The sequence below is a fragment of the Bidens hawaiensis genome, unplaced genomic scaffold (genome assembly GCF_021521415.1).
Source record: "Bidens hawaiensis isolate Kalapana, Puna unplaced genomic scaffold, B.hawaiensis_p1.1 tig00014983_1, whole genome shotgun sequence".
Taxonomy (NCBI): domain Eukaryota; kingdom Viridiplantae; phylum Streptophyta; class Magnoliopsida; order Asterales; family Asteraceae; genus Bidens; species Bidens hawaiensis.
In genome coordinates, this window is record NW_027492332.1 from 24,806 (window position 1) to 168,984 (window position 144,179).

The 144,179-nt window shown below is 37.9% G+C and overlaps 5 protein-coding genes and 3 pseudogenes across 5 annotated transcripts; 3 read left to right on the top strand and 5 right to left on the bottom strand.

The window, feature by feature from the left end:
- The first annotated feature begins 24,254 nt into the window (after nt 1-24,254).
- On the top strand, nt 24,255-24,702 carry LOC143548264 (protein SPIRAL1-like 5). Its single transcript, XM_077039478.1, has 2 exons — nt 24,255-24,531; nt 24,628-24,702. The coding sequence occupies exons 1-2, from the start codon at nt 24,265-24,267 to the stop codon at nt 24,700-24,702; spliced, it is 342 nt and encodes a 113-aa protein (XP_076895593.1). The 5' UTR covers nt 24,255-24,264.
- A 14,767-nt stretch (nt 24,703-39,469) lies between these two features.
- Nucleotides 39,470-44,047, top strand: LOC143548265 (monodehydroascorbate reductase, chloroplastic/mitochondrial-like). Its single transcript, XM_077039479.1, has 16 exons — nt 39,470-39,532; nt 39,658-39,832; nt 40,352-40,451; nt 40,564-40,713; nt 40,821-40,939; nt 41,905-41,989; nt 42,072-42,161; nt 42,273-42,374; nt 42,446-42,535; nt 42,611-42,694; nt 42,779-42,850; nt 42,929-43,112; nt 43,212-43,274; nt 43,375-43,415; nt 43,494-43,607; nt 43,822-44,047. Exons 1-12 carry the CDS (start codon nt 39,505-39,507, stop codon nt 43,088-43,090), a joined length of 1,257 nt encoding a protein of 418 aa, XP_076895594.1. The 5' UTR covers nt 39,470-39,504; the 3' UTR covers nt 43,091-43,112; nt 43,212-43,274; nt 43,375-43,415; nt 43,494-43,607; nt 43,822-44,047.
- A 1,065-nt stretch (nt 44,048-45,112) lies between these two features.
- On the bottom strand, nt 45,113-46,943 carry LOC143548266 (2-C-methyl-D-erythritol 2,4-cyclodiphosphate synthase, chloroplastic-like). The gene is made up of 3 exons (XM_077039480.1): nt 46,607-46,943; nt 45,597-45,727; nt 45,113-45,505 (listed from the first exon to the last, which is right to left on the bottom strand). The coding sequence occupies exons 1-3, from the start codon at nt 46,941-46,943 to the stop codon at nt 45,272-45,274; spliced, it is 702 nt and encodes a 233-aa protein (XP_076895595.1). The 3' UTR covers nt 45,113-45,271.
- Nucleotides 46,944-51,480: 4,537 nt separating this feature from the next.
- Nucleotides 51,481-55,014, bottom strand: LOC143548277 (uncharacterized). The gene is made up of 8 exons (XM_077039488.1): nt 53,572-55,014; nt 53,378-53,481; nt 53,233-53,302; nt 52,461-53,165; nt 52,194-52,396; nt 51,985-52,108; nt 51,707-51,910; nt 51,481-51,624 (listed from the first exon to the last, which is right to left on the bottom strand). Exons 1-8 carry the CDS (start codon nt 55,012-55,014, stop codon nt 51,481-51,483), a joined length of 2,997 nt encoding a protein of 998 aa, XP_076895603.1.
- A 30-nt stretch (nt 55,015-55,044) lies between these two features.
- LOC143548278 (uncharacterized) lies at nt 55,045-57,363 on the bottom strand (annotated as a pseudogene).
- Nucleotides 57,364-61,724: 4,361 nt separating this feature from the next.
- Nucleotides 61,725-64,985, bottom strand: LOC143548267 (serine/threonine-protein phosphatase PP1). The gene is made up of 4 exons (XM_077039481.1): nt 64,793-64,985; nt 62,280-62,839; nt 61,997-62,206; nt 61,725-61,879 (listed from the first exon to the last, which is right to left on the bottom strand). The coding sequence occupies exons 1-4, from the start codon at nt 64,968-64,970 to the stop codon at nt 61,865-61,867; spliced, it is 963 nt and encodes a 320-aa protein (XP_076895596.1). The 5' UTR covers nt 64,971-64,985; the 3' UTR covers nt 61,725-61,864.
- A 16,735-nt stretch (nt 64,986-81,720) lies between these two features.
- LOC143548279 (glycosyl hydrolase 5 family protein-like) lies at nt 81,721-82,317 on the bottom strand (annotated as a pseudogene).
- A 24,220-nt stretch (nt 82,318-106,537) lies between these two features.
- LOC143548268 (wall-associated receptor kinase 2-like) lies at nt 106,538-115,676 on the top strand (annotated as a pseudogene).
- The last annotated feature ends 28,503 nt before the right edge of the window (nt 115,677-144,179 follow it).

A 144,179-nucleotide genomic window follows, 5' to 3' on the forward strand; every position in this document is an offset into this window, starting at 1 on the left:
AGTGCTTTGAAACAAAGAGAAACTTTACAAATGTTTCATTCTAGTCTTGCCGAGAATGATTTGGCAATCCCCTTTTCAAATGAGAAATGGGAAATTATCAATGACTTATCGACTTTTCTTGAAGTTTTTAAAACATCAACTACGAAACTATCGGGAACGTATTATCCGACAAGTCCCTTGGTTCTTTCGGAGTTATTTTTAATCGTTAACAATCTTAAAGAATTTGAAAATAAAAGTCCAATGTTTTCAAACATCATATTACCAATGAAGTTTAAATTAAAAAAATACTTTCTTGAATTGCCACCGATTTTTACTTGCGCCGCCGCTTTAAACCCAATGTTAAATGTTACGGGGGTTGAATGTGTGATAGACGAAATTTTTTCAGCCTTAGATATGCATGAAGTTGACCCAAACTTTTCAATAGAGGCACTAAATGTCTAGAGTCACATTTAGATGTAGCAAGCATATTAATGTTTGGCATAACATTTAAGTTATAATGTTTGGCATAATATTTAGGGTATAGCGTATACTTTACAATGATACAAAGTACAAACCCTTTTAAATATTGTCTCTTTAAATCTGTTTTAATTAATAGTTTAATACTAGTTGGAGACTTTGCTCGATGTGGCGACTCAAACTTGAAATGTGAAGGGACCCTAACGCTTCTGTTAGTTACCTTGTCAAAAACCCAAAAAAACTCACACTCTCTTTGTAGTTGCTTTAAACCGGCGCATTGCGGGGGTAAATTGGTCGGTATCGGTACTGGTTTGGTTCGTTACGGTACCATCAAAAAAACACTATGTGACCAAAGTTGAAAGTGAAGACGAGTTGGGGTTAAAAGAAAAATAGGTTTTTGTGACCGAATTGGTTCATCAAAGTGGAAAGCCTAAAAGTTTTATGCAAGTTGTAAAAATGTAAAAATTTTGTGACCAAAGATGAAAAGGCCTAAAATTCTTGTGCCAAAAGTATAAAGGTGTGAAACTTTGTGGCAAAGGTTTGAAAAACAAGTTCGTGAGGACAAACATCCAAAGAGCACAACTTTATAAGTTGACCCTTCAAGCGAACTAAGAAGGTATAGTGCATATGATTTCTCTACCGGTTTATCCGAAGAGGAATATGGCACTTTTGATGTTTTGGCTTGGTGGAAGGTAAAGGAAACCGAGTTTCCGATTCTTGCCACCATGGCCCGTGATTTACTAACCGCCCAAGCTTCTACGGTAGCTTCGGAATCTGCTTTTTCTCTTAGTGGCAGGGTAATATCGGTGAGAAGAACAAGACTGAATTCGGAGTCGGTGGAGATGTGCATTTGCTTGAAGGATCACTTGGACTCAATCGATCGTGTTCAACACGTAACCACTCTGGAAGACGAAACACCACTTGATGTTCGAGTGCACGACGAACAAGAAGGCGTTTCTACAAGTAATTCTGATGAATAAGTCGCCACTCAATAATTACGACGAACAAGAAGGCTTTTCTAGAAATAATATGTCACAACTTTATATTTATAAGTTTAATGTTTTGTTAGTTTGTTTTTGAATATTTTAAAACATGTAACCTTTTTTTTTTGAACTTCTTAAAGTAAATAAAATGAATTTTATGTTAATTGTTTTTTTTATTTAACATGTTATACAAATACGAATCGTATAACACCGCTCTTGATTATAATTCAGCATTTGACTTGCGTAAGCCAAAAGACTATAATACATAGCAAACTCAACAAATGTAACACGATACAGATTTAAGTTCACCATTACACGATACACGATACAGACTAATCAATTCAAACACGCTGACACTCATAGCATTAAGTTCAATATGTTGTTTACCATTGCTCTGTGGGTGAACAACAAAAGTAGCATGAGCCTCTTCAGAAATCAGAAGAACACAAATCATCACCTACACAAGCAGCGGAAACGAAAAACGAAAAAAAAAATAATATTTTACACTGTAACCGGTTGGAACCGGTTACAGTGTAAGAACCGGTTTAGGAACCGGTCAGAACCGGTTCCACCGGTTCCGGGTCCGAGGGTTGGGGAACCGGTTCGACCATGGAACCGGTTTAAACAGTGATGTTGACTAATGGAACCGGTTCTGAACCGGTTCCGGTTCCTTTGACCAACCCGATTTGATCACCTATATTTACAAGGTTGATAAGACTCCTACTTCACAATTCACACACATTCAATTACTCATTTGCAATGATCTTACGTATGAGGTTCAGTCTAGACCGTTTCGTTTAAATGCACCTACTTTAAGAAGCCAATTAACACTCTTCTATGATGCATTTTGTTTTGTGAAAGGACAACTATATGGATGGTTATATAGTAAGAAAGTGGTTTCTTTATAAAGTGTCGCAAAGAAAATCTAGCTATTCGTGTATTTACAGATTATTTTTAAATGTATTACAAGACGAATAGAAAATAAACTTTGTTCATACTGACACAGTGACACATGTAATCACTAATAACTATTAGTAACAGCCAACACATTATATGTTTGGTTTCATGTGGGAAGGAGGGGTTGCTAGTTCTACTCGAAAGACCTTTGGTGGGGCGAGTAGAGTGTCTTGTCCACCCTTATATATTTTGATGATGTAGCCGTCTTTTGAGTTTTGATTGAAGTTCAGTCCATGGGCTTAGGTCCAACACTTTTCTCGTGTATAGACAGTAGAGAGATTAGAGGGGGCAACTCTTCAAGATAAACTACACCATCACAGGCATGACTTGAACACTCGAACTAATAGAATCGAATTATCTGGATTTTGAAGTTTTGAAGCTGGACCCGACGTTTTTAACAAGCTAAAGGTATATCCTGTACAGCTGTACCCGACAGACAATTATCTGAGAAATACCCAACGAGTATTTGGTCAGGTATAACATGGATTTAAAACGTGCCAAGATTACAAGTCTCAAACTCGTCGCATTACCAATTTACCATGCCTAAATGGAGTTGATGAATTCATAATGAAAAAACAACAACTGACTATATATATATTTTCAATACATGCATAAATAAATACATTGTAAGAGCATTCTCATCCAACCCCTCATATTATGTGAGGGGTGTTTTTATAATTTAGAGAGTGATTTAGGGTGTTGTGAGTGAAGAGTTTTTATGTTTTAGAAAAAGTAGTGATTTTTCTGTATATTTGAAAAGTTACTGTTTATCCCCTGTAATTTTTTAATATATTTTGAAAGTGGTTGTGAGTGAAGGAAAAAGAAAAGGTAATGATAAAAGGTATAAAAGTATTATTTAATTGAAATGAAGAGAGAAAATAAAGTGAGTTTTAGTGTAATTTTTGGTTTGGAGATTGGGGTGTGGGATGAGAATGCTCTAAGACATTTGTATATAAGGCATACGTGAAGGAAGACTTGAACCGTATCTTGTATGGTGAGGACATACTCGAAGGATGATTACTAATTCAGGATAGCATCCGTACAAATATATACATATAAAGAAAATCTAACTATCAAGAACCAACAAGTGACGAATCGGCTTCATAATAAGCTCCCCATAATCGTTCATTAAACGAATCCTGTAAATCATCAGTTACAAAAGGCGTCCGACAAAGCGGGCAAGTTGTCTGACCATGGTCCATCCACCGGACAATACAACACCGATGGAATACATGTTTACAAGTACTTACCCCACGGATATCGTCACCAGCATCAAACTCATATAAACACACTACGCAGCAGTCCAACGGGTCCACAAGCACAGAGAATTTAACCACGTGGAAGCGTTCTCGTAACTGGAGTAATGGTTGATCATATCGGGTGTGATTAGATTCTGATTCGGGTTGACGGAGGCTTATGAAGTGAAAAATGGAGGAAATGAGATTATGGATGAATCCCAGAACGGTTAATGTGTTGATTATGAAGTCTGGGACGAAGAGTTCGGTGTAACCGATTGGGAAGCCCATGATTAGTTGAATGTTGTTTTTGGCTAGTTTTTCTTATAGCAGAAGGGTAAAAGCTCGTTTAATTCTGGTTTCCGTTAGGAGTGATAATAATAATAATATTAGGTGGGGTGGATGATTTATTGGTGGGATGGATTGATCCATTGAATTAGAATGTGGTGGGAATGGTGAGGGTGGTTGGTAATGATGATGACAATGAAGAAAGAGTGGAGTGAAATTGTTAAGTGTAAATGGAGTGAAGGGAAGTGTATTTGTATTTGTGACATCATAGTTTAATGTATTTGTTGCTTGTTGTACACTTGTACCCTTTTATGTGTATTATATGGGCGTATACAAGTGTAATTGCGCGTATACAAAGTGTTATATGGGCGTATACAAATGGTATACGAGTGCATACGTGTTTTGGAAAGAGAGAATGATAAATGTGATAGGGAGATGGTGTGAAAAATAGGATTAGAAGGGACATTTTATCATAACTCGTTTAATGGTTACGTAGAAAATATGATTGAAATATCTTGACCTTGATAAAAATGTTAGTAAATTGACGAAAAGAGAAAAATAAATAGGTATATGTATAAAGTTTATGTAGTCTTTGAAAATAGTTAAAACCACATTGCCATGAAAGCGTGATTTTTGTGATATCCTTCAAGAAATTTAATTAAATGAGCGAATGAGAGAAAACATTTACCATAAAAACGAAACGATGCATAGTTTTTTCGTTTCATTCACTAAAAAAACCTTCTTTTAAAGGTAATTTCATTGAGATCACAAATCCGACAAGCCAATAGCTAACCAGGGAACAAAAACAATTAAAAAAAAAATCCTTTTAGGGTTTGGTCTTCACTATGAGAGAATTTTTACTACCTAAACGAAATGAAACGATGCGTAATTTTTTTTGTTGCTTTTTTGTTACTTCACTAATAAGAAAAAGTTTTATGGGTTGTTATCCATTACAGTCTAAACTTCTCTCTAGTCGTTTAAATATCTTGTTATTTCTAAAAAGATGGGGCTCTATTTTGGTCCTCATCTTAGAATTAGAAACTGCGGCGGTATCTTCATGGTTACATGGAAGGCCTTAAAGTCTTAAACCCTTATGAGTAAAAAAGATAAAAAAACATAAAGAAGAAAAAAATCGAACCGAAACCCGTTTCGACTTGGACCCGTTCAGACACGAACCGAAACAACCCTTTTTTTAATTGACTCATTCCGGCCCTAGCCCGTTTCGACCCTAGCCCGTTCCAACCCGTAACCCGTTTCGACCCAACCCAACCCAACCCATTTGCCACCTCTACTTATGAGTTATGACCATAAACAACAGTGAAATAATATGAAAACATTCCTAATTAATAGTTAAGTCTTCCATAAACCGTGGGCCTGAAGGCTGAAGCTACGTGCGTCCAAAATATAAAGTGGGTTTATTGGGCCGTTAATTTGAGTTTTTTCTGTATGAAGATCCAGTACGTATCTGGGCTTGGCCTCTAAATCTAGTAAAAATATAAGCAACTGTCGAGATGATATAACTATATAACTTTATTAAAATATAGTCAAAATGGCCATTAATACCGATAAGTTTGACAACATAACCTTAATTTAATTATTTTTGTTTACAAATTTACCTATTGGCTTTTCTTGTTTAGTTAAGAAATTGTTTTAGTCAATCAAAAATTTCCACACAGTTACATTCTGTCACGCCTACGCAATAGATTTTGACATGACACAAATTTGACACAAGAATTTGGATCTGTTGCACCAAATTAATGACAGTAGTCAAACATTGGTTGATTTAGTCAAATTTAAAAGTCAAGACTATTTTGTTATGCTTATTTGGTAAGATGGTCATTTTGGTTGGAGTGTTCATGGATTTGAGTCCACATTAAAGTGGTCGGTTCAAGTCCACAAAATAGTCGCTAGGAGGATTTTAGAAGTAAATATGGGTGTGTGTGTGTGTTCACCATTAAGAATAAAATATAAAAATAAAATTTAGTAGTCTTACATTATTTGTGATTATGTAGTTCACATCCGTTATATATTGTGTTGAAATTTAATTTTATCTAGTGGTAGAAGGCCCTTGTCCTCAGCAGAATGGTACGGGCTCAAGTCCTAAGTGGATTTTGGGAGTAGATAATATTATTTGTGATTTTGTATTTCTTATCCGTATATATTTTGAATTATAATTTAATGTGCCAGTACTGATCTTTACATAAAGAGAAATAATTGCAAGAAATTAATCATACTTTGCTGGACCATAGAAGAGAATATGTTAGATTAGGGTGTTACTTTACCTTCTTTAAGACACATAATCTAAACAAAATCTGGCCTTATTATGGTAATTAGTTACTTGTACTCTTAATTGGCAGACATTTTATAAAATAATGGGGTCAAGCCCTTGAAAGCAACTTCTTTCACTTCAACAACCAGATGTCAACTTCTCATCATCAACTCAACAGAACCTACATTATGACTTGGGATTAACTCAACTGTTACATATAACTTGTAAATGAAATATAATTTCATATTATAATTAAGACCTTAATTACTATATAAAAGCAAATTAATTATGTTGGGTAATTAATATATGAAAAACATGTGGTCAATGCTCGAACTTGAGAAAATAAATAAGAAAAGTTTTTGATTAATTTATTGTTAAACTTCACCCTACAAGTTTTCTTCCAACACAACCACATCCCATTGAAATTAATTAAAGGAAGCAACTATTCATTGAGGATATATATCTATTTTTTCGGGTCCAACTATGTTTTCTTAAAGAATTTCCCTATCACATGATCCGAAAGTTCCAACCTTCTTTTCCTATTTATTACTAGGTGTAAACTAATCAAGTGAAACTTTAGCTTGGCTTGAATACTCCAAACTCGGCGATTTTTAAGAAATACAAGCTCGATCGGATTCAACTTGAGAATGATTCAAGTTCACTAAAGAAGGATTTAAGTGTAACACCCCGACCAAAGGCGGATTATACATCGGGGCGCCACATATTGCTTCATTACTCGCGACACTATTGGTGTCAATATTTATTAATACACATTTTATCGCGCACGCGCAGCGGGGAAAATAAAGAACATAAATCAAACATAAATCAATATATTATAAATTATAACATTCAAACATCATTAACTTGTCCTGATACATTTTAATTCTAGGTCCAAAAGTAAAAAAAACGTCCTACGTGTCCACAAGCTCCAAAACAGCTACTGCAAACCTGAACATGTGTTAAAATAAACGTCAAACACTTGCGTGTTGGTGAGAAATCAAGTTTAATACAATACATAGATAACAATAAATCTGCGCGCAACATGTGTATGTCTGGTTTTCAACAAGGGTGTAATCTGATCGGGACCAACTCTAAGAGACAAGACTGCCAGTGCTCACAATTGAGCTCACAAACAAGACTAACTGTGTACGTGTAAACAAAAGAGAAAATCATAAACGAATGTTCTCCCGTGTTCATCTAATGGTACCATGAAAACTGCGGAATAGACCGTCCATACGGTTAATGATCCACACATACAAATAAACAGCCAAGTCTACGTCCTCAACACATGGGATACTGCGCGACTAAAGTTCATAAACAGTTTAAGACTCAAGTTTTGTATGAACACATGAACATCCCAAAGCATTTAAAATAAAAAGGGATTAGATACGAGATAACTCACTTGATAAACGATGCGGTGAAAGATATGCAAGAATCAACTCTTAAACAAGCAAAGTTAACCTATAATTAAGATTATTGTTTTAACGATCTGTTTTAAGTCTTGATAATAAGTTAGCATAATTAATAAGTAAATTATTATATAATATATATATTACCGGAAAAGCAGGGCAGAACAGGAAGGAAGACGGAGGCAGAGAGGAAGACGGCAGAGAGAGCAAGGAGCAAGAGAACAGGAGAGATTAAGTGTTTGTGTGTGATGTGTTATGAAAATATTATTATTATATATAGGAAAACCCTAGGAGACACAAACCCTAGAAAAAGGGGAAAAGATCTCAAAAAGTAAAAGAAAAGATATCAACGGTAAAAAGTTCTGAAAAGTAAAGATATCAAAAGATATGGCAGCTGCAGGGGGCAAGATAAAGCTGACAGGGAACAGTAAAAAGCATGGGCGGATCAGATAAAGGTACTGGTCAAGCATGGCAAAAGCAGATCTCAAAAGATTATGTCAGTCACTTTTTCTGTCAACCAATGGGGTTGGTGCGCATGCTGCGCCGAAAGTAACTATTCAGACATTAGATAGGTTAGGTCAACGGCTCAAAAGATAAGACAACACAAAAGCAAACGGCTAGATTTAAACAGAAGATACAAAGGTTAAGCGCGGGAAGGCTGAGTGCGCGAGCGCGAAGGCTGGCACAACAATCCTTAGCGCACTGCGGGAAGAATCACATCCTTAGCGTGCTGCGAGAAGAACATGCATTCTTAGCGCGCTGCGAGAAGAGTTCTCTTCACGCATCGCAGGAACAAGATGTCTTCACGCAGGCTTCCATGTAAGGAGTCTGGCGCGTGGAGCTGCAGACATCCTTAGGCGGGAAGAACCAAAGGACAAGCAAAGAGTTGAGGGAAACAAGGCTTAAGGGCGGGACGGCGACAAGAGGGAAAAGAAGGCGGAAAGAGAGAAGGAAGGGGGAGGGGACGGCGGAAAGAAAGAGAGAGAAAGAGGCGGGAAGGAAAATATATATTATTATTAAAAGTAAAATATAAGTATAAATAAATATTAAATCATAAAAGAAAGAGATCGGATAAGGGAAACGGGTACCTGGGTCGGGTCGGATCAGGGCAGATGTCACAGTCTCCCCTACTTTAAGAAATTTCGTCCCGAAATTTATCTCGAAGTAGGTTGCGCAGAGAACAGGTGCGGGTACTTGATCTTCATTTGATCTTCCCTTTCCCATGTAAACTCGGCTCCGCGCTTGGACTCCCAGCGAACTTTCACGATAGGGATACGACTGCGCTTGGTTTGCTTAACCTCGCGATCCATAATCTCAACAGGCTTCTCAACGAAATGTATAGTTTCATCAACTTGAACTTCATCAAGTGGAATGTGAAGGTTCTCGTCAGCTAAACACTTCTTGAGATTGGATACATGGAACGTTGGATGCACATTACTGAGCGCGGGCGGCAGGTCAAGTCTGTAGGCAACTTTTCCCACACGCGCGAGAATCTTGAATGGACCAACATAACGAGGAGCAAGCTTACCCTTCTTCCCAAAGCGGACAACACCTTTCCAAGGCGACACTTTGAGGAGAACAAGATCACCAACTTGAAATTCGAGAGGCTTTCGCCTACGATCTGCGTAACTCTTCTGTCGGCTTCTGGCAGTCAGCAAATGATCACGGATCTTGGCGATTTTATCGGTTGTCTCTTGAACAAGTTCGGGTCCTGTGATTTGAGCTTCACCCACTTCGCTCCAACAAATCGGGGAGCGGCACTTACGACCGTAAAGTGCTTCAAATGGGGCCATACCGATACTGGAATGATAGCTGTTGTTATAAGAAAACTCGATCAAAGGCAGGTGTGAATCCCAATTACCTCCAAAATCAAGAACACAAGATCGGAGCATGTCCTCAAGAGTTTGAATAGTTCGCTCAGACTGACCGTCAGTCTGAGGATGATATGCCGTACTCATGTCCAAGCGAGTTCCTAGCGCAGATTGGAGAGATTTCCAAAAGCGAGATATAAAACGGCCATCGCGATCGGATATGATGCTCAAAGGAGTACCATGGCGGCAGACAATTTCCTTGACATAAAGCTGCGCGAGTTGCTCAACACGGTAGTTTTCACGAATGGGCAGGAAGTGAGCAGACTTAGTCAATCGATCCACTATTACCCAAATGCTATCATGCTTGCTTGCTGTCAAAGGTAACTTGGTAATAAAGTCCATCGCTACACATTCCCATTTCCACGTAGGAATTTCTGGTTGTTCGAGCAAACCAGATGGGCGTTGGTGTTCAGCTTTCACTTTAGAACAAGTCAGGCACCTAGCTACGAACACAGCAATATCCTTTTTCATGCCAGGCCACCAATAAGTTATGCGCAAATCCTTGTACATCTTATCAGCGCCAGGATGAATAGAATACCGAGATTTGTGCGCTTCACTCAGGATATCAGCGCGAAGATTCTCATCACAAGGGATCCAGATGCGATTAAGATAGCAGAGAATTCCACTCAGATTAGGGACAAAGTGCGCTTCCGCGCCACACGCTAACTCGGCGCGAAGGTTACCGTTACTGATGGATGCGCGCTGCGCGTCACGAATACGCGATTCAAGGTTGCTTTGAATCGGCGCAAAGTGAAGATGCGTGCGCGGCAAGATACAGTTAAGTTGGCAGGGTTTTCGGCTGAGCGCATCGGCTACCACATTAGCCTTACCAGGATGATACCGGATCTCACAATCGTAATCGCTGATGAGTTCGTTCCATCGGCGTTGCCTCATGTTAAGTTCCTTCTGATCAAAGATATGCTGAAGGCTTTTATGGTCAGTGTAAAGGATACACTTAGTACCATAAAGGTAGTGTCTCCAGATCTTCAAGGCAAAAACAACTGCACCAAGTTCGAGATCGTGAGTTGTATAATTCTTTTCATGAACCTTAAGTTGCCTCGATGCGTAAGCGATAACCTTGCCTCGTTGCATAAGAACACAACCAAGACCTTGGTTGGATGCATCGCAATACACGACAAAATCATCATTACCCTCAGGTAGCGCAAGAACAGGAGCTTTACACAACAAACGCTTGAGCGTCAGAAAGGCTTCTTCTTGCTTCGAGCCCCAAATATACGGTTTACCTTTGTGCGTCAGAGCTGTTAAAGGCAAAGCGATCTTCGAGAAGTTCGAAATAAAGCGCCGGTAATAACCAGCTAAGCCTAGAAAGGAACGGATCTCAGAAGGAGAGGATGGCGTAATCCAGTTCTTGATTGCTTCAATCTTGGATGGGTCGACATGAATACCCATCTTGTTTACAACATGACCAAGAAACTGTACTTCATCAGACCAGAATTCACACTTGGAAAGCTTAGCATAGAGCTGCTCGGTTCGAAGCTTCTGCAACACCAACCGAAGATGTTGCTCATGCTCGGCCTTGGTCTTAGAATACACCAGAACATCATCGATAAACACGATCACGAATTTATCCAAGAAAGGCCTACACACCCGATTCATTAGATCCATGAAAACGGCGGGTGCGTTGGTTAGACCGAAGGACATGACCAAGAATTCAAAATGGCCATAACGAGTTCGAAAAGCAGTCTTCGGAACATCTTCATCGCGGATGCGCAACTGGTGATAGCCAGAGCGGAGATCAATCTTCGAGAAACAAGAGGCACCTTGGAGTTGATCAAAGAGGTCGTCAATACGCGGTAAGGGATACCGGTTTTTAATGGTGAGTTTGTTCAACTCGCGGTAATCAATACACATGCGAAACGATCCATCTTTCTTTTTAACGAACAAAACCGGAGCACCCCAGGGCGAAGAGCTAGGGCGAATGAATCCTTTAGCAGTCAACTCTTGAAGTTGGCTGGCCAATTCTTGCATCTCAGCGGGTGCAAGACGGTAAGGAGATTTAGCTACGGGGGAAGCACCAGGGACAAGATCAATACGGAACTCGACTTCACGAGCGGGAGGGATACCAGGAAGATCATCAGGAAAAACTTCAGGGAAATCACGCACAACAGGGATATCGCGAAGCTTCTTCTCTTCAACAGGTTTAACCACATGGGCTAGAAATGCAATACACTTCTTCCGCATGAGTCTTTGGGCTTCGGCGCAAGACATAAGTTTAAGACCACTGGAGGGTTTTTCGCCGTAAATGTAAAGATCACCATTTTCTCGAGGTATGCGAATCATCTTCTTGGCGCAAATAACTTCGGCGCGATTATGCGTAAGCCAGTCCATACCAATAATAACATCAAAGCTTCCAAGAGGCATAGGGATGAGGTCAATCAGAAAATCGTTTTCGTTAAGGTTAAGCGTGCAATCTTTAATCACCGAGTTAATTAAAACAGTTTCACCGTTAGCCAATTCAACTGAAAAATCTTCTTTTAAATCGCTGCGCGGTCGCGCAAGCTTCTGCTCGAAGGCGCGAGAAATAAAACTTCGATCGGCGCCAGTATCAAAAAGCATAGATGCATAAAATCCGTTAAGCAAAAATGTACCATTAACTACGTCATTATTCGCTTGCGCTTGGTGCGCGGTTATGTTAAAAGCTCGTCCACGCGTTACTTGGTTTGAAATCTGGTTCACCGGATTCGCTTGTGTGATTTGCACTTGCAGTCTCGGGCACGCGTTCCGGAAATGACTGGGATCACCGCAGTTAAAGCACGATCTGGGTCGTGGGTTTTGGTAGGTTGGTTGTGGATTCTGCGGGTAGACTGGTGGTGTTGGCGCAATTGGATTGGCGAGAAGGACTCTACAGTTCTCAGCAGTGTGACCAGTACGGCCACATCGGTTACAAAGTCGACACGGGGTTTGGGTTGGGTGGTGAAATCTACAGGTTGGGCAAAAGGGATGGTTTCCTGTGTAAGGTTTCTTAGTTGGCGGGGCAGGGAGTGCTGGATTGGTTAAGGCATAGTTATGGACTGCAGGAGGTGCTGGGTAGGTTGACAGTGGGTTAGGCGCGTAAACTGGGGGTTGGTAAACGGGTTGCTGGACAATGGGCGGGTTGGTAAGCGCATACGCCTTGCGCCTGCGCTTGAGGTTGTTACGGTTTGAGGGTTCTGGTTTGGTTTCTGCGGGTTCAGGGACAGTTTTGGTGGTTTTGGTCTTCTCAGTTCCCCGCAGGAACAGGGTTCCTGCTCTGACATGGTTGTCGCTAAGCACAGCGGCCAACTCGATGGCGTCAGAGAGGGTAACTGGGTTTCTGGCCCATACAGAATCTTGAATTTCCATGGGGAGACCCCCAAGGAATTTCTCGATTGCTCGGCGTGAAGGGGTAACAAGGTGAGGGACCAGCAGGCTTAGTTCATGGAAGCGCGTCGCGTACTCGCGCGCTTCACCGCTGTATTGCTTCAAGTTCCAGAATTCTTCCTCCAGGCGCTTAACTTCGTTGGGAGGGCAGAATTCTTGGGTAAGAATTTCCTTGAATTCCTCCCATGTCATGCTAGAAGCAGCCTCTGCGCCACGCGCATGAGCTACTCCATTCCACCATGTAAGCGCTCTGGATTCCAGGACACTGGAAGCATATAGGGTTCGTCTTTCTGAGGGGCATTGGGTATGGAGGAAAGTGTTTTCAATCTTCTCAAGCCATTGGAGCATCACGGTGGCTCCTTCAAGACCTGTGAACTTCGGAGGGTTACCCGCATTAAAGGACTTAATGTTATAACTCGAGGTGTTGGTATTGTTTTGGCTCAAAGCTTGGGCTATTGCGGCGGCCATTTCCTGGGAACGTTGCTGTCTACGCATGCGCGAGGCTTCTCTTCTCTGAAATCGGCGAGATAGCGGAGGCATTCTATAAAAATTTTAATTTTAGTTAATATCTTGGTTTTTATCGCAAAGTTTTAATCTTATAAAGCTTGGTTTCACGGAGTTAGATGCTATCAAAAGTTAAAGTAAAATAAATGACCCAAAATGCAGACTTAATAAAGGTAACAAATTCGAATCAGAAATCGACAATTCATGTATCACCATGACTTTCCGAATTCCCAATTTAAAATATACGAGTAAACGAGTATTGGAGATTGACGATTCATGTATCACCATGACTTTCCAATCTTCAATATAAAATATACAAGAAAATGAGTATTGGAGGTTGACAATTCATGTATCACCATGACTTTTCAAGTCTCCAACCTCAGAACATAATCGTAAATGGAAATTGAAAATCAACTATTCATGTATCACCATGACTTTTCGGATTTTCAAATCCCACAAACGAATATGTAAGTAAAATCAATAAAAATCGAAATTCAACCAAAATCGAAATATCGCGAAATAGAACATAAAATCATATACTGCGCAAGTGCGAGCATATTCATAAATAACGAGTAATTAACAATAAGCGCGCAAACATGAGATTTCTCTCATGCGCGAGAAGGGACTCTTAGGTATTCTAGGCCGTTACGTCTAACCACCTATCCTAAAGTCAACGAGCTCTGATACCAATCTGTAACACCCCGACCAAAGGCGGATTATACATCGGGGCGCCACATATTGCTTCATTACTCGCGACACTATTGGTGTCAATATTTATTAATACACATTTTATCGCGCACGCGCAGCGGGGAAAATAAAGAACATAAATCAAACATAAATCAATATATTATAAATTATAACATTCAAACATCATTAACTTGTCCTGATACATTTTAATTCTAGGTCCAAAAGTAAAAAAAACGTCCTACGTGTCCACAAGCTCCAAAACAGCTACTGCAAACCTGAACATGTGTTAAAATAAACGTCAAACACTTGCGTGTTGGTGAGAAATCAAGTTTAATACAATACATAGATAACAATAAATCTGCGCGCAACATGTGTATGTCTGGTTTTCAACAAGGGTGTAATCTGATCGGGACCAACTCTAAGAGACAAGACTGCCAGTGCTCACAATTGAGCTCACAAACAAGACTAACTGTGTACGTGTAAACAAAAGAGAAAATCATAAACGAATGTTCTCCCGTGTTCATCTAATGGTACCATGAAAACTGCGGAATAGACCGTCCATACGGTTAATGATCCACACATACAAATAAACAGCCAAGTCTACGTCCTCAACACATGGGATACTGCGCGACTAAAGTTCATAAACAGTTTAAGACTCAAGTTTTGTATGAACACATGAACATCCCAAAGCATTTAAAATAAAAAGGGATTAGATACGAGATAACTCACTTGATAAACGATGCGGTGAAAGATATGCAAGAATCAACTCTTAAACAAGCAAAGTTAACCTATAATTAAGATTATTGTTTTAACGATCTGTTTTAAGTCTTGATAATAAGTTAGCATAATTAATAAGTAAATTATTATATAATATATATATTACCGGAAAAGCAGGGCAGAACAGGAAGGAAGACGGAGGCAGAGAGGAAGACGGCAGAGAGAGCAAGGAGCAAGAGAACAGGAGAGATTAAGTGTTTGTGTGTGATGTGTTATGAAAATATTATTATTATATATAGGAAAACCCTAGGAGACACAAACCCTAGAAAAAGGGGAAAAGATCTCAAAAAGTAAAAGAAAAGATATCAACGGTAAAAAGTTCTGAAAAGTAAAGATATCAAAAGATATGGCAGCTGCAGGGGGCAAGATAAAGCTGACAGGGAACAGTAAAAAGCATGGGCGGATCAGATAAAGGTACTGGTCAAGCATGGCAAAAGCAGATCTCAAAAGATTATGTCAGTCACTTTTTCTGTCAACCAATGGGGTTGGTGCGCATGCTGCGCCGAAAGTAACTATTCAGACATTAGATAGGTTACGTCAACGGCTCAAAAGATAAGACAACACAAAAGCAAACGGCTAGATTTAAACAGAAGATACAAAGGTTAAGCGCGGGAAGGCTGAGTGCGCGAGCGCGAAGGCTGGCACAACAATCCTTAGCGCACTGCGGGAAGAATCACATCCTTAGCGTGCTGCGAGAAGAACATGCATTCTTAGCGCGCTGCGAGAAGAGTTCTCTTCACGCATCGCAGGAACAAGATGTCTTCACGCAGGCTTCCATGTAAGGAGTCTGGCGCGTGGAGCTGCAGACATCCTTAGGCGGGAAGAACCAAAGGACAAGCAAAGAGTTGAGGGAAACAAGGCTTAAGGGCGGGACGGCGACAAGAGGGAAAAGAAGGCGGAAAGAGAGAAGGAAGGGGGAGGGGACGGCGGAAAGAAAGAGAGAGAAAGAGGCGGGAAGGAAAATATATATTATTATTAAAAGTAAAATATAAGTATAAATAAATATTAAATCATAAAAGAAAGAGATCGGATAAGGGAAACGGGTACCTGGGTCGGGTCGGATCAGGGCAGATGTCACATTAAGATCGTCCTACAAACCCATATATTTAAATGAAAAATATTTTAGATAATTATAAAGAGAGAAGTTAAACTAATATTAAGTTTTGGGAAAATTCCTAAAATGGCCCTATTTTAGAAATAAATTTAATTTTTGTCCCCCAAACTTAAAATTCCAAAAATGTTTCTCTCTAACTCATCTTTGATCATGTGTTAAGAAATCTAACATGTCTTTGACGACATATTAGCATAACACGTCGTCAAAGACGCGTTAGATTTCCTAATACATGGTTAAAGATGAGCTATCCAAACACGTAGTTAACGACGTATTAGCATCAAACAAATAGTCAAAGATATGCTAGCCTTTTGTTTGTTTTTTTATTATTATATTTTTATAACTAGTTTTATTTATATTTGTTTTTCTTTTATAACTTTTAATATATGAAATTTTATATTATTTCGAATATACCGACGAGACATGCTTACTTTTATCTATGGACCGATATAAACTTACTCAAACTCGAGCCGTGCCAAATCAATATCGAAATGTTCAATAAAATTTGACCCCGCTCGGTTTTAAATAAAATTTATGTCAACATATAAATAAAAGTAAACATGTCTTGTCAGTATATTCGAAATAATATAAAACTTTATATATTAAAAGTAATAAAATAAAAACAAATATAAGTAAAACTAGTTATAAAAATATAATATTAAAAAAACAAACAAAAGGCTAACATATCTTTGACTATGTGTTTGATGCTAATACGTCGTTGACTACGTATTTGGAGGCCTAACTCATCTTTAACCATGTGTTAAGAAATCTAATGCGTCTTTGACGACGTGTTATGATAATATGTCATCAAAGACGTGTTCGATTTCCTAACACATGGTCAAATATGAGTTAGAGGAGATATTTTTGGAATTATTAAATTTAAGAGAACATTTAAAATAGGGTCATTTTAGGAATTTTTCCATAAGTTTTTCTTTTGGAATTAGCATTATATATTGGAGTAGATAGCTGTAGATAAAAAAAAAAAGAAAATAAAGAGGGGATATTTTAAAAAGATACTCTATATAAAGACGGAGAAAAAGACTGGACTTAATTAGGTACAACTACTAATTAGAAGTGAATTAGGTTTTGTTATGTTTTGCTTTTGAATGAATTATTGGTGATTAATGGCTCACCTTATTTTGATTGGACACCATAAATATATTTTGTTCCCAAAAGGAAATGTCCCTTGATGTGACCCACATATGAATGCTTTTTCTTAATTTCCCAAATGCCATCAATTTTTCCTCTAAACTTTCCAAAATTAAACAATAAAATATTAATTTCCTTTCACTTATGAATACTTAGATATCAAATTCTATACTATCAACTAAAACCAAATTAATTTTAAGCATATAAATATATTTGGTCCAAAACCCCACCATGTAAGGTTGGGAAAATGGCATCGGGGTGAGAAGCGATCTGGCTTGGTGGTAGTGAGTGACAAAACACTCCTGCTGCCTACACCTTTAGGTATCGAAAGATTAATACCTAGCATCATTTCATGTTAATTGGAATGGTCGGTGTGGAAGGAATAGGGGAAGCAGACGAGCTTGATGTGGCTTCAATACCGAATGGAGCTTTGACATGACTCCCCATCCTAAATGAATCAAAATAATACTTTGATTATCTAAATTAAAAAAAATAATAGTAACAAATACATACGTTGTTGAATGTATAAAAATGTAAACTGAGATATAACATATAAAAGTGTATTGCTCTCATGTCAAGAACCAAATAAGCAAAATGATGGACACTGTCCATAGGCAGTTTTTGGGCGTTTGGGGCAAACAACGAGCGTGGGGAACATAAGTGTTTGTTTGCTTGTTTATTTTATTGTATGGACCAATCAAACACCTCAATCTCATATTTCTTTTTAGATAAAATAAAATAAGAATGAAGCCTATTATAGCCATTACACATTTTAGTTGTTAAGAGACATTTTTTATTAATTGAAACATCTACGACAGAATCTTTGTCGATGATAATTCTTTGTTTAGTAGTGATATCATGAAAAATGCATGCCTATTTACAAGAACACATATGAAATCATTCCATAAAGATTATCAACCACAACTCAAAACACTTTAGCTTATACACACTTTAACAGAGAACCACTAGATTGATAACTACATGTGCCAATGTTTACTCTTCCAATGTAAGTTATACTATATGTAGGTGTTGGAATATGTATATAAGATGTAACAAAGTGATGATATTGCCAAGAGTCTTAAAAGCTAAATGGATGTGCACGTGACTAACACCTGCCATGATTACAATGGATGATATGAAAACAAACTAGGGTTTCGCTAGTCAATAAGTACTAGTCATAGATGTAAATTAATGTCTAGTATTATTACTTGCAAATAATTTAAAATATATATTTCTTTGTGAAATAAATAATAGAGATTTAATATTTATTTATTTATATAATAAATATGCAACCAAATTTATATCGTTTAGTTAGAACCTCCGGCGTAGATTCATAGGAGATTTTAACCAAAAAGTAAATATGCAACCATTATTCTTACGCTGTGAGTATATGTGCACAATTGGATCCCATATCAACCACAATGTTATCTCAATGACATGCATACCATGTGACATATATGATATATTCAAAGCTCGAAGGAGAGTTTCGCAAATGATGTGCAACTGCAACATAAGTTTCCCGACTCACACGTTTTGAGTACCCAAGTAAAAACCATGTTGGCCACACATAAGCATCCCTCATCAATCGACCAATGTGTAGGTCATCTAGATGGATCTCACAACTTAACTCGGATCAATCCGTGCTGTTAGTTAGCGGAAATCACCAACAACACTCGGATCTCGGATTTTGGTTTTATATATATAAAGGAGAGAAAAAGAGAAGGTTTGATGGAAGATGCTTTATTTCCAAGAGTTATGTCTTTAGTTGTGTGTTTGGAGAAATGGATAAAATGACCCTTTTATAGGGTACTCATTTCTCAAAAACTTACAAAATAAATGTACTGAGTACGTAATACGTCGACTCAAAGCAAAGCAGAAAGACATACACAATCCTAATAATAATATAGAATATTAGCCGTACAATCTCCCTCTAGGATTGAGTATGTCAAGGAACATTCATCAAATTCTTTGCTTCGTCTTTATTTCTTGAAAGTTAATACTTGTCTTGATCCAGGAGTTGAACGTGATTGGATTTTGAACAATTCTTTATTTTCCGTTCTTGTAGACTTGAATTTCAATCTTATTTTCTGGGAAGAATCGGAAACAACAAATTTTAGAAACCTCACATGGAGGAGGCTCGACATCTAATTTTCTTTTGTTGACTTTCTTGAGCCGACTGGTTTCCTTCCTTGTCTTCAGACACGATCAGTTCAAATTTAGGTTCAACCACCAACTTTCATGTTCTCGTTTTCTTTTAAGCGCTTCAGCATCAGCAACTTAAGTTTCTGCATCCAAGCAAACTTGATCTTGATCTACATGTCTATGTACAACTGCACAAAACTTAGAACGAATAAGATTTGTTCACAGACCCTCTCGAGGGTCAAAGAAGAATTCGTTCACAGACCCTCCGAATTTCAGTCCCTCAACTTGTAAGTGATTTGTTTAAGTCCCAGGTTTCCAACGAACTTTGCATAAACGACCTTGACAACAAAGAACATGATTTTAAATAAAACAAGGTTTAATAAAATACGTACTAACAAAATAATAACTAAAAATCTTTTGGCATTTTCATATATTTTAAAATGATGAAAATATATATATAATATTTTGAAGTTGAAACATAAAATAACAAAAGACAAAAAAAAAACAAAAAAAATAAGATAGGAGTAAAAATGAAATTAAGATTATATATCAATAGTATTTACAAAAAAGTTTACAAAATTCTTTTTGTAAGAAAGATCACGGCATGGAATCATATTTTCTAGTTAACGTTCTAGATCACACTTCTATTTGGACATTACTATGCTAAAAACCCAAAGCCAATTGTTGGTATAATTAGTCCACTTTAAACTTAACAAGTATTTTGATATCAACGTGATATGTTAAGGTATGTATTAGGCACAATGCTTGTGTGATCCCCATTTAATTCGGTGAATTACATACTCTATTATACCTCGGGCTGAATTTGCTTTCACATGTCACCTAAACTTGACTCAAGCCTTCCTTATTTGATCGTAGTATGCTTATAGACACTTTGGACATTTGACTCTATCTAGAAATATTAAAATAAAGCAGAAGTTCAAAGCCTTAACAATAATGTTTTGTATGACTACAAACAGAGAAAGTCTAAGGCTTGAACAAAAGAAATAAAATAAAACAGTATATTCAGGGCTTTAACAATCAGATCTTATATGACTATAAATAGAGAAAGTCCAACGCTTGAATCAAAATAAAGGAATAAATAAATTAGACGTTAAAAATCCTAAGACAGGCTTCTTTTGAACTTTCTATTTCTTTTCTTTTCTTTTCTGACTCGTTTTCTTTTCTTTTTTTGACGCTTTTCTTGACACAATAAAGTAAAATTGACAGACAACAACATAAGACAACCGTAATAAGGTAAAGAAAAGCTTGGGTATGACATGTTATTTACATTTCTGTCTTAACTGATATGATGTTACTTGGAGTCATGTAACTGCTTCAAGAATAAAGTTGAATCAGTTGATTCAAACCCGCTCTGATACCAAATATAGGTCTTGAAACCGGATCCGACAACTAACAGATTTTGTTCTTGATAACGTTCGAGACGAGTGCGGTACATCATGTGACATTCGTCAATTTCGGGTCTTGTTTGTATTCGTTTTTGTATTTGTTTATTATGTAAACCGACCCAATTTGTAAACCGAAGCTTATGTTATAATCAAAATGATGAATTTATGTTACAATATTGTTTCACACTTGTTGGGTCTTGAAAACATCCTACCTTTATTTTTAGTTTTATTTATTTTTTTACTTTTTTTATTATTTTTTTTTGTTGTTTTGTGTTTTTGTCTTGATCCATTTTGCATGAAAACTCTTGTGTCTCACACCCATATTTGACCACCAACATTACCCTATATATACCCTATATATAAACCACCTTTCCTCAAAAAAAAAAAAAAAAACTCTCTCAAACATTAAAGATTCAAGGTTATCTTCTTAAGTGTTCTTGAAGGTTTTTAGTCTTTCATCTTAATTAGTTTATGTAGCCTTATTAATACTTGTTTATGGTTGTGCAAAATATATATATAATATACACCCCCTGTTTACCTTTGGTAGTTACTTCTCCGATTCCGGTCGGTGAGGTTTCGGACCTCATAAGGCAAGGCTTCATGGAGGACTTCGTGTCCTTGATATATATACATCTATATAACTTGTTCATACATATTAATCTTGCTTATTTTAGTTTGTTGGTCATGTTTACAAGTTCCATGGTTATGGGTTTTTAAGAGTCTATGCTTCGGTTTAACCGTAAATAGCTCTAAACCGTAAACCGAACTTTGTTACTAGTTTTGTTAACTAATTGTTTAAACATACTTATTGTTAGATCTAAGTTTCTAAAATCATTTTTACAAATTCTATGGTTATGGGTTTGTAGAATCTTACCTCGGTCTTAACCCGAAACACGATCCGAACCGAAAACCGAACTTTTGTTTAAAGACTTTATTGTTAACTTTTGGTTGTAAAACTTAAAGTATTTTTTTTATTTGTACATTATTATACAAGTTCTTTAGTGTTTGGACATGTGGAAACCAAACCAATTCTTACTCGCTTAAGACACACAAGTGTGTTTTTTTAGCCATCAAGACTTTTATATTTCTTTAAAAATAGTTACAAATTGATTTTTAAATATTTTCTTAAGTACTTGGAAATGTTGGATCCAACTTGATCTCATAACAAAGTTTGGACCGACAAAACCGAACACTCGCTTAACGTGCGTTGTTAGTTCTAAAACAATGGAACTACATACTTGGTTAAGTCTTATTAAATTTTATTGAGTTATCTCATAACATTCAATATTTTGGAAAGTTGACTTTGGGTTTGACCAATTATCAAGACCCGAACCGACAACCCGAACACTCGATAAAAAAAAAAACCCGTTTTAGTATCTTTATTCCAAAGGGATTTGCATTCTTGCATTTTACCCACCTTATTACTTAACATAGGTTGAGTAAATATTAAGGTTAGATACTTTAACCCGGTTTCGAGCAAACTTACATATTTAAAGGGTTATTATTATAAATTCTTAAATAGTTACATTTTAAACCTTGAACTTTAATTATTTACATTTCTCAACATTTATTTTGTTTAAAGACCTTCAAGACAACCTTTCTAAATTAAAGTCTTCTTTTCTTTTTAGGCATTGTGCGTTAAACTCGTCGTTCCGACAAATCTCCAAATTATCATCTTTCAAGTTTACTACTTGACGGTGAGTACTTCATACCCCATGTTCCATCTTTTATTTTGGGGGTGACATTTCATACTTATTCAACAAAATGTTTTATATTTGAATCTTAAACCACAAACGTAGTTGTATACTTTACCTAAATAATTGCTCGATTTGGTGTTCTATGCTTATATGCCTATGTGTTTATCGCTTTTGGTTGGTGGAACTATAAAATCCTAGACTATTTGGCATCCCCTTATAGCAAGGTGTTGTTAACGTAATGCAATTAACGATAACTATAAAATCCTAGACTATTTGGCATCCCATTATAGCTAGGTGTCGCTAATGTGTTTAACGATATCTATTTATCCAAATTACCACTTTTATTTATCGTTTCACATGCAAGTTTTGTGGCTATCTTTATTATATACTAATATGATTAGACTTATGAATTTCTCACCAACCTTTGTGTTGACAAACTTTATTTTATGAAATGTTGCAGGTTTGCATCTTGGTTGATTTATGACTGTGAAGAAAACGACATCAAAGACCTTAGGATATTAGTAAAAATGAACAATATCAAATTTGCCATATTTTGTGATATCTTGTTTATGGTTATTTTATGGATAATTGTTATGTGACATTTTCGATGTTGTGAAATGGAATGAGTTTATTAAATACTGTCACTTTAATTAGTGTCATGTGCTTATGGACAATCGTTACACATCGACATGTTCCGCCGCCTTTGGTCGGGGTGTGACACATCAAACGATCGAACAAAATAATATAACGATACTATAAATAGTGAACGACTTCGTAATCAATTAAAAGATTTATAACATTAACAATGAACCGACCCCACCCAAGATGAGCTCCCTTTGGGTGGGTGATTACACCATAAGTACACACACTAAAATGTGACTTACAAGTCCTATTTATAGCAAAAGCATATTCCTTCTAGAAGATCTCCTCCCCATTGAAGCTAACTCGTGCACCGAAGTTTTCGTCTTATTTTCGGATTTCACGCACACTTTAATTATTAACTTAACCATAATATATTTAATGAGTTTCGCCATATTAATATCAAAAGTCACAAATATTAGCCTTACACCATGGTTCCCGATAGTGTTGGAACTGACGTACATTGACATACATTGTACACCACATGTTTCCAATGCGCACATCTTATCTTACTAACACATGCAAATATGCTCTCTCTTTTATGTCATTATTTATGAGTCTATCCTTTCCATTAGAAATTAACATGTGAAATTTATATCTCGATAATGTAACAGTATGAAACTTGAGAGGCTTTTTATTTAGCATTTGTGACATATATTTCAATAGTTATGAACTGTTAAAACCGAAGGCTAGGATGAAAAAGAGTACCCATAGTGTTTTCGTTTTGACGAATCACCAACAACTACCGCTCGTAGCAATTTTGGTCAACTGACAGAAGTTGAAAAGCGTGAGAATAAATCTTACTCAAACTCATATCTACATAGTTTCAAACAGACCGACGAAAAGATATACCGTGGTAATGGTCAATAATCGTAACAAGCACATTTTCATCGCTAACTCGTCACTAAATACTGACAAATTGCCTTCGTTAAGGTGTCAACGAATTGAGTTTTGAGCTAGCTACTCAAGTTAATCAATTGACTTATTTGAGTTTTGAAGTTTTGAGCCACCATCAATTGATGGATAGAACAAGATACTGTAAAACAATATACACCTCCTTGGCAAATGCCCATCACCAAAACATTCAATATATTAAAAGAAAAAATACCAACCAACCACGTGACCAACACATCCCCACCCAGACAAATAAGCAAATGCAAAAAAATGGGTCTAAAAAGTGTTGTAAACATTTTTATATTAATTAATCTGATATTAATTCGAACTTAAAAATGATTAAAGTTAAGTATCACCCTCGCATACACTTTCTATATATATACGAGAAATAATAGAAAGAAAGACTTAAAAACGTTAGGGTTAGGTATCAATGATGAACAGAAGAAACAGCTCTGGTGGAGGGCAAAGTTCTTTAGGGTACTTGTTTGGTTCTGATGAACTAGGACAACAAAATGATCAATCAAAAGCCTCGTCACCGCCGGTTCTTACGCCGCCATATGGCACCGACGATGTGGAAATGAAGTCACCTGTAAAAGCCCCAACTCCTCCTCCTACCAAGAAAGATGACACCGGTACCTCCCCTAAGAAATACATCTATCATGGAGATGGTGATAAGTCTAAAGATTTTCTAGTGACAGTAAGTTTTTTTATATGTTAATATATAATCTTTTAAACATGTTTTCTTACCCTTTTTATGAAATATTGATCGATCGAGCTTTACCGATGATTATAGGGCCGTCCATCAACAAAGGTCAAGTCAGTTCCTGGTGGAGATTCATCTCTTGGCTACTTGTTTGGAGATAAGTAATTAATCATGATCTCTATAATTATAACCTTAGCTATTTGCATTTAAAAAATAAGTAGATTTCGTAACTATGGATGGAGCTTGAAATCAAAACCCAATGGATATTGATGTCAGTTCTGGTCTGATGGAATTGCCCAAAACATATGATTTCTTATGGTGACAACTAAAGATGTTTAGGGTTTTAAGGGTGTGCTTCTTGTTTATTTATATTCAGTTTAACACAAATTATGTGATATATTTATGTTAGTATATAAATGTGTGTACTATTATCAAATGTAATGCAATTACTTGGATTTTGGAATTGTTCTATATATATTTGAAATTCTCAGAATAACTTGTTTCGTTAATTACGAATCTTTTTATATATAAGGGCCAAAATAATCGAAAGTTATACATGGATCGAGAACTATATATGCAATCTTTCCCAGATTATCTTTTTAATGATTGACAACGAGTGCTCTTAATTGTTTTGAGGTGCATCAGTTGACAATCTTGAATTATAGTTGATCAGTACTAAGTATTCAATCATGACATGCCAATACAAGTTTAGAGTCCAGGTTCTTTTGCTGCTATTTTGGCACAATCTGAAGGAAATAAATGATCCTGAATTACTGATTCCAGGACAAGAACTGTTTAATAATTGCACTTCTATGGAGACGCGAAATGAGAATTAAATATCAATATGATCATATATATGTTACACACTCATATGTGAAAAGTTTGAATCTCTTCTAATTATGATTACTTATGCCTATAGTGTCCTAAAAATGATATATGATAAAATCGGGGCTTAATTTATTGGAAGACATGATGTAGTTCTGCATCTCACAACTTCCGTAGATCACTTAGCTAGCTAGTTAGCCTAGGCCATTCTGCTTCTCCGATGACTAATAATCGAGTATGCTATTACAACAATCTTATCACGAATGACCAACTCCCGAATGTCCCTTTCCTTCGCTACTAGGAGAGTCTCGCTAGCTTGCTTGCAATCTAGAAACGGTAGCTTCCGTGCCCTTCCTGCCTACTGAAAGGGATGTGAATGATCGTGACAGCTCTTAAAATCCTATTCAGTCTGATTAGATATGTCACTGAAAGAAAGTGATTATGTTCCCTCTCTTTTTTTTAGGATTCCGAGGATGGGCCGGCCCATCCTAACATCATTTATGAGGAGCCGGACGACGAAGCCTCCTCCTCAGAAAAAGATGTCTCCGACGCAACTCCCCCGACAAGAAAAACTTGATCTATTTAGATTTTTTTTGCGGGTTCGGGCAGGAGGGACAAAAGAGAGATGCTTTCTATCAGTCAAAAGCGGATACCCCATGCTCCTACGGTCCGCTTACCGAGTAATAGAAAGGAAGGACCCAGGGCCAGAGCAAGTTGGGTTGGGGTATAGAGCCGTAAGCGCGGTGGGGGGGGGGGGGTGACAAAGGACGTGCTCGTACGGTTCATATAAGAAAATTAAAAAGTCATTGATTGTTGGGAACTTTCACTCCTCTATATTCGAAATATGCCTTTCTAGGAGCATTACGATCTGCAGCTCAAATGGTCCCTTATGAAGTCTCGATCTATACAAATCCAATTAAAAGGCTCACTTATATATATATATATATTTGTAAATAGGTGATAACGAGCTACAAAGATCTCAATTGATTAGCTTCCAATATTTACTACATATGCAAACAAATTACCCTGAGTACATGAATACATTACTATATAAATGGGCATCACTCCGTGGGTTTACTTACGTTTGGACGATGCACGATTGCCTACTTTTAAAGAAAGAACATGGGCAACAATATTTTTCAAAATAATTCCGAGTTAAAATTTCATGCATGGCTCTAGCTCTATATATACTTTTCAGGTGAATTAACTAATGACCTTAGTAAATTTTAAAAACATTAAAATTGATTCAGTCATAGCATCATATAGCTAGTCAAACAAATTAAAAAAGCATGGTACAACCTTGTACCAAATAATTCTTCAATTATCCTAGCTAGAAACAGCATCCGCCATTTTGGATCATTGTCTACCACCAGAACATTTAAACTAAAGAAACAAAAGCAGCCAACCAACAAATCCCCACCACCACCAAACCAATTAAACACAAAAATGGAATAAAAGAAAGTGTTGATAAATATGATAAATTTAAATTTAAAAATAATCAAAATAATCAAAAACATCAATTTGTAGAAGGTAGGTTTCCCTCATTTAATTATATCTTCTATGTGTGTATATGGGTTATATATGATATATATTGATCTAGGGTTTGGTATATATCAATGATGAACAAAAGGAACAACTGAGGCAAAGTTCTTTAGCTTAAGTGTTTGGTTCTGATGTTTTAGAGGAACACAGCGAAATGATCAATTCAAAGCAGTATTTTCTCTTGGCTACATGTTTGGAGATAAGTGAGGATATCTTTATCATGAACCTAACCAGACATATTCATGAAATAAAAGGTAGAGAATTTGTATCAATCAGAGCTAAAAGATATTGAATTCATTTTCCAACATAAGATGTTCTGTCAATATTAATCTCAGTCAGATCCCACGGCTTATGTTTTGTGGTTAAGATAGATCGAAGTGACCAAAAATGTTTAATTAGGGTTTATAAGAGTGTGCTTGTTTGACTGTATTTAAGTTTTGAAGTCATATGAATATGTAAGTAATTAAGTAAATGTATAGTTTGTAGTGAATGTGTGTACTATTATTAATTAGTATTATAAAGAAAAAAAAAACAGAACTTTGCTATCATGACATGCATGCTTGCTTATTTATTTATTTATTTATTTATTTTGGTATTTAAAAAAGATGTGAAACTAATTTCTTGATAAAAATACTATATAATTAAAAATTAAAAATAATTTGTTCTTAATTTTAAACAGTTATTTTTTAAACTATTTTTGACGGTCCAAAACATATGATTTCTGGTGCAATGCTCTTTAGATTGTTGAATAATCAAATTTATAATGCAATATTTAAGGATTTAAAGTTACGAAGATGACGCGGTTTTAGAATCCCAGATGCTTTAATGTCTTTTTTGTCTTTGTTATTTTATTGTTTTTTGGATCACAATTTGAAGAAATAATGCGAAATTACAAGCAAAATCGTAACTTGAATAGCATTATATTAAGGGTGATACAGTTGATATGATCTTGGAGAGTGGCTTGAGTCGGCTAGCTAGGGAGTTGCTGAGTTAGAGGCTTGGCTCTCTCCTAACATAAGAGCAAATGGCACCATCTTAGCTTAATTCTTTCATTTTAGTCTCCTATGTAACCTTGTTAGTTTATAATTGGTGAAGGTCATTATTCTTTGGAAAATGGTTAGGCAGAATTTGTGTCTACCGGAGCCTAAAGAGGGGTATGTGTCATCCTCGTGTTGGTTTTGCCAATTTTTGAAAATTTGAATTTATTTGCCTACTCAACAAAAGTCATGGCCACAAATCTTCATTTTGGAAAATTTTCCTTATTTTAAGTATGAGCAAATTTGAATTAATCTACACCCTTGAAAAATCCTTGAGAAATGAATCTAGTTTCATTGTTTCGGAATGGCCTGGGTTTCCACGCTTTCGTCCAAGCTTCACTGTTTCATTTGCTATCAATTATACATGTAGTAATTATACGTGTGAATGTTTTATTGAAGTGCAAAAAAGACTAAGATTTTTGCTACATGTTTTGTAGCTAATACCATAACGTATAAAGAAACAAAGCCAACCAAGCAAAAGGCCCACCTTTACAAAAATGGGACTCAAAACAAGCATGCCCTCTCAATGGAACCCCATTACATGTCTTCTTCTTGAAGCTTTATCTATAATGTGATTATGTGAAAACGCCCTCATTTTTATCTAGATAGACAAGACATGCTCATTATCTTAGAAACAAAAGGTCAATCAGTTCGTTAACTCCAACGCTGTATAACATCCTAACTTAAGTAAATGGGGATCTTTATAAATTATAAAAGCAATAAGCTAGGGATAATAATCATAATATATATCTTGCATTGAAATATTATGGGAATGAGCAGTTAGATCCTTGATGCTTCACCCCTAAAATTGCTTCTGACGGAAAACCATTACAGTGGAAACTAGTGACCATTTTTACCATCGCTAGATTTGTGACGAACTTCAGACTAGTTTTCGAAGTTCTTTTTGGCAATGGAGGTCCGAGGATTGTGACTGGAGGCATTTGCAATGGGAGAGATTTAGGATGAGCTCTTCCACCTTCAATTGGTGCTATTTTTTCCCTTTGGAATGTAGTCTTTTAACTTTGTGACCAATGTCATTAAGCCGTAATTGATTAGCTATCGAATTTGTTTGTTGTAAACTCCGTCAGAAGATTAGCGAGAGTTGTACATAACATGACCGTCACAGAATTAGCTAAAATTTTGCCAATAGTATAAGCCTGCCGAATGACCTTTGTTTAACTGAGAAAGGTGATCAAAGCACATATCATTTATTAAATGAGATAATTATTCAAATGCTCCACGTGATCAGTACATTTTGCACGTTTGCTTTCCACGTTTCTAAAATTACAAGTTTGTTCTCTAAAGATTTTTAAAACGTAACACATATGCACCTTGAAGTGGATAGACGTAAACTTTTGTAGTCAGGTGTACGTAAGATATGAAAAAAAATACATTAAGTAATAGCAAACTAATTAATTATTAAACAAATCAACCCATTTTTCTCCTTTTTGTTGCATTCCTTCCCCCAAACATTCTCTTTTCAATATTCATGTTGACTTTAATAAAGCAAATTACGTTGATTCCTGTTTTACGCTTAATGTATTGAATGAGTTGGTTAGTTAATAGCTGTTAAGTTTTTGTAGGTCGTCTAAATGGATCTCAAGACTTGACTCGGATCAATCCGTGTTGTTAGTTAGCAGAAATCACCAACAACACTCGGATCTCGGATCTTGGTTTTGTATACATAAATGAGAGAAAAAGAGAAGGTTTGATGGAAGATGCTTTATTTCCAAGAGTTATGTCTTTAGTTGTGTGTTTGGAGAAATGGATAAAATGACCCTTTTATAGGGTACTCATTTCTCAAAAACTTACAAAATAAATGTACTGAGTACGTAATACACAGACTCAAAGAGGGGTAGCGGAAATCACCAACGACATCCGGATCTTGGATTTTAGTTTGGTTGTTATAAAAGAGAGGAAAAGAAAGAAGTGGGTGAGAGAATGAGAGAAAGTAACTTTATTTTCTTGGAGTTGTAAAAAAGTTGTTGGGATAAATGGGTTAAGTAGCCCTTTTATAGGGTCTCAATTTATCCAAAGTTTACATTTTAACTTACAAAATAAACGTACCGAGTACGTACTATACCGACTAAAAGCAAACTAAAACGACATACACAATCCTAAAAACAATATATAATATTGGCCCTACAATCTCCCTCTAGGATTGAGTATATCGAGGAACCTTCGTTAAGTTCCTTGCTTCGTCTTTATTTCTTGAAACTTAGTACTTGTCTTGATCCAGGATCTTGAACCAGATTGGATCTTGAACAGTTCTTTATTTTCCGGTCTTGTAGACTTGAACTTCAATCTTATTTTCTAGAAAGGATCGACAACAGCAAATTTTAGAAACATCAGATGCGGGAGGCTCGACATCTAATTTCTTTTGTTGACTTTCTTGTGCCGACTGGTTTCTTTCCTTGTCTTTGAATGCAATCAGTTCATTTTTAGCTTCAACCACCAGCTTTCACATTCTCATTTTCTTTTCATTTCAGCATCTGCAACTCCAAGCAGATTTGATCTTGATCTACCTGTCCATGTATAACTGCACAAAACTTAGAACGAATAATATTCGTTCACAGACCCTCTTGAGGGTTAAAGAAGAATTCGTTCACAGGCCCTCCCAATTTCAGTCCCTCAACTTGTAAATGATTTGTTTAAGTCCCAGATTTCCAACGAACTTTGCATGAACGACCTTGACAACAAAACACATGATTTTGAATGAAACTAAGTTTAACAAAATACGTACGAACATAGTAAAAACTTGAAATCTTTTTGGCATTTTCATATATTTTAAAAATAACGAAATATATACATAACATTTTGAAGTTAAAACTAAAATAAAACAAAATCAAAATAAACAATAAAAGATAGGAGTAAAGATGAAATTAATATTATATATCAATAATATTTACAAAATTTTCTAAATGATTTTAATATTTTTGTGAGAAAGATCACAACATGGAATCATATTGATTTGCAAAGCCCTAGATCGCGTTTCCATTTTGATATTATTATGTCACAATTTCATCACCGACTATAGATATCGTCCATTTGTTTAACCTGACAAGTGTTTTGATGCCAAAGTGATACATTTAAAGTACAATTAGGCACGGTGTAACATCCTAAAATTTTTATAATGTTAAATAAAAGAAAGTTATGTCTAGTGATTTCACGTTTTAGTTATTTAATGTCGAGTAAGGAACGGGTCATGGGCTTAGATTACGTAAGATGGGTTAAATGAGAATGGGCCTTGGGTCCGTGGGCTTGAGAGATATAAATACCCATCCCAAGCCCAAGATATCATTTTATTTCCATCTTTCTCTTTTACACACTCAAAAACACACACATAACCGACCGAGATCCGAAGTCGAGACCCGAGATTTTGCTGGTAGATCTGAGTTGGAAAGGTAAGAACTAATCCCGCAAAGCTAATATTACTGAAAATGGTTAGGATTTGACGGGTTAATCGGACCCGAAACACAACTGCCCAAATCGGACCCCTAAAACGTCGATTTTAGGCCGATTTGATGGTTGGGATTTGTAGGCGCCGATCATACGATTCCGTGGGTACCAAAATCGAGTTATTTGGCTAAGAAACGAAGGAGTTATGGGCAAACAGATCTGCAGCGCGACAACTTCGCCTTCATCTGGGCAACTTCGCCTTCAAGCGATGAACTTCGCCTGCAAGCTAAGTTCGCCTGATGAACTTCGCCTGCAAGCCAAGTTCGCCTGATGATAAGTTCGCCTGAAGCCAAGTTCGCCTGATGGCAACTTCGCTGAAATGGTAACTTCGCCTAAGGTTTAACTTCGCCTAAAAGCCAAGTTCGCCTGAGGTTTAACTTCGCCTAAAAGCCAAGTTCGCCTGAGGTTTAACTTCGCCTAAAAGCCAAGTTCGCCTGAGGTTTAACTTCGCCTAAAAGCCAAGTTCGCCTGAGGTTTAACTTCGCCTGAAGCCAAGTTCGCCTAAGGTTTAACTTCGCCTGAAGCCAAGTTCGCCTACGGTTTAACTTCGCCTAAAGTGAAGTTCGCTTAGAAAATAAATTAAAAACCTAATGGAAAATGTGTTAAGGCAGTTATCGAAAATAAAATTTTTTTTCCAAGCTGACCTGGCAGCTTAACCCCAGCCAGGGGCTCTGCCCCTTGGACCCCGCTAGGGGTTGCCGCCCCTAGAACCCCGCTGCCAGGGGCGCTGCCCCCGGACCCCCGTTCGTTGTAGGTCATATATAGATAGAAATACAAAACGAGAAGTAGTAGTTAATTGATATGTGTAAATATTATACAGTTAGCCGAGCCCAGTTAAAGAAAGGAATTACGATCAACGGCGAGCGTAACAGGATCCAGGTGAGTTTCTAGCCCCATTCCTTGTTATGTTTTCGGGGCTGTGTGCATACTTGATGTGTTGTTAATACATTTATCCTAAGTGATAAGTGTATGCCATATGTGATATATGTGATATGTATGAATGATTGCTTGATGGTACGTGAACGATCTTCGGATATTGCACGTACTGTCAGGTTGTAACGTTATAAATATGGTAAGTATGATATGTATGAACGATTGCTTGATGGTACGTGAACGATCTTCGGATATTGCACGTACTGTCAGGTTGTAACGTTATAAATATGGCAAGTATGATATGTATGTTTATGTGTATGAACGTAATAAAGTTAATAAAAGAAGGAAATGACGGTTGTATGGTTGTATGGTTACGAAAAGGGTACCGAGCCCAAATAATACTCGAGGTATGATGTATGGTTGTATGGTAACGAAGAGGGAATCGAACCCTACTAATATTCGAAAACAAGGGACCAGACCCTAATAATATCTGTGATGTTAGGGACCAGACCCTAATAATATCTGTGATGTTAGGGACCAGACCCTAATAATATCTGTGATGTTAGGGACCAGACCCTAATAATATCTGTGATGTTAGGGACCAGACCCTCATAATATCTGTGATGTTAGGGACCAGACCCTTATAATATCTGTGATGTTAGGGACCAGACCCTTATAATATCTGTGAGGTTATAGGGCGAAAGGCTCTTTAAAACGTATGATTATGAATGTAAAGAAAGTATGTAAGTAAGAATGAAGGTATGAGTACTTATGTGTGTATGAAAGAAAGTTATGAGGTTAAGTACGTATGTATGTAATAAGGTATTGTATGGTATTGTATGATTAACTAGAACTCACTCAGCGTAGCTGACTTTTAGTATGCACGCAGGTGAGTAGGTTGAGACAGCTGGCTTGAGTGGAGGACACATGGCAGAAGACTAAAGCCTGGCATCTGAAGATCTGATATGTTTTATAAGTTATGTTTTGATTTTGAAAGACAAGTGGAACGTTTTAAGACATGATTATGAATTGATATGTAATGTTTTATGAAAGTTTTATATTCCGCGTAAAGTTTTTTATTAACTCTGATATTTAGAACTGTGTTTATGAGTAAATCCAACACGAAAGTAGGGTTACCTGTGACGGGGCCTTACACACGGTGCTTATGTGGTCCCCACTTAATTAGTCATGTTACTGATTCCATCATATCTCGGGCTTACTTTGTGTTGACATATCACCTCAACTTGACTTAAACCTTTCTTATTTGATCACAGTACTCTTATTAACATACTTGACATTTTATGCTTTATTTTTACACACTTGACTCAATCTAGAAAGATTAAAAGAAAGCAGAAGATTCAGGGCCTTAACAATCAAGTCTTGTATGACTACAAACAGAGAAAGTCCAAGGCTTGAATCAAAATAAATGAAGAAATAAAGCAGAAGTTAAAATCCTAAAATTGACTCTTTTCGACTCTTTTTCTTGATTTTTTTTCTTTTCTTTTTTTCTTTTTTTTTCTTGACTCATTTTGTTTTGTTTTGTTTTCTTTTCTTTTCTTTTCTTGACTCAATGAAAATTAAAAATTGACACGGATTTTATAAGACAACTGTGATCAGGTAAAGAGAGGCTTGGGTATGACATGTTTGGTTACATTTCTGCCTTCATAAATATGACTTCAAGGAATCATGCAATCGCTTCATAATCGTATATCCACTAGTACCGGCTGGAATTTAGGCTTATATCACCTGACACTTGTTTGTCAGGCCTACCTACACATCAATGAATGATTTTGTAGACTTTTGATCTACTATTTTCATGCGCTAAGATCATTGCATACCAATGTACTATCATTTTCCATAAGGTCGGATCAATTTCTCAGACTTTTGAAAATTTTAATTACCCGACTCCCTCTAAGCATGAGCTCCCTCTAAACGGGACAATTCCTTTTAGATTTTCTTAAAAGTAATATACAATCTTTTTGGTAAATCAAATGATTTATTTTTGCTTTTCTTAAGATGAATTAAAAATCTTTTTGGTGAGTTATAAATAACTCAATTTTCTCCCTCTAAAATTGTGACATATTTTAAAAATATTTACAATTTTATACACAAAAAGATAGATAGGTTGTTTTAATCAAAATTGATCATGCCGAACGATTCGACCATAAATTCAAATCGGGTATGATCGATGGCTTTAGTGAAAAGGTCAGCAAAGTTGTTGTCAGATGGACTATCTTAAGCATGCATTATCACATTATATAACAAAGTTGAAGAGATTCAAACCGAGATCCAACAGCTGATGCTGGATCCATCACTTGAGAGAAGCAGTTGAACGAGGTTGGTTTGAGAAACGCTCGAAAAGTTGTTGTTGAACCACTTAAACAAGGCTTCCCTTCCATGAAGTTTGTCCTCCCATGTCACTTATGAAAGACTCGAATCCGCCATCAAATGGTTTGGCATCAAATAGCAAGGGTTTGTCTCCCATCATATGCCGGGTGCAATCACTATCTAAGTACCTAATACTATTGATAGTCCTCCTTGATTGACCCTGCATGCACTAAGCATTCAAATAGACATGGGTTCCCGGGATACTTTTGTCCCGGGAAGGTCAACCGTAAATCGACCAAACTTAATTTTATTTCTTGAAAACCATTTATTTCTTGGTGGAGGAGCCTCACTTGATGAAGAACAGTCCTTAGGAATCCAAGCAAAAACTTATTTCTTGGTTTTGTCAATTTTGGACTTTTCTTTTCTTAATTTTGAAACTATTTTTGGTGAATCCTCAGACTTTACAGTCTTAGGATCCTTTTTGATTTTATCCTTCTTGGTTTTCCAAAAAGGTTCCTTTTTGTGTTTTAATTTATTTACTTTAGATCTCACATCCATTTCACTGGGTTCACTATCAGCTTGATCAGTCCTTGAATCAGGGCTACTAAAAGCTCATTTTGGGGACTAACTAAGCCGCCTTTGAATATCAAGCTGTTGCTTGAACCAGTGCTTGCAATGTCTTGCAAGGTGAGAAGAGTGACCACACACAAGACAACACTTTCTCCTAGGAGTGCCATATAACTCATCTGAACTATAATGTGGTTGGTGCGATAGGAAAGGGGATCATTGGAAAGGAACGTGATTATAAAACACATTTGTGTAATATGGATCAACAAATTTTTGTTGATAATGACCATAGTAGTTGTTATCATAGAAGTTGTATGGCTGAGGATTTCTAAATTGATTGGTTGTTTGAGAAAATGATCGTTTATTTGGTGGAACATATTTACAAGAAGTACTTGCCTTTTCATTTTCAAAAACTTTGCTTTTACTTGAATTATCCTCGGTCTCACAACTTGATGATGAACAACTTGATATGTTCACCTCAACAGGTCTACTTTCATTGACACATTTTTCAACAAAAGTTTCATCACAAACGGTTTCATAATCACAACTCGTGTCCGTTTCCACCGACCCATTTTCTTCTACACAACCAGCTTCAAAAGATACATTGATGTTAGATTCATCAGATGATTGAATTGGAGCAACAGTTTGTGGTACTGCAGGAACAAATTTCACAGGTTTTGGTATTCTACCAACCCCATATGACATTTCTTCCTCGGGAGAAGTATTATAGCTAAAGTTGGGCAAAATGGTGTAGTTATCATTAAAAGGTGGTGGTACGGCAGTGTAATCATACCCCAGCTCCGCTTTCACTTTAGTACTTCTCTGGGCTACAAAGATCATCCAATTTCTCAGATGGTGTTTCAAATCTTTCAACTTGTTTTTCTTTTTCCCTTTTACCATAAGCATCAAGTTTCAACTTTTCAATTTCATCTTTTAAATCATTAATTATGTTTTTATAATATATAACGCCATGCTCCTTTTGAAAAATTTTAAGTTTAAGATTTGCCACATCATCATGATGAGTTTCAATCTTCTCAACGTAAATCTTGTCAGCCTTTACATATTCAGCATTTAACTCACGAAGTTTTGCATTTTCTTTCAAAACTTCATTCTGATGGTATCTATAATATGTGACCTTGTTAATGCAAGCTTGAGAACATAAATTGCTGTATACCTCATCAGCATGTGATGTGTCGGGAATGATAGGACATGCACGACTGCTTTCACCTGCAGCACTTGTCCCAACTTTATTACTTGTCCCAACTTTATTTTCTTTAGACTGATTGTTTATTAAGAGCTTATCTTCCATTATTTCAAAAGACTTGATGGTAGAAGCCAACTCTGAGAGTGTCATGGTATACAGGTCTGTGGTTCTTTTAATGGTAACCACATTGATGTTCCATGTGTAAGGTGGTGAATTCAACAACTTCATGTTGATCTCAAACAAACCATTGATGATACCGACACTACTCATTTTGGAGACGAGTGACTCAAATCTGTTGATGAGAGAGGCAACCGATTCTCCTTTAATATTTGTAAACATGTCGAATTCTCTTTTTAATATTTTCTTTCGGCTTTCTCCCATATCCAGATTCCCTCCAAGCTCAGGTTCGTAAGACACACACACACACACACACACATATATATATATATATATATATATATATATATATATATATGTCGCTACAGTGTTTCGCATAAGTTGCTACAGTACCTGACGCGAAGCGATTGCTACAGTACCCGTGCGAAGCGATTGCTACAGTACCACCCCCTCACCCCCCCCCCCCCCCCCCGCGCGATTGCTACAGTACCTCGGAAGCGACTGCTACAGTACCCGATGCGATTTTTTTTGTTTTTTTTTATTATTTTTTTTTGAGAATATAACACCCAAACTTCCAAAAAGTCAAAAAAAACTTTAGTCTAAAAATCAATAAATCAGCCTAGATCTGAGTTTTAAGCCGAATCTGAGCTCGGACACTAAAACTCAAAACACTAAAAACTTAGATTTGGTGATTCTCGTGTATTTCCAAGGTGTAAGGGACTCCAAAAGAGATAAATAACACGAAATCAACCTCAAATCCAACAAAAACTAAGATCAAAATCCGAAAAGTTTGACCCGAAAACCACAAAAAATCGAGCCGAAAGCTCTGATACCACTTGTAGGTCCTCTAAATGGATATCAAGACTTGACTCGGATCAATCCGTGTTGTTGGTTAGCGGAAATCACCAACGACACTCGGATCTCAGATCTTAGTTTGGTTATTATAAAAGAGAGGAAAAGAGAGAATTGGGTGAGAGAATGAAAGAAAGAAACTTTATTTTCTTGGAGTTGTAAAAAAGTTGTTAGGATAAATGGGTTAAGTAGCCCTTTTATAGGGTCCCCATTTATCCAAAGTTTGCATTTTAACTTACAAAATAAACATACCGAGTACGTACTATACTGACTAAAAGCAAACTAAAACGACATACACAATCCTAAAAACAATATATAATATTGGCTCTGCAGTTTTCGTTTATTCATTTGTTTGTGGCGTTTATATAAAAGACTATGTGTAGTGACGAGCTACATAGGGGGCGAATTTTAACACGTAACGCTACATTAGCAGGGGTGATTTTCATTTTATGGTTTAGTGGTTTGTAGCCCAATATTACCCATCACATCGTCATGTCATTTTATTTATTTTTTTTATAATTAAAACAACAAATAAAACTTTATTAAATAAATATAAATACATTACAATTAAAAAAACAAATATTAAAACAAAACAATTCATAACAAAAATTAGAAAAAAAAAACTAAAACTAATGCCACAGGCTGTATACTTCCCATATTTTTTGTTTTAGTTTTTTTTTTTTCCAATTCTACGGCCACTTCGGTTTTGCCGATTAGGCGAAAGGAACTGGATGTCTCGTTCCATTTGTCACAATGCATATGAATCGGCAAACCTTGCATTGACTTCGGTGTTAGCACGGATGGTAGCGTGACGGTCCACACTATCGGTCTCAAAATGGTCGAACATATCTTGTAGTCGCTCCACGTCTTCGTAGGTCCCCTTCTTGGGTCGTGTCGACGACAAACCCTCCACATTTTCACCTTGTTTTACTTCGTCTCTCGGGGGGGGGGGGGGGGGGGAGGTTCGGGGTAACTCTTTTACATCTTCGTCCTCTAAATTAACCTCATCTTCCTTGTCTTCGTCAAGGAGGTCGAAGTTACGAGAATCGGAGCCGGAGACAGGGGTGCTCGGATTTGTGGAAGACGAGGTCTTCGACCTTTTTGGCGGCTAGGATGACGCGCCGGATCGCCAAGCGACCGGACCGATGGGTAATTCGAGCCATTTTGGGTGTTTCCGAAGATGCTCCCAAGAACTTAGGAACTTAAATGACCCACTCCTAGAAACTCGATATTCGGTTAGCGCTTTTCGTTGAATGTCGACGTCTTTTTGCCGCTACCTCATTTGCTATTGCTCAATCGGCTATGTCCCACTGAATTTTTGGCAAACGGTGTTTACAACCCTCCAATGGGCTTGAACACCTTCTTTACCCCGATAATCCGGCCTCGCGCCCGAAAGCTTGAGCTAATTTTCAAATACTTTGGTTCAAAATATTCCACTTCTTTGAAAGTTGGCTATAATTAAAAGCTTAACCTAATTTTCAAATACTTTGGTTTAACATAATAAAATTTTTTTACCGGCATCGGGATCCTCTGAAACGCCCACCAAAGAACGTGCGAGAAATTTGTCCTCCTCCTCATCAGTCTACGGTATGTATTGTTTTCCGTCGCCGGCTCCTCTGGGGCCTTCTTTTTGTGTTTACGAGGCTTTCGGCTTGAATCGGCGCCTCGTTCCGGTTGAGTCTCCGACAACGCCTCCTGCACCGGATCCGTTTGGCTTGACCCGAACACCGATGTCAGGTTTTGGGGGTTCAGCAAATTGCAAATGCATGCCAAATTAGTGTGGGTTGGAAATATTATACGGACGGTTGGGGTGTAGCTTGTTGCTCGTTAACCTTCTGTCTTGATATAAACATTAAAAGAAATAACCAACCAACCACAAAACTATTTTCAACTGGAATTAAATCTAATTCCACTAAAGTCCCATTCCTTTCAAGCTTCCAATTTCTTTCAAAATAATTCTAGAAACCAAATGCATACAAAATTATTTCAAGAACTTATAACTTGAAACAACCATTTATGGCGGCAACACAACAAACTTTGGACTCCTTTAGAAAGTGTGTGTCCTTAAACCATATCATAAAGCCTCCAAATGCCCCTTGGCTTTGTTTTAGAGTCAAATTACTATTTATTAATTAATAATATTTTTTACACTATACTCAGATCATGCCCTTCTTCTCCATTATACAATCAGGTTGGTTTATATATATTTATATCTCTCACCATTTATATATATTATTATACAGTGATAATTGATCTTAATTCATAAACCCTAATTATAATTCTTGTTTCTTGGTCAAATTCACAAACTTTTAAAAGCTATCAAATTTAGACGATCAATGGCTACCATACCATCAATCAAGACTGGGGTTTCACTCTGGTGTCCTCAGTCTTTGAATCTTGATTGCCGGAAGTCTTCGGTTATTGATTTGAGAAGCTTCAGTCGTCGAAACTATGCCGTTTCGGCGTCATCTTTCGCTAATGAGAATCGAGAGTGAGTTTGATTTGTTTTGTTATTTAATTGTTGGGTGCAAATGAGCCGGGTGGGTTAGCTGAGATCGGATTGATAAGAAGCTTGAAACGAGCAGAGGCTTATTGATCCCAAGCCTCAAATAAAGCTCATTTTGTTTAGACTCGTCGAGCCTTAACGGGCCGAATGTATTTTTAAGTTTTAACTGTTTTGGACTGCTTGCTATGTATTATTAATTTCACACGACATCCGAGCTTTGGCTCGTTTAAGGTCATGCACATGAGCTCTAGCCGGATTAGGCTCATTAAGGTTTTTCTCAAAATATTTACAGATAATTAAAAATGTATATTAATTAGTTAGTTAATAATAAGCGAGCTTGAGCTTTAGAAAAAGAGCTTGAAAGGAGCCAAGCTCGAGCTCTTGTAAGTCAAAATGAGCCGAGCTTGAGCCTAGTTTAGCTCGGGCTTGGCACGGCTTGTTTGCACCCTTATAACAAGATTGAACGAAACTGTTTTGAGGGGCATTGATTGGAAATGGTTTCAGGTTTGTGATAGTTGGAGGTGGAAATGCTGCTGGATATGCAGCTAGGTCTTTCGTCGAACACGGGATGGCTGATGGAAAGCTATGCATTGTTTCCAAAGAGGTATTCTGTTTATTTCTCAATTAGTTAGGGTTTATCATGTAGTTCAAATCTATAGGTAGTTATTACAGTTTGAGGTTATGTGAATTAAAGGATTATTATGCTGTCAATGCAGGCGTATGCTCCATACGAGCGTCCCGCTTTGACAAAAGGTTATTTGTTCCCATTAGACAAGAAGCCAGCTCGTCTGCCAGGTTTTCACACGTGTGTGGGCTCGGGAGGTGAGAGACAGACACCTGATTGGTACAAGGAGAAAGGGATAGAGGTAAGTAATTATACATCTGGTCCAAGCTGGTGATTATGCTGCTATTGAATTAAATTAGTTGACTGTAACATTAGAGGATTTGAGTGTAATTACCAAGCTTATTGCAGATGATTTATGAAGATCCAGTGACTGCAATTGATGCAGATAAACAAACATTGACAACAAATTCGGGAAAATTACTCAAATATGGTGCACTCATTATTGCCACAGGGTGCACTGCATCTAGGTAATTCTTGGAATAACTTAAGGACTGCGAGTTTCATTAAGAAAAATAGATTATTATTAGGCCTGTAAACATACCGAACTCTCAATGAACAGGTCGTTAACCGTTCGACAGGAAGTTCGTTTATTTAATAAATAAATGAACATGCACAAAAACAATTGTTCATTTAGTTAAACTAACGAACATGAAAAAATGTCTCGTTCGGGCATTCAAATTCGTTTATGCTTGTTCATTTACATTCATTTATATTTGTTAGTTTACGTTTGTTTAAGTTTATTCATTTATGCTTGTTAATATATTTATTTAAATTTTTTTGGACCATTACAACATAGTCTAGTTTTGATAAATATTTAGGCCCAACACATTGTCCCTCGCATTACTTCTAACTGGTTTTAGTTCATTTATGTTTGTTCATCTGTGTTCAGTTATGTTCGTCCATTTACGTACGTTTATATGTTGATACTGCTAACAAAACAAACATAAATTAACACGAACATGCTCATTTTCTTAGCGAGCGAACAACTATACCCTGTTTGTTTAATTGTTTTTTTTTTCGTTAAAGTTAAACAAACGAACATGCTCCCTTCGGTTCGTTTACAAGCCTTATTATTATTTATTTATTCTTTAAAGTTGCTAGAAGTTTATATCATCATCATCATCGTACTCAGTATATCCCACCAATAGCAAAGCTATGGTAGGGTCTGAGGAGGGTAAGATGTAGACAGCCTTACCTCTACCCTATAAGGATAGAGAGGCTGCTTTCGGTGAGACCCCCGGCTCGATAGTAGTTTTGCATCAAGCGTTGGACATAAGGCACATAGCACTCAATCATCGGGACACCGGCTGATCGGTGCATGTACCCTTGTCTTTCGGCTATCTAGCTTTCGGTGCTAGAAGTTTATATATCCTTGTTAAATCTTGGCCATTTATATGCGTTTAACGTCATGTCTATATACATTGTGCTTCAGATTTCCAGAGAAAATCGGTGGAAACTTAAACGGTGTTCACTATATTCGGGATGTTGCTGATGCTGATTCATTAGTATCATCACTAGTAAGTGTTTTTCTTATTTTCTTTTCCTTTTTTAATAGTTTTAGCCTAATAGTGATTTATTCTAATTGATATAATTCGGTAGTCTAAAGCACAAAAGGTAGTTGTGGTTGGTGGTGGTTATATTGGCATGGAAGTTGCAGCCGCTGCTGTTGGATGGAACCTTGACACAACTGTAAGAATTTACTCCAATACTGTTTGTCACATTGCACATTTTATATAAAATAATAATCTTTTTAAGCATATGAGCGTCTAACTTGCATAGTTTATTATCCAACAATAACAGGTCATATTTCCTGAAAGTCATCTTCTTCCAAGACTATTCACTCCTTCACTTGCCCAAAAATACGAAGAACTTTATCAAGGCAATGGTGTCAAGTTTGTTAAGGTTCTTTTCCTACCTAAATGCTCGGCACACAAACATATAAACGCATAAACCGACACATAATTTTGTTACAGGGTGCTTCTATAACAACCTTGGAAGCTGGTCCTGATGGGCATGTTACTGGTGTTAAACTTGAAAATGGATCTACCATTGAAGCAGATTTGGTAACTTAATTACCACATTTTTGCACACTAACATTTTAAGCAAAAATTTATACTAGTCGTGTTAAATATATTTAGGTTGTTATTGGTATTGGAGCAAGGCCAGCTGTCGGTCCTTTTGATAAAGCTGTTAACTTAAATACAACTGTTGGCGGAATAGAGGTTAGCATAAAATGTAATCACCTTTTTTTGTTAATAATCATTTATATAAAAACCCTTAACGTTTATAATTTATATAATTTGCAGGTTGATGGTCTGTTTAGAAGCAATCGTCCAGGGATTTTCGCTATTGGTGATGTGGCCGCATTCCCATTAAAAGTATGTTTTTTCAAAACTTGTCAACTATTAACTTACATTGTTGGCATTTAGGCTAATATCATTGTTTGTGAATGACAGATGTACAATAGGATTTCACGTGTAGAACATGTTGATCATGCGCGTGGTTCCGCTCAACATTGTGTAAAAGCATTACTAACCGCACATACTCACACGTATGATTATCTCCCGTATTTCTACTCGAGAGTTTTTGAATATGAAGGTAGTTCAAGGAAAGTATAGTGGCAATTTTTTGGGGATAATGGTAAGCATATGCTAAAACTAAAAAGTTGTATCTTTTTAGGTACCCATATAAATTTCCTTTTATTATCAAATTTATTAACTTAGTACCCCTGTTGAACAGTTGGAGAGGCAATTCAAATTGGGAATTTTGATCCTAAAATCGCTACGTTTTGGTTGGACTCTGGTAATCTTTTCAATCTCCCTTAAACTATCCTATATTGTGTTGTATCAGATAAATATACAAGAAAATTTTGAGGATAATTAATGTTTTTGCTGCTTAATAGGTAAATTAAAGGGTGTGCTTCTTGAAAGTGGATCTCCAGAGGTATGATGCCAATTTGGTTTTTCGGTTAGGTTTATTTTGAGTGATATTTTATTGTGATTTGTGTGTGTGTGATTATAGGAGTTCCAACTGCTACCTAAACTAGCAAGGAGTCAACCATCTATTGACAAAGTCAAACTTCAAAGTGCAGCTTCAGTTGAGGAAGCCCTCGAAATTGCCAAAGCTTCTCTCTAGGTTAGAACTCCAAACGATGTTATCTTGTGTATCGTATGCGTTTTGGAACTGGTTACTTAGTTATTGTAACCGGAAGTTGTAATAACCGGATTTCAATGTGTGGTTGTGGGTCAAATTGTCTTCTGTGGATAAATCAGTTAGCAACAAAATTTATTATCAAGTTTTGTTAATATTATAAGTTTCTATTAATCAAGTTTGTTTGTTTGATTTGCAGAGCTAAAGTATGCATATAGGGAAAAAAGGCAGGCATGTATTACTATTATTAATTACATTTTCCTCGGCATGTAATGCAGAAGACACAACATGCAGAGCATCTTCTCAGTTTCATCTTTCCTAAAGCCTATATAAGAATGTACTTTTCTGGTCTCTGTGTGGCGAGATCCAATCATCAGCTTAGCCACTGGCATTGGATTGTTTGATAATATCTTGCAATAAGTGTACCAAAAATAGTAGATAAACAAACTGTCCTTGAGCGCAATAAAAGTAGTGTTTTAGATGTGTTTTATCTTATGTTTTAACATGCATGTTTGTTTCAACTACTGTAAAACACGTCGTCATCACCACCACTTAGTACCATCAAATCCAAATATTGAGTTCAAAAGTTTTTCCCTGTTTTGCCGGCTTTTACTAATTATCATACAACCATCTTCTACCTGTTTTTATACATGTAAGACGATCAATAGTGCGTAAACAATCATGAGGGGGCATTTAGATATTGACTTGAAGATGGTGGGTCAACCAAGTAGCCTTCTGAAAGTTTTCAAAATCACCATAATACCAATCAAGGATTAAAGTGGTGAATCATTGTAATCGATGTTGTTCTTACTGATTTAGTAATCTAAGGGACCCGATTCCTCACGTGTTACGAAAATAATTAGATTTTGAATTGATTGAAATGGGTTCAGCTCATTAACAGATTGATTTAAACAGGTCATGTGCGAGTTGGTTTAAGCAAATTGACTTACCAACCTGTTAAAAAACTAGTTATTTACAGGGATGCATACACACAAGTTTTTAAGCCACTTGCAACTTTGTTACAGCATTGTCAACTCATTTAAAGCCTGTTCACAATCTCATTGCATGTTTGCAACCCCTTTACAACACTTACCACCAGTTTTAACTTGTGAAGAGGCGACCTCTTTGGCTCGTTTAGAAAACATGCTATATGAGTTGTGTGTTAGACGGTTTTAAAAGCATGCCTGGGTTAGTTTTAACACATATCATATGGGCGATGTTCAGGTTCATCAATTTTGGCCCACCAAGCTGACACGATTTCACCCCAGCTAAATATATTCTCGTCCGCCAAGCGGGCCAAGAGGTATAAATTCTCAGGCATTACATGTACCAAGAAGCATACTGTAAATATAAGCAAATACCGCATTTTTTGCCTACCGACTCTACTGAAAATTGAAAGATAACTTTTTGGTTATGCAATTATGTAGCTTTGAAGTATTATAGAACAGCTACAGAACAAGTAACTTGTTACATTTCCATAATTGATAATCCATCATGAGCACATAATCTTACCAGCTTTTATAAATAATCATCACACCTTAAAGGAGTAAATCAATTATTGTTGTTCACATCTATTTTTGAATCTTGATCCAAAGATGCAAATGCAGCAATTATAATTCTTACAATTGAACCTGTGTTTCAAAGCGGCCTCATTTCTTCATCAAAAGCACAACTGTATGCGCTGCAATGCTTCTATTTTCTCCAAGACTGTCTACCTTCTCATGTGTTTTGGCTTTCAAGTTCACAACAGAAGGGTCTGCACCTAAAAGCAAAGACAGATTGTCTCTAATGGCTTCTTTATGCGGGCTTAGTTTTGGTCTTTGAAGAATCAAAGTTGCGTCTAAGTTCCCTAGCTCATAACCAGCCTCGTGCATCAATCTCACCTGATATTTGATTCAGCACAGGGTCGAGTAACTCAATAATGTAATTGATTGTACATGATATAATGATTGAAAAGGTAACGATGAATCTTACAGCTTCTCTGATGAAAACGGACGATGCTGCACCTTTCCATTTAGGATCCGAGTCTGGAAAGATCTGCCCGATGTCAGGTAGTCCCAAAGCACCCAAAATTGCATCAACAACACAATGCAATAGCACATCACCTAAAAACCACAGATAATCAGGTAAGAACGTCACTTTATCAAACATTCATAAAAGTGAGCATAATCAGTGTCGTAAAAATCGGCATTAGGATTAACCAGAAATCGGCAGTAACCGATGTGATTTCAGGTAATCGGACCACAAAATCGGTCATCGTCAAATCCGGTCCAAATTGGCCCGAATCATTCAAATTTCAGTCAAAATAGTCAAATTTTGGTCAAAATCTGTTTAAATTGTTCAAAAATGGTCAAATTTTTCTGTCAAAAAATTTCTAAAATGGTCAAAATCTATGAAGTATTTGGAAAGTTATATATAGAAATCTTTGATAAACTTTGTGTGTGTGCGTGTGTGTATGTATATAACTTTGAAAAACTACATATAAAAATTCCAATCCAATTAATCCCTAGTCGGTACCCCCACTGCCGACTAGCACCTATCGAGTTCTAAAACACTGAACATAACTGACGCAATGACATTAAAATACTACTGCACATTAAGCAATTCTATATCTCCGTCTTATCTGCACTTTTCATTTCTTAAAATAAGGAAGTCTGCAGCAATTCTACCAAATTGTGATGCATGACTTAGAACAAAATAACTCAATTAAGTAGCACGGTTTGAATAAATTAACTGCAATTAGTTACGATAAATATTACAACAATTAAAATTGCTCGATATGAAAATATTTAACATACATATATTTCATGTTTACACCTCAAAACAAAGAGGTTTTAAACAATTATTTACACAGTTAATAGACATCTCCATAAACCGACTATCAAATTGACATGCATAATACGAAACAAGTCAATTAGAGTAGTTCTAATAAATACAATTAAAATTGATTAATAACAAATTTAAGTAATAATATAACAAATTACCATCGGAATGAGCTTCGCATCCTCTCTCATGAGGAATATTAATGCCTCCAATGATAAGCGGATATCCAGGCTCCAATCGATGAAGATCGAAGCCATGACCGACTCGGAACGGTAGAATCTTCGCCGGAGATTTCGAAGCCGCCGGCTTCTCAACTTCAACGGCGTTGGAAGCTGCCGCAACCACCGCCGGACGGTGTATTGATGACCGCAGAGAGGTAGGTGAGCGGCTGGTGAAGGTGAGAATGGAGGTTGAAGACGGTAGAGGTGTCCGGTGGTGGTGGTTATAGGATATTCCGGTGTGAAACGGTGAGGTGCAAAACGACGTCGTAGAAGCCATCTCTTGTTTTGGTGTGTGACTGCTGGAATGGAATATACCTTTGTTCAGATATTAGCAGTAGTTATAAGCTTATAATTATTGTTATTAAAAGTCTAATAAAATACGCTGACTCCTTATTTAAATATAGTGGAAGTTGTTGCTTCTTATTGACTAATAAATAGGTTGTTATCCGGAGCGTTGCGTCGAGGCGTGCTGGGCGGTTCTGTGTTGGACACACCCGGGCGTCGTTTATGTAAGTTGACGCGAATTCGGTTGGTATCGGGTTCTTTACGGTATCAAAACTAAACCAAAAATACAATTCCTCAAACAAACGTACTTAAAACAAATTAAAAAACGAAACACCACACCACCTTACTTTTTCATTTCTTGATTTAGTATGAAGCCTATAAATACAAAATCTATTTCTATTTAAAAAAACAAAAATAAATGGTTTCAAGAAGGCTCGAACTCAGGACTTGTAAGTCGCAACAACAAAGCAATACCACTACAGCAATTTTCTTTTTCTTTTTTTTTTTTACTTTTATTACTTTCAAATGAACAATTACTAAAAAAAAGAAAGAACTCAAAGAGGCTCAAACTCGAGACCTAGAACTTGTAACAACACAACAAAACCACCACACCAACTTCCATTTTCGTTAACTTAATTAGTTTCAAATTATTAAATACCAAAACAGATGTTGAAATATTAAAGAAAATGAAATTTGTGTTGCAGCCACTTATTGGACCTCCCTAAAGTTACTGCAGCTTAAGGTTTCCATTGATATTGGATAATTTTTTGAAGGTGTGATTATTTTTTATTTTTGGAAATTTAATTTGTTAGATTTTGATTTTTGCAAATATGGCGTTCATCAGTTTTGTTAAAGTTTTGTGACTTATACTACGGTGATACCTTAATTGGGCTTTTGGTTCAACGGGTTTGGCACGTCATAAACTGGTACATTATGGTTTGTCCATATGATTTATGAGGCTAGCTCATAATTATAAATATAATACTCTATGCATACATACAGAGCTGCAAAGTTTAAAGCCCGGCTGGATTCAGATGCGAAAACCGATTTAGTTAAACGTATTTGGATCCCCTGACCTACTGGTTTGGTCCATTGGTCTAAAATTGGTTTGAGTATATACGCTTTGAATTCGGTATGGGAAAACCGCTAGTTATATTATACGTTGAATCTGGTTTGAAAATAGCTCCAATCCAATCTTGGGTGGCTTTCCTTTAGAAACCACTTTCTAAACTGACATGGTTTAGACCAAACATTTTTTACTCTGTTTGACACGATCCGAAATGGTTTCCAAACCAGTGGCGGATGCACCATATTAAGAGGGGTAGCGGAGGCTACCACTCAACGTTTTACCGGTGGTGTAAAAAAAAAAATTTTTTGGTCGGTTTTCGTGTTTCGTTACCCTAAACAAAAAATAACGTTACCCTGTGTATTTTAAGCCCGTTAGCCTAACTAATTTAATATTTAAACCCAACAAAAGCACAAGCCCAAACCAAAAAACCCAAATAATACAATAGAAAAAAAAAGCATATTCCTCTGCTCAGCAACCTCACGGCTCACGCACCAGACCAGCCACCGCCAGTCACCACGACACCTCCACGGCTCCACCTCTAGCCAGCCGCCACCAGCCACTCCATCTCCGGCCTCTCCAATCTCCATCTTTCCGGTAAGATTTATTGTATTTAGGGATTTAGGGTTATGTTTTAGGGTTTATGTTTAAACTGGAATTGATTAGGTATTTAGGGTTATGTTTAAATTTTAATTAATTAGGGATTTAGCTTTTAGTTTTATGTGTAAATTGGAATTGATATTAGGTTTTTTGGTTCAAATTTTGTTTAGGAACTTTGAAGATGAGTAAACAATCTCTTATTAGCAGCGTTTTTAAACGTCAAAGAAAAGAAAACAATGAGGAAAAGATTGCAAATTGGTATCGATTATTGGGTTATGTTCGTAGTTCTAGATTCTTGTTAGAAAATAGTTTATCATTTCGTGGTCATAATGAATCTGAAGACTCTTTTTCTAAAGGTCTCTTTCTTGCGGTTTTAAAGTTGATTTGTGAGAACAACCCGGATATTGGTAAGTATTGTTTAGGGAATGCAAAAAAGAATAATAAGTTTACAGCTCCATCAATACAGAAAGAGATTATCGATTGCTTTGCGAAAGAAGTAACCAAAAAGCTTTGTGAAGAAATTAAAGATGATGTGTTTGGGTTGTTAGCTGATGAGTCTAGTGACATGTCTCAAAAAGAACAAATGACCGTAGTTTTGAGATATGTTGATAAACATGGAGTTGTTATAGAGAGTTTAATTGGACTTGCTTACGTTAATAATACATCTTCTGCAACTCTTAAAGAAGCCATCGTTTCTTTATTATCAAATAACCAATTGAGCATTGATCAAGTAATATGTTTCATACTTTTGTTACATAAACTTTAATAAAATATATGTATCTTATAGTTTATAATTGTTTACACAGGTCAGGGGTTAAGGTTATGATGTTGCAAGCAACATGCGACGAAAGTTTAATGGATTAAAAGCTTTGATTATAAGAGATAATCCATTAGCACATTACATGCATTGCTTTGCTCATCAACTTCAGTTAGTGATTGTGGCTGTTGCAAAAAAACATACCGGTGTTAGAATTTTATGAATCTCTTGACATGGTTGTTAATACGGTTGGTGCTTCTTGCAAAAGAAAAGATATGTTGTTGGAGTTAAAAAAAGAGAGAGTGGAAAACGAAATTCTTCTTGGTGAGATTAAAACAGGAAAAGGATTAAACCAAGAGGTTTCCCTCGTACGAGCGAGAGACACGCGATGGGTTCTCATCATAGAACAATCACAAGCTTGTTAAACTATTCCCGAAAGTTGTTGAGGTACTTAAATTTATTGAAGTAGATGGAGAGAGCGTGCAACAACGATCCAATGCGAAAGGTATTTTTATCATATTTTAAGAAACTTGAATTTGTGTTTTATATACACTTGTTGGAAGAAATTTTAGGCCTCACAAATGCTCTAGCAAACCATCTTCAAAAAAAGAGTCAAGATTTGTTAGAAGCATCTAAGTTGATAAGCGGGACCAATCGAGCATTGAATAATCTAAGACAAAACGGATTTAACAAGATGTTGGCAAAAGTGACATCTTTTTGTGAAAAAAACAAGATTAAGATGTTAGATATGGCGGAAAGTTATGGTAATCAAAGAAACCGAAAGAATGCCATTTGGCATCATTTTGAGGTTGAAGTTTTTAATACGGTTTTGGATATGCAAATTCAAGAACTTGGAAATAGATTTAGTGATGTCTCAACTAGTTTGTTAGAAAATATGTCGGGTTTAAATCCTTGTGATTCGTTTTCTAAGTTTGACATATCTAAGATAGTGGCTTTTTCAGAGATGTATCCGAACGATTTTACTAACGAAGAAAGAGGGTGTATTTCGGGTGATCTTACGACATTTTATTACACTTTAAAGGAAGATGAGAAATTTGCAAATCTGGGTGGAATGGGTGATCTTGCTCGTGTAATGGTGGAAACCGGAAAACACACAACTTTTCCTTTGGTTTATCGAATATTGAAGCTAGCGTTGGTTTTATCGGTTACAACTGCAACCGTTGAAAGATGTTTTTCTAAAATGAAGCTTATCAAAACGGATTTATGCAATCGAATGGGTGATGAGTATTTGAACAATGCTTTAATATGTGTTGTCGAAAGAGAAACGTTTGATAAAGTAAATGAAAAAGATGTAATGGCTTGATTTTAAGCGTTCAAAAACCGAAGTGGAGAAATTTACAGCCCAAGTGTTTAAATTTATTTGTTGTTTTTTTTTTATATTTGTTTCGTTAGCATGACATGGAAAAAAAAAATTTGAGCGCTACCCCTAAGTTTCAAGTCTAGATCCGCCACTATTCCAAACCGAGCCCAAAAAACAGATTTGTGCGCCTTTATACACTTAATAAGTTATATGTTGAAGGGGGCTTGCCATTTGTGAATATTTAAAACTCTAGTCCATATTTTTTTTAGACAACATTAATATTTATTAATGTATAGAATTGAACTAATATGAATAGCAACTACAAAGAAAAAACCCAAATGTTATGAAATTACAAAAACAATAACCTTTTTAATGAGTTTTGCAATAGATAATCTCTAAAGTAAAAAAAATAAAATAATAGTTGATGCATAAAGTAAAATAAAAAAAAAAAGCTTTTGATCATCCATTCTTGTACAAATACCAAATCGTATCACGTTGAACAGACACTACTGCTTTCTAAATTTCACATATAACAGCATTAGCTCAAACTGTTCTCAACATCTCATAATCCAAAAACACAGAGGCCATATCTGTAACTCCAAAATATACTAGAAACTACAAGCAACAAAACTCTGCAATCAATAAATAAATTGTATTCACTAAAGATGTGGCAACTGTAGTGAAATACCTGCGGTACCCACATCACGTCAACATGGAGTCCGAGATGATCGTTTGGCAGACCTAGAGAAGGAACATTGACCAAAAGCAGATTCAAGGGCAACCGACTATAATTGGAACGTTCCTAACTCCTGCCCATGCCTTTTGAGTAACACTTTCTTTCCACCATCCCATTCTAGCCTGTATGAGAGATCAAGGTTATGAAGCAACACTTTCAATCTCTCTATTTCGCTCAAGTCCCGTGAATTATCCTGTCAAATAAAAATAAAAACTATACTATGAGTACTATGATGCCCTTAAATTACAAAAATACCCTAGCTGGTATCAAATTACCTGTGAAAACTGCTTCCCGTTACCCATTACACTTGCCATAACACTAGACCTTGTGGAAGTAGGAGAGAATCCTTCCCATGGAGGAACAAATATTAATTTAGTACACTGAACCGGAACAAGATTCCTACTAAGCTTTTCCCACCACATGGATCCTATTGACCACCATCTGATCATCAAACCGTGCTCAGAGAAAGCTATCAGACCCTGTTAATTAAAAGCATTATACAATTCAAAAGATGCAACTTTTCACATGTGAAAGAAGTAACAGAATAAACTACCTCTCCATCAGGTGAAAAACTCAAGACTGAAATTGCAGTGTTTACAGTCGTTTCAGAAACTCCACCGAGCAAAGTTGGTTGTCCTGGGGGGCCACTAGCATCCAAGATCTTTATCTTTGTCATACTATAATAAAAAAAAAAAAAAGAAAACATAAATAAAGTTAAATCTAAACAATAGTCATTCAGTCTTTTTTATTTTTGGGTCAAACCTTTGCATTTCATATACACGAATGATGGATTTGTTAATATGTCCAATTGCATCACCAACAGCCAATCGGGTAGAAGAATCATTTAACGCTACCATTGGGAAAACATGCACGACTTCCTTTAATGTTGCCATTGAATTTTGTAAGCAATTTCTTCGCATGGCTAAGTTGCCAGGATCCATTGTCTGTAAAATAAAACTCACCACCTGCAAACTGATAATTGTTAAAATTGTTATACCTAAAGTATGGACATTGAAATAATTTACAAACCTTATCGAGGTAAGGAGCCAAGTTTCTAGGAGAACCGCGTATTACTCTAATGAGAGTCATGAGGGACACAATGTGAACAGGTGAGTCAGAAGCAGTTGACCATATTTGTCTTTCGATAACTTGTAAAAACGATGGGACATCCGCCATTGCTAAACTTGGTAACAGTATTCCAACCAAAGATCCCCGAATCTCAACAGACGTAACTGATTTATGTTCGATTTGATGAAATATATCTGAAATTAAGTGAGGTATTTCGGAACTTATTATTGCACTCCATGTGTTTTCCATACCTTCCGCAAGTATCTCAGCTGCAGTGGAGCTGTATCTTTCATTCATGGCCATAACTAACTTTAACAACGGGTGTACGCATAGAGTGGCAAGAGTTGACTTTACAAGACTTGGATACCAAACAACCAAAGCAGCAGCAACAACAACATGAGAAGTCATTGCATCTTGACTCGTTCCCCAAACGCAAGATATCCAATCTTGTCGTTCAAATGATTCTAACCATGCTACCATTTCAGAATCTTCCTTTTCATGCTTCACATCTTTTAGAACCTTCTCTGTTTCAGAATTTAACAATGTATTACTATTACTGTCTGCACGTAGGGGACGGGGAATGGCTCTAGAAGCAGCACAGTGAAACAATGAACGTGCAGCCATTCGGACCTGTTCGTTCTGGTCTTGCCAAAAGCTGATTAAAAGCTGTATTTCAAATAAATATATTAGAAAATAATGCATATATTGGAAAATTCTACAAGAAGTTAACTACCTGGAGCAAAGGTGGCTTAATGTCGTGAAATTTCTCTGCAAACTTTCGAGTGTAAAAAGCTGCTAAGGCACTGCAAAACATATATTATAAATGATGTTGAAGATCCTAGAAAAAAATATTTCTTAATTACAAAATGTTGTGTTACCTGCTTGCTGTGGAGCATGAGTGAGACAAGCTAACCATGTGTTGCGCAAGGGAGACCATAGTTAATGATCTGATTGCACAGAACTCAGATGATGATCTCCATAGCTGAAATATTAATATTAATATATATAACTTGAATAGTTGAATGATGAATATGTTAAATTAACACGTTATTGTAAACAGAAAATATGGCACCTCAAGAGTTGAACTTTGACCAGGAAATGTCAACGTGAGAGACCCTCTGTCTCCAAGCAAGCCAGAAGCTAGAAACAAATTTTTAGGTTTCTTAAGTTTCATCTCAGAGGTCAACAGTTTGTCCAGCTCATAGTCAAGATTCCACAAGTGCAAAACAGACAAACTGAACCGAAATAAACTTCCTTCTAATGAATGCGCCCAATCAGTATATTCTGTAGCATCTGATGTGGTTTCTTGAAACCCATCTGTACTTAGTGGGCCTGGTTCGGCCCCTTCAATAACCCGTTCTTTGGAAAAGTTGCTCATTTGGTCTGACCCATTTTGACTTTTAAACGATTCAATTTTATGTGACATCAACAATGTCATATCAAAAACGAGTGTTGCGATTCCGGGAAACGGGCAAGAACATGTAATTGGATGAGTGTTTGGATGAGATTGTGAAACTTCTGTATTATCTTCAATTATTGGCATAACCAATGAGGAAACAGATGTGTTTCTCTCCATTGAAGTTAAAGACACGTTATTCTTATTCCCGCTTGTACAAAAATGGTCAAACATTGACTGAGCAGCAGTACCACGAAGAACACGTTCGCGGGCACCTGATTTTATATCCCAAATGTACAGCACATCAGATGATTCAGATGTTGATGAATGATTCATAGAAAAACACGCCAGATAACCGCGTGTACTATCCCACATGACTTTTGAAGGTACAAATGGGTGACCCGGAAACATTCTCTCGACTCTTAAAGTGTCGAGTGAAGCTAACGCGACACACGAGTCATCTCCAACGGATAAAAAGCAATCACTCCATGGACGATCAGTGTGGCCCGGGGGTAGGATGAGCTGACGAACAGGTTGTACATGATGGTGCATCACAGATACAAGATTACCAGAATTAAGATCCCAAATGCGTATTGTACAATCATTACTTCCTGATATTAGAAATATGTTGGAGTTAAACCCTGTGGATGTACGAACCATCTGGTGTGCAGCCAAACAGAGGATCGCACCCGTGTGGCCCGAAAGATATTGCTTCTGTGCACATGAATCTACATCTAAATCTTCCATTCTTTCAGAGAACATACTGAACCGTAAAACTTCTATTTCTCCATTATCATATCCATAAACTATTGCATACGGTAAAGAGTCATTTTCAGAAATAACCATTGAAGACGTGACCACAGATTCTCTCCTGAAAAGACCATTTTGCCCTTCATTTGTATCCACAAGCCACTCATCAAAGTAGCTTCCTTCTCCAACCAATTTACATTCTTGATGAAACTTTTCACCATTATTACTCAATTCCCATATTGTCACCAAGGGTTTCCAATGCACTGGTTCTCCAGTGTGTACAGAGATTGATTCAATACGAACAAGATTTTGATTTATTAGAACAAAAGAAAATGACAATTCAATATTAGGGATATGTGAAGCAAGCATAGAGTGATGTATTTAATATGGTATACATGATTAAACAGCCTTTATTGTTCCACGCAGCAAATGTTTCTTCAAATATGTTAGGGCTTTCATCACCATGTGGCGTTGTACTACAGTAATCATTTCCAAGAAACATGCACCCTGCCACATCATCATCCAAGAGTGCAATTTCTCCAATCTTAGCACTACCATACACCAGCTTAAACACACACCAGCTCTTATATAGAATGACTAAAACCTGCCCAGAAGCAGCAAATGAAATTGGAACTTCTTCATTAGAATCTTGAATCCAATCTGATGCTTCCAGGTGGCAAGAGTTCTTTTGTGAGTCATCTAAAGCATCTTCATTTCGACCGGTGTCTTTTAACAATGATACACATTGAAAATTACCAAGTGAGTCAGCAATCAGCACTGATTCCTTCTCCATATCACCAACAGGTGCCACTATAGACATAAACTTAAAAGGCCCAATAGCTAAAGTACCACGAAAAACGGTTTGCACTATGGTTAATGTATATGAATCAATCACTACAACTGTGCATTTTGAAGGTTTGTTGGACTGTGGTTCACTATACTCAACAGAATCAAGCAACCGATGGTCTAATGGACTAACTGAATCAATGAACTGACACGCGACACATACGTATCTTTTGTTTTCAGGCAGTGACTGAACCATTTATGGACTCCCAACCCAAGCTGGCATTTTCCTTCTTTGGCTGCAATGTCCAGTATCTCTGCCCCAAACGCATAATACACCATCAGTACACGCACTTATTAGAGAACCATAGTTAACTGAACTAGAGTTTGGTGCCACATTACTTGAATCAATTGCCTTTTCATCTCCTAGGGTTGATGCAGGGAAACAGATACCCAAGTCAGAAATTGGTGCAGTATGACCACATAAGATAGCAACTGGTTTTATATCCTGACAATAAAATATCCATTAACATGATTTCCAACTAGAAACAGAAGCCACAATTTAGGGTGTGTTTGGTTCACGAAAATTTTTTGAGGCAATTGGAATTTATCAAAGAACTTGGAATTTTCAAAAGGAATTGGAATAAAAAAAGGATTTGGAATTTGAGAATGCATTTGGTACATGGAATTTTTTGAAGAAATTGAAATTTATTAAAAGAAATTGGAATCTATCACTATGACCACAACGGCACAACCTAACATACGCGTAACTGATGCCTAACGTGTTAACCGGTAACAGACGCATTACGCATGATCAAAGAAATGCTCCTAATGTGTTAACTGCTGCCTTACGCGTAGGGTTGTAAACGAACCGAATGTTAAGTGATCGTGAACTGTTTAGCAGGAAGTTCGTTTAACATACAGACGAACATGAACAAGGAATTCCGTTCGATTAATTAAACGAGCGAACAAAAACAGAGGCCATGCTCATTCAATTGTGTTTGTGAACATTCGATAATGTGTTCCTTTACGTTCGTTAATGTTGTTTGTTTATGTTTGTTCATTAAAGGTTTCAACTTATATGTAAATTAACATATAACCGTTTGTTTACGTTTGTTCATTAAAGGCTTAGAGAGTAGTGGTTTCACAGCCGGTCAAGCTGCTTTGAAAGTTGCTTCAGGGAAGGTGACCAAACATGAGAAGGCGTGTCTTGACATCCAGCATGTGTTTATTCCTTTTGCTTTTGACACTTTTGGTTTCCTCGCGGCGCCTGAAGCTGTGGAGCTACTTACCCGAGAACACGGGTCATGCATAGTAATGTTATGACTCCAAGATCCGCAAATGTAGTTTTTAAAAGATTAGGTTTTGCAATTCAAAAAGGGGTAGCGGCGCCGCTTGTTGCCCGCTTGCCTTCTGTTTCGATGCAATTTAATTTTTAAAAGCTTAACCAAATCAAATAAAGCATCATTTGCGTTCATTTATGTTGGTGAACCGTTCACAAACAAGTTCATTTCCTTAATGAACGAACACGAACAAGAAATTCCGCTCCGTCCGCGTGTTCGTTTACAGCCCTAAGTGGCCACTCTACAAACCTAACAACGATCAAAATGAATCCAAATGAAAATGAAACTCGATCATTGAACTAATTGAGCATGCAGATATAGTTACAACAATATGCAAAACCTAATTGAAATTAATGTGCAAAATTAAAGCACGTGCGTGCTTGTTAATATAAGTTATGAGGTGAGTAATTGAGTGGTTGTGAAGTTTGAACTCACGTGATCGGAGTTAGTTAGGTTCCACCAGAAGATGGTGCCATCGGATCCGCCAGTGTAAAGAGTGGAAGGCCGGTCGAGTACGGCGGTGGCAGTGACTTTGTGAACCGGTGGTGATTCGGACCATACGCAAGCTACAGATCGGCACTTCATTGGGAAACAAGTTGTCAGTGAACGGATCACACAGATGTTAGTTAATAGATTTTTTTATTTGAACCGGAATAAATTCATCATATCTGCATGCACTCGTCTTCAATCCGAGAAAAACTGTAACTCGCCCAAAGGCCACGACAGCGGTGAGATAAAAATCTTTCAGTTCAAGAATTCAACTAGTGAACGCCACATACTCGCCCAATCTCCCATCATCACTCTGGTGCGGCTGAAACTAAACGTCTAGAGCAGGAATTGAGCCTAGGTTACATATAACATCAATTCTCTTCCTAACCACTCCACTATTGGTTCATTGACATGTTAGTTAATAGATGACATGAGCACCAGATTTCGCCTTCGATTAAGAAATTCCGAAAAGATTATTAATTATTTTTTATTTTTATTTTATTTTTGTTATCATTTAAAATTTTAACCATATAAAAACGAGTTGAGTCTGAGCTTGAAAAAACAGCTCACGAGCTGTAAGGCCCCGAACCCGGTAGCCTTACTTTAGCGTCGGATTTACTCATAAACACAGTTCTTACAAATCAGAGTTCATTAAAACTTTCGCGGAATATAAAAACTTTCATAAAACATTTCGTAACAAAACACGCCTTGTCTTAAAACATCATTTTGTCTTTCAAAATTAACGAACATTAACTTAAACGTCTTGAGTCTTCCGATGCCAGCCTCTTATTCAGTGCCACGTGTCTCCTCAAGCGAGCTGCCTCATCCTACTCACCTGCGTGCATACTAAAAGTCAGCTACGCTGAGTGAGTTCTAGTTAATCGTACGCCATACAATACAACACATACATACATATCCGAAGATACATATCCATACTCCACTAGTTACCCTTCTGTTCTACATACATTCTTGCTACCATACATACATACATATCTACAATCACTAACCTCAGTCTACCGAGAGTACGTTCATAGTCCGCCGTCTATACCTGTACTCACGATCGTGAACACGTAAAAGGTCCGCAGTCCTTACCTATGTTCACCATTCATGGTACGTACAAGGTCCGCGATCCTTCCCTATACCATCATACATCCACAACACGTACAAGGTCCACGATCCTTCCCTATGTTGCAACCTAATTCATAGCACGTACGAGGTCCGCAGTCCTCCCCCATGCTAAAGCACGTATAAGGTCCACGGTCCTTTCCTGTGCTGACGCCTATCTATATTACGTATAAGGTCCGCAGTCCTTATCTACGTTACGTATAAGGTCCGCAGTCCTTATCTACGTTGGCGTCTATCTCCTATAACACGTATAAGGCCCACCGTCCCTATCTACGTTTACATCTATCATCTACATCACGTATATGACTCGCAGTCCCTAACTACGCCGTCACCTGCCAAGTCTATGTCCAACAGAAGTTAGAGGGATTTGCCATCCTAACTTACTATGTCGAACGTAGAACTCACATACCATTCGTGTACCTGTATACACATACTTCACATATACAATAATTGCATTATAGCATAAAAACACTCTAGGCGTTCCTTACATCACTCATTAACAACCATACCCCTTGTCGATACGTGCAATATCCGAAGATCGTTCACGCCCCGACAAGTATTCATTTGTAAAGTTCATACATCTTCGATATATAATATTCGTACCTTTATTTTTTTTAACCTGACAGTACGCGCAATATCCGAAGATCGTTCGCGTACCGACAAGCAATCATTCATATCCATCACATATATCACATATGGCATACACTTATCACTTAGGATAAATGTATTAACAACACATCGAGTATGCACATAGCCCCGAAAACATAACAAGGAATGGGGCTAGAAACTCACCTGAACTCTGCCTCTTCCTCTAATAGTTGTAAATCCCTTCTTTAACTGTGCTCGGCTGACTGTATAATTTACACGTATCAATACTCGTCTGATCTAATCTGGTGGCCTAGTATTAGCTTACTTTTACTTATCGTTTTAATCTATTCTCTAATCGAACTTGACTTTAGGCGAAGTTAAACCTTAGGCGAACTTAGCTTTAGGCGAAGTTAAACCTTAGGCGAACTTAGCTTTAGGCGAAGTTGTCATCAGGCGAACTTGGCTTTAGGCGAAGTTGTCGTCAGGCGAACTTGGCTTTAGGCGAAGTTGTCATCAGGCGAACTTAGCTTGCAGGCGAAGTTGTCATCAGGCGAACTTGGCTTTAGGCGAAGTTGTCATCAGGCGAACTTGGCTTTAGGCGAAGTTGTCATCAGGCGAACTTGGCTTTAGGCGAAGTTGTCATCAGGCGAACTTAGCTTGCAGGCGAAGTCCATCAGGCGAACTTAGCTTGCAGGCGAAGTTGTCGTCTGCAGCTACTGTTCGTTCTTAAATCCTTCGTTTCTTAACCAAATAACTCGATTTAGGTATCCACGGAATCGTCTGACCAGCGCCTACAAACCCCAACCATCAAATCGACCTAACATCGATGTTTAAAGGGTGCGATTTAGGCATATAGGTTACGGGTTCTTTTTATCAATCGATTAACCCATCAAATCATAACCGTTTTCAGTAAGATTAGCTTTGTTGGATTCGTTTTTACCATACAAAGTCATATCTATCATTTCTCAAATCAACCCGAAACTACACGAACGATTTCTAACTATAAACGTACCTTGAACGAGTCGAACTACGAACACGGTTAAGCCTCGATGTTGTTTTGGTCCGTCACAACGTTCCAGCACCAACAAGCTCGGGTTTTCGCCTTCGGATCTTGGTTCGGGTCGTGTGTGTTTTGGGTGTGTGTGTATGGAATATGTGAGAATGAGGATTAAATGGTGGTTAATGGTATTTATATTTAGGGATCATGGGCTTAAGCCCATGGACTCTCCTTCCTTCTTTCATAACCCAAGTCCATAACCCATATCCATTACCCAACACTAGCCCGACCCATACCAACTCCTACTCTATTTATTTATTTCCCGATAACCCGAGTAAACTTTCCCTCTATTATTAAGTAATATAATTAATATCATTTTGGAAATTTCGGGATGTTACACGAGCCGAGCTCGAGCTGAGTCGAGCCCCAACTTGAACATGCTCGAGTTTGGCTTGTTTTAATTTATGAGGGCTCGAACTCGGCTCATTTCGAGCTCTTTTTCTAAAGCTCGAGCTCGGATTGTGAGCTATTTTTTCAAGCTCAGGCTCGACTTGTTTAAATATTATTAATTAATTTATATCAGTTTTCTATTTTTTATATAATTTGAGAAAAAGATTAAACGAGCCAAAGCTCGACCGTAAAGTGTTAAAACTAGAAACTTAAAAATACACTAGGTTCGTCAAAGCTCGACAAGCCTAACCAAGCCTCCCATACAAGGCTCATGTTCGGGCTTGGTAATTATACGAGCTTTATTTCTCAGCTCGGGCTCGTTTGCACCCCTACACATAATATGTTATGATTATAATTTGTAAAAGGATGTCATAATTTCAACATTTTATCATTAGAACGATAAAATAAAATATTTAAGAAAGTTTTTCATCAACTTGATTTACATTTACTGATTTCTAGGGTCACATCTTACCAGTTAAATTGGTCACTGAAATTAAGTTGAGGAACAAAAACTAGATTAGAAATGAAACTCAGAAGGATATTACTCAAACTCATTCAACAATAGCTCGTTATAATCATCAAAATTATGACTTATATCTATGTTCGAATCATGCCGTGTGTAGGTTGGGTGATTTTTAGTTAATAGAATAAACTAGATGCCGGTGAAAAAAGAATGTCGCTCCATACCCTCAGTTGCTTTCTCAACTTCGTATATACATGGTATTCGACACTTTTGTTTTTATTTACATGCAGTGCTTGTAGACCTTCGTATTCACTTTTACTGACTTGGTTGCGGACTTTCTTACAGGGTGATTCATGGCTGTCACAGATATAGTCCCAACTGGAGAAGGCAACAAATGAGACAACATCACCTCTCAAACCCCTTTAAAATCGTCTTACCCTCTCGCCTTTCTAACATATCAGAAGAAAAACAGCCCGACTACAAAGCTCCGTTGATGCACAGTTGTTTGAAGCGCTTTCTGACATGATTGATACAATTAAAATAGTTTGAGCAAGAATATAGTTTCAAATTCGATTACTTGTTTGAGCATATTCGTCACGGGTGTTTGTATACCAGATGTTGGTCTAACCACATATGTAACTGCATTCAAGGGTCCTAGATGGTGCAAATTTACCAGTAATTAGCTCACCCATTTACCACAAATACAATTGTGACCCATAAATTCTACTAAAAAGAAAGCAGGCTTAAAACCATGATCACATTGAAAAGGCACCAAAAGAGATGTCCTTCAAAAACAGTTCCAAGAATCAGATGTAATTTGCCATTTTACATAACAAAAAACTTTGGATGCATATGCAGATATAACAGGTAACCCGAGCTTCAGCGGTTGTACCTTTGCAGTAACAGCATCCCTGAACCCTTTTCTGCCATTTATCTTGAGTTTAGCAGAACAAGATAGTACATATGATCTTTATATAACAATCATCTCTTTCCACCCTGAAATTAAAACATGAACAATATGCATCAGATCATTATAACGAAAATTAAACGTTCACAAAATGTCATTATAATAAATATAATGCATTACACCATTAGAAATTTAGAATTGTGTACCTTGTGAGGTGGAGTTCCGGGTCTCAATATATTATTCCCAAAGTCAAACCTCCCTTTCTTTTCCGCCTTAAGAATTTGAAACGAACAAGTCAACGTATCATCCACGCTCATCAACGCACCCGCATTATCAAACTCACCACAGTAATTCGGTGCAGAAAATATAGTCACAAGCTGACGGTTCGCAAAAAACTCATACCCATCTTCCACAACCTTAAAACATCAAAAGAATCAGCACAAGCCGTTAACAGCTAACTGCATGTAATCAGAACAATAAAGCATGTACCTGGTGGGCCCGACAGATAAGATCAAGATCATGTTTTTCAAGAAACTCTGAAACCGTATCAGCCCCAAACGTATACGACACACCCCTGTCATTCTCCCCCCATCCTTCTGTATCTCTATCTGGGTCGGCCCATAACAAGTCACAAAGAAGACCCTGATCCGGGACGTCAACGGGTCGAACCAAATTTCGGATCTGGTCCAAGTTTTTCAAGTCAGGGGATAATCCTCCATGCATGCAGAGAATCTTATCATCAATAAGAGCGGAAACGGGCAGACAGTTGAAACAGTCGGTAAATGTTTTCCAAAGACGGACGTTATACCGCCTTTTGCATTCGTCATAGAACCCGTAAATGCGGTTAATAGAAGCACATTCGTGGTTTCCTCTAAGAAGAAAGAAATTTTCTTTGTATTTTATCTTGTATGCAAGCAAAAGGCATATTGTTTCTATGCTCTGTTTACCACGGTCAACATAATCTCCTAGGAATAAGTAGTTTGACTCTGGAGGGTATCCACCGTACTCAAACAACCGTAAGAGGTCGGAATATTGTCCGTGAATGTCACCTGAAAATAATATTAATGTGATCAAGTGACCATACTGTACAAGCACAACTACTAGTAATTGTTAATGTGACCAAATACTAATGGCACAAGTTTTCTTCCTTGTGACCAATTTTCATGCCAACAAGAAAATCAGTAAATCAACATGTTAAACGTCTGTAAATACATATCCCCTCTGAATGAACAGAAAGCACAAATATGTATTCAGTACACCTGGGAATTTTGACCCACCATCCAAAAATGGATATATGGGTGGCTGTTTCTCACAGAACAGGTAAGACTGGGTTGATTGAGGCAACCCTTTCTAATGAAATGGGGTGGTGTTATTTTTCAAACAGGCCAGAATGGGTTGGTGTTATCTTTCAAACTGGTGAAATGGTGTATTTCTTTATGCTCAAATCAATGAATAACTTAGTAGTCGGTAGTGGACGTGCGACCAGCGCCGAAATGGCGTGACCAACATTAAACATGTGTAGCCAACGCCACACATAACAAGCATTGGTTACTCATAGTCGTGAGGAGCTACTTATGCGTCAAGCACTGAGTTAAACACGTACTGGCTGGCAAAACAGGTCAAATCGTGTTTAACAAGCTAGAGACAATGCGATTAACACAAGTATCAAAAATGAAAACGACTAGTTTAACTACTTTATATCTCATGTGTATAATTTTTTTATATGTTCTATGTAACAAGAGGAGAAATTATGGAGCCTAGTCTCCTAATTTTAATTATTTTCAAAAAAAAAGTATTAACATTCCGTAGTGTACTTTGTATTAACCAGGTTTAATCGTGCTATAAACAGGTCAGAAACTGCCAGTTCTGGCAGGGTTATATGCGTGACATGGTGCTGAACTCACGTTTCCCGCCCGGTATGCATAACCGGCACCAGAACACACATAACCAACGCAGTGTGTGTAATTTTAACCTAATCACAGGCTGAAAAGATAATTTCCTCATCACCATTACTATACATAGCTATTGTATTTTAAAAATCCCAACTTTCACCTATTCACCAGGATAAATCCTAACTCATAAAATGTTTGCAGAACGTGTTTTCCTCCATCGATCTCACATTAACTGAAAGCTAATGCCTAATCCCACATAAGCAGCCACTTAACTTGCAGTAAGAAGACATGTTTTGGACATATAGGTCACCGCGTAAGCAGTCCATGCCACCATATCATCAAAAACTAACGGCGTTAGTTTTTAGTTAGTGTGGGATTGCATCAGGAAAATACGTTTAAAGTTGAGACTGACTGTTAGGCTGTTCACTATGGAGGGGCTTTAAAGCCCCTCCATGTCATCACCACGTAGGAAACAGGGCTTTGAAGCCCTTCTCTATAACGCCCAGCTGCGGTTTAACGCCCCTTTACCGACCCATTACACACACACACATATATATGTATTTATGTGTGAAAAAGTGAGCCCCCCCCAGCCCCGAACCGAACTTCTAGATTTTTATTTTTTTATTTTAAGTATGTTATTAGAATTTAATAAATATGTAACTCAAATATTCTTGGCCAAATGTATAATAGTCACTTAGTTAATAATTAACAAAATTATTTATACCTAAATTCGTTATTTTCCGCCTAACTTTTTTTTTACCTAAAATTTTCAAACTCAAATGACTAAAATCTGAAAAAACGGAAACCAAAAAGAAAACAGAAAAACCGAAACCCTAAACGCCGAAACCAAACGGTTTCAAAGATCAAAAAACCAAAGTTTTAGTTTGGTTTTTGGTTAGGTTTTAGCCCAAAGCCGCACCGAACCGCACTGCGCACACCCCTATCCGTAAACATTTCCTGTAGTCCCAGCCAATAGGTGAAAGCTGGATTGTTAAAAATTTAAAATCCAATATCCAACAACTAAACAAAATAACCTAAATACCTAACTAACAACAATTAGGTATAAGTCCGTATAACAACTAAACAATAAAATATTCAGTTCATTATTACCACAAATCTTAATCGGCGCTTCAAGCTCTAGCAAATTCGGCTGACCGAGAAACACATCCTTCGCAGCCGCACACAGCTGCCGTATCTCGGGTTCCGTAATCTGCGCTTGCTTCGGTAGGCGTCCGCCTTTAGCATCAATAAGCTTTCTTATTATCTCGTCTAGTATCACCTCCTCCATTCTTTGAAAACTAACAAATAGCTTGTGTAAGTAAATTAACGACGACTTGGACTTGTTGGTTGCAGTGAAGTGGAGGCTGATTGTGGTTTGGTTTATTATTAGTAGGGGGAGACCTAGCAATAATAATAATAATAATAATAATAATATTAATAATAATAATATTAAGGTGTGACAAATAAAACCCTATTGAAGAGGTATGTCCCAGCAGAGCCCAGTTGGACCCGCAGGACTCACCCTGAAGAGAGACGTCTGCGCAGAAACCAACTGGATCCGCAGGACCCACCATGCTCAGAGACGTGACGTCCTTACGCGCAGTACGCAAGCTGTTCCCGCAGGAAATGCCTCCCAATGGTGTACTCCGCCTGTTCCCGTAGCTGCGGATACAAGCCATCAGGGAAGGCCACCCGCGCAGCAAGGCTACACGCACAAGGCACTTAGCTCTCAATAATTCAGTAGTCACCTGAAGGAATGAGCAAAGCCGGGAACAATCCCGCACAAAGGCGGGAGGGGGAATACTCCCGCCCAAATAAGCCAGTCCGTACGATACTGGAGGATCTTTTGTACTGTACCTGAAGAGGTATGGGCAAAAGATCTGACCAGAGATACGACAGCCCATTGACAACAGTATGGCGAGCAGCATGCTCTTGTACTGTATGTCACTATTAGCCGGTACCTACTCACCAACTCCTGTCATACCACGTGCATAGCCTGCAGTTGGTGGAAAAGGAATAGTACACAGCAGGCCTGGTCACTGTCAGCCGCTGCCTACCCACCAACTGCCAGCATGGCACGTGCGTAGGCCACGGTTGGTAGAACAGGAATACTATTCAGCCGGCTATACCCTCTTGGAAACCTACCTTCGGCTATAAATACCCCAAATGGTATGATCATCTCATCTTATCTTGTATCTTACATCTTATACCTGATATCTGCTCTAGCAATCTCTTAATATACATTTATATTCAAGAGCAATCTAGTCTGATTCTCACGCCGGAGGGTGGTCACAAGGAGGTACCCCCCCTTCTCAGTGACGAGCTCACGGTGTCTGTTTTGCAGGTTATCAGAAGAACCATCTTTGCCGGATCTAACCCCTCGTGGGAAACATCTATTTAACCCCCAGATTATCCGTAATCTGCCTGGGGTAACTTAGTGTTTCTTCATTGGCGCCATCCGTGCATAAAAGCTAGAACTTCATTTCTTTTCAGTTTTTTCAAACTTCTGGAAAGATGGTTAAAGAAACTCCGGTAACCACAACCCCAGCTACTCAGGGGAATATCGGCGACTACACAGTTTTTACGAACACTACCCCGGTTACCCAAGCCGGGGCAAGTGCAGTAAATTTTACGAACACTACCCCGGTTACCCAAGCCGGGGCAAGTGCAGTAAATTTTACGAACACTACCCCAGTTACCCAAGCTGGGGCAAGTGCAGTAAATAATCACTCACTGGGATTCACCGATACCCAGTTAGAGAGACAACGAACGAGGCTCCCCCGCCAAACACTCGATGAAGTTAAAGCGTGGGCGGAAGCACGTCAAAAAGAATTCCAAGCCGAGTTGGATGAACGCTTACGTTCACTCCAACAGCCTGAGGAATTCGAAGAGTACTGGGACAATGATTCGGAGGAATCCGATAGTGACGCAAACCCTCGTCATAGGGCGAAAGGGAAGCGTAAGGAAACGGACTCCCAACCGAGAAGGCGTTTTGGAGAAACCTTCAAACCAAAAAACGCAGGTGGAAACCAACGTGACTTCTCCAAAACATTTACACCAGCTGCTGCAAAGGCGGGAACGTCCAAATTTGCAAGGGACATTGCGGAAGCAATCGTCCCGAAAAGTGCCAAACAGATGTCCAACATCGGCACTTACGATGGTATATCTGATCCAGACGATCATTTGAACAGGTTCATAGCGGGGGCAACCGTCAGTAGTTGGACGGAACCTACGTGGTGTTACATGTTCCAAATGACGCTTGTTGGGGCAGCTAGAGCGTGGTTCGATCGTCTACCGGTCCACCACATCTACGATTGGGAAGACTTCCAGCAAAAATTTAGCCAACACTTCAGCCAACAAAGAAAGTATACCGAAGAGCAATGGACAATCCTCAAATGCAATCGAGAGGAAGATGAATCTTTGCCAGACTTCATCACTCGCTTCAACTCAAAGAAGCTAAGTCTGGGTAATATTAGCGAAGATCTTGTTCGCGCTGCTTTCATCCAGGGCGCGAACGACCCAGAGCTCATCCGCACCTTAACGGGTAAAGATGGCATGCCATCCACATGGGATGCCATCATGACAGCAGCTAAACGCTTTGCGGAAACGGAGAAGCAACTGGGTAGAGATCTCCCCCAGAGCACAAACCTCTACACCCAGAAAACAAGAGAAGACAACGTCCTTACCGCCCGACTAAACAAAAAGCGGAAGCTAGGCATTTGGCAGTCAAGGGTAAACTTTGACACCTCATCCGGCTTGCAACATCGGTTAGGCGGAAGGGATAACGTACAGTCGAACCATAACTCCAGATGGACGCCACTCACCAAAAGCGTCACCGAGATATTCGCCACTGAGGAGCTCCCATGGCCAAAGGCTCCAATAATCCGACATCGTCACAATGCTGATCGGAGCAAATACTGTGACTTTCACAGGACAAAAGGCCACAACACTGAAGAATGCACAGACGTAAAGGACATCGTCGAAGCATTTGTCAGAGATGGGACGCTCGCACACCTCGTGGCGTAACGAACGCTGAGCAGGCTGATGCGTGTAGAACCCCAGCTGGGGAAAGCACGAATAAAATTGCAGCTTCAATGCCGGAGACTACATACTGCGTAAACAACGAGATCCCGAACCAGGTGCATATCGGCTCGATGGCACTCCCATCCCAACAACATGGAAAGGAGCTCAATTACACAGTTTGCATGTAGATCAATTCCAAATTTGTAAAGAAAAGGCCCAGAGCCACTTCTAATGGAAATGATTCTCCTTAGAACATCGATGCTGATGATTTTACATTTATACTTATGAACTTTCCACACGAATATGCCGGTTTTCGCCGCATAATTACGGGGAAAGTCGTTGCGTGGGGAAGGCGGCAAAACCCGCATAAACCCAAAAAACGGCAAACCTTCACGCAGGTCAGTTAAAGGTAAAAGTTCAGTCATCCCACTAAATGAAAGTGCCGGTCTATCCGCACGAATCATGATAGAGGAAACTGAACACTAACCTATTAACAACCGCGCGTCGAACGGTTAATTTATTCAACACTGATGCTGGTACTCACCGCATAATTACGTGGAAAGTCGTTGCGTGGGGAAGGCGGCAAAACCCGCATAAACCCAAAAAACGGTAAACCTTCACGCAGGTCAGTCATAGGTAAACTTTGGTCATCCCACTAAATGAAAGTACCGGTCCTAACCGCACAAATCATGAGAGGAAACCGAACCTATTGACAACCGCGCGTCGAGCGGTTAACTTATTCAAAATACTTTAGAAAATTTCTAACAAAAGGATGAGGAAAACTTCCACGCAGGCCAGATATAGGTAAAGTTTAGCCATCCTACTAAGTGCAAGTGACGGTCTTACCCACACAATCACGAACGAGGAAGCAAAACTTCAACCTATTATCTACCACGTTCAAAGGTTAACTTATTCTAAACACTTAGAAAATTTCAAAGGAAAAGATGAGGAAAACTTCCACGCAGGTCAGATATAGGTAAAGTTTAGCCATCCTACTAAGTGCAAGTGACGGTCTTATCCGCACAATCATGAAAGAGGACGCAAAACTTTAACTTATTATCTACCACGTTGAAAAGTTAAATTATCTAAGTACTAAAGAAATTGCTAAGTTGAATCAGAATATGCGTGAAATAAACAAGGCAAGGGATTGGCAAATAATCTTTATTCCATCGAAATTCAATTATTACAAAGATTGCTGGGTACATACCCGCATACAAAAGAAACTATACAAAAATAAAAATCTACTCTAATGGTGGAAAGGGATCTTCAAGATCAAGCCTCAGGACCGCTACCACTTGGACCCGCACCATCAGTAGAGTGTGGCGGTTCAAGGAAAGCTTTAAGGATAGCTAGCCCATCATCAGCAGCGGCAACTTCGTTTACCTTCTCCACCACCGGATGCGGGAAGGCGGCATACTGATTCACTGCTTGGTCGTATACAGCTTCAGTATCCACATCAAATAAAGGGAAGTTGGAAGGCGGGATGCCTTTCTCAACGAACCCTAGACCAAGCAGGAAGCCGGCCTTTTCCCCATCCTCATGAGAAGCGTTGAGGGCTGCGCTCATAGCATCGTCATAAGACGTATCCGTGAAGACCCGATGCACAACCTACAAAAAGAAAAAATACAAGTATCAAAATCTTTTCTATTTACAAAGAAAAGCGTAAAGACATTATGAAGTTAAGCTTACCTGAGACAACGCTTCTCGAAGAAGCCATTCCTTGGCAACCAGAGCCTCTTGGAGGGCGGCTTGAGCTTGGTTACGGGCGCGTTCGGCTTCACTTTTATTGAGGTTGGCAAGCAACACTTCCTTTGCAGCAGCCTCTTCAACGCCCTTTAGCTTCCGCTCAGTGTGGTCAAGCACGCCCCTCTGGTCCAAGATCTCTTGGAGCTTTTTGGCGTCTTCCATCGCCAAGGCATCATGAGCCTGTTGGAGCGCCTCTAGTTTGGCTTTAAGTTCCTCATTCTCGAGGCGTAAAGGCTCAGCAACAGCTTCAGCCTTGGTGGCCCTCTCGGTTGCGTTCCGTGCAGTTTCCTTAGCCAGCCGAAGCTGTTCGTTAACAGCTTGGGCAGCCTTGGAACGGGCCTCGAGCCGGGCCTGAACTTCAACCTCGAGGGCCTTGAAGGCCTTCTCCTTTTCCGCAGCCACTGCGGTAAGCCTTTTGTTCTCCTCCCGGACAGCCCGCGCCTGAGCTACTTCTCGAATGCGAGCTGCTTTTAACTTGTCGTTTTCACGACAAAGCAGCTCGACGCGCGGCTGCATCCGGGCCGGGAGAACCCGAAGCTCATTGGTTAGCCTACCCTCCTGGTAGCTAGCCATGGCTTCCCCCAACGCACCACTGGGAGCTGCGTGACGAGCCCACTCCACGCACTCCACAGGCGTGCGAAGGGTTGTTCCTCGGCGGATTTCCATCGTGGAACATACACTTCATTGGAATCCGACACTGAAAAAAACAAAAAGCAGTTAGGAAAAGATGATATATAAAAAAAAAAGGCCAAAAGAACCCTACGCACCTGTAGGGTCGACAACAGGCCGATAGCCGCCAAACCCATCACCTGAACCCAAGGGAAATCCGTCCAAGAGGTCAGGCAGATGGGAAGGAGGCAGAGGTTGGCGAGAAGCCCCAAGCGTACCTGAAGGATCGGCCGTCGTTGCCGATGACGGAGGAGGCATGGTGAAGGCCGCCGCGGTAGTAGAAACCAACGGAGGTGAACTCACCGTAGGTGAACTCACAACCGTGGTCGCCGCTGCGGAGTCCGCAGAAAAAGTAACCGCCGGCTCAGTGAAAGATTCAGTAAATATGGCACTGACAGCCGGCGGTGATGTCATCACAGTTGGAACAGTTGGCTCAACGGGGTGAGCAACTGAACCAACTGAAGCACGCGCAGCCGCCTGGGTCGTCGCCTCATGTAGGCTGACCAAGCCTACCGTCATGGGTCCGGAGGTACTCCTCCCCGCTCTACCCTGGAATGCGGTAGCATCCACGCCTGCACAAAGAAGATAAGTATTAATGATGGAAAGCTATGAAGTTAAAAATAAAGGAAGTTTGTACTTACGGGTTTTCTTGAGCCTAAAAGTGCGGACAGGCGGGGACGAACCCGATGGAGCCGGCCTCTTTACGCCGCTCACCATCGTCATCCTGGGCTCTCCGGAGGTGACAGTCGTCGCAGCCTCCGGAGCAGTGGTCTTATCACCACAAGGGTTCCCCGCCACCTCCTCGCTCTCGGTCTCTGAATCAGACCGAGGCACCGGATCGGCAGTGGAGGCCACATTCGCCTTCCCCTTCCCGCCGGCAGCCTTCTTCTTCCGCACCAACGGAGGACCATCTGCGGATTCCTCATCAGAACACAAGATTAGAGGAATTCCAGCAGAGGTTTCAGCATTGAGGGGTCGAGGGTTGAATAACGCCTTACCTGGCCGCCTGGCGCTCAGGATCTCGTGGCCTGGCGGGTAGACCTCCACGAACCGATCCGCCGTCTGATCAAGGATGGGCAACTCGTTCTCATCTAGAGCACGAGTACCCATCCGAGCGGGACTATCAGCCTCCCGCGGATACAAGAGCGACTGCAAGTCGTTCCCCTCTGAAATAAAAGAAAAACAGTTAGAAGACAAACCTATATAAACAAAGAAGACAGAGCATACCGTAAGGGACAGAGTTCAAACCGTATTCAAGGACGATCGGGATCTTTTGCGCCTCCGCATCCTTCCACACCCGGCTCATCCCGAGCATCACCATCCCGGACTCCGCAAAGCGGTAAACCGGAGATTGGACTCGGGATATCTTTGAGAACCATTCCGCCTCCTGGTAGTTGGAGGCGTGAAGGCTGGGGAGTGCTTGCCCATTCTTGAACTTCATGGCAAGGGGGATGGCGCGAGCGGAGATATAAAAGAACTCCCGCTTCCATGAACGAAGACTGCGCTCGGTTGCGCAAATCTTCAAACCCTTGATCCGGGTTATCAGAGTATACCACCCCTGGATGCACCTCCAAGAGTAGAAGGTCATCAGGCGGTCGACGAAGGGCTCAACGCCCAGAATCCGGCACACCCACTCGAAGTGGCGAATCTTCGCGATCGCCATCGGGTGTACCTCGGTCAGGTGTACACCGTGCCTCTCCAGAACACGGTACACAAACTTCGTCAAGGGGAACCTAAGATTCCCATAGACAAAGAATGCGGCATATACCCCGATCTTGCCTCTGGGGGCATCATACACCGTCTGATGAGGTTCAGGAAACTCAGGCTCGAGAGACTCGAGCATGAACTTCCTGACGATGTACTGATATAGATCGACAGGCAGAGCACACTGGCACTCGCCAGCAGTACTCTTGTCATCTTTGTCGGACGTGGATGACGGGTTCTCGGCGTACACCCCAGCCTCCTGGGCTGTAGCCTCAAGATCGTAAGCAGAAGACATCTTGCAGGTATGAAAAAGAGAACGATTTCAAGAGAATGCTCGACTGAAAAGGTGAGTATTCGCCGGAAATCGTTTTGGAGATGAAGAGAAAAGTGAAAGTGTGGATTGCAAAGGACCCTCTCCCCCTTTATATACTAATCGCAATTAATGCGATGAATTTAATGCGGAAGAGAGAGAAATCGCAGGTGCAATGAAACTATGACACGTGGCAATAAGCAAGCTGGCAACAGCTGTTGAAAGGACGCGTGCCATTAATTTCGCGGCCACGCGCCCGAAAATTCGCGCCCACGCGCCTGAAAAAGCGCCTGGAATGACCATATACTGTCACGTCGCCATAACTTCCTGCACGTCCTGACACAGTCAGAAGAAACCGTCGGACGACGTTTCAATAGTTTGGACTGTTCTTATCCTTTCACCAACTCTTCGAATTTCAAAATTTCAAAAAGATTCAAAAGCGGGAAAATACCCCTTACCTTGGCAACCAAGTAACTGTAAGACAGGTGCGGGTACAGTGTTAAGGCAAAACCCTTCACATACTTAGCACCTGCAGGGAATTGAAGCCAAGAATTCCTCGGCAACCAAGTAACTATAAGACGGGTGCGGGTACAGTGTTAAGGCAAAACCTTTCACATACTTAGCACCCGCAGAGAATTGACGCCAGGAATACCTTGGAAGTAAAGTAACCGTAAGACGAGTGCGGGTACAGTGTCAAGGCAAAACCCTTCACATACCTAGCGCTCCGCAGGGAATTGAAACCAAGAAGGATCTTCTGGGCAATGCTTGCGGAAACGGGAATAACATCCCCGCATAGCGGGAACGTCGAGAACTACATTGTTTGAAGCTTCAAGATGGAATTGGTGGTTTTAACATAATTGATCACTATGTTCAAAACTACCAAAACCTCATGGAGAATCCACACAAGTGGGACTCAACGCTCCTGACTTGCGAGGAGGTTACAGACCTACCCGCATCATACCCAAAGATCAAGCAGGAAAGTCGGGAATTTCTGCAAGTGACATAAGGACTTCCGCGGGAAGAATCCCCATGGAAAACCTTAAAACTAAACCCTTTTCAAAACCCTTTGCTTAAGTCCAAAAGTTCACCTCACTTTATTAAACAGTCATGAGAAGAACATTGGACTGGGGGGACTTGAAGAGGTAGGTCCCAGCAGAGCCCAGTTGGACCCGCAGGACTCACCCTGAAGAGAGACGTCTGCGCAGAAACCAACTGGATCCGCAGGACCCAACATGCTCAGAGACGTGACGTCCTTACGCGCAGTACGCAAGCTGTTCCCGCAGGAAATGCCTCCCAATGGTGTACTCCGCATGTTCCCGCAGCTGCGGATACAAGCCATCAGGGAAGGCCACCCGCGCAGCAAGGCTACACGCACAAGGCACTTAGCTCTCAATAATTCAGTAGTCACCTGAAGGAATGAGCAAAGCCGGGAACAATCCCGCACAAAGGCGGGAGGGGGAATACTCCCGCCCAAATAAGCCAGTCCGTACGATACTGGAGGATCTTTTGTACTGTACCTGACGAGGTATGGGCAAAAGATCTGACCAGAGATACGACAGCCCATTGACAACAGTATGGCGAGCAGCATGCTCTTGTACTGTATGTCACTATTAGCCGGTACCTACTCACCAACTCCTGTCATACCACGTGCATAGCCTGCAGTTGGTGGAAAAGGAATAGTACACAGCAGGCCTGGTCACTGTCAGCCGCTGCCTACCCACCAACTGCCAGCATGGCACGTGCGTAGGCCACAGTTGGTAGAACAGGAATACTATTCAGCCGGCTATACCCTCTTGGAAACCTACCTTCGGCTATAAATACCCCAAATGGTATGATCATCTCATCTTATCTTGTATCTTACATCTTATACCTGATATCTGTTCTAGCAATCTCTTAATATACATTTATATTCAAGAGCAATCTAGTCTGATTCTCACGCCGGAGGGTGGTCACAAGGAGGTACCCCCCCCTTCTCAGTGACGAGCTCACGGTGTCTGTTTTGCAGGTTATCAGAAGAACCATCTTTGCCGGATCTAACCCCTCGTGGGAAACATCTATTTAACCCCCAGATTATCGGTAATCTGCCCGGGGTAACTTAGTGTTTCTTCACCTATCTTAAGTTTGGAAATGAAATGAGGTGTGTGCATGTTGTTTTGGAATTGTGATTTTGACATTCTCCAAAATATCAACTTATTATTTACATTTACATTTACAAATAAAAGAAACTTATGGTTTGATTTTGAAAGGTATCCTCCGACTAATAGTCTATTGCTTGTGTAACGTCTTTAAAAGTCAATGCATCGCCCCACCGTTGCATCTTTGCTAATAGGGGCTCACAAAGACTTGGCTCCTTCTTCGTATTTTCATATTGACGTTACCCGTCATAATCACAAGAATTTTCTCCCTTTCATCTTTTAATGATTAGATTGGTATCGTACGTACTAAAACTAAATTTTATAAAAAGTGGATGTTGAATCTATTGGTATCGCACTAACACTTGTTACAAAATGCTCATTTTTTTAATTTTATATTGTGCCGGTACTGGTTTCGAAGATACCAACACCGAATATTTGGAAAGTGGATACTTGGTACCAAATGCTCATCCCTCTCTCACTTACTACATTTGGGAATGTTTACTCTGGTGCATTATTTTTTCGCTTTCTCCTTGTTTCTCCTTCGTATCGGCCACAATGAGATGTTTGTTGTTGTTTAAATAGTTATGATTTGAATATTGCTTGTCAAAGGCTCATTCAAAATCAACTTGGTTGTAAACAAGCCTTCAGTTTGTAAGCGAGTCGAGACCGAGCTAGCCTGGCTTGGCACAAATTGGCTTGCTCGCTTGATAAGAGTATGAGACTTGAAATAGGCATGTATTTTGATATAGAGTTTTCGGTGTTTTAGTTTATGATGTTGTGTTAGATGTTGGGGTACTTATGCTTCATATTGGACCGGTAAATCCGTATATAGATAATAATATAGTGAGCCAATGGAGTGGGGTTTACATTGATATATTTCACGAGGCGTCACATTAAATTGTCTATGTTCGGACGATGAACATTATAATTATGCTTCATAACTAAGTTAACAAGTGATCTTATATAAAAACAAATTTAAGATAGTTTTTTTTATTATAAAGTAAAATTGGTATTGAAAAACGTTTGACATTTAAATGTCTAGAAAAAGATGGTTGTTAAGAATAATATGAAGTGATGAATAGCATCAAACATGTTACTGAAAAACACACAAAATAAATAAAATAATAATAATTAAGGTATTTGATAAATAGGTTTTGGTTAACAAGCATGAGAGAAGTAAACAAATAATAACTTATAGCTAGACTCTTAAACTTATGGTAAGCCAAAGGGTTTAGATAATTATACCTCATGTTGTCATTTGTATATTATATTCCAAAATTAATTTGTTACAATATAATACCAAATAAATTTAAATTTATTTTATCTTAATAAAAATGACATGTGAATATTAGGTATACATGTCATGTGAGAATGACATCCATGTGGGCTGCAAACTTGCTGAATAAGCAAAATTGTCTATTTGCAAATCTTTTTTGCTTTTAGAACGTTATCAAATGTCTATTATCAGTTTATCACGGATGAAAGATAAAAGGCGTCTAGTTTAGCAATCTATGAAACACAATTTATCATATTCTATAATCGATTTGGTTATATACACTAAAACATTATTGATAACAGTATATCAATAATGATCAATAACATTATTGTTTACAACATTATTGATAACACTAAAACATTTGGTTATATACACTAAAACATTATTGATGATGATGATCATCATCATCATCGTACTCAGTATATCGAGCCGGGGGTCTCACCGGAAGCAGCCTCTCTATCCCTATGGGATAGAGGTAAGGCTGTCTACATCTTACCCTCCTCAGACCCTACCATAGCATTGCTATTGGTGGGATATACTGAGTACGATGATGATGATGATGATGATGATTATTGATAACAGTAAAAAAAATAACGTAATGTAATGTTTCATATGTAAATAAAACACTACACATGGAAAGTGGTTTGTGTTAATAAGCTCTTCATGTTTTAAAATATTAAAAAACACAATTAATACATACTATCGTTGCTATTCTGATCGAGCAAGTGTTAATGGTTCATTTCCATACGATCCACCTAGAGATGTGCAAAACCCGTGTTTTTCCAAACCAAACCGGTTTGGTCAAAGCCTGGTAAAACCGGCTTGACCCAAACCGTTCAGTTTATAAATCGGTTTAGAAGCAAGAGATCCCAATGGTCCAGGTCAGTTCGATCCGGTTTAGAACCGGTTTTTCTCAAACCGTTTCGGTTTAAAAACCGGTTTGCTTGTTCAAAAAAGGAACCAGTACCAAAACCAGTGGTTTGGGTCGATTCATGAACCGGTTCGGATGAAACCGGTTTCCTTATCAAACTGGTTCGGATCGGTTTGGCATGAACCGGTTCCAAACCGGTTTTTTTACACCTCTAGATCCACCTTGTTAATTTTTCTTGGGTTTTAATTGTTTGGTTAATTTTAGTGGGCTAAATATATATTGATTGGGCTAAAGTTTGACGGGTTAAATGTTTTTTGATTGGACTAAAAACTGGTAATTGTTGACTTCTCTCTCATTCTCTCTCTCTTTCTATATATATATATATAGAGAAAATGGTTCAAATAAGAATAAGGGGTTTCCTTGGTAAGAACCAATAGATTTTTGACATGTGACATTATAACCTATAGTGAAAAAATAATTATAGGAAACTACGTCGGTTAGGCTATCCGCTATGATGGGGGGGCATCGAAGCCCCTGCACCGTGCTACGTCAACGCCACGTCATCGCCTCGTAGAAAACGGGGCATCGAAGCCCGCCCCGCTATGGTTTAATGCCCCTTGGGCGCCCCCAATATATATATGTGTGTGTGTGTGTATGTGAGAGATGAAGAAAGAGAGGGCCCACCACCCTCCGTTCCTCGCCCGTCGTCCAGACGACCGATCCTCCTTTCACGCCAGCCTTGAAGGCGCCCCCGGGCGGTGTTCCCCCCTCTTCCGCGCCCCGTTCCCCCCTCTTCCACGCCTATAGCGACCAGCCTTATAAAGGTGAAAGAAGAATTCTATGAAACTATGTCAGTTTTTGGTAATTTTAAATCTCAACCATTGATTAACATGATCCAATGGCTATGATTTATTCCTAGCATTTATAGAAAACTAATTTTTATTTTAACCCTCCCATAAAAATTAAAAATTGCATCTCCCGTCCTTGCACTATCTTCTTGCAGGTCTTGGCAGTGTTCCACGTCAGTCAAACAGGCCACGTCGGAGGTCGTCTTCACTTTCTTACGGTCTTGGTGTACCGAATGGTCTAACTAATATATTCAGTATACATCTTTCTCTGTGTATATGTTTAAATTTAAAAGGCTTTTGTATTCTTTTGAATAAACAATAAACTGTTCACAATTAATTTAATAGATAATTCACGAATTACTTATGGTCTTATGGTCCAGTGGTATGATGTCTATCCTTTTAAAAAATAGAGGTGGTGGGTTAAATCCTTGCAAATACAAGGTTAGGGAAATTTTAGATGGAAAATAAATTTGCTGTTCAAAAAACGATAATTCACGAATTTAATTTTAACCGTATTGAGAAGATTAAGAATAGAAGGAGCATGTAATAAATATAAAGGTGTTGAAAAGGATTTCTATGAAATGATCAAAAGTTTAATAGAGCATATATGAAAGTTCATCTGGCCATAAATAAATATTTTCAAATGGTCAAAATTTATATTTAAATAAAATTACTAAAAACAATTTTTTAATTTGCCGAGTTATCTATGAATTGGCTTAAAGACTAAAGTGTTCATATATACGGGGTTGGCTCTAAGAATTCATGTGTCCTGGTCGAGGCTGGAAAGAATATGTCCCTTAAGCCTTAACATACTAAATAATATAAACATATTTTTATATGCTGATTAAAGTTATGAAGATAAACATAACAATTAGCAAAAATCATGGTATTAGAATGAGTTTATAACATACTGAATAGGCTAATAGCTAACCGAGGATTTGTAAAGCTCTCCTAACATTCTTGATAGCAAACTGGTGAATCAACTCTTCATAGTTTATGCTCTATAGTATTCTGTTCTAGATAGCGATCATCGTCAACTCGCTAAGTTTTTCTTATGCATTGTAGATCGTAAATAAGATTTCAATAGTTATAATTTTGAAAAACTCATTTCCGCAGATGCTACCGTGATTGCTGGTGTTTGGTATCGACTTTGTTGTTATCCCGCCTATTCGTTTCTTTTTTTATTTATCTTTTATTGATTAATTAAAAGTAATGGGCATTTTTTAATTTTTAATTGGCCTATAAGTTTTTGGGCAATTAAAAAAAGTTCTAAAATATGTTTGAGCATTATAAAAATAGTGAGATTATAAGCGTTTGCGTATTTTATATATATAACATCGGGAATTTTCAAAAAATTTTGTAACCCCGTAAAAAACATGCTCCGGTCGGGCGCTCACATGGCACACCCTTGGGCTGCATATATGCTACATTATTATGTTAAAAGGTTATATCATTACTCTAATAGACAATTTTGCAATTTATTAACTTATGTTGTTGAGAAAATATCGGTTTGGTTTGTTGGCTGAAACGTGACTTGTTTAGTTTTATCATTCTTTATTACAACTAGAGTAGTATTTTAACATAGGGAAATATACATGACGTAACTAGATTGATTATAAATTAAAAACAGCAGATGTTTTACTCAATATGATTAAAAACCAAATTAAATTAAGCTTTGACCATAAAAAGTTAGAATAAACCTTGGAAGAGGTCAATATCGGCAATTCGGCAATGACCCTCTATTCCTCTAAAGTCTAATCATATATATGGGATTGATCATCGAATTCTCACTCCACGCGAAAATGAGATACGAAATTAACACTTAACCGTTGGGGTTAACGTGTTAGTAATTTTTTCCCTTCATAGTATTCACTAATAGTTTTGAACTCATTCAATACTATTACTTTGTTCTAGATGTGTATAATGTCTCAGTTTGATATTTCGGTTGTGTGTAACAACTTTTGTAAATGCTATGAATCAAATTCAATGAGAGAGAAAATTGTGAAAACAAAAATGAGAAGAGTGAAAGAGAGCATAAATGTATGAGTGTGTAATCTTTTTAATTATGTCGAGCAATTAATGCTAACATGTTACATGTCATGCATCCTTGCGTAAAGAGCTATCGTATGCTTGAATATATCAATAGACACATTTTTTTCACTCGCTATAAGTTTCACTTTAAGCTAACTAAATTGATTTTGATCCAAAGCATTATAGCAAACCTTGTTAAATTAAATGAATCACACTAAACTACGCCACCCCTCATCTAATTTCACGCCATCAAACGACCGTCTAGAAAACATTCAATGGTTGATCCCCGGTCACCGCTGTTTGTACGCTTCGTAGAGTAAATTTTCGCGATTTAGTCGGAAAATTTTTATATCTATTAAGCCCGATCACCTCTTGGTGACTTCGGTCAATCCCATATAAGATTTGATGTCAAAAGTGTGTGCATAAGTTTTTTTTATTTTTCTTCTTATTATTTTCTTAAAAAGTACAATGGTTGATTTGAGAATTGAGACTTTACTATTTACACACACGTATTAGCTTTATTCAATGTTGGTTCTCTGACTTCTCTCATATATATATAAACACTTACTAAGTTGTAACCAAATTATAAACTCATAAACCCTTCGAATCACACACACACAGAGACACATGGAAGACCCCGAGAGCCAAACAACCCGGCTCACACCACCCGGTCCAAGAAGCAACGACCAACAACTAGAGGTGCACAAAACGGTTTTTTTAAAAAAACCGGTTCGGTTATTAACCGGACCGGTTTTTTTGGCCCGGAAAAAAACCGGTTCGGTTAATAACCGGACCGGTTAATAACCGGTTTTTTTTCTGTCAAAACCATAACCGGTCTAAACCGGTTAGGACCGGTTTAGAAACCGGTTAGAACCGGTTAATAAACCGGTTTTTTTATTAACCGGTTTTTTTTATTAACCGGTTTTTTTTTTTTTTTTTTTTTTTTTTTAAATTTCGCGGTTTCAAATACGAATATTTGTTTTTTATATTTTGTACTTAATGAAGACCATTATTTTTTCACAGTATAAACAAACCGGTAACTACAAGGCAAACCGGTAACTAAAAGGCAAAACGGACTGACCGAAGCCATTCTTTGCTTTCGTTGTTAGGGTTCTTTGCTTGGAAGATGAGTATGAGTGTGTGTTGGTGAATGTGTTTTCAACAAACCAAAGATTAAAAACACATAACTTTCATTTATAGTTTTTACATTAAAAATACAAACATTAAATCGTTATTGCATATTCGTAACTCAAAAATACAAACATTAAATCATTAACACTGAAGAAATCTCTGCCAAGAACTGTTGTTCATGATTTAACTCAAAAATACAAACATTAAATCGTGAACTAGCAGATGCTCCTGTTGTTCCCAATCGCAGTTTGTTCATGATTTGCCTCCATGTTTGCTGTTTCTTTAACTAAATTAGAAAAATCCAAATCAACAAGTAAATAAGAGCACATATTAGGAAAAAGAATGCTTAGACACGATTACATGAACAACTTGCTGTTTCTTACTCATGATTTGCCTCCATGTTTGCTGTTTCTTTAACTAATTTTCTTCGCTACCCGATCCCGAGCTATTTCTTAGGTAATCGTCGTACGCGGCTTCTTCATCGGTCATTGGTTGAGTGTGTCCTTCATTGACCTCGTCTTCATACAAGCCCGCTTCATACTCCATTTCCCCCTCGAGTGAGCGTTGATGTTGTGCCCTATCTAAAGAGTCCAAGTAATCCTTGTAGCAAATCGACATCTCTATAGCTGGTGCAGTGAGTCGAGTCCTCCTAATCGATATAACCCTGCCAGAAACAGAAAAAGCAGACTCCGAAGCTACCGTGGAAGCTTGGACCGTTAGTAAATCTTTGGCCATGGCGGCGAGGATCGGAAACTCATCCTCCTTACCTCTCCACCAAGCCAGCAAATCAAGACTTCTAAATTCATCCGGAGTCATGTGTTTCACAAAGTTGGTACCACCATACCTTCCAAGTTCACTGCTTGGGGTGTTTACCCTTTGACGTTTACCGGCGTCTTCCCAAATCATGTAGTACATCCCCATTTCAAGGTCGGTTTGGGATTGGGATTGGGCAACAGCTCGGTTCATTTACAGCAATATTAATAATATTATTACCGAAGGATTCCCTTGAATTAATTACCAGCATATGTAATTAATTTATATGTAAATTTAGCAAATAATATAAATGTTAAAAAAAAACCTACCGTAAACTTAGTAGCTTCATCAAACCGTTGAGAACATCAAATAAAACATTGCTTATATTCATTTGTGTTCATGAACCGTTTACGAACAAATCATTTTTTAATGAATGAACACGAACAATAAATGTCGTTCGGTTATTTGTTCGTGAACGATTCAGTTATCAATAAAAACTTAACAAACGATCATGAACAAGAAGTTATTCAGTTCGGTTCATTTACAGCAATATTAATAATATTATTACCGAAGGATTCCCTTGATATCGACGAGCCACCGCGACCAAACCCCGAACCCACTCGTCAGGATCAAAATACTCGTCCCCGAAAAACCCATTCCCGTCATTATCACCGCAACACCACTCAGGCAAACTAACGTGGTTATCAAGCACCACCATTATCTTCCCTTTTCCAAGCTCATTAACGACCGCATTTTGTGCCTCGACAATGCTCATTCCCAACACTTCGGGGTTGTATTTCGCGACACCGTCTTTAGCAGCAGTCAAGTTCCACCTATCTAGCGACTCCGAAACCGTAAGATTTGCTTATCGTGTGTACATATAAGTAGCCCACGTGAGCCGCACGCAGTTAAACCCCATAATATTATTAATGTCCGAAACAATATCTTTCAAAGGCTTTTTGTTTAAACCCTCCGGAATCATGACTTGGAGGTGTCCCGGCCAGTTTACACAAGCGAGCTTTACGCGGTGGCCGGAATGTTCGTCGACGATCCATCGGGATGACGTGGACAGTGGGAATGAATGAGAATGGAGTACGGAGAATATTAGAAAGAAAACATAAGTAAATGGTGAAGACATGTTTGAGATGTGCATATGTTGTGTTTTTTGATGTTGTCTTTAAATAGGGTGCTTTAGTTGATATTATTATTATTATTAGTTACAGTTCTTGCCGTCACGGTTAGTACTTTTGTAGAGTTGACTTTATAACAGATCATTGGAGTCACGGATTTTAATTTCTAACTACCATCAAATTTACCATTTAATTCAATTATCATTTCCAGTAAAGAAAAAAGTTGTACACGATTTTCTAAAGAAGAAATAGTAAACTTATCGACCTAAGTTATGTACAGTTATTATGCTATGTACGTCCAGTTGCTACATAATAACTTATGTACAATTATTTTATAAGGTGACTATCTTTTATAAAGGAGTGAGTTCTTATACTTGACGATTATAAAAACAAAAGTTCAGTTTTGATAACTTTAGTGTAACTTTTAACAAGACTTAATTTTCTACCTTTACTTGCATTTGAAATTTCTGTTGGTTAAATGAAAGAAAAACTAAAAAGCATTCATATCTTCCAAAACTTGAGATTTTCAGTTTATTACCTTTTTGTTTTTAATATTATGTGTTTTTTTTTAATAATTAAAATAAAAATACGTATCAAGATAAAAAACGTAATCCGTTTCATATATATTTCTTATTTTTATTAGTTTATTGAGTAGATTTGGTTTGTTTTCGTTTAGGATCTTATTTACAATTATTTTTTCCTAAAACATAGAAAATCAATTAGTCTAGGCTGTATTATGCCTTAATTATACGTGGTTTTGTATTCTTTGATTTAGTTTCTATATAAAACTTTTGTTGGTGTTGTAAAAAATATACATAAAATACGTAATGTTAAATCAAAAAATTTAGAAGGTACTACTAAACAAATTTATGACAACTCACTTACTTTGCCAGTAAGATAGCTATAAATACTCCCGAACTATTAGCAAATGAAATATTAAATGAATTGACCAAAATGATACCAGACTTCCTAAAAAAAAGTTATTGAATACTTGTCCAACTATATACTAAAATCAAATAGAAAACTTACCCTAAAAAATATTGACATTTATATATTTTGCAGTACAGAAATGGTTCCAAGCTTATTAATTAAACTTTCCTATTATTTCAACTTCACTTTTTTATAGTTATACAAATTGCAAAATGGCAGCATATTCTAAGCACAAAAAGTCATATATGTACGTATTGATGTTCACTCTACATTAATTTAACAACCTCCACCCACCCAAACCCAAACACAGTGGGTTCAATATTACAACATCCGCTTTTAGAAGAAACAAGATTATCCATGGGCTGGTAGTTTATTGTAAAAATAACGTCTTTAAACACTTTGGATTTGAGAGATCTTGGTTCAAAGACTTACAGATAACAAAAATTTAAAGAAATTCGTCATTAAAGAACAAAAAAAAGTAAGAAGCGGAATAACTATATATATAAACATTTGTGTCAAAATAAAATAGAAAATAGTTGAGTGTATGTCTTTGCATAACCTTATTATGAGTATAAAGATTTTTGTGATTTATAACATACGTTAATGATTTATATTTTCAAAATGTATTAGAACTAGCATTGTCACCCGCGCGTTGCGACGGTGTATTTTGTGTTCGATTTATTTAGCTTTGCATGCAAATTTAGATTACAGTAGTTGCTAGTAATATTTGCTACATACAAAAGTCAATCGAACTCGGCCACTTTTACAACATTGGTTATGTTTGTTTTGACGTGAAGTGAAAGATGACTAAAGACGCTAGTCATACCAAAACCGTGCATCATAATATTCACACACCTTTGCACAACCACTGTCATTAACACAGGTAACAAAACGGTTGCTTGATTGCAGTGACTAAAAAACACAAAAGTATATAAAACTAAAACAAAGGTGGTCACAAAAAACTTAACTACAATAACCCAAGAAATAGATTAGCAACCTTTAACAATGACTTCTATCTTAATACACAAATCTTGTAAAGAATATTTAAATTGTTGATGATTTGTTGCGTTAAAACGTGAACCTGCACATTATAATTATAAACATAAGCATAAAACAATTTGCTATAAAGCAACAGATCATATACTCATTCCATATATGCATACTAACATATGTTGTTTAGCACACTTTGTTTACAAAGTTATAAAGAATTGCATATCTGCACAGCAAATTCATTTAATGCAAGTTGTGATAACATGATCACTACTGAATTAATAAAACCATACAAAGAACCGGATTAAAAAGGTTTTAGAAGAGGAAAACTGATCTCAAAGTCCAAAACCACACAATAGAATGAAACCATGTATGAATCTTCCGCATCATAAATTGGGGCTGCACATTTGGAATCCCTCATCAACATATTAAAGATTCACACGGCATACAAAATCTAAACACTGACCTAATTTTTTGTTGATTAATTTGACATCACCAAAGTAACAAATTAATATTTTTATGGCACCATTTTTTGAGTAACGAATTGTGTCGAATATGTACACATACAGGCTACATGTGCCTATTAACAATGCAATTGCATTAATGATTTGGACACAAATAACATAATTTGCAAAAAAAAAAAAAAATTAAATGACATCATGTTCATACGATTAATCACATAACAGTATTAACTAATCGTAAAAGAGAAGAGGTGTTTGGTAGCAGTTCATAAATAACAACGCATTTTGGGTTTCATGGATTAAAGTTTTCACTTTACCGTTCGAGAGGGAAAAAGATACGATTTACGGTTGTAATTGGCGTAAGGATTGGAACTGTTTATATAGTGAATCAATCGTGTCACCTTCTCTCTTGATGAAACGACGCGATGGTTGCCGGAAACCGCCATACGTCCCTAACCTTCGTTTTGTTAATGTGAACGGCAGTTAATTAAATACATAAAGGAAACCATCGCCAGCCACCGTAACCCTTCCGTTTTCATGGTTAGAAACCACCGCATGACATGATTGGTAACTGCCGCCGTGAAGTTGTTCTTGTAGTTCCGTTTTCAACGGATGGGTTGGTTTAATTTTATAATAATAATAATAAAATAAAATACAAAATAAATGGAAAATGAAAAGATAAAAAGGAATAGGGAGGGCATGACGTTGACATGAATTCTAGGAGCATTCCCAGCCAGTCTTTCATCCCCATCTCTATAGTTACACTACAAAACATTACATTTTTTTCTTCTTTTCAATTAAATAATATTTTTTTACACCTTTACCACTACAGTTTTCTCTCTCCACCCTATAATTTATAAAAAAATCACCACCCTTTTCCCAAATTTACAAAAACTCACTGCATTTCCTCTCTCCACCCTATAATTTACACTCACAACCACTCATAACACCACCTCATAATTTACAAATTCCCATCACATAATTATAAGGGATGGGTTGGGAATGCTCTAAATGTAGTATAGGATAATTACCGGATGTCCATCATATATATAACCGTTCAACGAAAAAAAAAAATAAACCATCATATTAGAAAAAATAGTGACATTATAAGGGTCAAGTTATTTTACAAAGTGAGATAAAAATGAGGAAGAATTTGTGATATAAAAAAAACTCCTAGAAAACTAGTAAAAAGTTTCTTCCATCGGCCTCGTTCAAAAAAAAAAACAAAACAAAAACAAAAAGACATAATGCTGAAGAAAAAAGATTATTGTGTGTTTTTATTTATTATTGTATATTTTTTTGTTTATTTTATTTATTGATTGTATTTTTTTTCTTGACATTGTGTTTTTTTTCTTGATATTATATTATAGTACTTAACATTGTGTTATATTTTACGATCTGTTGTGTCTTTTTTATTTATCATGTGTTTTTTTTTAGTTTTTGTCATTGTGTTATTTTCCTCGACATTATGTCTATTTTTCAATGAGAAAGATGGGGAAACATTGTTGTTGTTGGTTTTTTTTTTTACCTTTTTCATTCTAGATTTATATTTTGAGTTATAACTTTTTTTATTATTTTCTTGAATTTTTTTAATGAGTTTTTCTTAGACAACAAATTTTCTTATACTCCTCATTTGTGTCTCTATTTGTATTTTAACATTTTCATAATAATTATTACTATATTGATGTATATGTTTATTAATATAACAATGAATAGTAATTGTACGCCTTCACAAATTATAATTTTTTTAAAGATCTCTTTTACTTCCTAGAATTTGAATCCAAAACCTTTAGGTAATTAAAAGACTTTGTCGATCTTTACCGTTAAGCCATCGAGTACACAAGGACTTACACAAATAATAATTGCATTAATGTTGTTTAACACTATTTGATTTCAACAAATTATATATATATTTAAAAAGCAAGTTGGGTTACTCTCACATAAAACACTGTAGCTAATTGTACAGACCATCAAGCACACTGTACAAGTATTTGATACGTCTTTAACATCCACGTTGCATCTAGGTTTTAACCCACGCGTTCATGTCATGGCCTTCTTTTTTTCGTATTCGAAGCATCGAGAGATTGAGAGGCGTGTACTGTATTGTGTAGAGTTAGAGAGAAGGGAGATCTTTTCTTTCTCTGTCGCTCGAAATCAATAACTGAGTTGAAGAGAACGGCGGAAATCGGTTCTGGTCAAGACTTCCTGTGGGAAATAACCGGTTAGACCGGTTAATCGGGTCGGGTACTAACCGGTTTTGATAAATTAATAAAAAAAATCAGTTAACCGGTCGGGTAATAACTGGTTAAAAACCGGTTTTTAATAAAATGATGATAAAAAAAACCGGTTAACCAGTTAGTAACTGGTTTTAAAATCAATAATATAAACCGGTTACTAACCGGCGGTTAGGATCGGTTAGTAACCGGTTAGAATTGGACCGGTTACTAACCGGTTAGCATTTCAGTTAGAAACCGGTTAACCGGTTTCTGTGTGCACCTCTACTTAGGGGTACATCTATATATCTATATACACGGGCTTGTCAACATTAAAATTAATAAAATAAATATTTAAAAAAAAAAATTAAAAGTATAAAATAAGAACACTATTCTCAAATATATATGTTGAGATATTTTACTCTCTTACCTGTTATGCATATTTGCATTTAAACCAAATCAATTATTAATTTTCAAATATTATTTCTAGTTTTTATTTTTTTTAATATGGAAAGTTGGTTCTTTTCTTCTCAATCAATGGATGGATTATGATTAGAGTGACAAATGGGTTGGGTTGGATTGAACGGGTCATGGGTCGAAATCGGTTTGGGTCAGAATGGGTTTTGTCAGAACGGGTCAACTAAAAAAGAGTTGTTTTGGTTTGGATCAGAATAGGTTAGGGTCGGAACAAGTCGGAATGGGTGTCACACCCCGACTAGGTAGTTGCGGAAGCGTAATACGGGAATGTAACAGATAACACTGGTATCAACAACATTGTTCATAAAGAAACATTACTAACTAATTTACAATATATTATATCGTTCTAACATCTTTTACAAACTAGGTGATACAATCAAACCGGTTCTTCAATTACTTTACTTCTAACTCAAATGCCCATGACATCATTCACCAATCAGACACGTAACGCACAGGAAATTACTTCTCATATCTGATTACCTGAAAAGCATGTTAAAATAGGTCAACTACGAATAGTTGGTGAGTTTCATAAGTTTAACGAAATCAGTTCTGCGTACCACACAGTCATAGTTTGTGTGTACGCGCGTATGTAAAAATATGTGCTTACGTTTGTATAAAATATGTACAGCCATATCCTTGTGTGTGCATATGCACACATGTAAGTTTATAATATAAATTTGAAATTTCAGTAAAATCGTGATTGTTTGTTCGTACTACCTGTTTCCAATTTCCGTGTTTAACCAACCACTATGGACCCCCTTCCTCCCACAACGGTTCCACATCAACTCAACCACTGTGGCCCCCCTTCCGCCCACAACGGTTCCGCGTTAACATCAACCACTGTGGTCCCCCTTCCACCCACAATGATTCCACGTAAACTCAAACATTATATAGTGTACATGCAAATAATTAGTATATTCTACACATAGTATTTCCTACGGCTAATCACATAGCATGTATATAGACACATATACACATATAGTATTTATCACGTATCACCAAACACTATGGCTCCCCATCCGCCAACAATACGCATAATCACATTATTTACTTAACATTCATGTCATAATCAAGTTAGTTCGTTTAATAAGTTGCAGCAGAACTTGGCTCATATGCCATACTCAACTTTAGTTTATAAGTTGCAGCAGAACTTGGCTCATAGGCCATACTCAACTTTAGTTTAGTAAGTTGCAGCAGAACTTGGCTCATAGGCCATACTCAACTTTAGTTTAGTACTATTGTGGCCCCCCTTCCGCCAACAATAGCACCATAATCATCACAGACCACGTTATCCCCATGGCCATTACAGACCACGTTATCCCCCAGATTAGTTATGTTTAACAATACATAACGTGTTTGTATAAACATGCTATCACGTGTAATTTCATTATGTTTTGCAATTCGTATTATCTCCACTCAATATATCAGTCAATGATAATAATCATCTTTCATCAGCACGTAGTCAATCATTATGTTTGTAGGGACTTTTCATATATAAATGTTCAGATATTTTATATCCTGAATCATTTTCAGATAGATAACGTGTGTAAACATGCTTTCCAACCCAAAAGTTCGTAAAATAGTTTAAAGAGTGGGGTCATGAAACTCACCTTATTGTAGTTCGCACAGAAATTACGTATCAGTAAGTCAGATGCCTCGTTTATAGCCTGATTCCTATAAACGGTATCGTATCGTTAATACTAGTACAGTGTTCAAGCTAAGTCGGGCCGTATAGATAATCTGGGTATAGCTGTTAGGCCCAGAACATGACCATAGTCTTAGATTGTGACGTTGTATACTATGAAATGTTTAAAACTGGATTTGGCTCAGTTTCACCGTTTCCTGAGCCTAGCTCAGTTGATCGTTTATACGTTTCGGGATTAGGTAAGATCACATAAAACTTAAGTAAATATATCGATTGATAAAATAATTTGATTTATGAAAGAATTTTAAGGTTTCGTTGTCTGGTTTGATCGCAAGATTTGTTTCTGTTTTCATACGTGTTTGATTATACAAAACGCGCATAATTCACCCGAATTTTCCGGAATTCTCGTAAAAAGTTCGTTTTTATCAATATCATTCAAAAACATGATATTTGACCACTTTTGACATTTTGATATACCAGTCAGTCCGTTAAACACAAAACTGCCGGTTTCGTTAAAACAATTATAATTTAAATCTTTGATTAATCATAACTAAATATGTACTTATATATAAATTATGTAAATTTTTGTAAAAATACATTAAGACATGGAGAATTTTATAAAAATATTTTCAGAAACTTTATGATTATTTATTTATTTATAAAAATTCATTTAATAGGTTATAATCGTGTAATAAATGGCCCGTTTATATCAAACGACCTCCGAAAAATCCGATAATTTTTACAAATGGCCTAAATGTTATTACATAGCCCCTGCAAAATTTCCAGAACCTAACTCTTTTGACAAAATGCCTTTTTGTGCGTTTTTCGGCTGTTAAAATTCGGTTAAGCCATGATTGCACAAACCATACTTAGACATTTCCAATGATTCCCAAACTTTACCAGTTATCTTAACATCACATATTAAACTCCAAAACCAAGTTTCATAATTTTTCAATATGTTTAGCTATTTTTCCCAAATAAACGCTCATAAACGGGAATAAATTCACCAAATATTCTCCGTTTATCGAAAAATTACCAAATTTGAACAGGGACTCATTTATATGATCCCTAATGTCCCTGCAAGTTTTCACAGGCTAACAACAAGCACGTCACAACCTAATACTAAACAACCCCTAAACGAGTGTTACGGGTTTACCTTGTCGGTTTTCGATGAATTTTGCTAGTTTAAACGACTTTCCGGGTCTCGGGTTGCAAACTCAGTATATCTACATATCATATAACATCAAACCAAGCATAAATCATCCATGTAACAGCCTTGATAATTAGGGTTTCGGTTTTGGGTTCAAACCGAACTTTCTAACTAAAAACGTTGTATTCATGTTCTAATCCGCGTTTTTGACCAAACAAAGTATATGTTCCTGGTTTGTAAACATGTTTAACATCAAAACATGGTTTTACTTGATTTTTAGGGTTTTTGGATGGTTAAACATGTTTAAAACTAACTAAAACATGTTTATAAGATTATAACTTAGTTAAAAGATGGTTAAAAGTTCATGAAAATGAAACTTACTTGTGGGTTTTGGGCAAGGGTTTGGAAGAACAGCTGAAGGGAGGTCTGGTCTTTAAGTTATGGTATAAAATTAGGTAGCTTAATCAAGAAGTCTTGTAAGTAAATATCTTTGGTGGGTGGTTGTGTGTTGGCGGCCGCAAGTCCTAAGGGCCCTTAATGGGCTGTTTTGGCCCATTAATTTGATCATACAAGCCCAAACACGAAAAGCCCACTTCAAATTTAGTTCGGGTTCGGTTTTTCGCAAGAAAATTAATTCGGGTGTGAGAAATAGCGCAAAAACGAGTGTTTTTCAGCTTATTTTTGTAAAATAAGAAAAACATACTGACTCGTTATAAAATTCCAAAATATTTTCACAGATTGCTTAGAACATGTCATATAAGTGTTTTATAAATCTTTTTCGGCTTAACGGTTGCTACAATGCTTGTTTTGATATTAACGATTGCGTTTAAGCTTATAGCGTATCGATAAACGAAACCTTTTTCGTTTAAAGAGTTTTAAACGTACTGGGGCCTAAATATCAATATGTTAGCCTCTATAACATATATATAACTCGTATATGACCCCTCAGTATGTATACGGGTCATAATTAGTATCGGTCGGTTACTCGTTTAAGCACTACGAATTAACCGATTTATCGTTTACTTGTTACGTAATGAATATAGTGTACCTCGTTTTGTTTGCTATCGAACTAAGGCCATATTACTAATATTTTAGCTTGCATAGATCATATATCACTTATAGATGGCACCCTGGGATATCCGGACCATAACCAGACCCGTTTGGTTATTTGTTTGTTCGTTACGCAATAAGCGGTTAAACGCTTATTCGAGTTTGTAAGTACTAAGGTGTACTCGGTTTTGCCACGGATGTCACATTCTCCCCCTGTTAAGAAATTTCGTCCCCGAAATTCAATATGCCATATATGCTCTTTTTGGGGAAAATTTTATAATCATTTGTTTTGGAATTCGTTTTTCTGTTTCCGAACACGTTTGATTCCCCGTTGCGGATTCCACTGGATTTATTATTCAATGAGATTTTATTGTGTCACAACTGTTTGATTTTCCCCACTCAGCATTTTCATGAGTCTCTTTATAGAGTTTAGCTGTATAAAAGTTTTCAAATAGTACTAATTCCGCCATGTCAGCAAGGCACTCGTTTTGATTCGATATATGAAATATAGGGAGTGAAATAATTTTGTTTAATGCGTTATGGGGTTAACTTTCAAGGCAATTTTGTATAGTGCTATATATTTTAGAATTAACTCACCGTTCCTCAACTCAACTAACAACTTTCAAAATTTGATAACTTCTCGTATTTCTCAGTATAGCCCTCTTGTTAGCCTTAGGCGGCCTTCGGTTTGTTATTAATATTACGAGTTTTATTTATGGTTATCGAAATCAAATCGGATTTTGTATTTTGGGGGTCACCAATTTTTTTTTTCAATTTTAATAAGATGGCGAGTTACATTCTTGCTCGTATAATATGGTATATTACCACTTGTATAATATTATGATGACTGTTAATGTACGAGGATTGAAATTACTGGTCTCACCTTCCTCTATTGTTTGAATAGTTTATTTGATTTGATTGTTTTATAGAGGATTATAGACCGTGCTTAGGCCAATTAGGGATCTAAAATTTCATACACAATTCACCAAGAGTAAGATTTTGTTAAGGCGAGTTTTTCAGCTGGATAGTTGTTACAAATCAGAAGAAGGTATTTGGAGTGGATTAGTCAAGAAACTATCATTCAGCTTGAATTGCTTTCTCGGGATGTTTAAGGAACACATGTTAAGGGTTCCATTTTAGTTTGTTTCCCAATTCCAATGGGGTATCTCGAATTGTTGTAGCATCTCCGAGGATCTTTAGTATTCCCCCAGAACTTATAATAGTGCACACTTTACAAAACATGAGCCTATGATTCCTTCATAGATTTCGCTTGCATCTTTATACTAGTACTCAGTTTATCCGAACATCTGGCCTGACTTTTCCTTGTTCATCACTCAGTTATTAAGGCTATAAAAATTTAAAGTTCAAGTTTCGGTTACGGATAGTATAGTTTTCCACATCCGTGTTTCATCATTGGGGTACTAGGACTTGTTCCGTGTACGGGATCACTTCTTTATCTAGAAGAGGCAGTATAACAGTTCTATTTCTATATATAACCTTCATTTGAACACTTTTAACTAGTCCATACTGACTATTACACAATGACTCCTCACTTCCACCGGGAGTGCATCGATAAGGAATAACTAGTTATTTAGGTTAAGAGGGTAGTTTTTCGAGTAATATGGTTAGTATTTATAGTCTTACTTTTGGTGGTTTCTATAGTATACAGAACTGTTATTTTACTAGACGGTATATTTTCCAAAATAATAACTTGTAGGAACGAAACGTCTATCAGTGTCCGTAATAAATAGACTAAAGTATGTTAGGCATTACTAGGAACGTACCTGTCACTACATTTGTTCTATCCGGTTTATTCACAATACGTGACCCCTAGTCGAGTTGGACGTCGATGTCGGTCCTTGCCTTTGTCTTTCCATCGCAATTGGGTTCAATCTAGGGCAGTCTTTCTTGATGTGCTCCATACTACCACACTCATAACAGGCATTACGGTTTATTATGGGTTGGTTTTGGTAGACTGGTTGTTGTCGTGTTGGTTGCGGTTGGGGTAGTTGTGAGTCCTGGAGTTGGGTTGGTGGATTTATAGTATTCATAACGGTTCTACAATTTCGGGCATAGTGTCCCACCTTCCCACATTTGTGACACACATTGGTCTGACATTCACCAACATGATGATAACCACATTTTCCACATCTAGGCAAAAGCCCGTTATACTTATCTTGTTTCACATCGGAACTGACCATAGCGTAATTTTGTATTGCAAGGCGCGCGCATTTATTCCATTGTCTTTCTTGTATTCCCGCTCCATAATTGGTTCGTTTTGTACCAGATGATTCCCCGGGCATTCTTAATGAACCACTTCTAATCGAATCAGAAGTTACAATGCCGGCTTGTAACACGGCATTTTCGAAAGTTACAGGGCCAGTTGAATTAACCAAACTCCTGACTTCGGGGGCTAAACCCCAAATGTAGCGTTCAGTACGTTTAGATTCTGGAGTAACTAACCATGGGACTAGACGAGCCAGTTCGTTAAAGCGATGGGTATACTCCAAGTGATCTGCACCCTTCATTTCTAGATTCCAAAATTCTTGCTCTAATTTTTGAATTTCGTTTATCGGACAAAAGTGTTTTATCATAAGATTTTTAAGTTCTGTCCAAGACATACGATTGGTTGCCTCTTGTCCTTGGATTTGCACAACAGTATTCCACCACATCAGCGCGTGGTCTACAAATGTAGAAGTAGCAAATTTGACAATACAATCTGGTGGACAGTTAGTGATATTAATGATGGATTCAGTCTTTTCGATTCACTTTACCAGTCCATTTGGTCCTTCAGTACCGTTAAATTACATAGGTTTACATAGCATGAAGTTCTTAAGTTGATATCCGTGTTGCGGGGGATTTTGATTGTTACAACTATTGTTCAAGTTCGGTGCATTATTTAAAGTAATATTGGTATTCAACGGGGGAGTATTAGTTGTGATAGTATCAGTATTTATCGGTGGAGCATTTGTGGTTGTATTAGCATTTGTCAAGGGATTAGTATTTACAACTGCGTTAGCGTTCGGCACTTGATTTGTATTCATAGTTGTATGGATACCAGCAGCGAATTGTGCTGCTATTGTCGGAAGTACTGTTTGTAGTTGTCGAGCGATCATTTCGGCTATATCTGCCTCAGACAACATGTTTACTTTCTTCGGGGCCATTCTATAACAATAACCAGTTATCCAACAATTAACAAAATTAACATACACTAATGATCACAAAAGGAATTGTAATAACAAGTAATCAGGTATTTCAATTAACACGTATATATCACACGGGTTTGTTCTTGAGTTTGAATACTAAGGATAATATGTAAAGTTAGCCTAACAAAGGCCAATGTTTATATATATATATATATATATATATATCAAAAGTTGTCACCTAGTGACAAGTAATTGTAATCCAGTAAGGGTAAGTGTTTGAAATGAAATATCCAATGCGTCACCCATATCAACATAGCATCCTACCAGATGCTTGCATGGGGTATCGAAGGCTATATACAACAATATCGTACTACCCTTATCTATCTAAGTACACATTATACAATTATATACGGTTTACAACTTGCCCGAAAATTATTCCGGTACGATCCCATCATTAGGCAATTGTTTTTCTTTAGCCTCTTCCATAAGTAGACAATTGTTCGTTATGAGTTTAGTTAGTATATTTATCATATGAATGCACTCATATATTCAACTAGACCCTTAGAGGTTGTTAAATATAACTATAGAATGTATTCCTTCGCCAGGTCATTCGGTGCACGCAAGTATGTTGGGCCTACTAAAAGTGGTAATTTACTGGTTGGGTTAAGTATGTTCCGTTCCAGTCAGCATGTCATCAATTCGTGAGCATGAGGTTTCTCTCCTACAGTAACCAATTGGAATAGGAAAAATATAGGAGAGGTTGGATGTTCTTGTTCATAGATGGTTCGAAGAGTTTGCTAGTTAAGGAGGTTCATCAGAATTAGTTGTACTGGTAATATGTAAAAGAAATTATTATTATTAATATTTCTTTTTGAAATATAATCAATACATTATATGTATTGGTAGTCACGGTCTACTTATAGATTTAGGGATTCAATAAAGTAGTTTTTATATTTATAATTCAATAAGTTGGATTCATCACTAAGTATTTCCCCCATGGATGGTGTTTGTTTTTCAACCAACAGAAATCGAATGATGACCAGAAAATAGTTTAGTTTAGTGTCAAAGAAACGAGTACATAAAATAAAGGTTAGACCCATGCTGAGAGGTATTATATGTATATATATATCTATATATATATATATGTATATTCTTGAAATCATTGTCTGTAGGACACGCCTCCCATGGTTCTTTCCCGGGCCTTGCATATTAAGCCCCTTTGTGGTGCTGTCACATCACCAGACTTAGTTAAACTTGTTGAAGCATTCTCATATTCTCACTCACAGGAAACACCGGTTCTTTATCTGTCGTAAAGCTACCCGATCTCGACATCTTTCAGTGCAATCGTTAATCAGAAGAAAACGTTTTTCGGTAGCTTAAATCATCGTAAAGGATATTATTAATTAATACCGAAATTAAATATTTTATTTGTTACAATAAGATTCATTATCATCGGTAGTACCGTACGTACACATATCCCTATACCTCATCTCAGATAAGCACATATGCACACTTCATATATACTTCACATCACCTTTATGCACGTATGTTGCCATTTTTACCTTTCAATATGTTCCGCGACTTCACCCCGAATTCCCTCGTACAAGCAAGTCTGTTATTACGTTCCGGACCATAATAACTCACTTGCCCTACGAGTTCATCCCGGCATCCATCAGTATCTATCGTTACTCATTAATAAGTTCCCCAGTGATAATCGAGCCTACGGTTATATTATAGGTATCCTAAGGGATAACCTAATCCTTTATAACCAATGGCTCTGATACCAACTTCTGTCACACCCCGACTAGGTAGTTGCGGAAGCGTAATACGGGAATGTAACAGATAACACTGGTATCAACAACATTGTTCATAAAGAAACATTACTAACTAATTTACAATATATTATATCGTTCTAACATCTTTTACAAACTAGGTGATACAATCAAACCGGTTCTTCAATTACTTTACTTCTAACTCAAATGCCCATGACATCATTCACCAATCAGACACGTAACGCAAAGGAAATTACTTCTCATATCTGATTACCTGAAAAGCATGTTAAAATAGGTCAACTACGAATAGTTGGTGAGTTTCATAAGTTTAACGAAATCAGTTCTGCGTACCACACAGTCATAGTTTGTATGTACGCGCGTATGTAAAAATATGTGTTTACGTTTGTATAAAATATGTACAGCCATATCCTTGTGTGTGCATATGCACACATGTAAGTTTATAATATAAATTTGAAATTTCAGTAAAATCGTGATTGTTTGTTCGTACTACCTGTTTCCAATTTCCGTGTTTAACCAACCACTATGGACCCCCTTCCTCCCACAACGGTTCCACATCAACTCAACCACTGTGGCCCCCCTTCCGCCCACAACGGTTCCGCGTTAACATCAACCACTGTGGTCCCTCTTCCACCCACAATGATTCCACGTAAACTCAAACATTATATAGTGTACATGCAAATAATTAGTATATTCTACACATAGTATTTCCTACGGCTAATCACATAGCATGTATATAGACACATATACACATATAGTATTTATCACGTATCACCAAACACTATGGCTCCCCATCCGCCAACAATACGCATAATCACATTATTTACTTAACATTCATGTCATAATCAAGTTAGTTCGTTTAATAAGTTGCAGCAGAACTTGGCTCATATGCCATACTCAACTTTAGTTTATAAGTTGCAGCAGAACTTGGCTCATAGGCCATACTCAACTTTAGTTTAGTAAGTTGCAGCAGAACTTGGCTCATAGGCCATACTCAACTTTAGTTTAGTACTATTGTGGCCCCCCTTCCGCCAACAATAGCACCATAATCATCACAGACCACGTTATCCCCATGGCCATTACAGACCACGTTGTCCCCCATATTAGTTATGTTTAACATTACATAACGTGTTTGTATAAACATGCTATCACGTGTAATTTCATTATGTTTTGCAATTCGTATTATCTCCACTCAATATATCAGTCAATGATAATAATCATCTTTCATCAGCACGTAGTCAATCATTATGTTTGTAGGGACTTTTCATATATAAATGTTCAGATATTTTATATCCTGAATCGTTTTCAGATAGATAACGTGTGTAAACATGCTTTCCACCCCAAAAGTTCGTAAAATAGTTTAAAGAGTGGGGTCATGAAACTCACCTTATCGTAGTTCGCACAGAAATTACGTATCAGTAAGTCAGATGCCTCGTTTATAGCCTGATTCCTATAAACGGTATCGTATCGTTAATACTAGTACAGTGTTCAAGCTAAGTCGGGCCGTATAGATAATCTGGGTATAGCTGTTAGGCCCAGAACATGACCATAGTCTTAGATTGTGACGTTGTATACTATGAAATGTTTAAAACTGGATTTGGCTCAGTTTCACCGTTTCCTGAGCCTAGCTCAGTTGATCGTTTATACGTTTCGGGATTAGGTAAGATCACATAAAACTTAAGTAAATATATTGATTGATAAAATAATTTGATTTATGAAAGAATTTTAAGATTTCGGTGTCTGGTTTGATCGCAAGATTTGTTTCTGTTTTCATACGGGTTTGATTATACAAAACGCGCATAATTCACCCGAATTTTCCGGAATTCTCGTAAAAAGTTCGTTTTTATCAATATCATTCAAAAACATGATATTTGACCACTTTTGACATTTTGATATACCAGTCAGTCCGTTAAACACAAAACTGTCGGTTTCGTTAAAACAATTATAATTTAAATCTTTGATTAATCATAACTAAATATGTACTTATATATAAATTATGTAAATTTCTGTAAAAATACATTAAGACATGGAGAATTTTATAAAAATATTTTCAGAAACTTTATGATTATTTATTTATTTATAAAAATTCATTTAATAGGTTATAATCGTGTAATAAATGGCCCGTTTATATCAAACGACCTCCAAAAAATCCAATAATTTTTACAAATGGCCTAAATGTTATTACATAGCCCCTGCAAAATTTCCAGAACCTAACTCTTTTGACAAAATGCCTTTTTGTGCGTTTTTCGGCTGTTAAAATTCGGTTAAGCCATGATTGCACAAACCATACTTAGACATTTCCAATGATTCCCAAACTTTACCAGTGATCTTACCATCACATATTAAACTCCAAAACCAAGTTTCATAATTTTTCAATATGTTTAGCTATTTTTCCCAAATAAACGCTCATAAGCTGGAATAAATTCACCAAATATTCTCCGTTTATCAAAAAATTACCAAATTTGAACAGGGACTCATTTATATGATCCCTAATGTCCCTGCAAGTTTTCACAGGCTAACAACAAGCACGTCACAACCTAATACTAAACAGCCCCTAAACGAGTGTTACGGGTTTACCTTGTCGGTTTTCGATGAATTTTGCTAGTTTAAACGACTTTCCGGGTCTCGGGTTGCAAACTCAGTATATCTACATATCATATAACATCAAACCAAGCATAAATCATCCATGTAACAGCCTTGATAATTAGGGTTTCGGTTTTGGGTTCAAACCGAACTTTCTAACCGTAAAAACGTTGTATTCATGTTCTAATCCGCGTTTTTGACCAAACAAAGTATATGTTCCTGGTTTGTAAACATGTTTAACATCAAAACATGGTTTTACTTGATTTTTAGGGTTTTTGGATGGTTAAACATGTTTAAAACTAACTAAAACATGTTTATAAGATTATAACTTAGTTAAAAGATGGTTAAAAGTTCATGAAAATGAAACTTACTTGTGGGTTTTGGGCAAGGGTTTGGAAGAACAGCTGAAGGGAGGTCTGGTCTTTAAGTTATGGTATAAAATTAGGTAGCTTAATCAAGAAGTCTTGTAAGTAAATATCTTTGGTGGGTGGTTGTGTGTTGGCGGCCGCAAGTCCTAAGGGCCCTTAATGGGCTGTTTTGGCCCATTAATTTGATCATACAAGCCCAAACACGAAAAGCCCACTTCAAATTTAGTTCGGGTTCGGTTTTTCGCAAGAAAATTAATTCGGGTGTGAGAAATAGCGCAAAAACGAGTGTTTTTCAGCTTATTTTTGTAAAATAAGAAAAACATACTGACTCGTTATAAAATTCCAAAATATTTTCACAGATTGCTTAGAACATGTCATATAAGTGTTTTATAAATCTTTTTCGGCTTAACGGTTGCTACAATGCTTGTTTTGATATTAACGATTGCGTTTAAGCTTATAGCGTATCGATAAACGAAACCTTTTTCGTTTAAAGAGTTTTAAACGTACTGGGGCCTAAATATCAATATGTTAGCCTCTATAACATATATATAACTCGTATATGACCCCTCAGTATGTATACGGGTCATAATTAGTATCGGTCGGTTACTCGTTTAAGCACTACGAATTAACCGATTTATCGTTTACTTGTTACGTAATGAAAATAGTGTACCTCGTTTTGTTTGCTATCGAACTAAGGCCATATTACTAATATTTTAGCTTGCATAGATCATATATCACTTATAGATGGCACCCTGGGATATCCGGACCATAACCAGACCCGTTTGGTTATTTGTTTGTTCGTTACGCAATAAGCGGTTAAACGCTTATTCGAGTTTGTAAGTACTAAGGTGTACTCGGTTTTGCTACGGATGTCACAATGGGTTTCGGTTTTTTTTATCTTTTTTTTTGGAACGAGAATAGCGGCAGAAACATTTTAGTATTTTTAGATTTTTTATTTTTTATTTATATTTTGAGTTATCATTTTTTTATTATTTTTTTTAATTTTTTTTAAAGGGTTTTCTATTAAGATCAAAAACCCCTCAAAAAAATATTTAAAAATAATAATAAAAAAATCATAACTCAAAATATAAATAAAAAACAAAAAAACTCAAAATCTAAATAAAAAACAAAAAAAAATTAAAAAAACTAAAATGCTTTCTCCGTTGTCCTCGTTCCATAAAAAAAAACCATCGAGAAATCGAACCGAAACAAAAAAGTCAACGAAAATGAAACAAAAAGCAAAACGAACCAAATCAATCGAAATAAAAAATCGATCAAAACGAAACTAAAAGGTTGAAATCGAACAAAAACGAAACTAAAAAAACAGACAAAAGCGAAACAAAAAACCAAAAACGAGTCTGGAATTGACCAAAAAGATACCAAAACCCAGCCCGTTCTGTGTGAAAACTCGTGTTGGCTTGAAATCTGAACCGAACCCGTTCCAATCTCAAACCCGTTTCGTGCCAACTGTCTCGCGCGAAAACCCGTTCTGATCCGAAACCTGCCACATTTCCTTAGGACACTAAAGCACATCGACCCATTTCTTTGAATATGTTGTTAGTGCACGGATTTGGTGTCCGCAGCTGTTCGAATAGGATAGGGGTTGTTTAGTCTTTATATTAATGTATAAAGGCACATTCGCTAAGGATGTTTAGCGAATGAGCCTCATTCGTTAAAAACTAAACATATTCGTTAATGTAAGAGCTCATTCGTTACTACTGTGTAACGAATGGAGGCTCATTCGTTAAAGTAATGCCCATTCGCTACGGGAAGCCTCATTCATTAGTGATGTTAACTAATGAGGAGGACTACCTATAAATAGGCCTTCCCTAGTGAATGTGCATAGAGATCTGTGCCATATTTATGTTTCTGTACCGTTACCATGCCGGATTCTCTCTAGACTCACAATGTATCTTCATCATGTAATGTAATCATCCTTTAACGTATTGAACACGAGTTAACGTATCGATTTGCGACTAGATTCCTGGCTCGTAAACATTCGTATAACGTTTCTACAATTGGTATCAGAGCCGGCGGTTGCTCATGATACGTGTTCTTCGTGTTCATCGGGTTTTGATCTTATTTCGGATGATTTCGTTGATGAATCATGAAATTGATGATATATTCATGTTTCTGGATTAAATCCGAAGCTTCGTTATCAATCTGGTGTTTAATTCTGATGAAATGTTGAATCTGCCATTGATGACCTCGGATGGAGCTTTGATGTTGCAGATCAAAATTAACATGGATTCCGTGCTTAATTGATGAATTAGATGCTATATTCGTGTTCCTAATAAAATTCCAAGCATATGGATGTAATTTGGTGGTTATTTATGAAGGTTTGATGATTCTGCCATTGTTAGGGCTTGAAGATTTGAATTTTCCGGCGACCAACTTCCCATTCGTTAATTTAAAAGTCATTTGTTACGGAAGTTTAACGAATGAGTTATTCGTTACAGTGTTTAACGAATGAAAATCTCATAACGAATGAAACCTCTTTCGTGTACTGTTCATACGAATGAGGGTGATTAACGTATGGAAGACATTCGTTAAGGGTTTAACGAATGTGAGCTTAACGTATGTGGCTATTCGTTAATTGGTTAACGAATGAGACCCATTCGTTCAAGGGTAACGAATGTGGATGGATGTTTAACGTATGTGACACTATTCTAGCGAAAGAGGAGATAACGAATGAGGATTGTAAAAAAAAGAAAAAAAAAAGAGTATTTTCGGAAAATTTTCTTAAACGAAATTTTTCGGAGATATTTTAAATATGCGGGATACTCTTCTAGCAAATTTTGGTGACATATTTTTTGGCCGACTTTTCACGTATATCGAGGGGCCGAGGGGGAGTAACCGACTAAGTTAACGAGAATTTTCCTGAATATTTTCGAAGAATTGTTCAAGACCTTGCCTAATTTGTCAAGAAAAGGGGGAGATAAAAACTTTCAAAGAGCATATTCGATCGTTATCTTCCTACCTTCGCAAGGATTTCTTGAAAAATTACTGCAATTCGGGTGGTAATTCATGTTTGCAAAGCTATGTTTGACCGAGTTCAAGACTGTGTTTGTTCTTCGATTGGTGATTGATTTGTTCATGATTGAAACCTGACTATGTGGGATACGAGTGTCTGTCCGTTTACTTCTTTCTGAGGGATTTTGATCCTGACTATGTTGGCTACGAGTATTCGGCGGATTGCTTTTGTTGAAGGGGACATTCTTGAATGGATTGATGTGGTTGAGGAATATACGGGTCTTGTTATTGGATTGAAGAATCTGATCGTTCGGGATTGATTAACGAAGGTTGGAACTCTGAATCATATGCCCAAAGCATTAGCGCATCCAAGCGTATTGGTTGCCGAAGACCTTCAAAGGGTTATATTTTGGGATAGACGTTATCAAGAGAGTGAAGACCGTTGTGAAAGATGTGGAATGATCGGGTTGTTCATGAAGATGTGTGACGAGGTTAAACGTAAAGACATTTGTACTTTACCGGTGCGACAGATAGTCGATGACTTGCTGCTAATTGATTCGTTTGATTGAACTATATCATATGCCAGCTAGATGATCGAAATGATCACCTGGACATGCTTGTTTGAGGGGGAGATCTATACGAGTTGCTCAAGTTGTTGGTTTACTTACAAAGAGATATATTTTGTCTGTTTGCTCAAGCCCGAGAATCATCAACCAAGGGGGAGGTTGGTTGTACGGCTGATGATATGCAGTTAAAGTATTCACGGTTAAAGTATTGAACTTTAACGTATTCGACGTTAATGTATTGGTCGTTAACGTATTCGTCGCTAAAGTATTGAAGGTTAACGTATTCGACGTTAAAGTATTGGATGCTAAAGTATTGGAAAGCATTCGACAGCTACGGTCAAGGGGGAGTTTGTTAGTGCACGGATTTGGTGTCCGAAGCTGTTCGAATAGGATAGGGGTTGTTTAGTCTTTATATTAATGTATAAAGGCACATTCGCTAAGGATGTTTAGCGAATGGGCCACATTCGTTAAAGACTAGACATATTCGTTAATGTAAGAGCTCATTCGTTACTACTGTGTAACGAATGGAGGCTCATTTGTTAAAGTAATGCTCATTCGCTAAGGATGTTTAGCGAATGGGAGGTCATTCGCTATGGGAAGCCTTATTCGTTAGTGATGTTAACGAATGAGGAGGACAGCCTATAAATAGGCCTTCCCTAGCGAATGTGCATAGAGATCTGTGCCATATTTATGTTTCTGTACCGTTACCATGCCGGATTCTCTCTAGACTCATAATGTATCTTCATCATGTAATGTAATCATCCTTTAACGTATTGAACACGAGTTAACGTATCGATTTGCGACTAGATTCCTGGCTTGTAAACGTTCGTATAACGTTTCTACATATGTCGACCCATTTTGACCCGAAAATAACAAGATGAAATTTCAAATGACCTATTTTGACTCATTTAGTTAAAATCTCTAACCCAAACCAACCCATTTAATTTTAAAATAACTCAAATTGATCCATTTGAAATGGTTTGGGTCAAGATTGCCACCCCTAATTATGATAATAACTAATTAAATAAAATCCTAGAATCAAAGATCCTGTTAGTTTTAATGGGTCATAAACTAAACCCATGGACCATGGATACCTTGGATTAATGAGAATGAAGATTAGAAATAAAAATGGATATAGTTATGACACAATTTTTGTTTATTACTAAAGTAAGATAAGATAAGATATGAATATTGGTTTTAAATAATCCAAACTATGCCCTATTGGTAAATAGTAGTCCCAACTTTAAAGTTGGCTGGTGGCAGTACCAACTAAATAGGTATTTGTTTTAAACGGGCCGTGACTAACGGATATTAACTCCGTTAGTGATTTGCTGACGTGCACTAACGGTCCCAACTTTAAAGTTGACTGGGGGCAGTACCAACAAATACCTATTTAGTCGGTACCTAAATATTACGTGCCCCGGCCGATGGTCCGACCGGCACTACTCTCTAGCCAGCCTTGAAAGAAGGTCATGCTTTTCAAGAAAGATTTTGGCAGGCTTTCAGCTCGGTAAACTGGAGCTAGTCAGTCCAACTCGGTAAAATTGGATTTTCATTGTTCCTCACGTATTTTTCGTTATTTCTCATGTAGATAATTTGGAAGACGAGAATTAAATGATAAATATTCTATAATATTAAAATTTGAATATGAATTTGTGAAATACTTTAGTATATGAACATGTATTTTTTATTTATATGGATATGCACATAGGTTTTTTTTCTATAAATTTAATATACTTATAATATATATAATTTCCTAAAAATGAATTTCGATATAATTTACCATGTCCAAGTACTTCCCGCCTAGTTAGGTCAAGTACTCGTAACCTCCCACTCAACTGTCAAGTCAGTGCCTCATGAATTCTGCAACCTTGCCGGATAGTATTCAAATTAGTGAAGAATCTCCATCTCCACTTTTAAATAGAGCTAGACTAAAGCCTTCCAAAGTTACAATACCCGTGATCTCGCAATATTTTCCCTCATTGGAAGCCCCAAAAAAGTAAATAGACACTTATCCAACTTACAACCAGAGATCTTAGCACAATCGGCCACCTCGTCATCTCCCACACCCGCCAACCCCATACAAACTAGATTGATACTATTTAATTTTCATCACTTGAGACGTCATTATAAAGGGTTGACTTCTTCATCTTGACAAGAGGTTAATACCTACGAATAATACTACAAACGCCTCTTTAACAAGTTTGCCAATAACAGCACGTTAACTACGTACCCTTAAATCTTTGTGGATGTTTCCACTACTTCCGATCAAGACATGTAGTTCTTCATGGATCATGCGGAGTTTGTTGGCTCGATAGGCCCTCAAACGTGTCACAAACCATTAACCTCACGATCCACACGTAAGAACAAAAATGTTGGTTTACTCAAACAATGTGTCATTGTGATACTAATGAGCTGAGGACGGGGCACCATCATGGATAGAGTGTATGGCTTTCAAATCACATGACAACACCAGCCCACTCCATGTGGGTAAGATGAATGGCTTCATTCTATGGCAAAGGTTTGCCACACAAAATTGATTTATTGTTGACCATTGAAAAATTAAAATGAGTTAATAAAGTTTTAGGGTACTTGTGGGTAGGTGTTGATAGTAACTTTGTTAGGTAATTAAGTGTAGAAATGAGGTGTCAGTACATGATTGACCGGTACATGGGTAACACCCATAAGTGCTCCTTCCCCTCTTATATCAACAGACGCATAGTGAAGTAGCAAATAATAAGTGAATATTAATTAATATTCTTCAATATAAAAAAACTGGCACAGTTATAAATGAAAAAAAACCAACACATCAAGGTCCAATTTACAAGAAAATTCAAGCATTTTGTCATCAAAGTAGCAAAAACAAGATTCATTACAAAAGTAAATTTAACAACTAGTAAATTGCATGAATTGGTGATACTCATGATTTGCTTATTAAACTAAAAGGCAAGAAAAGTCTTTAATTCAAATTCAAACCAAGCAAAAAGTTGTGTTCGTTTTAAGTTAGACTCTTTTCATGTATCATAACTAATATAAAGTTTTAGTTGATGTGTTGTCTAGTTTAACCACATCCGTAAATCTCTTTAGTTATGACTACTTTAAGTATACGTTATGGTTCTTCCTCAATTGAAAAGAGCTCGTTTTGGAGGAGTAGAACGTTTTAGTGGATGCGTTGTTCAGTTTCACCACCTTAGTAAATCCCTTTAACTATGCTCACTATTAAGTTGGACCCTTTTCACTCTTCGATCTTCCGCATTCTAAATGGTTCATATATATATATATATATATATATATATATATATATATGGTTTTGATCAAATACAAATAAAATTAACGTGTTAATTATAAAAATCAAGTAGAGTAATTATATATAAAAATAGAGTAAATATGTAATTACATAATAAAGTAACTATGTAATCACATTAACATTTTAGTAAAAGAGAGTCACAAATAAGTGAAAATTGCAAATTTAAAAATCCACAGCAGAACTAGAAGAAAATTAATGGTAGATGTTCATTTGGGACCAAGTGATAAATTAAAGTCTTTCTTTGAAGTGTTCCATACGGTTAAACCCAAATTCACTTAACCATATATAACATACGTACGTAGAGTCGGTCATTGCAAAAAATAGTCTGAAAAATGAAAAGTATTTCACTGACCGGTCTGGACGGGTTAACTTGATTAGTTTTCCTTTAGACTTTAAACATTTAATTTCCAAACTTTCACGTTATATGACTTTTGGTGTTGCAGTTAACGTACACAACCTTGAAGGCATCCTATAAATTGATATATATTCCCTTAATTGTAAACGAAAACACACACAAAAATATAAAAAGAAAGGAGAAACATGCAGCTTCATATAATTATTTTCCTCTCTCTTCTTGCAATGGCCTTGGGAACCCTTCAAGGTTCCACCATTAACAATATATCAAAGCCAAACTGTCCAACCCACTGCGGGAATGTGATGGTTCCATACCCTTTCGGTATTGGTAATGACACAGGTTGTGCGCTTGACAACTCGTTCTACGTGACTTGTAACAAGTCCTACGAACCTCCGAAGTTGTTCCTTCTTTCTGGCAATATAGAAATATACAACATTTCAGATACGGAGTTCCGCGTTGGCACTGCCGTTGCGTATAGGTGCTACCACAAAAATGGAACCATACGAAGTTATTTTGATTGGTGGATGCGGGTTGGTGCATTCAGCTTCTCTCAAAAGAACAGGTTCACAGTCCTCGGGTGTGATGATCTTTCTACGATCAGAGGGACCAATGGTGCAGACTTTTCAAGTGGCTGTTTGGGACTATGTAGCAAAGCACAAGATTTATCTGATAACGGAACGTGCTTAGGAATTGGCTGTTGTCAGACATCTATACTGAATGGCCTACAATACTTGAATGTTACACTTAGTTCCTTTCAAAACCACACAGATGTTTGGTCCTTCAACCGCTGTGGCTATGCGTTTCTTGGCGAGGAAGGCAGTTTCTCGTTTCAGGGCGTCCGTGATTTATATCCAGATTTGGGTATTGTGAAGAGGGTAGAGTCCAATGTCACAATTGTTGTAGATTGGGTGATTGCGCATTCCACTCGTGGTTGCTCTGAGTCTACCGCATGCAAAGAAAATAGTTCCTGCTATGAGATAGACACTGGTGGGTATCGTTGTAGATGCAACGATGGTTATGAGGGTAACCCATATCTTGATCCAGGCTGCCAAGGTCAGTTTCCGGTATATATCAAAATATATCTCAACATGCATAGGAAGTATTATATATTAATAGTTTACTTAAAGTAATGTTCTACATAAATCTTTAATAATTTTTATTATATGACTTTTGATTGAAGTTTCAGTGTGTAGCTCTTCAACTTTGTATCAACACAATTTCTTTTTCCTATTTTAAAAAACAACTTAAAATAGGATATGTTCTGTTTTCTTTAATAAGTCTGCTATGTTTCCTTTTTATAGACATCAACGAGTACTATACCTGCCAAGGTATGGACAAAATAGACAAGATCTGACCAAAGCAGCCCATCACAGGGTGACAGCTCACTGACAACAGTACGACGAAGAGCACGCTCTAGTACAAAATGTCACTATCAGCCGCTGCCTACTCACCAACCCTCATCGTGGCATGTACATAGCCTGCAGTTGGTGGAAAAGGAATAGTACACAGCCGGCCATGTCACTATCAGCCGCTGCCTACCCACCAACCACCAGCATGGCACGTACGTAGCCCACAGTTGGTAGAAAAGGAATATTATACAGCTGGCTGTACCTGCTTGGAAACCTACCTTCGGCTATAAATACTCCAACACCTTGGAACGGTATGATCATCTTATATTATCTTATACCATCATATATCATCTGATATTATCTAGCTATTTCTCTTAATATACACTTATATTCAGAGCAATCTAGTCTGATTCTCACGCCGGAGGGTGGTCACAAGGAGGTACCCCCCCTTCTCAGTGACGAGCTCACGGTGTCTGTTTTGCAGGTCATCAGAAGAATAACCATCTTTGCCGGACCTAACCCTCGTGGGAAACATCTACTTAACCCTAAGATTATCCGTAATCTGCCGGGGTCACTTAGTGTTTCTTCATTGGCGCCATCCGTGCATAAAAGCTAGAACTAATTTTCTCAATTTTTTCAAAACCTCTGGAATGATGGTTAAGGTTACTCCGGTGCCAAGGCCAGCGAGTGACCAAGAAACCCCGGTAACCACAACCCCAGCTACTGGGGGGAACACCGGCGAGTACACAATTTTTACGAACACTACCCCGGTTACCCAAGCCGGGGCAAGTGCAGTAAACAATCCTTCACTGGGATTCACCGATACCCAGTTGGAGAGACAACAGACGAGGCTCCCCCGCCAAACACTTGATCAAGTTAAAGCGTGGGCGGAAGCACGTCAGAAGGAATTCCAAGCTGAGTTGGATGAACGCTTACGTTCACTCCAACAGGCTAACGAATTCGGAAGCACTCGACAACAGCTCAACATGAGCAATGAGTGCGAGTACTTGGACGATGATTGGGAGGAGTCCAACAGTGACGCAAACCCTCGTCATAGGGCGAAAGGGAAGCGCAAGGAAACAGACTTCCAACCGAGAAGGAATTTTGGAGAAACCTTCAAACCAAGGAACGCGGGGGGAAACCCACGTGACTTCTCCAAAACCTTTAGACCAACTGTTGCAAATGCGGGAACGTCCAAGTTTGCAAGGGAAATTGCGGAAGCAATCGCCCCGAAGAGTGCCAAATAGATGTCCAACATCGGCACTTATGATGATATATCCGACCCAGACGATCACTTGAACAGATTAATAGCGGGGGCAACCGTCAGCAACTGGACGGAACCCACGTGGTGTTATATGTTCCAGATGACGCTGGTTGGAGCGGCAAGGGTGTGGTTTGATCGTTTACCGGTCCACCACATCTATGATTGGGCGGACTTCCAACACAAGTTCAGCCAGCACTTCAGTCAACAGAGGAAATATACTGAAGAGCAGTGGACGATCCTCAACTGCGTTAGAGAGGAGGACGAATCTTTACTAGACTTCATCACTCGCTTCAACTCGAAGAAGCTGAGTCTGGGCACCATAAGAGAAGATCTTGTTCGCGCCGCTTTCATCCAGGGCGCCGAATACCCAGAGCTTATCCGCACGTTGACGGGTAAATACGGCATGCCATCCACATGGGATGCCATCATGACGGCGGCCAAGCGCTTTGCCGAAACGGAGAAGCAACTGGGTAGGGATCTTCCCCAGAGTACAAACCTCTACACGCAGAGGACTAGAGAAAACAACGTCCGGACCGCCCGGCAAAACAAAAAGAGGAAGCTAGGTATTTGGCAGTCAAGGGTAAACTTTGACACCTCATCCAGCTCTCGCCCTCTAGTAGGCGGAAGGGATAACACGCACCCATCAAGCCGAAACCCCCGGTGGACGCCACTCACCAAAAGCGTCACGGAGATATTTGCCACCGAAAAACTCCCATGGCCAAAAGCTCCAATGGTCCGGCAACGACATAACGCGGATCAGAGCAAATCCTGTGACTTCCATGGGACAAAGGGTCACACCACTGAGGAGTGTATATCCTTGAGGGATATTGTTGAAACATTCGTCAAGGATGGAAAACTTACACACCTTGTGGCATCAATCAAGAATGGAGGGATGAATGATAACCGATACAAAAGCAACGGACGAAAGCCCGTTGACATCAGCATCCACATGGTTCATAGTAACGTTAGAGGAAGAAAAAGACGAACGACAGAACCATGCGCGTGGAAGGAAGCTGAGGTGCGCTTCCCGCGAGTGCCAGGAGGACCCAGCAAAGAAGGCCCTATCGTCATCAAAAGCCAGCTGGGGCACTACATCACTTCCCGCACTCTTGCTGACAACGGCGCCTCGTCAACGGTTATGTACAGGCAGTTTTTCAACAAGCTAGACGACGAAGACAAGGAACGCCTGGAAACGGTCTACGCCTCGATGGAAGGGTTCGACGGCAGCACAAACACCCCCTGGGTATCCTATCTTTCCCCGTCATTCTCACGAACGGGAAACACTCCCGCACAGAAGACGTGGACTTTGTCGTAATGAGGAAGCCACACCACACATACGACATTCTCTTCGGGAGAGACGGGATGGCAAGATTCAATGCCGTGGTATCTTCAGTCCACGGCATGATGGGATGGCCAACAGCTGAGGGTGTAGCGATGATCACCGGTATTCCCCAGGTATGTATCGCATCTGTCTCATCAAAACCCAAACCAAAGATGGCTAAACCAACCATCACCGAACCAGAAGAATGGGCCTTCAATGGCAAATACCCTGACCAGGCTGTTACCATTGGCCCAACAGTCACTGATCCTACGCGCACCTTACTCAAACGCTTACTATAGAAAAACGCTGACATCTTCGCGTGGACACCAGCTGACATGACTGGGGTACCTCGAAGTAAGGCAGAGCATAAACTCAAGTGTGACCCGGCTTTTACGCCAGTCGTACAAAAGCGCAGAGTAATGGGGGCGGAACAAGCTAACGCGTGTAGAACCCAAGTCAAGGAACTCCTTGACGCGGGCATCGTACGCGTTAGCAGATATCAAACATGGGTTGCAAATCCCGTCATGGTTCCGAAATCTAACAAACAATGGCGCATGTGCATAGATTTCAAAGACTTAAACAAAGCATGCCCCAAAGATTGTTACCCGTTACCCGAAATTGACCTTAAGGTAGATTCGTTAGCACCGTTTCGCCTTAAATGCTTCCTTGATGCGTATAAGGGATACCATCAAATCCACATGGCCATTGACGATCAGGACAAAACCGCATTTCGGACGCCCGGTGGCACATTTTGTTATCAAATGATGCCATTCGGACTTAAGAATGTCGGGTCCACATACCAACGCCTGATGGACAAAGAGTTTCATGCCCAAATTGGGAGGAACTTGGAAATATACATGGATGACTTGGTCATCAAAAGCCCTGAGCCAGAAGCGATGTTGAAAGGCATCGAAGAAACTTTCAACACGCTCAGAAAGATAAACATGAAGCTCAATCCGAGCAAGTGTTCCTTTGGGATGGAAGAAGGGAAGTTCTTAGGAGTCATTGTTACTAAAGATGGCTTCAGAGCGAACCCTGAAAAGGTCGAAGCCATTATCAAAATGGAATCACCTACTACCATCAAGCAAGCTCAGACACTGAATGGACGACTAGTCGCACTTAACCGCTTTTTGGCAAACCATGCGGATAGGTCGTCCCCATTCGTGTTAACATTGAGAAACTGTTTAAAGAAAACGCACTTCCGCTGGACACTAGAAGCGGAAGCAGCTTTTCAGGAAATTCGGTCACGCTTGATCGAACTCCCAACGCTCACAGCACCAGAAATGGGAAACTCACTCACCTCGTGGCGTAATGGACGCTAAGCAGACTAATGCGTGTAGAACCCCAGTTGAGGAAAACACGGATGAAACTGCAGCTTCAATGTTGGAGACTACATACTGCGTAAACAACGAGATTCCGAACCAGGTGCATACCGGCTCGAAAGGCTCGATGGCACCCCCATCCCAAGAACATGGAATGGAGCTCAATTACGCAAATGTTACATGTAGATCAATTCCAAACTTATAAAGAAAAGGCCTAGAGCCACTTCTAATGGAAATGATTCTCCTTATCACATTGACGCTGATGGTCTTACATTTATACTTATGATCTGACCACACTGATATGCCGGTATTCACCGCATAAATAAGTGGGGAAGTAAGTCGTTGCGTATGGAAGGCGGCAAAACCCGCATAAACACAAAAAACGGCAAAAATTTCTAAGGAAAAGATGAGGAAAACCTTCACGCAGGTCAGTTATAGGTGAAGTTTGGTCATCCCACTAAATGAAAGTGACGGTCCTACCCGCACAATCATGATAGAGGAAACTGAACATTAACCTATTGACAACCGCGCGTCGAAATGTTAACTTATTCAAAACACTTAGAAAATTTCTAAAAAGATGAGGAAAACCTTCACGCAGGTCAGTTATAGGTGAAGTTTGGTCATCCCACTGAATGAAAGTGACGGTCCTACCCGCACAATCATGATAGAGGAAACTGAACATCAACCTATTGACAACCGCGCGTCGAAAGGTTAACTTATTTAAAACACTTAGAAAATTTCTAAGGAAAAGATGAGAAAAACCTTCAAGCAGGTCAGATATAGGTAAAGTTTAGCCATCCTACTAAGTGAAAGTGACGGTCTTACCCGCACAATCACGAAAGAGAGAGCAAAACTTTAACCTATCACCTGCCACGTTGAAAGGTTAACTCATCCAAACTACTCAAGAAATTGCTAAGTTAAACTAAAATATGCGTGAAACAAAGTTTCAAAATAAGAGGGAATACACCCCCTTACCTTGGTAACCAAGAAACCGTAAGACAAGTGCGGGTACAGTGTCAAGGCGAAACCCTTCACATACTTAGCACCTGCAGGGAATTGAAGCCAAGAATACCTTGGTAACCAAGAAACCGTAAGACAAGTGCGGGTACAGTGTCAAGGCGAAACCCTTCACATACTTAGCACCTGCAGGGAATTGAAGCCAAGAATACCTTGGAAGTCAAGTAACTATAAGACGAGTGCGGGTACAGTGTCAAGGCGAAACCCTTCACATACTTAGCACTTGCAGGGAATTAAAACCAAGAAGGATCTTCTGGGCCATGCTTGTGGAAAGGGAAATAACATCCCCGCATAGCGGGAACGTTGAGAACTAGATTGTTTGAAGCTCCAAGATGGAATTGGTTGTTTAACATAATTGATCACTATGTCTAAAACTACCAAAACCTCGTGGAGAATCTACACAAGTGAAACTCAACGCTCTTGACTTGCGAGGAGGTTACACACCTACCCGCATCATACCCAAAGATCAAGCTGAAAAGTCGGGAATTTCTGCACGTGACATTAGGAAAACCGCGGGAAGAATCCCCACGGAAAACCTTAAAACTACAAACCCTTTTCAAAACCCCTTGCTTAAGTCCAAAAGTTCACCTCACTTATTAACAATTCATGAGAAGAACATTGGACTGGGGGGACTTGAAGAGGTAGGTCCCAGCAGAGCCCAGTTGGACCCGCAAGACTCACCTTGAAGAGGGACGTCTGCGCAAAGACCAACTGGTTCCGCAGGACCCACCATGCTCAGAGATATGAAGACCTTACGCGCAGTACGCCAGCTGTTCCCGCAGGAAAAGCCTCCCAATGGTGAAGTACCCCGCCTGTTCCCGCAGCTGCGGATACAAGCCATCAGGGAAGGCTACCCGCACTAACAGTAAGGCTACACGCACAAGGCACTAACTCTCAATAATTCAGTAATGTCACCTGAAGAAGGAATGAGCAAGGCGGGAATACTCCCGCCCAAATGAGCCAGTCCGTACGCTTCTGGAGGATCTTTTGTACTATACCTGCCAAGGTATGGACAAAATAGACAAGATCTAACCAAAGCAGCCCATCACAGGGTGACAGCTCACTGACAACAGTACGACGAGGAGCACGCTCTAGTACAAAATGTCACTATCAGCCGCTGCTTACTCACCAACCCTCATCGTGGCACGTACATAGCCTGCAGTTGGTGGAAAAGGAATAGTACACAGCCGGCCATGTCACTATCAGCCGCTGCCTACCCACCAACCACCAGCATGGCACGTGCGTAGCCCACAGTTGGTAGAAAAGGAATATTATAGTACCTGCTTGGAAACCTACCTTCGGCTATAAATACTCCAACACCTTGGAACGGTATGATCATCTTATATTATCTTATACCATATATATCATCTGATATTATCTAGCTATTTCTCTTAATATACACTTATATTCAGAGCAATCTAGTCTGATTCTCACGCCGGAGGGTGGTCACAAGGAGGTACCCCCCCTTCTCAGTGACGAGCTCACGGTGTCTGTTTTGCAGGTCATCAGAAGAATAACTATCTTTGCCGGACCTAACCCTCGTGGGAAACATCTACTTAACCCTAAGATTATCCGTAATCTGCCGGGGTCACTTAGTGTTTCTTCAGCGAGGATCTAGGTTCCAACCCTTGTTTTGGTGATTGCATAAATACTCCAGGGAGTTACAATTGTACATGCCCACCGGGATCGTTTGGTGATGCAAATACAGAAAATGGTTGACGAAAGACTCAAAAGCCCAAAGATTTGAGGTTTTCTTCAACCGCTTTCATTATAGGTATTTCTTTCTTGAATATATATAAAAAAATGTGTCAACGTACACTACTAGAAAATAAATCTTTTCTAAGATGGTAGTTTCCAAAAACGATGTTCTTCATTGCAACTGATCACAACCACTAATTTGAAATGATTTTCATTTTCATTTCACCTGTAGCAATCGTGTTTGGGCTGTTAGCAATGCTATCCGGTCTAATTGGTATTTTATATGGAATAAGGAGGAAGCTAATGAAGCTTCGAGAAAAGTTCTTCGAGCAAAATGGGGGAGTGTTACTGAAACAAAAAATCAGCTCGCATGGGTCTCATGAGGCGATGACATTGTTTAGCACATCACAACTTTGTAAAGCCACTCGCAATTATTCTAAAGATAATATTATTGGCCGAGGTGCCTATGGCGTAGTGTACAAGGGAGTTTTGTCTGATAAACGTGTTGTTGCAATAAAGAAGTCTAAAATAGTGGATGAGAGCCAGGCAGAGCAATTCATAAATGAAGTCTTGATCCTCACACAAGTCATCCATCGAAATGTGGTAAAGCTTTTAGGGTGCTGCTTAGAAGAGGAAGTCCCTGTATTGGTTTATGAATTCATCTCTAATAACACTCTTTTCTATCACATTCATTCTAGATTGGGTGGAATGAGTTGGTTATCATAAGAAAATCGATTGAGAGTAGCTACTGAAGCTGCAAGTGCACTTGCATACCTTCATTCGGAAACTCTCATGCCAATCATACACCGAGATATCAAGTCTACAAACATACTATTAGATGATAACTATACCGCAAAAATTTCAGATTTTGGTGCATCAAGATTAGTCCCATTAGATAACCAACATGTAACTACTCTTATTCAAGGCACACTAGGGTATTTGGATCCAGAGTACTTTAGCACAAGCCAACTAACAGAAAAAAGTGATGTATATAGCTTTGGAGTGGTCCTTGCAGAACTGATAACTGGGGAAAAAGCAATTGGTGTTGATTGGTCCGATGTTGACAAGAATTTATCAATATATTTCGTCAACTCTGTTACAAACAAATGCTTATACGAAATTGTTGAACCTCGAATATTACGTGAAGGGAGATTTGAGCAAATAGAAGCGGTAGCCGACCTGGTGAAAAAATGCCTTAATGCACTAGGCCAAGATAGACCGACAATGAAAGAGGTGGCTATGGAACTAGACAACTTGAGGAAATTCACAACTCATCCTTGGATTCAGCGACAAACTTTTCAAAACACCATAAGCTTAGTTCTTGAAGTTGAGCATCCGGATCTTTATGAGGTCCCACTAGTCTCATATGGTACTAATGATAAGGAATCTTAATCGAGTAGCACATATATTGCGTTTGAAGGTAACAAATCACGCAGATAAATTTTGTGAGCATCACCACCTCACCAAATATGGTTGGTATTCAAGATATTAGTTTGAGATTTATCATTAGTCAAAGTTTGTAATATAATAGTTGTTTTTGTTCACTAAATGAGCGGTTTTCTTTTTCTCTATATTCCCATTCCCATTGTATTTTATTTTTACTTTCTTGTCTCTATATTCCAGTTGTATTTTAGCACTGCATGCAACTCTTTATTTGATAAGGCTTAGTGGTGTCCACCATTTATTAGGGTTGACACGAACTTTTCTGGCTCGCCTTTTTACTTTCTTCTGTCTTCACAAATGCCCGCATGCATGTACCATTCATCTCTAATACTTTTTATATGACCCTGCCGATGAATTCTGAATACCGAGGCTTGGTTTCATAATAATTTTTTGCTTCGTATTGGCACTGGCGTTGCTTACAACCAAAATGGAACTGTACACGATGATTTTGATTTTGATGTGTGGTTTAAGTTAAGTGAATTCACTTTCTCTCAAAAGCACAAGTTTACTGTCCTTGGGTGTGACGATTATTCTTTCATGAGAGGGACAAACGGTGTATGTAGCAAAGAAGAGGATGTGGCTAATTGTAACACCCCGGCTAAAGTGGAAACGCTTGAGTGTGACGTACAGATTGTTCAAACACACTTGACACTATTAGGCGACCATAATAACATTATTTCATTTAAATCTTCGTGTAACACAAGTTTATCAAATAATACAAGTTGTAACAAATAAATAAACAAAATGGTAAGTTTTCTTTGAATATCCTATAAGCATGCTATGTGTCTTCTAACTTTCATCCTCGTTTCTCTACACCTGTAACATATGATAGCTGACTTTATTTTATACATATGTTATAGGTGTAGAGAAACGAGGATGAAAGTTAGAAGACACATGGCATGCTTATAGGGTATTCAAAGAAAACTTACCATTTTGTTTATTTATTTGTTACAACTTGTATTATTTGATAAACTTGTGTTACATGAAGATTTAAATGAAGTAATGTTATTATGGTCGCCTAATAATGTCACGTGTGTTTGAGCAATCTGTACGTCAAACTCAGGTGTTTCCGTTTTAGTCGGGGTGTTACACTAATAATAGGAACTGCTCTGGAATGGGCTGTTGTCAGACATCTATACCCAAGGACCTAGTCTGGGTAATTTACCCCACGCGGGTTGCTCTGAGTCCGATGTATGCAAAGAAAATGGTTAAGAGGGTAACCCCTATCTTGACCCGGGCTGCAAGGTTAAATTATATTATATTATAGTCTTTTATGTTTTCATGTTGTAGTAATTAATTCCCTTTAACAGTTTGTTAATTTCTAAAGTTCTATTCCATGAATACTTCTGAAAACTGAATGGAGCACCTTCTAGAATATTTTTCTTAACTTAAAGCTTCAGTTCGTTTTCTTTTTCTTTGGGATCAACAACAGAGTAAAAGAAGGTAATGTAAATTTGGATATATTGGGTCTGTTAAATATAGTGTCAATGGTTAATAATAAGTCAAAGTCAACTACTGGTTGCTGGTTATAAATTTAGAGGGTATAAACTATTAATACTTCATTCTTTGAAGTTTGGGCTGAAGTAACAAAGTACTAAAGACTTGAGGGACTAAAATAAAAATAAGTTTGTTACATGACTTTTAGTTACGTTTGGGGATAAAAGACTTAGTAATTAGGGTTTTGTTTTTAGTTTTCAATTTTGCTTCATTCATTACTTGTAATTTTGTATATACGTTTCAGTTCAATAATAATCATTCGATTTTCGTTTCTAATTGTTCTTGATTCAATCATCTTTAACAATTGGAGAAGTTTGCCAACGTGATATCCTTTATTAGGCCAAAACATGCTATTCCAAACGTCATATGTAAATCCAAAGTATTTTCATAAAACGACTATAACTATACTAAGGTTAGGTCAGACCTAAGAGTCCGCTGATCAGACCTCGAGTCTGCTGAACTGAATCAGACTTCAAGTCTGCTGACCAGACCTTGAGTCTGCTGAACTGAAACAGACTTAAAGTCTGCTGAATAATATTAACTAGGTACTTATGCATACCTATTATGAATATAGGTGAATAGCATACTGAAGTTAAGGAGTCTGATATTACCTACTGATTATACATGGTGAACAAATTAACCTTTTATGGTCTGAACTGATTTTACTCTTGTAATAGACTGGTTGTTTATTACAAAGAGTCTGATAAATGTTTGCATGAGATATAATCTCTAAAATCGTTACAATACAAAATAGATAATAAAAAGCAACTCAGACCGAATACACATGTGTCTGGATCCAAACATAACTGATAATTGGCAGACAAAATCAAGTCAGTCATAACCGGTTCTCCAACAAGGTTATATAGCCTAGGGGAAGGTTGTCTCCGAACAGGGGCTATATACTCGGAGAACCTTTGAATTGCGTGTGTAGGGCAGTGGTACAAATCCCGGGAATGGACAGGCGTTCCTGCTGAGTTTGTGAAACAGAAAACTATGTTTGTATTTAACGACTGTTGTAAAAGTTTTATCGAGTCAACGTTTCACCAGCATATAGCTAACGTGTTTTTCCCACCTATGCAGGTAACTAGATGACTATAGATGTAAGGCCCCGAACCCCGGGAACCCCACAGTTGATAATCATTCAAAACACTCGTAAAAATAATTAAACTTAAAAACAATTCTTTTCATTAAAATAACATCACAGAGTATAATTCGGCGGAAAACGTAAATAAATGAATGAGTTCCCAAAATCCGGGGATTTAACCCCAAAACCAAAATTAAGTATAACTTTTATAAGTCTTTTGAAATAAAATGTTCATAAACAATTCTTCATTCCAGTATGCCCTTCACCATCCAAGTAGCTCCGTGCACGTCCAAGCGATAAGGCATCCTCTTCCTAACCTGAAATCTCGATTACGAAGGTGATTCAATTAATCCGTGAGATTGAAGAACAAGATTGTCACACCCCGACTTAGGGCCTAGGTGTGTGACTATCAGTTGGTACATGTTTTGTAAATATATCAGAGTAGCGGGTTCATTTTAGCGGAAGTCTTTAAATATTAAAATATTAATTTATATTATCAAAATGACTCGGGAATTAAACACCCGAGTTTCAGTTTTACAAAAAGTGATATTAATAATACAAGGATTTATAAGTATTCAAAATGAGCCATCTCGAGCAGTATTCTATGACTCCAATCCTTGTATACCATCTAATTACCTGCAAGGGTGGGAAAAACACGTTAGCTATGTGCTGGTGAAAACGTTGACTCGATAAAACAGTTTATAACAGTCGTTAAATACAAAATAGTATTCTGTTCACAATCTCAGCAGGAACGCCTGTCCATTCCTGGGATTTGTACCACTGTCCTACACACACAATTCAAAGGTTCCCCGAGTACATAGCCCCTGTTCGGAGACAACCTTCCCCTAGGCTATGTAACCCTGTTGGAGAACCGGTTATGACTGACTTAGTTTTGTATGCCAATTATCAGTTATGTTTGGATCCAGACACATGTGTATTCGGTCTGAGTTGCTTTTATTATCTATTTTGTATTGTAATGATTTTAGAGATTATATCTCATGCAAACATTTATCAGACTCTTTGTAATAAACAACCAGTCTATTACAAGAGTAAAATCAGTTCAGACCATAAAAGGTTAATGTGTTCACCTTGTATAATCAGTAGGTAATATCAGACTCCTTAACTTCAGTATGCTATTCACCTATATTCACAATAGGTATGCATAAGTACCTAGTTAATATTATTCAGCAGACTTTAAGTCTGTTTCAGTTCAGCAGACTCAAGGTCTGATCAGCAGACTTGAAGTCTGATTCAGTTCAGTAGACTCAAGGTCTGATCAGCAGACTTGAAGTCTGATTCAGTTCAGCAGACTCGAGGTCTGATCAGCGGACTCTTAGGTCTGACCTAACCTTAGTATAGTTATAGTCGTTTTATGAAAATACTTTGGATTTACATATGACGTTTGGAATAGCATGCTTTGGCCTAATAAAGTATATCACGTTGGCAAACTTCTCCAGGTAAGCAAACGGGTCCCGCGGTTGATTGGGATGTATACGAATTGCTTTCCTTTGACAAGAAGAGTCTACTAATGATATCCCCCTTCCAGTTACTACGTGACTGTTAAAATAATGGTTTTTATAACATTACTTCACGTGGAAGCAACATTCTTACTTTATAAAACATTACTTGGAAAACATTTATAGTTTAACGACTATAACCTTAACTAGGTTCTAATAATTATATAATAAAGTAACTGTAACGCCCGTAAATTTCGTTAATTGGCTCGATCGTTTATAAATGTTGGTCAAAAAGCCGGGGTTTCATCTTTCTAATTTAGAGCCTTGTAATACGTTTTAAAAGTCCGTTTGTCCATCCTTTTTTCCCAAAACATCTCCTCTTACGACTTAAAGTATTATACTAGTATGTAGCACCCGACATTTTCGTTTATCGGCATGCACGTTGTAGAGTTTGTATATTTATCGGGCTTGACCCGGCATTCTCCCGGGAGCTCCTTGCAAACCTCGTAAACGTTCTCACTTAACTTTCCACCCAAGTTGCTACATACTTCAATTTGGAGGGACTTGGATGTAACTATTTTATATCATAAAACAAAAGAAAACTCAAACCCTAAACCTATTTGCAGCCGTCGGACCTGGACCCCCCCTGCTCGTTTTTCTTCTGCCCAGCCAAGTTTCAGACGTGAAAACATCAATTCAAGGTCGGTTTTATGATTCCCCATGTCTTTTACACCTTAATTGATCATATTAACGCGCTTATTGGTCGTTAAGATTGAGTTTTGATGATAACAGCTTGCTGACAGATTCGTATACGTTTATTGTAGGGTCTGTAACGCGATGTTAATCCACTTTTTTTGATCTATTCTTGATTCCATGATGTTCTACTTTGAGTCTAGTTTCCAGAAAGGTATAATAAGTAATTTTTGGACGAGATTTGAATACTTTTTATGAATTTATAAAATCGAGTGTCAAAGCTGATGCGGGATGACGGATTCTGGTCTGTCTTCCCGACGTCATAACCTTTTTTCCACAAGTCCAAATTGGTTGGTTCCACTTCTGGGAGTTAGTGTTTTGAGTTAGGAACTAAAACCAATTGGAATCGTTTAATTTGGTTTGGTAATGAATTTTATAAAAATAAAACCATTTTGCTGCGCGCTGAAATAGCTGCACATACCTTTCTGTATTGGAAGAATTTTTATGATTTTTGGGTCTAATAGAAAAATATAATAAAAATATTTTTATAAACCTAAGACATTTATTAAAGTCTGGTAAAAATTTAATAATTTAATTCAAAGGTTATCCTATGTAATTAAATGCATCTTCGCATACTAAAATCTGCACGTTTTACTCGTTATTAATCAACAAGTTCGTTTTAGGCTTAATCGGTGGTTTTGGTTAGTTGAAAGGTTTTAGGGGCCTCGGGCCAAGTGTTGGGCCTCGGGCCAAGTGGTTGGGCCTTGGGCCAAGTTTTGGGCCTTAGGCCAAGTGGTTGGGCCTCGGGCCAAGTGTTGGGCCATGCGCCAAGTGGTTGGGCCTCGGGCTAAGTTGTTGGGCCTTGGGCCAAAGTGTTGGGCTTGGGCGGCCCATTAGGCAAGTGTGTCCTTGCGGTCTAGATTAGTAACGCGTTGTGTATAATTTACAGGCCCTTACTTGTGAGTGTGCACTTAGGGATTTCCTAGCTCGTTACAGGTGTTCGATCGATTCCAGGTGAGTTCATGATGCCATTTTTACTCTTTTACGTTTTGGGCTAGCATACACACCGAAATACAATTTTAAACGATTTTACTCGTTACAATGATTTGAATAGTTTTACATGGTCTCACTCGTGATGGTGCATTTTGAAAGCTATATTTGAATTATTTTATATGCCTTAGGATATTTTAGACTCGTTCATGGTCTTGTGTCCTTAAGGTTACATACACTATTGATGGTCTAGACTCGAGGACGTTAGCAGACTTGGTAGTAATTGAATATGAGTAGACCTATCTACTTCCCGTATGGGATGATATATATATATATATATATATATATATTTATGTAGGAATATATATATGTATGTATATATGGAGGTATGTATGTACGTATGAGGATGTGTACCTTATAGCCTACGATTGTGTAATGATATTTAGTTTCTCGTGACTAAGAATGATGTATGTAGGCTTATTGTTGTGTGTGTGCATGGTGATTCACGGCCGGGTCAAATATATTACTCGGGTTGTACCCGTGGTGAAGAGGCCCGTGTGACGTGATCATCATTTTGGCGGGTCAAATATATTATTCGGGTTTTAAAATCCCGTGGTGAAGAGGCCCGTTGGATGTTGAGCCGTGATCGGGTCAAATATATTACTCGGGTTGTACCCGTGGTGAAGAGGCCCGTATTACGTGCTTGGATGTATGAGCCGGGATCGGGTCAATTATATTACTCGGGTTGCACCCGTGGTGAAGAGGTCCGTACCCTGTGCTTGGATGTATGAGCCGAGATCGGGTCAAATATATTACTCGGGTTGTACCCGTGGTGGAGAGGCCCGTATCTCGTGCTCGGATGTATAAGCTGTGACCGAGTCAAATATATTACTCGGGTTTGACTCGTGGTGGAGAGGCTCGTGTCACATGCTTAGGTCTTACCGCGTCCGGGTCAAATATATTACTCGAGTCTTGACTCGTGGTGGAGAGGCCCGTGTACGTGTGTTCGACGATGATTGTATTACTTGGTGAATTATATATAATTTATTTTATTTATACCTTCTCTATTGTTTATAACTATAGCTTTGAAATAAAGTATGAATTATTGTTTATGAAAACTTGAACTCACTCAGCTCAAGCTGACTTTGTGTGTATGTTAGATTGACTTTCAGGTTGAGGATTAGAGATTTCCGTTTGGACGTGCTAGAGACTACTCGGACGGTTGAAGGCACATCTAGTCGAAGAATTAATAACGCAAACTGTTTCTTTTAAATTATTACCATAAGTATTTAAATTTTAATTTTGGTCACTTCCCTGGTTTTGGGAATTTTGATGTTATCTATTCCGCTGTTTACTACTCTGAAACGATTTTAATGAGATGAAGATTTCAAATAAAACGAATATTTTATTTACATTTGATTTTTGCACACTTGCACCCGTGTTTGGGATTTTTAATACTTAAACTTTTCCGCTGTTATTTACTCTGAACTTGTTTTAAATAAAACGAATCGATTGGTTTTAAATTTTTGTGAATTTGGGGAGGTGATTACCAACTGTAGGATTCCTGGGATTCGGGGTCTTACAGTAACTTAACCTTAACCCTACCTTATCGGCTAGTTGGAAGTAAAAACTAAGAGAAATCGGTAGCAGTTCGGCTCGTGCTTCGATTACGGAATCAGCAGCTCGTTAAACATCGTAACGACACCTTGTTTCTTTGCGAAAACAACCCTCGGCACCTCGGAATGTCCTTGGCACAATTTCCTAGGTTATGTGTGTGAAATGAAGGTGAAAATGGGATGAAATGGCTTGAACCCGTAGCTGCCCTTTTATATGCGATTTTTGCAGGCCGTCGCGTAGCGCGATGGGATTTCTCCCATAGCCATCGCGTAGCGCGACGCCGCAATTTATCAGAAGCTGCCACGTGTTGCCACGTGTCCCGGGTTACTTAACCTGGTTATCGCGTAGCGCGATGGACCAGTTAGGTTGGCTGTCGCATAGCGCGGCGCCCCGCTTTTTCTTGAAATGCTAAATACTCTGTCGCGTAACGCGATGGAGCTTATCATGTGACCATCGCGTAGCGCGATGTGTCCAAAAACTCAGATTTCTCATTTTAGTCCCTCAATTTTCAGAATGTACGTTTTTAGGCCAAATTTAGATGGGGTATATTCACGGTGTTACATCCTCCCCACCTTGAGAAAAATCTCGTCCTCGAGATTCATGTAAAGAGATGTGGATATTTTCGTTTCATCTCGGTGTCAAGTTCCCAAGTAAATTCTGGACCTCGTCGGGAATTCCATCTAACCTTTACTAACTTCATTCATTTCCGTTTAAGGAACTTGGTTTGACTGTCTTCTATTCGTATTGGTTCTTCCACGAATTTCAGCATTTCATTTACTTGTACATCTTTTAGAGGCAAAGCGAGTGTTTCATCAGCTAAGCATTTATGTAAGTTTGATACATGAAACACATCGTGGATCCCTTGCATCCCTTCAGGTAACTCTAATCGATAGGCTACAGGACCTATTCTTTCAATAATCTTGAATGGTCCAACGAATCTCGGACTCAACTTTCCTTTCTTCCCAAATCGGACAACACCTTTCCAAGGTGATACTTTAAGCAACCCTCTATCTTCTTCTTTGAATTCTAACAGTTTTCGTCTTACATCGACATAACTCTTTGTTTATCACGTGCTGCTTTTAGTATTTCCCGGATTTGAATTACTTGGTATGTTGTTCTTTGAATAATTTCGGGTCCTGACAACTGATTATCACCAATTTCAGACCAGCATACGGGCGCTTTACACTTTCGTCCGTATAATGCTTCGTAAGGTGCCATCTGTATACTTATGTGATAACTATTATTGTATGAAAATTCCATCAAAGGCAGGTGAGTATCCCAACTACCGCCTAAGTCTATAACACAAGCGCGAAGCATATCTTCCAATGTTTGAATCGTCCTTTCGCTTTGTCCATCGGTCTGAGGGTGATTAGCAGTACTTACATTCAAGCGAGTACCCATTGCCTTTTGAAAACTTCTCCAAAATTTGGAGGTAAAACAACTGTCTCGATTAGAGATAATAGATAATGGTACGTCGTGCAATGATACAATATTTTCCACATACAACTGTGCCAATCTGTCCATACTAAACGTTTCTTGGATAGGAATAAAATGAGCAGATTTTGTCAATCTATCAACAATGACCCAAATAGCATCATTTTGTCGAGTCGTCCTAGGTAACTTCATTATGAAATCCATGGTAATCATGTCCCATTTCCAAATTGGGATTTCAGGTTGTGTCAACAAACCCAATGGCTTTTGATGCTCGGCCTTGATTTTTGAACATGTTAAACATTTTGCCACATACAGAGCAATCTCTTTCTTTATTCCGATCCACTAATAATCATCTTTAAGATTATAATACATCTTATCACAACCCGGATGCATCATATATTTGGATTTGTGAGCTTCTTCTAAGATTTTCTCCCGTAAATTTCCAACCATCGGCACCCATATTCTTTTCCCTAATCTGAGTATTTCATCATCGCCTTTTACAAGCTGATCTATCGTACCATTCTCTTTCTCAGCCTTTATATATTCTTGTTATAGTGCCAACTTCTGAGCTTCCTTAATTTCGATTAATAGATCAATTTTGTGTTCTAACCTCAAAGCTCGTACTCTCTTTGGCTTTTCATGCTCTTTTCTACTTAAAGCGTCAGCCACCATGTTAGCTTTACCTAGGTAGCTTTACCGAGAGGAGGAAGACTATTATTATGATGAGTACCCCAAACCGATATACGAAGAAGTCCCTCAATTTTATAATCATGGTGGTACTTATCAACGGAATTATCAGCAAGATCAAAAGGATTCCTCGGGTAACAAGAAGAATCTATGAATGTAACGCCCGTTAATTTTCGGTTCAAAGATTTAAAGCTTGTAAAGTATGTATATTTCTCGGGAATTGAACCGACACTCCTCGGAAACCTTCTCATCATCCCGGTACGTAAATTTATTTAACTTTTCAACAAGATGTCAATCCTTTATAATTGGAGGGGCTTGAGGGTAAGATTTTTATAACAAAATAAACAAACCCTAACCCCCCCCATTCCCTTGTCCGATCGGCAGCCTACTCCAGCCTCCCCACCCTCGTTTTTCTTTTGTGCAGCCATGATTAAGGTCTAAAAATTCAATTGAAGGTTAGTTCTATGTTTCCCCAAGTCTCTTACACCTTAATTGATCATATTAACGCGCTTATTGGTCGTTAGGGTTGAGTTTTGGTTATAACGATTTCTGAAAGATTCGTACTCGTTTATTGTCCGGTCTGTAACTCGATGAAAATGTATTTTTTTTGAACGATTCTTGATTCTATGATGTTCTACTTTGAGTCTAGTTTCCAGAAAGGTATAATATGTAATTTTTGGACGAGATTTGAATGGTTATTATGATTTTATAAGATCGAGTGTCAAAGCTGATTCGGGATGACGGATTTTGGTCTATCTTCCCGACATCATAACTCTTTTTCGACATGTCCAAATTGGTTGGTTTGACTACTGGAAGTTAGTATTTTGAGTTAGGAACCAAACCCAATTGGAATCGTTTAATTTGGCTGGGTAATGATTTTTATAAAAATAAAACCATTTTGTAGCGCACTGAAATAGCTGCACATACCTTTCTGTGTTGGAGGAATTTTCATGATTTTCGTGTCCACTATAAAAATATAATAAAAATATTTTTGTAAACCTAAGACATTTATTAAAGTCTGGTAAAAATTTAATAATTTATTTCAAAGTTTATACTATGTAATTAAATGCGTCTTTGCATGCTAAAATCTGCACGTTATATTTGTTATTGATCGATAGGTTCGTTTTAGGCTTACCGGTGGATGTTCAATTGTGTTCTTGTCGGGGCTGTTTGAAGTGAGTTTTTTACCAACATCTTCCTAGCTATGTCTAGTATTACATACTTTAAAATCATGTCCTTTGGTGTTTGTTTGTTTGGTCAACTAGTTGTTGTTTGAAAGATAGTTTTCTGTTGACTAGAATGGTAGATTGTCGCGTTTAACGCGAGAGATGAAGTAAGTGATGTCCATTTCAGTTTGGATAGCTTCGGTTTAATGTACGGGCTATTGGAAAATGATTTTTAGAACTCTTGGGGCTGAATTGGTTGTCGGTTACTCAAACGGGTCGGTACAACGCGCATTTGCGTTTATTGAATAGTCAGTGCGTTGTACTTGCGAGTTACCGACCCATTTGACTCGTGTAGCGTCGTGTGGACTTATGGGCTGTGAATTTATCAAATTGGATCCACACGGGGCTGATTTTGATGTTAAGTGCCTAAGCAACTCTTAATCGCGCATATTCGTCTTCCCTAGCACTTTCGGGGGTAATTTGGGAATTCTTTATTCCTAAGAGTATCTAAGGGTCGTGTTGGTAAATATAAGACCCCGGGGGCTATTATAATTGAAAGTGGTAAGGAAGGGGCTTAGGTAACTCAAACCATGTTATAACACCTCGTAGGATAAACGAGTCGGTACGGTTTAGTTAGTAATCTTTGTGTGCAATCCGACAGGTTGTGAATTGCGGATTTGATTAGAGGTTTTCTAGCTTGTGGTGAAATCGTACCTTATGTCAGGTGAGTTCATGTTGCCCCTTTTTAACTCTTTTTACGTTTTGGGCTGGCATACACACTCAATTACAGTTTTACCCGATTTTACTCGTTAAAATAATTTGAAGGTCATTGTATTGTTAATGTTTGTGCAATTATGAAAATCCAATGCGAGTTACATTATGTGCCTTAGGATATTTTAGACTCGTTTGGTCATACATTCCTGAAGGTTATATACCTGATTATGGTCTAGACTCGATGATGTTAATAGGCTTGGTAGTAATTGAATACGAGTAGACCTATTTACTTAGTTCATGTGTTGGACTGATTATTATATATTACCTTATGGCCCATAGGCTTACTTGTAATATGGTATGTTTTGGGATGATACATATACATATATATATATATGTATGTATGTATGTACGTGCATGTGTTATCCGATGGCCTATGATTAGGGATGTTAGTTAGCCATTCGTGACTAAGGATGGCTTACTTACGATATGGTATATTTTGGGATTATATATATATATATATATGTATGAGTATGTGTTACCTTATAGCCTACGGTTGTATGATGACATTTAGTTCCTTGTGACTAAGAATGATGTGAGTAGGCTTATTGATGTATGTGTGCATGGTGATTATGGCCGGGTCAAATATATTACTCGGGTTTTCCCGTGATGGAGAGACCCGTGTGGCGTGATCATCATTTTGACGGGTCAAATATATTACTCGGGTTTTCAAATCCCGTGGTGAAGAGGCCCGTTGTATGTTAAACCGTGATCGGGTCAAATATATGTCAAACCGCTTCAAGAAACGTCGAATGCTGCCTAAGATGAACTGATGAGTCAACTATTAGAAGAAGTAGCCCAAATTAAACGAGAACGAGAGAAGTTGGCTATTGGTGTCGTGGCTGATGATGAGGTGATAGATAAGGATACTATTGATCTTTTAGAGAACGAAGTTGAAGAGGATGCTGTGGAGACTCATACAACACCGACTCTATCAATTACTGAAGAGCCATTGAGTGTAGTGGTTGAGTTTGATGATTATGGTGATGTAGAGGGAGATGGTTCAGATATTTTGGGGGATGAAGTTGAAAGTTTAAACCTGATTGAAGGCATATCGACCTTTGAAGAGCATGTGATTGAAGTAGCTCAGGTGAATCCCAATTGTTATCTTATAATAATCACACCAATAAACAAAGTTGGGAGAAATGGTTCAAGTTCAAGGAAAAGGAAAGTGAGTTTGGAAGACATTGAACAGAACATGGTGAAATGGGCCTATATTGTTTCTATTGACATGCCAACCATAATGAAGAAGGGGATCACACAGCACCTCAACTACCGAGCATACTCCGGGAACTCAGCGGGTAAATGTTCAGCTTTCTTTCGATCAAAGTTGGGTTGTTCAGACAAAAGCAAAAGTGGATGGGCTCGACTTGTTAACCACCGGGCGTATGTAAGAAATACAAAGGGTAAAAGTGCATTCACACCCGCCTGTATGGGTTCATCAAACATACTTAACATGAAGAAAGAAGAGGAGCTGATGCATATCAACTACCGTGCTTTTAGAGGAAACTCGGCAGGAAAGTGTCCACTTAGACCACCGTAAACGCTAAATGAGGTAACGGTCTGGCTGAAGACCTTAACAAAAACTTAGCGCTGACCGGGAGGCAACCCGACCTTTTATTTTATTTTGTTTTGTTTTTCTTTTTGCTTGTTACTTTTCGCTTGTGTTTTGCAGTCATACTAAACCCTAAGTGTGGGGAAGTTAATGGTGGTCTAGTCAAGATTCGGTGGAGCATATAGTGCAACATCAAAGTTTAAGGAACGTGGGCCAAGGTTGCAAAAGTACTTATCAGCAGGACCTGTTTGACAAGAGAGATTCGAATCGGGTGCATGTGTCTCTTTCCTTTACTTTAGTTGTTAAAATGTTTAAGTTCCCATGTATCACACTCGAATTTTAAATGAAAAATTACAGTGGGGACAATGTAATGTTTAAGTGTGGGGATGCCGGGATTGGAGTTGAAAGGTGGAAAATGTTAAGAATGTCCCGAGTTTAAAATTTTTATACACAATGAAAAATGATAGAAAAACTGGAATTGTTAAAAAATAATAATTAAAAAAATAAAAAAAATTATAAATAAATAAGTAAATATTAAATAGTATTAATAATAATAAATAAATAAATAAATAAATAAATAATAATAGTAACAGAACAATAACACACTTAATTTGGGATGTGTCGGTAGGCTCAGCCTTAAGAATGAAAGGGCGGTTTGGTTATTGACAAATTGAACCTCTAATTGTTTGATTTTAGTGGGAAACATTTTCGGGTTTTGGTTGTTTAGCTAAGCCTGTGTAAGGACTGGGATGAAAGGTCGGGCCATACTCAAGCCTTTTTGTTATATTTGATCACCAAAAGAAAATTTTTAAAATATGAATAGACTACTGAATGATGCTTAGATAGGCTTAACGTTAGAGTATGCTAGATGGCTTGTGATATAAACATAACGAAAATGCTTCTAGTTTAAGTGGTTAACGCTTCATAGGTGTAAGGTTTTATAACCTTAAATCCTGTATTGATGGGATGCTCAAGGGTTCGTAGACCATGAGTCTTTATGCGGTATATCATCTTGGTATTCATATCTTCTAAGTGGATTTATGAATATTAAAAGAGCTCAAAGAGCAAACCCGCAGTTTATCTGCCAAATATAAGTCATTAAACATGATCATTACGTGCTTTTAAAGTACAATTACAATACTGACTTGATCATCCACGCTATTAGTCATATGGGGTCCCCGTGCTCGCGTCTCATTACCATTAAGAAACGGAGCACACGGGACATGTCATATGTAAGCCCTACAGATGAATTCGTGCATACTCACCCATGGAGATGGACTTTGGAGTGTTGCTTGATAACGGGGGTATACCATGTAGTGGGGACTATTTGCTAGTTAGTTACATAATTGTACCTTAATCGTATCTAATGGCCATTCTGGTAGACTTTGATGCTTAAGTTTAGGTTTTGGTTTGATAAAATATCCATGATTGTTTTAGCTATTACATATGGGCTTAAAATGGTACACATGGTTGTGCATAGTTTTGATCATCTAACTCTAAGGTTTAAGTCAAGTTGGGGTGGTCTGGCTCGGTAAAACCATAATGAATCATGGTAAGGCGGCTTCAGGGCCTTGATGTGTGGGTTCCATTTAATCATATAAACTAATGAAATTGACACGCCTTATTTGTCTCGGTAAGTTTTAGGGCATGGGTTTAAGTGGATAGCAATATCGGTAATCGCGGTTTTCGTGTTATATATTAATAATAAAAATAAGTTGAGTATTCAGTAAAAACAGTTTCCGGTTCTGATTTCATTGCACATCTTTTTCGGGACGAAAAAGGATAAGTGTGGGAATGTGATGTGTGGGTGAAATAATGTGTATTAAGTAAGTTATATCGTGTATTTTATGTGTTTATATGTCTTAGCCGTGTCAATCAATTGGATTAAATTGGACACGTCAATCAATAGGATTACTTTGAGTGGTTTTACGTTTACAGGTGAGCGGAGCTTAGGAGCTAAATTGGCGCATATGAGATGGAGTGGAAATAGAGATTTTATTGCATGGAATGATAGATAATTTGAAGACGAAGACGTGGCCGAAAACGGTGCGTAAAACGGAGCTATAACGAAGAAGTTATGGGCGAAACAGTGCAAGGGGGATGTCACCGTAAAGCAGTAGCTGATGACCGTAGGTTTTTGTGGGGAGACCGTAGGCTATGGTGGCCTGGGCGGAAAAACACGATTTTTAGGTTTTTGTTGACTATTTTAAGCCCGGTTCAACCCTAGGCCGCCTATCTTCCATATCACAACATACTTGGACGTTTTTGGAGCATCTTTCCACCATTATAACACATCCTAATCACCCGAATCATCCATGGTATCATCTATTCAAGAATCAAAGAAGCCATTGAAGATGCATATGCTAGGCTAATCTCCTCGTGACTATCTCCGGGTGTAGGGTTGAGTTGTTCATTGGATTGTTGGTACTCTAAACCTTATTTTTGGATTTTGTTTGTGTGCTTAAATATACTTTTGGGTAATCAATGAGATTTAAAGTTTATCAGTTAATGATTTTGGTCATCATCAATTAGGATTGAGTTCTTAGTGTCATTGGCCTAGTTATCTTTAACCATATTACTGAATTGATTCATCACTGCCTAAGATTAACAATCAAATAGATTATTCTTTAGCCGCCCTTCTCATTCTTAAGGCTGAGCCTACCGACATCTCAAATTAAGTGTGTTATTGTTCTGTTATTATTATTATTATTATTTATTTATTTATTATTATTATTAATACTATTTAATATTTAGTTATTTATTTATAATTTTTTTTTATTTTTTTATTTTTTTAGTTATTATTTTTTAGCAGTTCCAGTTTTTCTATCATTTTCATTGTGTATAAAAATTTTAAACTCGGGACATTCTTAACATTTTCCACCTTTCAACTCCAATCCCGCATCCATTTTGATCGATGTCGAAAGGTCAATAAAAAATATTTATAAAATACCTTTACTAGCAAGGGCAAGTAAGGTGTCGAATCCATAGTGAATCAGTGGAAAGTGCTAATCAAGTTCAATTTGTAATAACTAGTTATACTAGGCGGACAAACGATGTCAAGCGGTTTTAAAGATTTGTTTTAAACGAAACGATTACTAATTTGATTTGTAAACAATTATGAAAAGGGTAACCAATCTCTAGGTTTCAGGTTTTGAAGTAAATTAGATTGATGATTAAACCTATTGAATTTATAACCTTTGTTTGAATTACTAAACCAAGACACTAGATGTGTGGCTATGTTGATCGTTAGAACTTAATCCAATTGATTGACACGGCTAAACAATAATCTACTTGATTGTTAATCTTAGGCAATGATGAATCAATTCAGTAATATGGTTAAAGATAACTAGGCCAATGACACTAAGAACTCAATCCTAATTGTTCATGACCAAACTCATTAACTGATAAACTTTAAATCTCATTGATTACCTAAAAGTATGTTCAAGCACACAAACAAAATCCAAAAATAAGGTTTAGAGTACCAAAAATCCAATGAACAACTCAACCCTACACCCGGAGATAGTCACGAGGAGATTAGCCTAGCATATGCATCTTCAATGGCTTCTTTGATTCTTGAATAGATGATACCATGGATGATTCGGGTGATTAGGATGTGTTAGAATGGTGGAAAGATGCTCCAAAAACATCCAAGTATGTTGTGATATCGAAGATAGGCGGCCTAGGGTTGAACCGGGCTTAAAATAGTCAACAAAAACCTAAAAATCGTGTTTTTCCGCCCAGGCCACCGTAGCCTACGGTCTCCCCACTGTAAGCTATGGTGGGACCGTAGCCTACGGTCATCAGCCACTGCTTTACGGTGACATCCCCCTTGCACTGTTTTACCCATAACTTCTTCGTTATAGCTCCGTTTATCACACCCCAAACCAGGTCCTAGGAGTGTGACCATCAGTTGGTACCTGTTTTGAAAATATATCAGAGTAGCGGGTTCATTTTAGCGGAAGACTTTAAATATTAAAATATTATTAATTTACATTATCAAAATTTCTCGGGAATTAAACACCCAAGTTTCAGTCTTACAAAATCATAATATTAATTATACAAGGATTTATATTTATCAAAAACGACCCATCTGTAGCGATCTTCTAATGACTCCCATCCTTGTATATCATCTATTGTAACGCCCGTTTATTCCGGTTTCAAGAACTAAAGCTTGTAGAGTATGTATAATTCTCAGGATTTATCCGACGTTTCTCGGAAGCCTTTACGTCATCCCGGTACGTCTAATCGCTTAACATTTCTTCCAAGTTGCATTATTATTAAATTCCGGGGGCTAGAATGAAATTGTTTTATAATATAACAATAGACAAAAAAATAAACCCTAGCCCTAGCTGCTGCTGCTGCGATCGGCCGAGTACAGCCCTCCCCCCTTCATTGCTTCGACTTTTTGATCAATTCCAAGCTCCTAGAAGTATTTCAAGGTATGTACTACAATCCCCAACACTCTTTTTGTTCACCCCTAATCGTTTTGATGCTTAATTTTGTCGATACTTCTCGTTAGACAGATTTTCGGCCAAGGTGTAATTGACCCACTTCCCGTGGATAAAAATTAGAGTTTCCGGTGTTGAAAGATTCCCAGGTATGGCATTTACATCATATTAAAATTTCGTAGCCATTGGAGGTGTTTAGGTTGGTCAATCGATTTTAGTTCGAAAACTAGGGTTTATCGGGTGTAGAATTGCAAATTGTTGAGTTGATGCGTTAATCGGTTGGATGACCAACCAAATCAGTTTGTACGGCCCTAGGGGAGTCTAAGGGCTGTGGAAAAATTATTTTTTTGATGCTCGGGGCTGTTTTGGTTGGTGCTTGGTCAATCAAGTCGGCGGTGCGCGAATTTTCGTTAAATGTTAAATTGAGAGTTGTAAAAAGGAACCGTCAGCCCTATCAACCCGGGTGACTTAATTATGAAGAATGAAAGGATTAAAATGGGAATTTGGCCCATTTGGGGCTGATTCTTTTAACAATTTGTTTTATGGTTCATTACGCGCATATTCGACTCGATTTGATTGCCGACGGGCGAGTGGTGCATCATGGTTAGCCCCGACTTTAATCGTAGGGTGGATTTGGTTAATTGAAAGTTGTTGGGCCTTGGGCGAATTTTTGGGCCTTGGGCCGAGTTGTTGGGCCTTGGGCCAAGTGTTGGGCCTTGGGCCAAGTTGTTGGGCTTGAATGGCCCATTAGACAAGAGTGTTCTTACAGTCTAGCTTAGTAACACGTTGTGTATACTTTACAGGCCCTTGCTTGTGATTGTGCACTTAGGGATTTCCTAGCTCGTTGCAGGTGTTCGATTGATTTCAGGTGAGTTCATGATGCCCCTTTTTACTCTTTTTAAGTTTTGGGCTAGCATGCACACCTAAGTGTTTTCTCACTTGATGAAATGTTTTAAATGGTTTTACATAGGCTTGCTAGTATTGGTAGGCCTTGGAATGTTATAGAATGTGTGTATGTATATACATCTATATATATATATTTAGAATGACCAATATTTGGCGAATGTTGTAGTCGTCTCGACTACTGAATGTTGCGTATGCCTACTTTGTGTTTGCATGTGCCGAATGTTACGTGTTTGGGGTGTAAGTTTTCTCGGCCCTGAATGTTATTATTGAATGTTATATGTGTGTATATATATATTGATATATATATATATGAATACACGTATAGAGATGTTCATACGTAAGAATGACTATTTATTGAATGTGGTGACCTAACCGATGTACTTCCGTTTGCTGTTTTAAAACCGTTGGAATGATTATTAAGACTTTTGCTACTTATTTAAAACTTGAACTCACTCAGCTTAAGTTGACTTTGTGTGCATGTTAGTGTGAGATTTCAGGTTAGGAAGAGGATGCCTTATCGCTTGGACGTGCACGGAGCTACTTGGATGGTGAAGGGCATACTGGAATGAAGAATTGTTTATGAACATTTTATTTCAAAAGACTTATAAAAGTTATACTTAATTTTGGTTTTGGGGTTAAATCCCTGGGTTTTGGGAACTCATTCATTTATTTACGTTTTCCGCCGAATTATACTCTGTGATGTTATTTTAATGAAAAGAATTGTTTTTAAGTTTAATTATTTTTACGAGTGTTTTGAATGATTATCAACTGTGGGGTTCCCGGGGTTCGGGGCCTTACATCTATAGTCATCTAGTTACCTGCATAGGTGGGAAAAACACGTCAGCTATATGCTGGTGAAAAGTTGACTCGATAAAACTTTTACAACAGTCGTCAAATACAAACATAGTTTTCTGTTTCACAAACTCAGCAGGAACGCCTGTCCATTCCCGGGATTTGTACCACTGCCCTACACACACAATTCAAAGGTTCCCCGAGTATATAGGCCCTGTTCGGAGACAACCTTCCCCTAGGCTATATAACCTTGTTGGAGAACCGGTTATGACTGACTTGGTTTTGTCTGCCAATTATCAGTTATGTTTGTATCCAGACACATGTGTATTTGGTCTGAGTTGCTTTTTATTTTCTATTTTGTATTATAACGATTTTAGAGATTTTATCTCATGCAAACATTTATCAGACTCTTTGTAATAAACAACCTGTCTATTACAAGAGTAAAATCAGTTCAGACAGTAAAAGGTTAACGTGTTCACCTTATATTATCAGTAGGAAATCTCAACCTCCTTGACTTCAGTATGCTATTAACCTATATTCATAATAGGTATGCATAAGTACCTAGTTGGTATAATTCAACAGACTTTAAGTCTGTTACAATTTCAGCAGACTCGAGGTTTGATCAACAGACTTAATGTCTGATTCAGTTCAGCAGACTCGAGGTCTGATCAGCAGACTTAATGTCTGACCTAACCTTAGTATAGTTATAGTCGTTTTATGAAAATACTTTGAATGTACATATGACGTTTGGAATAGCACGCTTTGGCCTAATAGAGGATATCACGTTGGCAAACTTCTCCAGGTAAGCAAACGGGTCCCTCGGTTGATTGGGATTTGTACGAATTGCTTTCCTTAGGCAAGAAGAGTCTACTAATGATACCCCCCTTCCAGTTACTACATGCCCGTCAAAATAATAGTTTTGATAACATTACTTCACGTGAAAGCAACGTCTTTGCTTTATAAAACATTACTTGAAAAATAATTACAGTTTAACGACTATACCCTTAATTAAGCTATCTCTTATGTATTTAAAGTAACTAGTAAAGTAACTTAACCTTAATCCAACCTTAATCGGCTCGACGAAACTTAAGAACTAAAGAAATCTGCAGCACTTCGACTTGCACTTCGTTTTCAAGATTAATAGCTCGTTCGGCAGCGTAACAACACCCGATTCTTTGCTAGGATAACCTCGGAACCACCAGAACTCTCTTGGCACGAATCCCTAGGTTATGTGTGTGAAAATGGGATGAATGGGCTGTGTTCGTGGCTGCCCTATTTATAGCCGTTTTTGTGCATCTTCGCGATACGCGAAGATGCTTGACTGAGCATCTTCGCGATACACGAAGTTGCTTAAGTCGGTGCCGCAATTTTGCATGTCAACTCCAAGCTGCCACGTGTCACCACGTCACTGGATAACGTTGAAATGTGTGCCAGCATCTTCGCGATACGTGAAGATATCCTTCTTTGCATTTTCTCGATACGCGAAGGTGCAAAATTTCATTTTCAGTCCTTCTAATTCTGGATTTGACATTTTTAGCCCTTTAACTTCTAATCTTGACATTTTTGGCCCAAAACTAGATGGGGTATTTTCACGGTGTTACACCGTTTTACGCACCGTTTTCAGCCACGTCTTCGTCTTCAAATTATCTATCATTCCATGCAATAAAATCTCTATTTCCATTCCATCTCATATGTGCCAATTTAGCTCCTTTAAGCTCCGCTCACCTGTAAACGTAAAACCACTCAAAGTAATCGTGTCCAAGACATATAAACACATAAAATACATGATATAACTTACTTAACACACATTATTTCACCCACACATCAGTAATTCGTCATTCTGTGGCATAATAGAATATGACATATAGTGTAGAAGGATTGGTAGAATTGAATAAGTGACAAGTTTTCAAAGATCTGAGGGAACTAGATAGTAAGTTCTATGAAAATTTTGTCTTAGGGAAAGCTAAGAGGGTTCAATTTAGAAAATAAGACATAGTTTGAAGGGTATATTGGACTATATACATGCAGATCTTTGGAGTCCTGCTAAAGTGGATTCTTTAGGAGGGGCAAGATACTTCTTAAGTATAGTAGATGACTATTCAAGAAGGGTATGGGCACATATATTGAAACATTATAAGGATGACACTCTTGATAAATTCAAATAATGGAAGGCACTGGTTGAGAATCAGACAGATAGAAAGATTAAGAAGCTTAGGACTGATAATGATCTTGAGTTCTGTAGTGGCTGGTTCAACAAGTATTGCAAAGAAAATGGGTTTTATAGGCATATGTCAGTTCCAGGTACACCTCAACAAAATGGTTTAGTTGAGAGAATGAATAGAACTCTTCTAAACAAAGTTTGGTGTATGCTTATTAGCTCTGGAATGCCCAAAAGTTTTTGGGCAGAAGCAGTGTCCACTGCTGCTTATCTTGTTAACAGATCTCCTTCATTAGGTATTTACAAGAAAATACCAATGGAGATGTGGACCGGTGGTAATACCAGTTATGATCATCTAAGGGTATTTGGGTCATTATGCTATTCTCACATCAGCCAGGGAAAGCTTGAACCAAGGGCTGAAAAATGCATTTTCTTGGGGTATCCTGAAGGAGTGAAGGGTTGTAAATTGTGGAGGTTGGATGATAAAGGTCTAAGGATTAAGATAAGCAGGGATGTGGTGGAGTTTAGAGAAAGTATCATGTACAGAGATGCTGTTAATATAGGAAAAGGAAAGGGTTCTTGGGATAAGGAAGTTCATATTGAGGTGGAGGATATTGACAAAGATGTAACTGAAAGAAATGAGGTTACAAGTCAAGAGGGTTCATCTAGCAGATCTTAATATGGTTATAGTCTTACTAAGGAGAGAACAAGAAGAACTATTAAACCTCCTCTAAGGTTTAGAGATTCAGAAGATGTTTCTGCATTTGTGTTTCAGATTGCAGAAATGGAAGATGTGTGTGAACCTTTGAGCTTTAATGAAGCCATAAACTCAGTTCATAATGAGTTATGGATTAAAGCAATGGAAGAAGAAATGGGTTTGTATAAGAATATGACTTGGGTATTGGTGGATAAACCCAAGGATCAGAAGCTTGTGTCATGCAAGTGGATTTATAAGGTGAAAGAAGGTATACCAAGAGTCGAGAAACCAAGGTTTAAAGTGAGGTTAGTGGCTAAGGGGTTTACACAAAGACTTGGTATAGATTATAATGAAATATTTTCGCTTATTGTTAAACATACATCCATAAGGGTATTATTGTCATTAATTGCTTTGGAAGATTATGAATTCGAGCAGCTTGATGTGAAAACTGCTTTTCTTCATGGGGTTTTGGAAGAAAACATTTATATGAAACAACCTTAGGGATTTGAAGAGAAAGGTAATAAACAAAAGGTGTGCTTGCTGATGAAGTCATTGTATGGCTTAAAATAATCTCCAAGACAATGGTACATGAGATTTGATGCGCACATGATCAATTATGGGTTCAAGAGAAGCAGTCATGACAATTGTGTGTATTTCAAAGAATACAACAAAGGTAATTTTGTGTATCTTTTGTTATTGTTGTATGTGGATGATATGTTGGTAGCATGCAAAGATAAGAATCAGATTGATGCTACTAAGGTGTTGTTAAAAGAAGAGTTCAACATGAAAGAATTAGGTGTTGCAAGGAAGATATTGGGTATGGAGATAACAACAGACAGAAATAATAGAAGGTTATGGATATCACAGAAGTCATATGTGGATAAGGTGTTAAAAACTTATCATATGCACAATAGTAAAGCTTACATTATAATAAGTGTGAATCTTAATGAATTTTTATAACGTATTTTAATAATAAATGTTATTAACTGTAATTTTTAAAAAAAATTCTATATATAGATTTATTATTTTGAATATAAACAATAATAAACACTTTAATTATGTACTAACCAACATGTAACACTAACGTAAACCCAATTCGTTAAATTTGTATAAAAATAAGATTAATAAGTTAATATAATATTGAAATTATGGAAATAACTAATGAAAACAATATTCTAGGTTTCAATATCGTAAATGATTTTGGAAAGCGAAAATAGTGGAATGCGAATGAAACAGATATTTTGGTTTAAAATTTGAATGCTTTTAATTAAGTAATTTTTCTTATAAGACATATTAAATTAACTATATTCAAATGTATAAAAAACATTATAAATCAAGTTATAAAATATATGATTATGAAGCATTTTGGTCTGAGTTATATAAGAAAATATTGAAAACTAAATATTGATCTTCTTATTGTTAAAACATTTTATACTACACAAAAAAGTCATATAAATAAAGGTTTAATTTCATACTTACCCTTACAAAATGACAATGGCAAATAGTTCATATAGTAAATCATTATATATATGGATTATAGTTATAATATTCAACTTCAATGATTTAATGCTAAACACCAAGATATATATAATAGGTATTCTCAATGTTTGCAATATTTATACAAATTGTTTGAAAAAAAATTAAGAAAATACACATTTTTCTTGAGCTCAAATGCATATGAGAAAATTATTAAATCCAAATTTGAAACCAATCTTATATAAAAAATTATGCACTGTTGTTCGAAACCCAGTTTAAATGTAGTGTACCGTACAAATCCAAATTCTTTGACAATGATGCACCTTTATTTTCCTTATTTGTAATTTCCCGTGACTTTAAAATTTTATTTTAACAGACCTGCAACTTCAATTTTTATATTTCCTTATTTTTTTATTTCACAATTAATGTTAATAAATGAATCGGTTAGGATTTACATTTAATAAAAATATTGAATTCATTTATTGAAATGATTTAAAAGATAAGGACCATACATTAAAATTGGTTGAAAAAAATGTGAGGAGAGCTATGAGATTGACAAGTGGCAAAAGTGATAGTCTTTTATTAGAGTAGATAGATACTAATACGGTAATAATATTTGTTGAACGTGGATTTTTAATATTAAATTTATCTCAGGGATATTTAGGTTAACGAATTAAAGTTAAAGAATGTAAGCACTAACTTATTATAAAGCTATATTTAACAATTTAACGAATTAATTTAAAGTAACGGGGTTATGAACTAATTTTAACGGTTTAATGAAAATGTGTTAATTAAATATTATTTCAACAATAGTTTATTATTAACATGAGGAATTATGATGTTTCCTAAGTACGAGTTTAAGGATATAATTTTATTCTCGAATATGATTATGTTATCAAGTAAAAATTAATTGTTACGAAAAGGTGATATATATTAATCGAAATTTTACAAACTTTACTAAAAATAAAAAGTTGGGTTTTTATGTAGGTTCCTGAACGGATCGTACACGGGATATCGCTAACAACGCAGGTGCGGAATCCCTGCGCAGGTAGTTACGAGTGTAGAGATAGAATCACACGAGCAATAAATCAAACACGTTATATTGATAACCGAACACGTGACTCACGGTCACTATTACAGAAGATGACACGTAACAATACGAAACACACTGAAACAAACCCTAAAACGACCAACCCAAACTGTTTCGTCTGAAACAGTTTATATACACGATAGGCGAAGTTGTCAATAACTTCGCTGATTCAACAAGTTCGCCATAGCGAACTTGTTGACAACTTCGCGCATTACAAAACAAACATAAACAAAACATAATTACATTACAGACTCGATTACAAATGCTAGACTATGAACTACTGACACACATGTACCAACAGACTCCCTCTTGGCAGTAGCTTCATATCTTGATCTTTAAATCTTGAGTCTTGTAATCTTCACCTCTACGCGTGCGCCCCTTCTCTCACACATACCGACACTACCCTTTGATATTTCCTAGCTTGATCCTTCCAAGCAGGAATGTAGAAGATCTTCTTCTCGTTGAGCACTTTCAAATCAGCCTTCGATAGATTAACAAGATGCATCGGGTCGTACACCCGAAGTACTTCTTGTTCATCCTCATCTTCCATTACCGCCTCAGCTGTCTCACAATCCACGTACCACCATTTTAAATCTTTTAGGACGTTCTTGGGCATAACTTTCATCGGTACTTCTTTCAAATGACGGACTGGTTTATACTTCATTACCATCCAAGGTTTGCCGTCAGCCCTCATTCCACGATCTTTGTCTTCTATCAACTTTCCTTTTTGAGGCTTTAGCAGTTCAAACTTTTTGTCTTTAATGGCTTCTTTCCAGACGATCTTCCCAATGATTCTTGCCATATCATCATTACTTCTATTGATCAACCCCAATCTCGCTAAATCTTTCACCTCACATTCTGGTAAGGAATTCAGAGATCTCAACAATCTCTTAAAGTACTGAATGCCGTCGTACCGTTTGATCACAAATAGTTTCAGCTCTTTGTCGTACAACCAGCATATGATTCCTTTCTTTGACTCTGCATAGCCCTTTATATTATAAGTCTTTCTGAACATCGTTGGCACTGCAGGCTTCTTGGTTTTAACAAACCACTGAGCACAGCCTTCTTTCCAGTTCGGCTGCTCCTCCCATACTGTATCTTCTATCACGCTCTCATCCCCCAATTCTGATCTCTCAACAGCTGGAATCTCATGTTCCACTGAATCATCCACAATCTCACCTTCTTCTAATACATCTTCCACATTAATCTGTTCTCCAATCCTCTCAATCTCATCCATAGGCAACACGTCATCATCATCCATCAACTCATCGTCCTCCTCCTCATCCAACTCCTTCAACGCATCAATAACGTCTTCAACATCAGCGTCGTCATCCACAACTACAACATCATCACCAGCTGCATTTGTAGACTCCCCCTCAGTTGTGGAAGCTCCAAGAGCCTGAGAGGTTCTTGGCAGCTCATCACCTGCACCTGAAGGTGCATTGGGATCATCGTCATGATCTTCTCGTCTTTTCGTTCTCAACTCATCGCCCCTACACGTCTTCTCCCCCTGAGATGCCAAGTAATCCTTGAAGGCATCTATTATTCGTCCATGTTCAACCAGGAGGGCAGCTTGTAGTCGATTGGATTCCACTAGGCGGTCAATAGTCTTTGACTGTTCAGCAACAATCCGCTCTAGCGAAAGAATCCTCTCGGTATCTGAAGTAGGCAATGGAGTTGGAGGAACATCAGCAGAAGTGACCGCAGGTGGTACACTTGGTAACCCTGCAGTAGAAGTGATTGTCGACTCCACAAACCGTGCAACTACCACCGGTGGATTAAGCGGTTGAGGTGGTAGGGACACAATTGTTGGTGCCGACGTCTCGATCGCTGTAACCTGTGCAGTAGTAGGAATAAGAGACATACCAGATAAGGCAGGTGGAGCAAAACGTACTAGTCTTGAAGATTCTCCAGCTCCCGAACCTATCCCTCTCTGTTCTCTTCTTGAACGTCTTAGCACAATCTGTACTGCCTCCTCTTCATCCACTTCATCCTCATCCTCCTCCACGGTTCTCGGCCTCTTTCCCGTAGTCCGTTCCCGAGACACCATAAGTCTTCTTGCCTCAGCAAACGTCTCGTCTAGATCAGAGTCAGCTACCGAAGTAGCTGCTCTGGTAACATCCATAAACTGAGGACCCGAGACATCCATATCAAACAAACCATGTCCACTAAAAGCAGCATCTAGATCAACATGTTCAGCAGTGGACACAGCCTGAGATATAGTAGCTGGCACAGCAGCAGAAGATACAACAGGCGCAGCTGATACAGCATGAGGTGCTGCCGCCCGATGTGGTTGCGGATCCCTGAACTCGTCCCCTCCTGCAGGAACATACTCCGGGTTAATGAGATACCCGAAAAGTGGAGTATGCCTGGGACGCCGCTCAGGGTTGCTACGAGTGCTCGACGTTCTGCACTGAGCAAAGATACGTTTTGTTACGCACTCAACGTATCTGATAGGGCGTCTTTGCGGTATAGACGGAGCGACATGATTAATAATCATTTGTAGAAACCGAGGATACATAATAAAACGCTCGCGCGCCGTCGCCCGTCTCTGACGATCTATCTCGTAAAAGATTAGCTGACTAAAAGAATATCTGCGGTTGTAAGTCAGCGCAATCATAGCCGATTGCATCGTCGCACCCATCCCGTCTGTTCCTGCCTTTCTGCCGGACATGCATACTATCAACACGTGCATCAAAAAGCGCCATTGATCCAGCAGAAAGCCTTTCCTCCTCTGCGAGTCCCCCAGCGGACCCGAATAACCCATCCTTAAGTAAGCTCCGTCACGGAAAGGAGCTACGAATTCCGTTGGGTCGTCTCTCGTTTCATCACCGAACTGCAGAGCCAACCGCGTGTCTTCCGAGGAAAACTGTATGTCTTGACCATTGACAGTTGCTCGCATCACTGGAGGCTCAGGTCTGCAATCATAATACACCGTCTGCCAGAAATCTTGAATGTTGGGCAGAGATATGGGTAGTGTATTAGTGATCGCGTGAAAAACTCGTGATCGTTGGAGAAATGTGATAATCTCCCTATAGTCTTCAATGCCTCGTGCGTCTGGATCCAAAGTGATGTATTGGTTATGGGCTGGGAAGAATTGTCGTTGCTCATCACCATCATCACCTCCAGCACCTCCAACAGCAGCCATATCTGCACAAAACAAATCAAGTTAGAGACCATATAACCATCTCACAAGTTCGCTGTGTACCATGTGCGAAGTTGTGATGTACAGGCGAATTTAAAGGTGAGGCGAAGTTGGGAACAACTTCGCTTCATCTGTAACTTCGTCTAAAATCTTATAAAAAATTTGAAATAGGCGAAGTTGTGTTCAAGGCGAAGTTATGGATAACTTCGCCATAGGCGAAATTAAGCTTCAAGCGAAGTTGTGGATAACTTCGCTGAAGGCGAACTTAAGCCACTGGCGAAGTTGAGAATAACTTCGCGTAAACCTTAACTTCGCCTGAATCTGAACCGGCGACTGTTCAGATTCAAACAAGTTATATCCGACGTTTCGGACCGATTTAACGATCCACCAATGAAGAACGGCATGGATTAATGATATTGAGACGTGAAGGACGTCCATGAACACGTAACACAAAGGTGAAAAACTTGGTTTTGAAGGTTCGACGACCCGAGGTCTCGAACCGGGTAAAACTATAACGAACGAGTAAGTTTGGATGATATTGATAACACATACCACGAGTATAGTAGAAACTAGGAACACAAGATCGAAATCGAAAGTGAAGAATAAGATCTGGATGTAATGGTGTTTAGAACAAGTTCGCCGGTAATTCGAAAAAAAAAATGATACTGTTACTGTTTACAATCCCTTATATAGGGCAGAGTTGGTTCAGGCGAAGTTACGCTTAACTTCGCCAAGGCGAAGTTAAGCACAACTTCGCCGAATTCAACAACTTCGCCCGTAATTTTCAAA

What these genes read in the sequence shown, in the direction of transcription:
- LOC143548265 (XM_077039479.1), top strand. Translation starts at nt 39,505, where the DNA reads ATGCCCTTCTTCTCCATTATACAATCAG. An exon ending in CTTCTCCATTATACAATCAG is followed by an intron (nt 39,533 to 39,657) that starts GTTGGTTTATAT and finishes AACTTTTAAAAG; the next exon opens with CTATCAAATTTAGACGATCA. An exon ending in TATGCATTGTTTCCAAAGAG is followed by an intron (nt 40,452 to 40,563) that starts GTATTCTGTTTA and finishes CTGTCAATGCAG; the next exon opens with GCGTATGCTCCATACGAGCG.
- LOC143548266 (XM_077039480.1), bottom strand. Translation starts at nt 46,943, where the DNA reads ATGGCTTCTACGACGTCGTTTTGCACCTCACCGTTTCACACCGGAATA. An exon ending in ATGCGAAGCTCATTCCGATG is followed by an intron (nt 45,728 to 46,606) that starts GTAATTTGTTAT and finishes TGTGGTTTTTAG; the next exon opens with GTGATGTGCTATTGCATTGT. An exon ending in CCGTTTTCATCAGAGAAGCT is followed by an intron (nt 45,506 to 45,596) that starts GTAAGATTCATC and finishes ATCAAATATCAG; the next exon opens with GTGAGATTGATGCACGAGGC.
- LOC143548264 (XM_077039478.1), top strand. Translation starts at nt 24,265, where the DNA reads ATGATGAACAGAAGAAACAGCTCTGGTGGAGGGCAAAGTTCTTTAGGG. An exon ending in CTAAAGATTTTCTAGTGACA is followed by an intron (nt 24,532 to 24,627) that starts GTAAGTTTTTTT and finishes CGATGATTATAG; the next exon opens with GGCCGTCCATCAACAAAGGT.
- LOC143548277 (XM_077039488.1), bottom strand. Translation starts at nt 55,014, where the DNA reads ATGCTTGCTTCACATATCCCTAATATTGAATTGTCATTTTCTTTTGTT. An exon ending in TCATGCTCCACAGCAAGCAG is followed by an intron (nt 53,303 to 53,377) that starts GTAACACAACAT and finishes TATGTTTTGCAG; the next exon opens with TGCCTTAGCAGCTTTTTACA. An exon ending in GTTTTTCACCTGATGGAGAG is followed by an intron (nt 51,911 to 51,984) that starts GTAGTTTATTCT and finishes TTTAATTAACAG; the next exon opens with GGTCTGATAGCTTTCTCTGA.
- LOC143548267 (XM_077039481.1), bottom strand. Translation starts at nt 64,970, where the DNA reads ATGGAGGAGGTGATACTAGACGAGATAATAAGAAAGCTTATTGATGCT. An exon ending in AGCGCCGATTAAGATTTGTG is followed by an intron (nt 62,840 to 64,792) that starts GTAATAATGAAC and finishes TATTATTTTCAG; the next exon opens with GTGACATTCACGGACAATAT. An exon ending in TTATCTGTCGGGCCCACCAG is followed by an intron (nt 62,207 to 62,279) that starts GTACATGCTTTA and finishes TGATGTTTTAAG; the next exon opens with GTTGTGGAAGATGGGTATGA.